This window comes from Hirundo rustica, chromosome 5, assembly GCF_015227805.2.
Source record: "Hirundo rustica isolate bHirRus1 chromosome 5, bHirRus1.pri.v3, whole genome shotgun sequence".
In the NCBI taxonomy this organism is placed as follows: Eukaryota; Metazoa; Chordata; class Aves; order Passeriformes; family Hirundinidae; genus Hirundo; species Hirundo rustica.
In genome coordinates this window covers 63,844,471-63,961,922 of record NC_053454.1, presented here as the reverse complement: position 1 = coordinate 63,961,922, position 117,452 = coordinate 63,844,471, and the positions used below count along the sequence as shown (strand labels likewise).

Here is a 117,452-nt window from a genome sequence, read left to right as displayed (position 1 = left end):
ATTGTTGCGATAATTTTGAATTCAAATCCTGTCTGTCCTCCAGCTTACTTGTATCTACTTACAACGTCAGGTTGTTGCACAGTAAGCAGACATTCTCTGCCACTAAGCTTAACCATTTATGGCATTTTAAATTATTCATAACACACTAACAAATAATGACACTATTTCATACCCATTTGGGAATTGTGTTACACTGACAGTGTCCTAGGTTACAATGTAAGATGTGCCCAAAGTATGTATTCTATCACCATCTACATGAGCTGTTGGAACTAGGTTGGGCAGTGTTCCCCTTGCCCCCTCCCTCCAGACTCTCTTCTGTTAATGGCCCATCAGTGCCCTGCTGCATGACTCATAGATAACTCTCCCCAGGAGCTATCTCTGTTTAACGGGCAATCAAGGACCCATTGCAGTGCTCATAAAATGATATCAGCCCATTGTGAGATGCTCCACCCAGGGGGAGGAGCCAAACATTCCCACCTGGACATAATCTGGGATTTGGGACAGCACAGGCAGCCTTACCCACTGGATTCCCAGAGGACAAGAGCTACCAGATCTTTCTATGGGAACACTGCTTCAACAAGACCACTTCATCTGGACTGCTACCACCACCCTAACTAGCAGGGTGTCAGGCTGTATTCTGACTCTGACAGTGATCTTTTGTACTATTGCTTTTATTTTATTGTATTTTACCTTTTTTAATTTCTCCTATTAAATTGCTTTTTCTGACTTGGAGTCTCTCACTGGTGTAGCTTTCAAGCCAGCACAGACAGATTCAAGTCTAGACTACTCCATTTAGCAAAAAACTATTATTTTGTGTCAGTAGAAATTATTGTAAAAGTTACACAGAATTAGACCCAAACTGCTGAATTTAGCACTGTTCTCTCATTCTAATTGTCCTTCACAAAACTCAAACTACATTGTGCCCTATTATATGCTGAATAAATTCATAAACTAAAAGCACCAAACAGATGAAATGAGGAAGTTTATCTCTCAATACAAAACAGATGATTGGAAAAACAGAAAATATAAGAATATTTTATAATAGATGTTAGCATGGACTAACATCACACTCCTTGTATTTCACATCCCTTTCCCCCATGCTTCCAATGAAGTACCTAGATCTACCTCTTTAGAAGTATCTTTATGAATAGTTACCTCAGTTTTGGAGCCTATTTTGAACAAGTATCCCAACATCCAGTGATCGTGGCTTTTCTACCCTTGCCTTAGGCTGTGTCCCTGCCAGAAGGCAAATCTGACTTAACGAGCCTATTGCAAAACCACCGTACCCACGAATCTGTACAAACTCACTGCAGCAGCTCCAATTCCGTTTAAAAATCGATTGGAAGTAACTAAGAGCAGCAGAGTGTCTATCAGGCCAGCACTGCCCGTCCTCAGTAAGCCCACAAGCATTAAGGCAAACCAGAGCCTTCATAAACGCCCTGCCACAGGCTGTGGGTCATTTGCTCAGCATGCACCGCGATTTCACGCTTCATCCAGATCGAGTTGCGTTGCTGCTTGATCCAACCTGTGTGAGGGACACAGAGCCCTGATGTTGGAGCTGCTGCCCCTGACCTGGATGTGACCACTGATAGGAATTTTCAAAGAGATTCTGTAACTCCTTTGTTTTTGAATGGCGTCATATTTCATTCTACTTTGTCAGCAAGAATAAGTGGTTTGCGCACAAAAGTTTAAAAAAATGATAAAATATTTCTAATTCCCCTGCATGGAAGAAATTTATTCAGTTTCTTAAATGGCCTGAACTAAACATTCTTCTAGCTTCCTCACAAGCAGTGTCCAACATTGCTGGAAGAAAACCAGCAGGACTGGAGCAGAATTAGAGAAGCTTTTGAACAGAACTTGGTTTTGCTGAAAAATGTGGATGGGTCAAGAGAGGGTTTTAAGACCTTGCATTGGATTTATTTAATTGCTGGGAATAAAAATAATTTCGGCTTTTAAAATTTCCTCTGATCAATATGTCTTGTTCTAGAAGTGTCACAAAGCTTATAAAATTATAGTCTATATTCTTAATTCAAGATATCCTATTTACAGGTATGCAGATTTGACATTAGGAAGCATTTCTTTATGAGGGAGTGGTGAAACACTAAGCAGGCTCCCTGGAGGGGGGATCCATGCCCCAGGCATTGTGTCTTAGAGGTGTTTGGACAATGCCCTTAACAAGAGCCTTTAACTTTTGGTCAGCCCTGAGGTACTAAGGCAGTTGGACCACATAACAGTCTGGTCTAGTTTGTTGTATTCTACAAATTCAGTGTGTTGATTTGTATTGCAAAAGATATGACTTGGCCTTTTTTACATTTCTTCCCTCAAGTCCCGCTTCATTTGGAGATCAGGCAATACCGGCTTCTCACCACATTCAGAGAATGCTTTTCAACAGAAGTGTCTGTGTATATGCCTTAAAACACAGCATGTGAAGAGAGGGTGGAGTGCAGCTCTACGTTGCATTGCATCTACCCTCGTATTGACTCCTTTTCACTTAGACACTGCCCCCTTAGTGAGGCAGGAGCAAGTCTCCAGTCATTATACAATTCAATTAAATTATTTGTTCTACCATTCTACCACTGAGCTGAATTTGATCCACTCAAGGGCAGTACAGATCTAATGACATGACACCTCTTGGCTTTACTGTTACAAACCAAAGTATCAAGGTGTGAACTGGTAATGCTTTGAATTACAGCGAGCCACATTTCTACACAACTCAGGTTTTACCAACGTACAGACTTAACGAGCACCAGGATCAGGAAATATTATGTATCACTTTCCTGCTTTCCCTATGTTACGGAAATTATACTGCCAGTTTTATCTTACAGCCGTAATCTGTGTCTCATCATGCTTGCAAAACAAGCCCATTCGTTTTTATGTTTACATGTGGTACTTGTGCACATGCTGTGTCTCGGAGTGCTTGGTTTGTGCTGACTGGCAGTAGAGGAGACTGAATGACCCTGTACAGAATGTGAGAGGGGATGGCAGCTTTGTACACCGAAAACCTCCTGTGTCTGATGTCCCCGTATTCCAGAAAACTCATCCTTATGTATTACCTGACATACTAAGTGCTTTAGTTTTCAGTATTATTTAGTGTCTCCTGGCTCCCTCCATAGCTAAGTAAATGGAGTATTTTCCATCGGCATGTTATTTCTACAAAATGTTTTAAAATATAGCCCTGAACTTACTGTTTACCTTCTTGTTACTCCAGAATATGGCTTGTAGGTATATCTTAGAGAAAGGAGTTTTTCTGTTTTTCACTTTTCCTGTATCCTAGGACATTCAGAGAGAAATTCAGGAAGAAAAAACCGCACATACAGAAAAAAAAGAAGTGGATCCACGGACTAGACATCATTGGAGTAATTTCCCCAGTGAAGTGGTGGATTTCTCAACATTGGACACTTTTAAGGATGCTGGACCATCCTGTCTGGGCTCTGCTTTTGGCAAGAAAGTTTGGATCAGATGGTTCTTGAGGTCCTTCCCAACATGGTGTTTCATGATCCTATGATTCAGATTGCAAGTCCATCTCCTACAGCTCCCAGCACAAGTTACTTACTTGACTTCTAAGGGCTAAATGAAGGCTCTGCCTAAACTAATGGCAACATTCTGAGAACCTGGTTCCAAAATAGAGTAATAGTCATAATAAAGCAAGGAGAGGTTTGAAATTTTACAGTTGATAAACTGTACGGTTTACTTCTACTTCAGACAACTGGAGTTGGTCCAGTAGGATTTAATGACTTGCCATGAGGAGGTATCATGTAAAATAACAATGTTTTAAAGCCTAAACTAAAAAAAAAAAAAAAAAAAAAAAAAAAAAAAAGTAGAGTGTAGTGTAATACAGTGCTTATTTAAAAAATAAATTGGGTGCTAAGCAGATCATTATGAAAACAGAAGTCACTATCTATGTTTTGTATAGCTGTACTATAGAAAAAATATGCTCTTCATAATCCAATGGGCTTAATTTTAATTTTTCCTTTTACTTGCTATATCATTATATCAGCCAAGATGACTAAGTAAGAAAACAGTAAATTGGAATGTGTAATCCACAGAGCCATCAGATTAGCAAGGAAATAGCAATGGGGAAATCACAATGATAGGATCACAAGAGGGATCTGAGGAAATATGAAAGTCAAGAGTGAAGATGAATAAGGGAGGATTTAGCCAACAATGATGATTAAAAGAAAGCACTTTGTTTTGCCAGTAGTTCCAGCAATGGAACTTTCCTGCTTTGCCCCCTTGTCATCTGTCACCCTTCCCATCAGCATCCTGCGGGAATGAAGGCAATCTAAGTGCCAATGCCTGTCACAGGTCTGCGCAATGCCAGTGCTGTTCTAACTACCAGAGATATAATTCAATAGTGCAAAGATACCTCTGATCCCACCTGGTACAGAAACTCCTCAAAACTTTACACAGGATCCTCACCTTATTTATTTTAAAGCGTATGTGTCTGCATTGTAAAATTTCAACTACGTTGTTGAAAGGAGGCACAAATAACAAGTAGATCTTTGTGCATCACTTTATAGCAATCAGTGTGAGATGGTTGCTCCACCTCTGCATATATCTGTGAAAGCAAGCTAGGTACTACTGGGACCTGTATTTTTTAAAATGGTACCAATATGGGCAAACTGAGGCATGAATTCATAATGCACAAATCCTCTCACTAACATGAAAAGGTTCACTGGTTTCAATGACATTAATAACCTATACAGCCAAGAGACCATGGATTATAAACACTCATCAATATACTCTCCTCCTTAACAGTTACACTTCTCAAATAATTGAAATTGCAAATAAAACAAAAGATAATTTAAAATTAGTCCTCATGCTTTCAATACAAACAATAAATCTCCGTGAGTCAAGTAGATATAAACTGGTTTTTCTTAGCTTTCCCTTCAATAAGTATGAGAATATGCATTCCTTTGAAAAAATAATAATTTTTCTTATCCAAAGCTATTACTAATGATAAGAGAATGAAGCCTTTACAATTTCTTTCTCAGAAAACAAATATATTTAAAATAGGTAGGACTATATTTGGGTAATGTTGACCAAGGACCATTGCATATATGTAGCTCAGCACTAAAGTAATTCCTGCATCCCTCTGAAACTCTGCAGAAAAAAAGTCTTTACAGGCTGTGTGCATGTGTGTCTGTGTTGCTGTTGCAGGTAGTGTAGCAAAGAGCAGAAATGCCTCATTCCACTGCTGCTAATGGGAAGGTGGGACTTGGGTTAGGCGGAAAACAAAACCACAAACCAACCCTGCCTGCCTCACTTTCTGTGGTTTGGGATTTTCACTCCACTTACACTTCACAACAATGAAATGCAGAATTCAGGAACAGGCATTATTAAGAAATGTTTTCAGAAATTTGTCTCTGAGCAAAGAAAAGACAAATGCTACCATTTCAGACATAAATCATTGGAGGGAACTACCTGGATTTATTGAGAGAAGAATTTATTTAAACACGTAAATTTATAAAGCGTTGTTTACCCCAGGGAACCTTCTACACATAAATGTCAGAGGAAATTGTAGAAGATCATATATCTCAGCTCTGTGAACCAGTTGTCCTCAGTAACAGTGGATGTTTTGTATAAATAAGGCTTATTCCTGCTCTGTGGCAGGCTTACCTAATGTAGACTCATTTGCAAGGGCCACCTTCTATATGAAAAAGTGTCCAAAATTTATGTTTTATGATTATGAAAACAAAATTTCCGCGCGCCCCCCCCCTCCCCCCCCCCCCAACACACACACACATTTTGTGTCCCATTTTGTGTCCCTTGAAGGACTGACTCACCAAATCCCACACAGACTCCAGGGCAGTCAGGTTTGGAACTGAAGTTCCATTTCTTAGCAAAACTCCGTTAAGCTTGTTTATTAACAAATGTGATTTTCTATAGCATTTCTCCAAAATATCCTCCTTGGCCTATTCTTGGTTCTTTAAATACACTTATTTATAGGCTGGCTACAGAGCCTCCTCTTTCACCCAGTTAACAGACTACAACATATGGGATGCTGCCTTTGCTTCCCACTGCGAGCATCAGGAGGTAAAGCAGCACCTCTGCTGTATTTCCACAGGCAGGCTGAGGCTCTCACACTCCAGTCTCACTCCCCGCTCTGCCACATGGCACCACACACTTGGGAGCTGCTGAAGGCTCCTTCTGTGAGAGGAGCATAAGGAGTGCTTGGAGGTTGCTCAGGGAAGCAATATCAAACCAGGCTCAAACTCCACAGCACTGGGAGTGCACAAACAGGCCCGTATGCTGCGCCAGTTCCATGGTCCTGGGTGTTGCTGAAATAGTAGCAACTCCTCGGACGCATCCTATCTCCAGTGCTCCGAAGTGTTACACCCGGTACTCCTGTAACCTGCTTTACACATGCAACAGAAACTGCTTCCCGGTTTTAAACCTCTCAGTTTTGACTGCAGCTGCTTCATCATGTCTGTGGAAATCATTGTTGAGCACATATATACACCTATGTATTGAACTCCTCCAGGAAATCAAGTTTCTTATTGCCTAGTTCCAGGAAAACAGGTTCCTTATTCCCTTATAATATGTCGTGGGTTGCAGTGCAAGATGTATTCTATTCCCTTCTGTTGAAACCGGCTCGGGAGGTTTTATTTTCTTTATCTCTATTGTTCCTCATGGCTCTGGGTGGGGGGCAGGGGGGCGGGTGTCTTCTGTTAATGGGCCAGCTGTTAAAACCAGGTGGGACTGTGTTTATTTCCAGGACCCATCCTCCTCCTTCCAGGGGGATATCTTCTGTTAACGGGCCATTGAGGCTCACTGCATGACTGATAAAATGACATAATCCCACTGGGGGATGCTCCACCCAGAGGGAGGAGCCAAGCATTCCTACCTGGATAAAACCTGCAATTCAGAATACCAGGACAGCCTGTTTCCACTGAATTCCCAGAGGAGGACTGGATCCATCTCGCCACTACTGGACCCTTCTACAGGACCATCTCTACTCCAACAGAACCACACCTGTCACTCCAGGAGGACTTAACTGGACTGCTACCAACACTCTGACTAACAGGGTGTTAGGTTGTGTTGTGACTCTGTCAGGGTTTTCTTTTTTTGTTAGTTTGCTTTTTTTTTTCTCTCTTGTACTGCTACATTTTTACTATTCCTAATACAGAACTGTTATTTCAATTCCCATATCTTTGCCTGAAAGCCTTTTAATTTCCAAATTATAACAGTTCAGAGGGAGGAGGTTTACATTCTCCATTCCAAGGGAAGCTCCATTTTTTTCCCTGTCAGACACCTGTCTTCCCAAACTAAGACAAATACAAACTCAGCTCCTTGTACAAAAAAGTACTTAAACACTTTGAAAAAGCTTTTCCTGTGATCTCATTACTGTGCACCCTGTGTCATGTGTTAATGGAAACCTCATCAATTACCGGCTGTTTAGCTACATCCTGTGCAATGCAGGGTCACCCTATGGAGCTTATATGGAGTTACAGACAAAAGGCCTATTCTCTTCCACACAAGCACAAATCCAAATTAATTTTGAGTCAGACTTGGCAGCATTTCAAATTTCTGCTGCCCATGTAGTTAAAAACAATGACACTAATGAATAAAATTATTTTATAAGAGCGCTGACTTACATCCTAAAAATGTTGACTCATTTCGGCACCCTGTCCCTGGCTCATTTTGCACATGGAAGTCTCCTTTGTGTAAAGCCTTGCTTCCTCTCCTAGTCCTGACTTCAGCCTGGTGTTTGATCTTACGCAGTGCCCACTAGGTCATATGTACAAGTTTTTCCATTTATTCCAGCACTTGATCTATTTGCCCCGGCGTAGTTGATTATACGGGAAAAAAAAAAAAAAAAAAAAGGTACAAAATTATTAGCTAGACTGTATGAAAGTAATTTCATTGTTGTGCCCTGCTGACTACATTTTCTCTGCTTTGTACTTCATTCCTGGGGGCATCTCTCAAATAGCCCATTGCCTGAAGTCAGCCTTGCTCTGAGCTGTCGCATCTGTGCCGCTTCTTGATGCTAACCTGGGCAGGAGGGAATGCAGGAGAGAATACCTTGGACAGGGTTATCAGTGGGACAGGACTGAGTCAGGCCTTTACTTGCCACCAGTATTTTAACTAAATTCCACCAACAGCTGGAAGTGCTCATCTTTTCTAAAATCTCTGCTGACAGCACACTGCATGAGTGACTCGAAAATAAAGGTAAGCAGCTTTACTGAATGCAGGAAGAGGCTAATCAGTGAATTTTCCTATTGATTCAAATGGCAGCAGAATTAGACTGATTCTGCAGCTGAATTTTAAGTGCCGGGTATTGAATGTTTTGAAATGCAGGACTACTGTTTTTTGCACAGTTAACCCACACATCAGATATTTTCACCTATTCACATGAACCACTCATCGAAAATTAGTCCTCTAAAAACCTGTATCCTCACACAATGCAAAATCAGAGCCAGCCACAGGTAAGAACTATCAAGTGCTTTTAGAAAGCTATTAGGATGAAGGAAGCTCTTGAGTAAGTTTCCTTTAAAGCCTCGCATATTTTGAATAACCCACACTGCTCTGTATTATGTGAATATTTCCAAATTTCCATTTCTTGGGTAACTTACAGATTCTACACATGGAAATATGGGGGGAGCAGGGGGTGTTAAAGAGGTCAGATCCATGCATAACTATTAATTATTTATTATTCATTATTCTTTGTTTTATCAACAATTTGGTGTTGGGACTATCAAATACCAGTAGAGAAAAAAGCAGCCAACCCTGTTGAGGAACTGTACAGAAACAAAAACCTATTCTAGGAGATTATTTCCAACTGCTGTCATGGAAGTTGCCAGTGCACAGAGCAGATTTCCCAGCTTTGGTCATGAGCATTTGTCTATAGGACTGCTGTGAAAACAAAACTGCGACTAAGTATTAGAACCATTTTGCAAAAGAGGAAATGGGCTTCACCTGGAGCCAGTTCACCCGCTGTAAAGTTGTCTTAAATGGACTATTTTCCCTACCAATCCCAAAAGATCAAAACAAACCTTTGCTTTCCTATAAAAATACAGGCCTTGTTAAACACAGATTACTGACTTTAAATCCCCCAGTGCTGCTGAAGGAGTTTAACTAGCACAGTTTCCAAAGATTTTTGTTTTTTCATAATTTTTTTGCCTTTTTTTTCCTGAAAAACTGGATGCTGTAAATTCAGAATCCAAGTTATATGTAACACCCAGACTGATTTTGAGGTTTCCAAATAACTACTTGCCTAGTTTCCTAACTAAGGAAACATACTTTTTTCTTTCCTTTTCATTTGCAATTCAATTTGTGAATGAGTTTTCAACAGTTTTGTATGGCAGAGATAACACCTTTTAAGGCAGCCAAATGCACTGAGAGCATTTCATATTTGGCATCTTTCTAAAGCGATATCAGAGCAATAATTCTCTCTTTCTTGTTTTTAAATATGAGAAGGTAAAGTCCACCCTTTAAGCATAGTGCAGTTTTTGAGTTATTTCAAGTATTTTGTATTTAAGTTATTTTGACTGTTATTTTAATGTGAGAGTCCATTTCAAGTCTAAAAGAATCAAGGTTCTCAAAACCACAGTCTATAACATAACTTTTGCTTTGTCTTTGCTCTTTCCAATAACTTTTGAGTGATTATGACTACACCTGACAGAGGCAGAAGTCACAGAGATAATGAGCTTCCTACAAGTGTGATAAAAGCAGTCAAGCAGATCAGAGTGATTCTCTGCATGGCACCTGTAAGTGCCAGAGACGCAGGACAAACTGTGCATGTGCTCACACTGTTCAGACCAGGGAAAACACATGGGGGAGACACTCGGAAATGCTCAAGCCAAGACGGAAGCTGCAAACCAAGCACAAAGCATACAGTCTGCAAAAACCCTCCACCAGCTCCAGGATTTCTTAGAAGAGTGCCCCTCCTCTTTACAGTGAGTTTACTATCAATGTCTTGGATGGGTGACAGACTGAGTCCCTAATTTGTAAATTGTAACAAAAGCACTATTTCCTGTAGCATTAACAGACCTCGTATCATACGGAAAGCTCATTTATAGTTACTAAAACAAGCGAAGGCTCCTTCTCCTTATAAGATCACATCAGAAAGAACAATCATGATGAAAATTAAAATGTTAAGGAGTCAGTCTGTCCATGTGGATCCTTCCATTAAACATGAACCCTGTCTTGGGAGTGAATCATTATGACACTGTTTTTTTTCTTCTTGATGCCTTTTTGGAATTGCAGTTACTTCCAAACCTTTTTCCCAGAGCAGCCTGGCCTCATTTCCCCCACCTCCTGCTGAGTACCATTTTGCAAGCTCAAGCACAAATACCTCTACCCAAACAGGTAAAGAAGGTTCACTGCACAGCCCACACAGCTTGGGGAGGCAAACGCAATCAGAATATATGAATAAGTGCCAGGCTCAGAGCCTGAAGCACTTTGCAAAACTCACCATACTCATTTGTTCTCTTCCCCCTGTGCTGATCAGGAGAACCCTTTGTCTTCCAGGCCACAGAGGGTTGAGAAAAGAGCTTAGGTCAGGGAAAGTGAAAGATTACTGTTACTCGACGCCAAAAAGTGTTTACTTGGCAATGAAGGAGACCTTAACCAGCTAGGCTGAGCATGCTTTTGTTTGCTCCTTCCCAAAGGATAAAAGCAAGCAACTTGTCATGACAGAAACAGAGTTTCAGACAATTTAAAAAAGGCATTAATGAGTTGCTTACAGGCTAATGTCTTGTATATAGTCAAATACTTTGAAAACAAATTAAATTCTTGCCAGTCCTGATTTTTTTTTTTTTTTTTTAATAATGCATATCCATATCCTCCATATCTCGGCAAGAAAGAACAATCTCTGCGTTTCTGTCCACAAAGAAGTGCAACAGACACTGTGATAGCATAGTTATCAGGTTGCTGTAGAAACCCCAGCACAGTATGCTTTAACTTTGTGAGTGATTAAAATGCAAACTGTAATACTGCAATAAAGAATTAACCACAGATGAGCAGAACTAAGATGAACACAGGCAATCCCAAACACCAAGGTACCTGCTTTCCTTAGCATTGGAGCTCTTTTGTTCTTATAAACGTAAGTATAAACCAGTAAAGTTGCACTTTGCACCTTTTGAACACTGGAGGCTGCTAAAGGAAGGGCATTGTTCACTGCACATATGTGGCATTCTGCATGGAAAGCAGAAAGCAGCCTCTTTCTTTTAGACTTTTGTCTCAACAAAAGATAGTGGAAATACTGATGTGCTCACTCAGGAACCAAATAAACACTTATCAGACAAAAAAAAAAAAATATATATATATATAGAGGAAAAAGGATTTTAATGGGGAGGTGAATCAACAGACTCACATTACAGACAAATTGCCAAATAAAGGGTACATGCTCCATGAGGCAGAATTGGACCTCAAGAATTAACAGCATAGATTAAAATCAGCAGTAAAGTAAAATATATTAACTAACCCAAATTAACAACCGAACAAGATGAGACAAAGAAGAAGAAATAACTGACAGCCATCCTGGCGGGACAAGGAAATCAGAGATGATCAGGTCATGCAGACCTCTGCAGCACTCGGAAATAAGCAGATTACTATTCAGAGCACATGGGACTAGGATAATGCTAAACCCTCGAAGACATTTCACGGCACGGCATTTGTTTTCAGTCCCTTTGTTCCCCGCTAGCACCTCTGGGGTCTCTCCATCCCTGTGCCGCCCCGGACGGCCCTGAGGGCCCGTTTTGTCCCTCTCGCCCCGAAGCTGCGTGCCCCAGGCCAGGCTCTGTCCCGGCTCCTTCTGCTCTTTCTGAGGCTATCGGAGGTCGCGGGGGAGACAGGCACGGGGCGAGCACAGGGAAGGTGGCTGCTAAGGGAGCCCCGATGCGAGGGGTGGGGTGAGCCTGCGGAGCTGCGGTGGGACCGCAGCGCAGAACCTGGAGGACCGCCGGGGAGGGATGGTACCGGGGTGGCAGCCCCGAGGCCGGCGGGGGAGCGGAGGGGAGCCCCGGGGCCGGGCTCGGGGGACGCGTTCCCCTGTAAAGCCCGCCGGTGCTGCCCGAGGGGCCGCGCCCGTGAAGCCGCTCCGCTCCCCGCCGTGCCGGGCGGGCTGCGGCAGGTACGGAGCCGGCAGAGCCGGGGCTGCGCCCCTCCGCGCCCCGCTCGCCCTGCCCCCGCGGGCCGGGCAGGGGCGGGCGGCAGGGGTACGCGGCGAGGGGGATTAGCGGGACGCCGCGGCCCCGCCTTCCCTCCTCGCATCCCGGGCGCGATGAGAGGGGGAGATGGATCCGAGCCGGCGGGACTGGCACCATGACGTTCGCCGGCTTCGTGGTGGCGCTGGTGATAGGGGCGATCCCCGGAGCCCGCGGGCCGGGGCAGGTCTCCGCCAGCCTCCCGGCCGCCCGGCCCCCGCAGCACCCACGCCGGCTGCCCCGCCGGGGGCTTCCCCGCGGCCCAGCGCCCCTGGGCGCCGGCGGCGCCCGCTCTGCCGCGGCGAGGGGCGGCGGGCCGGGCGCCGCGGGGCCGCCGCGGCTCCTGCGCGCTCCCCGGCGGCGGCGAGGGGCGGCCCGGCTGCGCCCCCGGGGCCGACCGGGACCCGGCGGAGCGCGGCGGCGCTGACTGCGAGCGAGGTAAGCGGGGAGGGGGCGAGCCCGGGGCGCGGTGGCGGCGGAGCGGAGCGGGAGAGCGCGCGGGGCTGCGGGACGCGGGGAGAGACAGACGCGGGGAGAGCCTCGGCCGGGCGGCCGCATTCTCCCATCCCGCACCCGGTTCCCTGCCGCTGGAGGACACCGTCCGCCGAAGTGACAGCCAAAGCTTGTTCGCAGAGGAGAGGCAAACTCGTGCCTCAGAGGATGCAGCGGAAAGACGAAGGTCCCGCCTCGGTTTATTCCGCCGCTATTCTAATATGGGTCGGCGAACCGCGTTTCAAAGCCGTGCCGTAAGCGTTCAGTAGGCTCAGTTTGCCGGGGTTGGCTGGCATTCCTTTTTTGTAACCCGGGTTCCCTTATGCGGGAAGCACTTGGTCTTCTGAAGTGAAGTGGCAGAAGGAGAAAATAGAAGGATACCTGGCTCCAAAGACAAATTGTTTACACAATATGACTTTCTTTTTACCCGCTCTTTATGACCTCTTTTTACATCTTAGGATAGTGGGGTTCACAAGTTAGTGCTGGTGCTCAACAAATCCATGAGCTGAGCCAAGAGACTTGAGCTCCTTTCACACACTCCCAGCTGAACTCCTGCTGACTTCAGTGGAAGTTTTCAGTGTGGAAGGACTGAACAGCAATTTCAGCATCCAGCTCTTGATCAGCTTTGCATTTCATTAGTGTTGGCATGAAATATATTGATGTACAGTCTGGTTTTGAATGACTTCACACTTTCTCCTGCATTGCTCTAATACTATCTCCTACCTAAATAAGAATTGTGCCTTATCTATAGCTATACTAAATGTGATCAAGTGTAATTGTTGAAATGGAAATTAAATTTCCCTGCTACGTTGTCCTTCCTTTTACATCTTTTGTAATAGCACAAAGTCAGCAAGGAAGTTGATAATAATACTGTTTTGTTTGTTGTGAAAGCTGACTTTGGGTTGTGATGTTTTTGGTTTTTTTTTTAATTAATTTACTCTCAGATTACTGAAAAGGATTGTTACCCTTCTCTTCCAACAGTAGCCACTGATGGTGTGTGAGGAAAAAAAAAAAAAAAAAAGCTAATTTGAACAACATGATTATACATATTGGCATAAAATACCACATGAAGAGATATGGAGGCACCAAGGTCCCTATTGATAATTCACATGTTAAAAAAAAAAAAAAAAAAAAAAAAAAAAAAAAAAAAAGAAGCAGCTTCCAAAGCTGTGTTCTAAGTCAAATGTGCTCCTTCAAGAAGAGATGCTATGCAGTACAGATGTTTCCCTGGGAAGAATACCAGGCTGATGGCATGGAGGAGAAAACAGATACTTAGACACAGATGAAAAAAAACCCAGAGGACTTCATGCCCTTTAACTGGTCTCACTTTCAGAAAGGGTACCACAGTTGCTTCTCTAATTCAGCCCAATATATTAATAGGTTTTTAGAATTCTTCAGTCTGGTTCCCAAAATACTTTATGAGGACTTGTTCTAATATAATAGTGAAGAACACAGCAGTTTATTGCTAAGAACTCAGTCTCGCACTTAGTAAAGTTTCAGAATCCCCTGTACGTTCAGCATGAAGGGGATTTAAGCAAAAAATTACCAAAAATACTGCATGATTTGGGTTTTTCTGTGTTTCTCCAGTCTTTTCAGACTGCTGCTTTGTTCCCCCAAGAAAAAGGAAATCCAGGTTGGCCCCTGCTAAGAGGGAAGACACAGCTACTGAACAATAGCCAATACTTGGTAATGGATAGACAATCTGTTCCTGTTGGACTCGGTGGTAAACTCCAGGGCCAATGTCTGTCCAAAAGCCTCCATGAGGGCAATATGAAAGAATTAGAGAGTTTATGAGATGGCTTCAGGTGAACACAAATCAAGCCATTTGCCCAGAAATAAAAGATGATTGTAACATTCCCCCTGAAGCATGTTCCTTTCTCACAAGACGCAAGAAGATGCCAGTTAGGCAATGTCATGATGTGGTTACACCTAGAGAGGAACAGAGCGCTCAGAGAGAAACTCACTGCACCTCCTGCTTTAGTACCTGGGCTAAGGAAGCCCTTACTCAGTGTTAGGCACCTGCCATAACTAAGTACCATACCATATTCAAAGGCTTACCTGTAAATCTCTGGGGTTTTCTAGCTTATATATTATGATTCATCTGCAAAATTAATTGGCTGAACTTTGTGCATGTGTATATATTAAACTGGTTTATTTTTAAACAGTAACAATTTTTTTTTAAAAAAAGCACCTTTGCAATTATACTGTACAGTACCAGTCTAAAATCAGTTTTACAGTTTTAAATAATAGGGTTTGGTGTTTCATTTCCTTCCTTCTAAAAATATCTGGGTAACATTACTTATTCATGCCTTGAAAGCTAATAAACCAAATACAAATATGTATAAATTATTACGACTGACCAAGGACATCACAGAGGACAATAAATGAATATGAGCCAGTGTAAGTCTACCAGAATTTAGTGTCTTAGTTGCTGCTAATAACAACTGTGGTGTACTCAGGCTCCAAGAACGAGGCCTAGCTCAGTACCTGCAAGCAGCTGCTGCCACAAAATATTTGTGTCTTGTGCTGCCACGCAATGTTGTTACACATCTAATTGGAAGCACTTCAAATCAATTCATTTTGGGTTAATTATTTTCTTTGGGTTAATTATTTTCTTTTCTATTACAAAGAGGGAACAATATAAAACAAGCTAAGTGTCTTTGTCAGAGATCAGCAGCAGAACTGGAAATAAATGCACATCTCCAGGAAGGCCTGACTTTAAAACCTTTCCATTCAAATTGCTTTTATCAAAAGGTGATTCCACTAACGTCAATCAAATGAAGCTTCAATAAACTTTTCTGAGAGAAGAATCAAGCCTCAGGCTCATAATCTAAACACTAGATTATTCTCCCTACCTGTTATACTATAGTGTAAGCAGTTGATGGAATGACTTTTGGGACTTTGGTTTTTCTAATGGTTTATGATTAGAACTGAAGCATGAATGTCCATGTTTTCCTCCTAAGAAGCAGCTCTTCTGGAACCATTCTTACCAGAGCTGCACAGTGTGAGGCCCCTCATTTTTTCCAGCTCTGCTCACATAAGACAACTGCAGTCCTTCAGAGCCCATTACATTGCTGAGTTTCAATTTAGTTTTCTCAGAGTCATGATGGATCTCAGTGCTGCAGAGGAACCAACGCAGCACATTACACACTCAGTGTATACAATATTTATGAAAGTTCTAATATAAGGATCCTTGAGTATGCAGTACTTCTACTGATCCTCAAGATAGTTCTTAAAAAGTAGTTCTGCTGGAGGCACCCTTTTTTCAAGGTTAAAATGCCTGGGGAAAATAATTGTGATTTCAGACAAAGAGCAGTGCTCAGGAAAGTGGTAAGACAGCAACATTCATTGATCAGAGGGAGCACCATGAATACTTTTGCTGAAGTCAACAGGATTAATTTCTTTGATTATAATCAGGCCTGATTCTGGAAGGGAAGGGGAGTTTCCATTGATTTGAACCAGTGTTAGGTTTTACCTGTGCTACAAGTGGCTTTTTACAAGCACCTCATAGAAACCAGAGAATTAGTTTCATTCTGAAACTGGGATGGTCCCTTTTACATACATTAGGGATCCTCCCCATGTATTCTAAATACAACAAGTTACAGTGTGGTCCCATAACATGTATCCATGGGAAACCCTCACATTTGATGTCGATTTGGACTGACCCAATTGACTCCAAGACAAGAGAGACAAATTGTCAGTGCAGCGCCTTTCTGGAGCACTGTCCCACATTGGAACACCTTGGACATTAGGGCAGAAATAAAACTATTTGTTGTTTTTATGGATTTCCAAAACTGAAATGACTTCTTTTGCTTCGCTTTAAATCTGCCGTTTTAGAGCACACCGCACCAGGGTGAAAGGCACAGGCAATTTCTACTTCCTATTCCTATTTTCCCAGCCTACATTGACAGCCAAATTGCAAACCTTTCGACAGGCGTTTACCAAGAAGCTATGGCACACCTTTAGCCAACACCATAAACGCCACTGCTGCAGCACTAACACACACAGCAGAAGTGGAAGTGATTCCCATTCTATTTGCAATTCAGCCACACTCTAACAATGCTCGTTCCCAGTGAAACGTGAAAAACAGAAGAGGGTTTGAAGTTACCCAGCATCTCCGCACATGAGAATGTATAGGAAAAGAGGCCAAGCACAATAGTGCAGTTCCTTTGAAGCTCTTCTGCTTTTGGAGTTAATTAGAAGTTGGCTGGGTGGTTTTCCTCTCCCCCTGTTTTCCTGAGTGTCTCATCTTCAGCCTATATGGCAGGTGTTCTGGAGCAAGTCTCAGCAGCACCCACTGGATACCCTTACTTCCTTGCATTTGCAAGTATAACTTAATCTCCTTTCAACAGTGATAGCAGATAGGAAAGACTGACTTGGGCAGATACCAGGACAACTAAAATTACCAGACTGTGTGTAAACAACAGGAATTGACCGTCAGTAACCTCAGCTAAAACACAATTACAGTAAATGCATACATACTTTCTGAGTGTTTATAAATGAAGGCGTTTCTGTCAAAACAGCAGATTGTGTTTTTTAATAAAGGGTTGAATTAAGTCTGTCCTAAGACCACAGTATGTGTCTAGAGCTGTCTCAGAGGCCTGCTTTGTGTCCTGTGCCATTGTTTCTACCTGTTGTGGGGTCAGGTCAGCTCTCCTCATCCTCCCTCTTCCTAACCAGTGCTGAGGAGGGCAGAGCCATGGGCAGGATCCTGGTGCTGCTGTACTCTGTTGTTGAGCTTTGTGTTGAGGCAGGGTAGGTTTGATAAGCACTTTAAGCAGAGGTCTTACACCATATTGAACTGGTGGAGAGCAGAAAGAGTAGATAATACCGCATTAGCTCTACTCCCAACAGGTTTGGTTTTCTTCAGCAACTAAAAGAGCTGAGAAAGTATAGCTTAAAAATTTGAGATGCTACTATGCCTCTGATTCCAGAAACCTAGAGCCTCCAGTGCGCACCTTTAAGGCAGACATGTTTTCTAAGGGGGAATGCAGACACTCTTCTGCAGAGTTATTGTGCTCCAGGGACAGAACAGAGGAAGCCCCTAAGACACATGCTGGGGTGCTTGAGGTGTTGCACTGGAACAGCAGTAGACTTAACCAGTGAAATTAAGAATTAACCTGTATCCTGTCAATCATGCTAAATATTAGGTTTCTCGCTGCCTATGAAGTGAAAAGGTGTTTCCTGGTAATTTTACAACACAAACACTGACTATCTTGCAATTAAAATATTAGCACATAAACAGATAGTTGGTAATACAGCATAAACACACATGATGGCAGATCATCCTGTTGTCGTGCAATTCCCTAAGATCAATTTACACAGGAAACACCGAGCTGTGTTTCATCATGAAGAAAGAATTTTATATACTGGAAAGAAAAACTAAGCTGCTGTAATGAAAGTCTTGATCTTGAGGTTCTGTTTTATGAGGTATCACTACTGTAACTAATGCACGTCTTGATCTGGTAATATAAGTACCAGGTGTCTGAATACCACAACATTTTGAGTAAACAATAGAAATAATTTTCTCATTAGTGCCCTTTGATTTGTTTTCTGCATGATTATGACTTGCTCATATGACAGAGATTGATACATACTTCAAAGTGCATATACCATATATTTGGTTACCTCTATTAAATGTCAGGTTTAATATTACCTACATGTAAAAATAAGTGCTTTTTTACTTCTTTCTAGATTAACTTATCAGGTGAAAATCAAGAATATTTAAAATTGGTTACAAAATTACCTTTAACAATCCCGTTGTGTATTTTGCTGTGTGTACATGACTAAGTTCTTCCACCACTGTCATTGGGAAATCTGTAAATACAGAATGAGGAGTGAGCCAAATTCTGCCATGGAGACCTTAGAAGAGAATTTTATTCTTCAAGTACTCCCTTATTCAAATATTTGAATAGAAACATTGTGTAATGTGTACTCAGGAAGCACTGTATTGATTTCAGTAGGTGTCATGCAGCACTGTAAGCAATCATGCTCTAAAATAGACTTATTTTTGGAGATGACATCTTCAAACTTGCTTTCTGGTATGTCAGGAATCACTTTGCTACGAGTGCAGTTGATGTTTCAAGTGAAAATAATAGTCTGTACAGAAGTCTAGTGAAGAGCAGAAATAAACAGAATTCCAGACTCTGTCTGTCTGTGACACATACAGCAAAACACAAAGAGAAAAACTGTAAAGGCAGATAAATGATGTGCAACATGTCTACAGTATAGTTATATTTGACTCAGTAATAACCCTCTCTCAGGAATGATAGCTCAGTCTGTAACATGAGTTGAATAAATGTTGTTTGTAATTTACTGCACAGTAAGTTACTGCTTAGAAAGTAAACAGGAGGCAAAGAGGAACATATCAAGCCAAACATGAGGTTAATTAATTCCTAGAGTTATTTGGCAGTTGTTTGGCTTTGTGGTTTTATAAAATACACTGAACTAAACCTAGCACAGAAGCTGAGAAGAAAAAGTGGACCTACCTATAATTATTGTTATTTACACAAAGATGAACACAGACACAATGAAATGCAGGCACAAATGCTGACTATCTTCATCCCATTGCTAAACCCCTGCAAACTGGATGATGGTGTAGCTTCTAAGCAGATCACAGAAAAGAGGCAGATGGATTAACTGGGATTTCAGGCAATATGAAATCATACAGCTGGGCTATGTTTGATAATTTAACAGAAATGTTTCTTGTTGAATTACTGCTCTGTCATGATTCTTTTCTGTTTCTGTGTAGTTATCCCAGTCACCAGCTTTTTCCCACCTTTGCAAGTGGCACTTCGCTTACCTTCAACAGTAGATGCATCTGACATCTCAAGTTAAACTACTGTAATACAAAAAAATGCAAAATCTGCCAATTTTCTTGGATTTCTGTTCTCTGTAGCCCTCAAGAAACACTTCCTCCCTCCACCCCCCCATATTAAAAATTTCTGTCCGAGAAAAGTATGAACAAATGTATTCTTTGGCTAAAACAAACTGCTGTCATCTATGACATGCATAATTTAACACGGGTCAGAGCAAAAGCTATGCAGACCATGTGGTTATTTTCTGATTCCCTTAAGGCCAATGGAATTTTGTGAAAGATAAAAGTATAGCATATTTTATACAAAAATATATATATACACATACATATATATGTTTTCTCATTTGGGTAGAGGAAATCACATTTCAATAATTATGTGTCTATAAATACTTTGTTAGATCTTTAACTAAGTTGTAACATCAGAAGGATCAGAAATAGGATGCAGTTTAAGTACAAGGAGCAAAATGCTTTCCTCATGTAAAAAAAGGGTTCTCTCAATTCGTGTATCACTGTATGAGAATGTTAGGTGTGCCAGAATGTTTCTTGGAAACAGCTCAGTATCCATGAAACAAGAACTCAGGGAAAATGGGGTTCAGAGTCTTTTGTGTGGGATGCATTAACCAAGCAATAGAGTATCTTGGAGGTGTAATTGTTTTGTTTTTAATTTTTGGTAACTAGGGTCAGTGAGACTCCGGGGAGGCAAGAATGAGTTCGAAGGTACAGTGGAGGTTTATTTGAATGGAATCTGGGGAACAATCTGTGGGAGCCATTGGGACAATAATGATGCAACAGTTGTATGTCGACAGCTTGCACTTGGGTAAGTTTCAGTTTGAATAAAAATCAACTCATTTTCATGATGTTTTGTGTAAAGGACAATTTACTTTGTACATCCTGAGGGCTTTCTGTGTTTGATGATTGCTTTTTCTGTTTGAAAGTGTTTGAATGGTGAAGTTGTTCTTCCCAGAATACTTTGCTTGCTTCAGCCACATTACACTTCAAAGAGGAAATCAGTATTTCCTCAGAAAGCTGAAGATAGGATCTGGACAGGAGCAGACCATGGCAAATTCTTTGCTTTCAAAGTGAAATGTGTGAACAGGTCAGCAAGTTTCAGGTAAACGCAAACTGCTCTACTGCACATCTGGGAGATGTCCCCAAGGACAGAATTATGTGGTTTGAACCTGGTCTCACATATCTCAGTGTCAATTAACAGCTCCAGTGAGGTAATAGAATCTATAACAATGTAAACGTGGCCAGGATTAAACTCTACATGGGCTCCTAATCAAAGGAAAATTCCTAATTCTCAGGAGCAAGGGTTATCCTAATAATCACCCATTGCCAAATGATACCTGGAACTCATACTACATCTTTGACAAATGGCAATGTTTTAGAGCTATAGCCATACTGGACAAGTTGAAAGTCCCTGCGCTGTCCTCAGTGACCACCACTTCCCACTGCTGCCAGAGTGGAGTTAATCAACAGCAGCCTTTAGCATAATTTGGCTGCCTTTATTCCCATCCCAACATTTCTTTCACTCACATACCGAAGCAGTGGTTTTGCTCGCTGCAAGCAGTAAGAGGCTTTTATAGCAGACTTGCACTGTGACATTCCTAATGATTATTCCAATTTTTAAGACTGCTAACCAAAACTAAATCTAAGCTGGGTTATAATGTTCAATTCTAATCTGGACACACCATGCCAACTTATAAAAATATGAGGATTAGTTGAGATAAAAGTTCAGCCATCTGGAGGCTGTGATTTTGCTTATGACTTCAGCTGTCTACGTGCAGTGGCTCCTTCCCTCATTTTCGTGTAAGTCCTATCTGCTTTCCATACCCTGAACATTTCAGCTGAACGAGGCCACTGTTAGCAAAAGTAGTTCAGTGATATGGGTGAATGGCTGTTTCGTCTTTCCAACAGAAATGGCTCGAAGCTGAACCCAGGCCAAAAAAGCCCCAAGCAAACAGTAGCTAAAAGTTTGAGCTATCTTGAATGGTAGCAGAAATTTGGATCTCTGCACCACCAGGTGAACTCACAAGGTGTTACTGGTGCTTTTCAGGCGCTCCATCTCTCTGCTTCTTTGATATCACCAGATTTGGGCTCTGTTTTAAATTCGTTGTGCTTTGCAAGGACGAGAAGATGGCTCTATAAACGTTGCTGTAGATGCACCATGAGAAGGAAACAGAGCTGTTTATCCAGCATTCTGGGTGAATGGGAATGGCTGAATAGAGGAAAATCAATGGGGGCCTGATCGAATGGAGTGGGAGGTGGTTGCACTGCCCCATTATCCCAGCCACAATGCACGGCAGTTATGGGCAGACCGTGGCACGTCTTCATGGAGTAAAGGACAGAGTAAGGAAGAAAGACCTGGTGGCATTAGCCATCCTGGAATTTTAACTGCAGTGGGCTGGTGCTGTAGATTCGTCTGTGGACTGTGGACTCTGTATTGATGTTTGTAGTTAAGAACTGGGAGAGCAGGAACGTAGCTGGCTCTGCAGCAATATAGTCATTGTACTAAAACATCCCACAAGGAAATGGTGAGAACTGGGTCACATCTGTTACTTTTCTTTGTGCAGAAGACAATGCTGAACTATATGAAAATGTGATGAATTTACACTACTGGCGTAATTGAAATTTACAATTCTTTTCTACTTCAAGATTTATATATGAGAAAAATATTCCCACTTCCTTCCCTTTCTGATGCCCTATCATCGTGATTATTTTTACAGGGAAAAAGGTACAGCAAAACACACACCCTTTTCTGGATCAGGCCTTATTCCTGTTTTCTGGAGTCAAGTCCATTGTCGTGGTGATGAAGAAAACATACTGCTATGTGAAAAAGACACCTGGCAAGATGGGACATGTCCTCAAAAAATGGCAGCTGCTGTCACATGTAGCTCCTCCCTTGGTAAAAAAATACATATTGTGTTCTCAAGCCCTTATTTTATTTAAGTAGAAGTTTTAATAATTACTCATTATTATATTAGAAAAAGTGTTAAGATTTCTTGGAACAGATTATACAGATTGAATCTGTATCTGTATTGTATCTGTAATCATCATTAACTACTTCAAATACCTCAAGCAGCAACAGGTTTAACAACTCTTTTACCTTTCTATAATCACCAGCAATTTGCTTGTTTCAGGTGTATGTTGTGACAAAGAGTAAAGTAGCAAGTATCTCTGTAAAATGAGGACAGTTCCCCCACTTTTTTTTTTTTAAATGTCAAAATTATATTATTAGGAAAACAAGTATTATTAATGGCTTTTAGATATTTGATATTATTTTAATCAACATGCTAACTAAATGGGCAGGCATGCCATCAGATTTAAGATATTGCTGCCTCGAGGAGGGCTGGGCTGGCAGTGCTGGGGAGCTGGCAATGTCGATCTCTTGCCAGCTGAAAATAAAACATGAGGCTGCAGCCAGTTCTGTGCAGCCTTTCTTCTCCTACTTATGTTTTTATCCAAAGGTGGGTGCAATTTTGTCCTAAAGGTTTATATTAATAATGAGCAATATTTTGAAAAATTGCTTTAAAAAGAACATTCTGGTCTTAGAAAACTATTGAGTAGAGGGAAAGGTTCTCCAAGCTAGGAGACAAAAATGAAAGCAAGAGAGTTTTGCCTGAAGAAACTAGAAACTACAGATGTTTTCACATTTTGCAGGTTCTATTGCAACTAGCCTTTTAAACTGCTCACATACACACATCCCCCCCATATTTCATATCAGTGATGCACTAATATGAAGTTGGAGAAATGCCCTCAGTATTTTTGTTTTGGGATTTTTTAATAGAGAATTAGATTAAACAGTAGCATTAATTGGTTGGAAAGTTACGCAAAAACTACTCAAATTTAAACAATTTGGATGTTAGTATGGTGAAACTTTAAAATAACCTTGTTTACGTTACAGCAATTATGGAGTTTTATATGGCTTTAAGCTGTTTCCACTATTATAGATTTATTCAGCAGGGATGCTTTCAAGACAGTTTCTTGATACACTAGAAGAGAGCTACTGATTTTAAAAGACTGGAAGCAAGAAGGGAACAATACTTGCACAATTCAAGTGAGACTCCACAGTCCAAGAGATTTCACTGCTCTGACTGGATTTTCTAATGGAATGAGAAAACCCAAAGATGAATTTCTCTTTCTCTGTCCATGATATAATTTGTGCTTCTTACTTCAGATTTTACCCGATGTTGCTCTTACTTGTAGAAAGGTAGCTCTACTGACTGATTCAATGTTTGGCCTTACAGCGCTAAGTGTCTGTGAATGCTTAGACACTCAGGTAATTCAAGATCAATATGGTTACTCGTATGTGTAAGGGTTTTCAGCTAGTGAGAGTGGAGCAGAAGGGGACTCACGTTACTTTCAGGTTCTCCATCTAAGTAGGAAAAAGAAAATGTGGTTTTTGAGTGATGCCAGAGAAACCATTCAGCCATCTCTCTCTTTCTTTACTATCAGAATGGTATTTTAGGATGTGAATGACCTGTTCTATATCCTGTGTGTGCTCCCAGGCCCTGTCTTCACTCCAATCCGGCTGGCTGGTGGGAGCAATACCCACGAAGGAAGAGTGGAAGTCTACCATGGTGGCCAGTGGGGCACAGTCTGTGATGACCAGTGGGATGATGCAGATGCTGAAGTTGTCTGTCGGCAGCTTGGCCTTGGGTTTGTTTTATTACATGTTTATTATTCCAGCAGCAAAGCAGGAGAGTTATCAGATCCACAGCTGAAGCTAGGAGAAGTGTAATTGTCAAAAAAAATGCTCCTTTAAAATCATACTGATATTTTGCAGCAGTAACTAAGTTTATTTATAGAAGATTCAGGTACAGTGACATTACTTTCAATTCCCTGGAACCAGTTTTCAGTGTCATATGATAGGGACAATTTTGTCTCTTTGGCCGGACAGATAAAGAATGTCTCAGAATAAATGTTGACTTTGTAAGTGAGTGAAAACTCACTACAATTCCTGTAAAGTTTCAATCAAAACCTGTAGATGAAGAAAATAAATTTTCTGACTGTTTAAATCCTTACGATCCATTTTACCGCACAGTTGACAGCCTCCTGGCTTTGGCACAAGAACTCTGCTTTGTCAGGAAAGATATGTTTTTTGGCATGCCTGTGAGAATCTCTGTAGATTTGTTTAAATCACGAGTCTCTGAAGATTGTCAGTTTGCTTATACTGAGCTAGAGATCTGTATCAAGGTTTGACAGTTAAGCTTGTCAGTGATTCTGTCTGAACTAAGCATGGTCCAAAATACAACTACAGCAGCAGAACAGGGTTTTCTTGCTTCACTTTCTTAACAGTCAGGGGGGATTTTGATACCCCACAGAAGACAAGTATTTGCAGAAAATGCTGCAGAGGTGGGAGACTAAGAGGAAAACTACTGGATCAGAGAGGAAGGAGATGAGGATAACTGGGATGGAAGGCCAGTGGGGTGGAAGAGGGAAAAGAACTAGGAGCAAAAGGCAGAGAAGATGCTGGGTTGTATCCCATGCAGGAGAAGGGGATTTTGTCTGAGAGAGAGTGAATGCGAACTAAGCAGGTAAATGCAGCGGAGACTGGAACAGAACTCACCTGTTCAAGCCTGCTGGGACTACGATGAATTGAAAGAAGTGATATTGAAGGAAGAAGGTTCTGTGGCATTGATGGGTGGTCCTCAGAGTGTGCCTGGTTTGTAACTGAGGCCTTGGGCTGCCTGTGCCACCCAAACTAGCTCAGAAGATTGAGAACTGTGGACTAGTTAAAAATATTGTAGATCTCCTGCTGAGCCAACACAGGAACCAACATGATTCTCTGACATCACATTTTTTTGTCCCCAGTTTATTTTATGTAGCATTTCTTTACTCCTGCATATTTTCAATTGGGAATACCTAATGGAAAGTCTATCTTTTTGCAGGCTTTTCCTGCTTTTGAATTGGGCTGCTGTTAATAGGTTTGGGGAGCTACTAAGCTCTGCTTTGCATTTCTGTATACTAATGACAAGTGTAATGCTCTTAGCCTGCCTTCTTACTGATGACACTAAAACTTTTTATTACTTATATTTAATAATCACAAACTGCAGTTCTGTGATGCTTCTAATTTGATTTGTTTTTCTGAGTAAATAAATTGCATTAAGATGGTGCTAAACCTGCTAAGTCTTTTTGAAATATGTCTAAAGATTTACAGAATTTCTCAAGTAAGTAATATGTTACAACAAACATGCTAATTAATATAAAGTGAAATCTTGCCAACAGTGGCAGTAGACCAGTTCTGAAGTACTAAAAATAATCTAAATTTGCATACTGTTAAACTATCTGGAAACATGCCAGAAACTGTAAAAGTAAAGCTTCTCAGTAAGTAGCTTCCCACACCCCTTCAACTTTTCTGTAGCACTCCTATAAAATTCCAAAATATGCATCTACCATTAACTGGCGGGAAGTAATGATAACTGCTTTTATTATTTGATTTCCTAAATAATTTTTACTGGACACAAATTCCTCCGGTTATAATGATGGGATGTGTTGTCTCTGCCTAACTGCAGAGACTCTTACTGGAATATGGTATAAATTGTAAAAGCATTCAGAGCAGTCCATCATTATCTCTTTGATTTCAGACAGCTGCTCAATGAATAAATATTTTTTTCCCTTCCTTTTTTCCATTTCCTATACATTTCTACCAGCATTTTTATCAGATACACTGGAAAAACAAGATGCTTTTTTAGTTAAACTAATGCTTTAGACAGGTAAATCATTACAGTCCAAAATTTAGACATTTCAATCTTGCCATTTCAAACTAGAGCGAATATAGGAACAGAGGAAATACTGAGTGGAAAGAAACCAAACCATGGTAAACATTTATATATGAAATGGTATTTTAAACAGAATTGGAAAAATCCTGATAGATGATAAAGGGTTAAACACTGCATAATTTCTGTATGTCTAAAACAATGGAGTGTTTTCAATCAACATAGTTTTTTGTGCTCAAAATCCTTTCTGCTGACAGAGAATGTACTCCATACAAGGCTAGTCATTGGTCTGATTCCTGTTCTTATTTCTGTTGCTGATGGGTGATACAACACCTGTCAAGTCACTTAAGATCTCTTTGCTATGGTTTTCACGTGACTAAATGGGGAACCATCACATTTATCTGCCTCATCTGGGTATTTGACTAATGTGCTTTGAGGACAACAGGTGAACGTCACTTCAGAAATATATATTGGATTATTTTTACTATATGTAGATATTAAACGAGTATTAAAATTAGAATCCTCATACCCAAGCTGTATGTCTGTAATCTCTCCTAGAAAAGTTAAAAGCCACAGGAAAGGAAAATCTCCAGCTCGCTTCCTCCTGACTTGGTGTTCTCCTTGCATTTCCACAGGGGTGTTGCCAAGGCGTGGAGCCAGGCTTACTTTGGAGAAGGCTCTGGCCCTGTGCTGCTGGATGAAGTGCAGTGCACAGGAAATGAACTCTCGATAGAACAGTGCCCAAAAAACTCCTGGCGAGAGCACAACTGTGGCCACAAAGAGGATGCTGGTGTTTCCTGCACACCTCTCACAGGTACTTCAGTCATCAATCATCACACAGGAAAAAACGGAGTTCACAGCTCTGGAAAGGGAGCTTTTAAAGTTTGCAGAGGCACAAACCCCAGACTGGATGCAGTGAGGGCAATGTTACCAATTTTGCTTTAGAACAACAAGGAGATCTAAGAAACGCTGATCCTTGTCCTGTTTTCCCTTGTTACCGGCACAGAGGGCGCAGTGCGGCTCGCAGGTGGGAAGGGCAGTCACGAAGGGCGCCTGGAGATCTATCACACCGGGCAGTGGGGCACGGTCTGTGACGATGGCTGGACGGAGGCGAACACGCAGGTGGTTTGCTGGCAACTGGGATTTAAGTAAGATTACTTGATATTGGCTATCTCACTCAGTGACTTGACCATGATGGACCCCATTTTAAGAGTCTGCTTTTTAATATTAACCGAGTGCTTCAAAGAAACGACCAAGTGAAAATCCATTAAAGAGTGCTTCCCTCAGTCTCACAGAGGTATAGAGACCTTAGTTTAGGTAGAAGAACCTTCAACAACTGTGATTTAGCAGTCTTTATTCACCAAGTTCCTTCCAATTCTCCTTTTCGTCTAAGGTCCATGCATGTAGTATAGAGAAGAACTGATTTTGATTTCTATTTTGCCTATAAAAGTTTGATTGTTCTAAATCTTTATTTGTTGTACAGTTATTATTGATGAAAGACATTTTCAAGGTGTAAGTCCTTCTGCACTGCCTCAGAAAATCCCTCAGCTTGGCCCTGGAACAGTTATGTATTGAAAAGCATTTTAGAAAAATCCCATTTGTATCATGCACTCACTCTTCCCTCCTTTTCCTACTGACCTGTGGCTACAAAGATACACTCTCAGTAGGTGACTGTTGTCTTGCCTTCAAACTGTAACAGCTGACATTCAAAAAAGGATTTTGTCTCATACTGTGACATTTAAATGTATTTAGAATACTAAGAACATGCTTAAACCCTCAGAGTAATTGAGCCAGCCATCTGCTTGGTTGAAGAGCAGCCTTAATCAAAGGTATTACGTTCTTAAGTTTGTACTAATGTAACAGTAATTCCTAAAAAAACCCCAAAAAACCATTACTGAAGATGCAGCATATGGTGCTGTCATTGAATTTAATGCTAACTGAACCTGCTTACTGGGAATACTTGAGAAATCTTTTATTTCCCCAGGGATATCACTTTGCTTTCTCATGCTTAAGCATCACGTGTCCTCTGATCGCTGTGGACCAAAACATGCCTCTGTGTTGTGCAGGTATGGGAAAAGTGCAGGTATGGAAAGAGAGAGCTCCTCGGAAAGAAGCTCTGGGCCCATCTGGTTGGATGATGTGATCTGCTCCGGCAAGGAGACAAACCTCCTGCAGTGCTCCCGGAGGGAGTGGGGGAAGCACGACTGCAACCATCAGGAGGATGTCAGACTCATCTGCCACCCAGAAAATGACAGCCACAGGCGCTCGCTCGGTAAGGAAGCTCTTTGCTAAAGTCACAATACGAGTACTGCTGTGCATACAGATCCAACCAAAGTACAGGATACTTAAGGATTCTCAAAATCCTAGTATTTGTCAGATGGGTGCAAGGAAAGGACAGGAGGGGATCTTTTCTCCTGAAGATCACAGGAAGGGATCAAGTTTTGTTTAGAACGTAAGCATCCAGAACATTAAAGCTCAACCCAGATTTGCAAGGTAACAAAGTCACATTCCAGAGATGTCGTTCTTTCAGTCTCCACCAGATTTTGGACCTATTCAGCACTTCCTGATGGTGTACCTAATTTTACTTGGCACTTCTCAACCTCCAAGTAATGCTAGGCATCAAATGCTGGAGACATACCTGAGTGCTGAGGAATACAAATCAACAGTACACCTTCCTAAGGCTTTGCATTCAGAAAATCCAAAACAAGGGATATGGAGAAGATGGGGAGTTCAGAGATAGTGAGAAGGAAGGGTGAGAAGCACAAACCAATTTCTGTGCTACTACTGCCTGTCATTTATGTGTCTGGGTGAATGGGCCTCACTTGCCTACCAGGACAGAATGATACTACACACCCAGATAAAAGCGTCAGTTCCAATGTCAAAAGCCTACAAACATCTATGAAAATAAAGAGAATAAAAAGACTGATAAGAAATTATAAAAAATACCAATTACACAGTGAAATTGTAGAACCAAATAGAAACAAAAAAATTCTAAAGATTCCGAAATCCACACATAGATAATAAATCCACATGTAGATAATGAAACAATAATTCTGGTTATGAGATATGCACAGTAGAAACTACACAGGAACAATGGAACAGCAATTCTGAAAAAGTTTCATTTTTACAATTTGCTACAGGAAGTGTGTAGCTTGTCAGTATGTAGCCTTTCAGAAAATTCCTGCCAATGCCATTTAGCTTACCCAAGAATATTTCAGTTGGATTTGAAATTGGTATTATATGCCTGTTTCCTGGAAATCACAGACTAAAGGTTTATCCCACAAACTACAACATGGATTAACTGCTCAATGTTGCTACTTGTTATAACAACATTCAGCACTTCTCATGTACTTTTTGAGTCTCTCCCTCTTTACAGGCTTATTCTACACAGCCCTCTCACCATCCAATGAATATTTTAAGTTGCAGTACATATATGAAATCCTATTTGTTAGAAAGAATTTTCTCAAACCAAAAATAACAGCAATTCGTACCATGACGGCTGTCTTTACAGATGCAAACCATCTGTGCCCCTTTGCTCAAATTCCTATAAAATATCTCTGCTGAAGGAGTTTGGTTCTGTTAAATACATCCATATGGTAACATTCTCACATCCCCACTACCAGAATGCTATTAATTTTGTGCTCATAAATATATATATATATTTTCTAAATGACAAGAAGATGAGGTAACAATAAAATATTATTAGTATTCCATGCCTGTATATGGTTAATAGAAGTATAATTCTCACTAAGTAATAAGCTGTATTCTTCCAGAACTCATCAATTCAACAAGCAAATAAGACAGTTTATCTGACATTTCCTAGAAGATTTCTGATTGGAAAGTGGACAAAGTGTTGTTACCATTTACATCCCAGCATTTGAAAAAGCATTTTTTTCCCATAAGGATAAATTACATTTAAAAAAATGAGAGAAATTAGTAGATGACAGGACTTAAGGAAACACAGCTATTAAGAAACACTAAAAAGGAGATAGGATGCACTACAATAATGACATTTGTTCAATAAGATCACGACAGTGTAGGAATGTTGGTGAAGTTAATTCATGTAACTGTCTAACACAAACAATGTGCCTTAAATTACATGGGAAGCAAAGAGACTTGGATTTTATCTTGAAATATTTCCCAATTCATTTAATGACTTAGCCCAGATTTAACTAGCGCTGACCAGATTCATATGTGGTATACAGAAGTTTTTCATATCCTAAACTAATCTGAATTAAATATCAAATGCAGATATCTCAAAATACTGCTTTAAGAATGTAATTAAGTAATTCCTCATCCTTACATATTTAGAAAAGATTAGAAACAGGTTAGAAGAATGAAGAAGAGTCTTTTCCATTACTCTAAAAAGCAACTCTCAGGAGTATATTAAAGATTGTAAAGTATGCCATACAAAAAGATTTAGAAGGTGACTCTCCCTTGAACATTATAAAGAGGCCACAGAGGAATTTGTAACTGTTTTAAGGGTATTTGCATCGCTTGCAGGCTATAGAGGAATTTTAGAGTGAGTAAGAATTAAGTAGGTACTTTGCCTAAAGAGTGAAAATTTAACTACAGGCAAAGTGCTGCAGAAACCATGATCAACTAAGTCTGACTAATCCACATAAGTGAAATTTCATATTATGAAATTATCTGAATAAACAATCAATTTAAATTGCTAGAAAAATAATCTAGAATAACACGCTGCAGAACAATGTACATAGTGACATGGAATAGCTGAAGTTCAACACAATGCTGACTATTTTTGCTGAGACAGTGGTTAAGAGAAGCAGCAGCAACAAGTCTGAGAATGGGTTTATGGGCTGAGGCATAGTTAAATTCACCCATAAAGTTTCTGTAAGAAAAACCTATCCAGCTTGTATGGGTATCATATCAAAGGTATTTCAGGTGTTTTCTACCTTTTTGTATAGAATTGTGGTCAGTTTCTGAACTGTGTCACATATTTGCATGGAATGAAGGAGTCAGATGAACTCTGAAGAGTAAAGTACAGTAGTATTTAGTATTTGTCTTGTAATTTGTACAAACTGATTCCTTTTGCCAGCCAGGAAGAATATGACTACTTTAGCCACTGATAATAGGCTTGTTGAACTTAAATATCGACTGTACTGAATATAACGAAAATAACCGAAGGTACCAGTTCTTGCTTCTGTTGCTGTGAGCTGACAGCAGTAATTTATTCCCAGGTCCTCCCATCAGGCTGATGGATGGTGAGAATAAGAAGGAAGGACGTGTGGAGATTTTTATCAATGGCCAGTGGGGCACAATTTGTGATGATGGATGGTCTGATAAGGATGCAGCTGTAGTCTGTCGACAGCTTGGCTACAAGTAAGAAAGCTCATGAAGCTGTTTCCCCAGTTCTGTTTTCTGTATCTAAAAATCTTCAGTTTCTGCAACCAAATACCACAAACATGTCCAATAAGATAATGCATGGCCTTTAAAACTTGTCAGTTAGGCATTCTTTTAGAAAAATGTATTCCTGCTATTTGTAAGCTTTTGTAAGGCTATGTCTTCAAAAGGAGTATTCATTAAGTAGCATAACTGGGAATGGGAACGGGAGTATTCAAAAATCAGTCTGGCAACAGAAATGCAAGTTAATGCAAGTTATTAAATATTTTTCATTAGAAGTTAAATGTTCCAAATTATTTATTAATTAAATACAAAATTTAGGTGTCATATTTGTTTCAAAACCAGGTTAGTATCCACTGTCACAAGGTGTGGATATGATGACTGCAGATTCAGATGCAGGCACATCAGCTACTGAATTTTTAATTTAATTTTTTCCTTCATTTACTGATCTGTTTAGGTTTGATGTAGCTTGAAGATCCGATGAAACTTTTACACAAGGGATTATGGCTCCAGTCTGCATGACAGTAATTTGAATAAGCTTCATTTAATACAGGAATATACCTGACAGAACAAACCCACCCTCTGATTAAAACCACTGCAATGTATGTCACTTTTTAAAGAAATCACTTAATCAGGCTTACATCAACATTCTTTTTCTGGATACCCAAGAGCAGCAAAAATATAACAACTAGAGGGCAGATATATAAATAGCAGTACTAATAAGATTTGAAAAATATCCAGAACACTATTGAAATACAACAGGAAATTAGTGAAATGTTTCCTCCAAGTGTATCTATAAAGAAATTTGAGCTGAAGAAATACAAATCACATTAACTGTTTGTTGTATCTAACAACGTGAAATTTGTCCAACCAAATATCATCACATTATGTCTGAACACACAAGATATGCCTTTTAAAAACTGCCTGGTATTCATCTAGTAAAAAGCCTGTTTAAAAGTAGTACTACACTACAGCTTCAAAATGGCAAAACTTGACTTAAAATTCAAGATATCACTCTTACAAGTTACCTAACTTGTAAATTCTAGGACAGGTGTCCATCTATCCTAATCCACTGGATTTCCTCATTAACAATATCATGAATAATGATGTACTGCACCTGAAAAGCTCAGTATTGTTACTGTGCATGGCAACCACTTCTGTCCAGGGACAGATCTGAGCAGGCACAAAAGGTTGTTTCTCGAAGGGTCATCAGTGTATAAAGAGCTCGCTTGGGAAGCAGCAATGAAGGGACACGTGTTTGTTAGGGGTTCACTAAAGCCAGTTGTAAGAGCACATTCCAGCATGTAACAAACACACAGATGTAACATTTGTACCTTCAGAGATCTCCCAATTATATGAAATAATTTTCTTTGTTAAGCTGCACTCCTTGCTCAAGAACACCATGACTTTTTTTACATTTGTCTCCTGGCAGATGTTCTTCAGTGGGGTTGGTTTGGGTTTTCTGTGGTGGTGTTGGTTGGTTGGTTGGGTCTGAACAGCTTTCATTCCCATTATCAGCAAACTGAGAGACTACTGATGTACAGTAAGAGATAAATTGCTTTCACACAAAGGTAGGAAGGAGGTAGTGCCCTAAGTAACTGATAAGATTCTAGAGAGACAATTCTGTACTAAACTGCAATAAATACTTCTCTGGGGAAGGATAACAATGCTGTGGTGATCCACAACAAAGTAGTTTTCAATATCCTCAGGAACTTTAGAACAATGCCCTAAAGCAGAAACTTTGTTATTTGACAGAGATACTAAAACCAGGTAAGAATTTACAATGAGTGTCTGTACTGTCGCTGTGTTGTAACAGCAAACATGAACACATGAGCTGCCCTCTCTGGTATCTATCAGAGAGCTGGACTTACCTTTTTTTGTGGTTATCTGTAATCAGAGTATCTCTCACAAAAGGAAAAAAAAAAAAAAAAAATTGGAGCAGGAGTCACACTATTTGGGACTGACAAGTCAAGTCATAGTAGACTCATTAGGCAGAGATTGTCCTATACAGGTTCCAAAGGCTGCCAAGGCTTTGGATTATCTGGCAAATACCTCCTAACCATGGAAATTGAAAATGAGTAAGGACAGTTGACCTTGTGGTATGATCTCTCATGCAGTGTTTCATGAACTTCTCTTTCTTGGCTTTTTACAATTTCTGCATTCTAACCAATGTTCCCTACTTGGAAATCCCGCCCACCTACGCTGCAGTACATGGTAAAAACAATCCAGCCCAGTAAACCTACCCACTGCAAGTTCCAAAAGGGAGGAAGCTCCTGTGTTACTTTCATGTTTCAGTTATATGGATTTGGCAATTGAGAGCTGCTTCAGTTTGAGCCAGCCACACTTCTACTATGACAAAGCTTTAGAAATGGTTTGACAAATCAGGATTTCTCCCCAGCAGACCAAACCCAGCTCAAGAAGGGATGTAAATTCTTCATGCCATTCTCACCTACCTTTCCCAACACTGCAGGTATTAAAGAGGTACAAAAACAGCTGTAATGGGAGAGAAAGACTTCCTTGCCTAATACATTTTCATAGTCAAATTCTCTGCTCCAGCATTTCATCACATCTGCAGTTACAGTTCTGTACGCACAGAAGCAGTACTTTACAATATCCATTTATAAAACATCCTTAAAATGAAAACCTGTATTCTAGTTATGTGGAATTCCATATATCCTTATCGCAGTAAAATGTCAGTAAATTGCCCTTAACCAATAGGTAAACTTGTAGTTCAGGCACAGTTAGAGGTGTCTGAGGCTTCCTGCCCCACTTCTCTGTATAGCCAGTCTCTCACTCACAATTATTTCTGACTCTTAAACCATATACAACAAAACATCTATTTATAAATTAAGAAGATTACCTTAACTAATTAGCAGCAATAATCTATCACAGGAGTTGCCAAATGAGATGCTTAAATGCTACACAAGCACCAAGTACTGGGCTCCTCCCAAGAACAGGGGGGTGCAGACACTGAACTGGTCTCCAGTTGTAATAGACTATGAACACGAAGAAAAGTTCCAATAGGAATTTATTACATTACAGCAGGCAAAGCAAAGGCAAATACAGCGCTGGACGGCAGGGGAGTCTCGCTCCACCAACTGCCGTGAATTGGCAGGTTTTTCAGTCTTGCTTTTATCTTGCTTCTTTCTTCCGATGATGTATGTGTGACGTGTTGCTGGGAGGGTCTCTTTCTGTCCCTCGGTGGTCGCAGAGATGAAGGCTGTAGTTGTAAGCTGGAATTCCTGAAACTTAAAGCTGATTAAGCAAGTAGAGAAGGAATGAGCAAGGGTCTGTTTGCCTATCAGCTTAGATAGTGACATAGTAACTTCTTGTTATCTTGAGTTATTTGATCTTCAGTGAACAAAAAATAGTTAATGTTTATCACACAGTCACGGGACATGTTTAGAGCTCAAATATGAGATGCCCTGTAAAAAATGACACGATAACAAAATATTTTAATAACAACTAACAACTGACAGGTCTGTACATCATAGCTCCCACTGCACCACAAGTATACTGTATTTAACTGGCCCATCTTTCAGAGGGAATCAGACCTGAACAAATTATTTTTAGCTTGCAGAGATGCTGACTTTATACAAGGATTAAAGAGATTATGAAAAAGCAGCTTTAACATTTTTTGTTTTATGGCAAAATGTAATGCTGATACAACGTAAAATACTTTGCACACTGCCCTCTAAGCAGACGCACAAAAGCAGTTTTAAAACATTAATGAAATGTAGCAATTTTGTCACTGCTTTATCTTTTCTACATACCAGAATAAGAGAGGTGGTGAGAAGAGGGTTGTTGTCAAGTGAAACAGTGACAGAGTTTGGAAAGAAACCTCAGTATCTTTGACTGCTCTCTTGGAAATTAGAGTAAAATGTAGAATAATGCCTCCAAATGTTTAATAATAATAAATATGCTCTGTTTGCAGAGGTCCAGCTAGAGCAAGGACAATGGCCTATTTTGGTGAGGGCAAAGGCCCGATCCACGTGGATAACGTGAAGTGTACAGGAAATGAGAGGTCCTTGGCAGACTGCATTAAGCAGGACATCGGGACACACAACTGCCGGCACAGCGAGGACGCGGGGGTCATCTGCGACCACCTAAGCAAGAAAGTCCCTGGGAACAGCAATAAAGGTGAGGCCCTGTCGTGAGGGGGACACCAACGGGTCCGGCTAAGCAGCTGTCCTGGTAGGAACGGGCAAACAACAATCCCACCTCACGGGGGAAAGCGCTGTACCAAAAGCAATTATAGAACAAAAGGGGTGGGAATGCTCTCTGCTTACAGCGTGTGAGCTCGTTCTTTGCAGCTGCACAAAGGAAGCACCAAGACCACTCCATCAATACAGGGTATTTGTCGCCGTGGTTTACAGCTGCCACGTTCATTAGGCTACTTCAGGGACGTGATGCAAAAACCTAAACAACTCCTTTCAGCTTTTCAGGGTACAGGTTATCCTCAGATAAGGACTGAGACCTGTGTGCTTGGCCAAGGTCTGCGTCTACATAACAGCAGTAAGGAAGAGCCCTACAAAATCCTACATGTGAGAAGTAATTACGCAAATAACTCTGATCACAGTCAAAAGAACTCAGCTACAAAGAATTTCTAAGTCTTCAAAGAATTCAGTGTATTTTCCCCAGTCAAAAGATCTCAGCTATAAAGAATTTCTAAGTCTATTTTCCCTGATGAAAATCTGCCTGTTAAAAAGTACCATGAAACACAGAATAACTTCTACCTTTAGATTTTTTTAAAGTTAACTCTCATCGAATATTGGCTGTTTCCCACGTTGAGTTTAACGCTCTCTACATCTTCCTTTCTGGTTTAGATTCTCTTGCTTCTGTGTGTGGGCTGAGGTTACTCCATCGTCGACAAAAGCGAATAATTGGTGGGAAAAATTCTTTACGGTAAATAATTGGTAAAGACAAATAATTTTGAATATAAATCTTCTAAGACATGTATTTGCCAGAGGTGGTTTGCCAAACTTAAAATTTTATTGTAGGCTTGTTGTTTGTTTTCCTTTGGACTTGTCATGATGGAGGAGTAGAAATATACCCAAAGCAAATTTGGTAGGAAATCAAAAAGTATTAACTGATAAGTATTTACAGCATTAGTTGAAAATCTGTAGGTGCCTGTGGGTAAAGTCCTTGAATGGGTTAAATTTTTAACTTAGAAAATAGCTACTTTACTTTTATCAGAGAATATCTTGATATCAGGATGTGAGCTATAAAAACAGAGCTGTGAATGTAGTAAAAGATTTTAAATGCCATCTACACACACACACACACACACAAAAAAAAAAAAAAAGCCTGGGCATGATTCATGGCCTAAGACCTTATTTTCTTCCACAAGATAAGCCTTGATGATGGCACAGCTAAAAAACCGGGAGGAACTGACTTATTTTTATAACAGTTGTGACTAAACACAAAAAAATAGATATTCAGACAGTCTTACACAAGGCATGGTAAAAAATACACCAACAGCATCATTACACGTCACTGTGCAACCTATTTCAAACGACGTGCACAGCACCAATCAATCCATTTCAAAGAAGACACTGCCCGAGTGGGGGAGCTTCAAAGAACAGTATCAAGAGGGAGCCCAGAAAAATATTTTAACACAGCCAGATAAAGTAAAGTAGGATGAGTTACCTTAATAAAGAGACAAATGAGGTAACAGATAATGCACTGCACAGGCAGAGACTGAGAGTTCTTGTCTCAGAATATGTGTTCTAAGGACACTTGCTGAAATGCAATGGTGACAAATAATGTATTGAACAATCCAGTCAGAGCAAGGAAGCAGGTCTCATTATAAATCAGCATAGGGATGTTAGATGAAGCAAAAAGGTGAGAAGAATCAAATAGTGCACATAGAAATGCTTCAAAATCAAGAAAGGAAGCATAGGTATGTACCAGAAAAGAACTCAATGTCACAAGAAGTCATTAAGAAAAAGAACTTGAGCAAGTTTGAAGAGAACTGGATACTTATATATGTACCAGCAAATCCAAAGCTGTCTGAATTACCTCATTTTAGAAAAATGTATTAAATCCGATCTTCCAAAACTGAGAAGTGTCTAAACTGTTTTGTTCTTTATGGGAAGCAAATTCCCCCACCTTACTTTAAAACGTTTGGCACTGGTAATTCTGAAATGCTGGACTAGATGATCCCTGGCAGCTCTTGTTGTCCAGCACACCCATTCAAGTTGACAGTACTCAGAAAACACTCAACTACCTGTTGCTTATTCTTAGATGCTGCCATTGCTTACAGGTGCATCTCTTCCCCTTCTCTGACTCCAAATGTATTAAACTAGCAAGAAAGAATCCATCCTGTATTCATAGATACGGAAATATGGCCAGATCTACTATAAAAAACAGTTAATCACAGGCTGAAAAAGATGTTCCTCTAGACTTGAGACTTCTACAGTTGCTTTATACCTTTTGTTTTGCCAGCTTCCTTTCTCATGAAGACAGGGATGGATGATGGGTTCAGCTTTTCAAGAAATTCCCCTTTTCCCTCTCCAGCTGACAGGAAATTTCTGATTTGTTGATTTTTGGACGGTATTTGGCGAGAAGCCCAATGTGTTTTTGGCTCAGTGAATGCAATCTGAGAAGAGAAAGTTCAAATAGCTGACTGTGGGAGGAAGCACTTAAGAGTACTGGATGCCCAAATCCTCCGTAGAGTAACGTGGGCCATTTTTAAATGGCATTCCGAATGTTGCCAGGATATAAAATATTCACCACCCTTAATAAAGAGCACATTTGTAAGTAAGCTGTGTCAGGTCAAGAAAGCCAAGAGAAAGCACGCTGCAGGTAACCCACGTTCCCCACTGCTGCACCCTGAACACGGTGTGTCACTCCCACAGGGGCGGCTGGCCGTGGCAGGTGGCACTGCGGCTGAAATCCTCTCATGGTGATGGGAGACTCCTGTGCGGCGCTACTCTCATCAGCAGCTGCTGGGTCCTCACTGCTGCACACTGCTTTAAAAGGTGGGTCCCTCTTCAACAGTGCACCGTGGCTTAAACTGCTTCGTTGTTTCTGGGCATATGCAAAACCATTGCAGTTCAAGCCCATGGAAAACTGTTCCAAGAGCTAGCCTTTGGTTTTAAAAAACCCTGCCACTCAACCTGAAACAAACAAAACACCCTAATGCATGGAAATTATTTGGGTGTTATCATTCATGCGATTTATGCTCACAACTTCAGTATTTTCACAAAAAACATACGCAACACTACTGACATTTTATGTTTCTGTTCCAACAAAAATGCAGCTTAAGGCTTTTAGATTATAGTGAAGACAACTGAGTAGACACCAAACACAGGGACTGGAACATTTCGGATTAAATTTGGTAACAACAGATTTTGGCAGTGATACGACATTTTTAGTGTATCACGGCAGTGACTAAATGCAGGACTTCACTGCTGATGAAGTATAAAAGCATCAACTTGCATGGTAAAGAAGCTAATCTTGTGATTTGTGATTATTTCATTGGAATGGGCTGGGGGAAAAAAAAAGGCATAGAGGACCACTACAATTTTGGTGGTATTTGCTAGAATTTGCTCAAGTGAGCTGCAAATGTTTCAAATTGATTTTGAGCTTTTCCTTTTGCACACTAGTAACTAAAATGAAGAGTCAGATACACTTTTACTCAAATGCAGAGTGTATTATCTTTGTTGAGCACCAGATGCACGTATTTTCTTGTTTCCTGATATCACAAAGGACTTTCCTTGGCAATATTTCAAGCTGAAACAGTCGAAGTTAGTAATTTCCCTCTATTTCAACTGATGTCCCAGGTGCTTCTGCAGAACTGTGGAAGCTCTTTAGTTGCTTTCATCAAAATTCACAGACAATGGCTTCCTATTTCCCTGTTCATTATCTCTGTAGTGATTACCAAGGATGCTGCCTGAGGGTCTTGAGAAAGCCTTTGATTACAGGCTTGGAAACTGAATGTGGTGCCAAGAGTGCCAATTTTGGATACTCTGCTGAGCACCCACAGGATGGGGCAGCAACATGGCTGGAGCAAAATACACTGTTGTACTTCCAGATTGGTGCAGCCATGCAAGGGGCTGTCACAGGCTACCCTGGAACTGTTACCAGTGATCTCAGGGATGAAAGTATTGTTATGTCCCAGAAGTTGCATTTAAACTGCAATTAGACCTAAGCATGCAGCTCCAACAGCCTGTGGATACACTACTGTTCACTGGAAATGAGGGATGCCATTAGCTGGCTTTGGACAGGCTGGGCTGAACTTCCAAATGATCTCAGAGTGATTTTCAGGGATAGGTTTCCAAGAGCTATCTATAGATCAAGTGCCTCCTTGACATATTTTCCGCAGATGGACAAGAGAAAGGCCAGTATACCATTTCTCATATCTTGGAAATTGGAACACTGTTTAAGTAACCAAAGTGGGCTCATCTGTACTGTGGATAAAAATTATGCATAATTTTATGCATGATGATTAGAATTGTTCACCAGTACTAAAGTGGAATTACTGGTTTCTATACATTCACAGATACATAATTTAAGATAAAATGTTTGAAGCTATTTTTATAACCCACCCTCATCTTAAGTTATTCCGACAGCTACAGGGAAATTGGAAGGTCTGTATAGTTAAAAAAATAACTGGATAACTAGAAACATGAGGCATAGGAAAACCCCCTTCATGTATCCTATCTAGTAAGTCATCTTTGGATGAAAGAATGTTTATTCACAGCCTGCAGCTCTCTCTCCATAAAGCCTAGAAGTGAAATTTTGCTCATGGAACACCTGAAGGATTAGACCAAAAAAGCTTTACAGGCAACCAGGAATGCAACTCACAACTAGAATAAATATCCAGTGGTACATATTGTGCAGAAAACTGTAATGCTCCTGCTTTGTCTGCCACTCCTCAAGCAGGCTTTAGCAAGGTATGGAGGCCAGAACATTGCTGGATGGTATAAAAAGAACAGGCATAGGTTAAAAGATGATAGGAGACTGTGGGTAGCAAGTGCAAGCATATTAGAAATTTCCTGTTGAAGGCTATTAAGGAAAGGGAGAAATTAAGGAAGAATATTTGTTAGCTTAGCCATATTTTAAAGTAAATACACGTACCCAACAGTACTCCCTTGTTTGCATTTTGCCTGGGAAGGGCTGCGTGCCCTGGAATACAAAAATCTTCAAAGGCATGCAAAGAAAATGGTTATTTCAGTCACAGTAGTAATCGCTAATATATTTACCATTTAGTCCATGATGTGAAAGAAACTGGGATTATATCAGATGCAAAACAAGCCCAAGATTTACAGGCCTCCTGTCAGTTTGACAGTAGCTGCTTGCGACACACAAATGCTTTGTCATCCTTACTATAACTTCAGTTGATGTAAGAGGTTTTTATTAAGTTACTGAAGCCTCTAAAGCTCCTCAACCAACCTACAAAGCAGGCCTGGATGCTGTTTTCATTACAGTAATTGTCCGGAGCACTGCAATGATGTCAGGTTGTCATTGTCATTACTGGCAGCGTGTTACCCTCACTAAATAAATGTACAATGCACACCTTGTACGTTTGAAGTGCCAGTCATGGCAAATGGCCGTAAGAAAACTGCCGGTGAAAATATTCAAAAAGAACATGGCACAACCTGAAACCTCAGAGGAAGGTTTTTATATTCTTTAGGACACACTGAAATTCCAGTGTAAGCACTTGAGAATTTTTGCTCTTTAAAAAACTCTTTTGGTAACATTAGTTATGTGAATGAAGAAGGTGACGAACTCTGCGGGCTCAGGATGTGACTTTGCCTGAGGCAGCCCTGTTTGTTTTCATCTCCATCTCAGGTATGGCAACAACACTCGCAACTACGTGGTGAGGGTTGGGGACTATCACACGCTGGTGCTGGAGGAGTACGAGGAGGAAATCGGAGTCCAGGAGATTGTGGTGCACAAGGAGTACAGGCCCGACAGCAGCGACTACGACATTGCCTTGGTGAGGCTGCAGGGGCCTGAGGAGCAGTGTGCAAGGTTCAGCACCCACGTCCTACCCGCCTGCTTGCCACTGAGGAGGGAGCGGCCACAGAAAACTGCTCCCAACTGCTTCATCACTGGATGGGGTGACACAGGTAAGATCATTTCTGTGCACCAATCTCTTCATCTGAGGTTGCCTCAAAAAAACTGTCACATAATTAAAATAAGAAAATGCTTAAAATGAAAGCATTTTACTCTTTTTTAACATAGGGGAATATTTTCTCTCTTGATCTTTAACCAGGAATGACAATATTTTGTTTACTGAATGTAGTTTGTATTTGGAAACCAGTGATTAAGCGTGCCACTCCGAATCACAGACCCTGTCAGTAAAGTGGCCTCATTAAGACTGATAAGCAAGAATAAAAAGCCTTTTTGTTGCCAGGCACATCCTGCACAGCAGCTTATCACCCCCTGCCTCAGTACATAACTAAAAGCTCTAACACATTTAAGGTTTCAAAGGTAAGGACCATGGATATTTTAATTTTAAAAAGGTTATTTAAATTATAATACTTCAATAGAAAAATGGATGGAAAATATGCACATAATAGAATTTCAAATAACATTTTAGTGTTCCCTGTTACCACTGACATTTTCAACCAGCTCTGATTTAAATAACACAGCCTCTTGCCAAAATTAACAAGAGCTTCAATGCAATCTGCACTCCAGGCTTCTACTTGCTTTTTTTGGTCAGTACAAGATTCATCCTCCTCGAAGGTCTTTGTCCTTTAAATGTTTCACGAAATAATAACCATGTTTGACTTTTATGTTCTTGTGGTGCTGAATGCAGTGCAAGACAGCAACCGCACTTGAGCCTTTGCCCCAGTGACCCACTCACGCTGGCAAGGAGACAATGCAGGGTCAAGTGTCTGCCCCTCCTCTTTACATGCACTAATCTGTGTGCACAGATGTCAGGGTCACTGTACTACAATAAACGAGAGACGCATGTAGGGTGGGGTTTCTGCTAAAAACAATTGTTAGTTCACTGCCTCGCTCTGTCCAGCCTTTTTACATAATTCACTGAAAGTCCTGCAATACTGTCAACTTAGGACATCTATTTCAGGAAACATTAACCACTGCAGTAATTGGCTTCAATTTATGGGAAAAAATTACATCATTGCAGTATCTCAGCTGACATTTCACATTTACTACATGAATCATAATTACTTCACAAGTGATAATACTTTACTTAAAAAAGGGCAAAACCAACTGGCTTTCATTTCCCATGCTTCCAACTGAAAGAGGCACAAGCTATGGAAAAAAAGGGTGGAAAGATCCATTTTAATGCTCTACTTGGAAGCCACCAGAAGATGCAGCACCTGTTCAGGCTGAGCTACACTAGATTTGAACTGGTGACATATTTCTGCTGCTTTACTCTCAAGCCTCCCAGAAATTGCTTCCACACAGAGGCATTAAAGTGTATGTTGTTCTGTAGAAGACACAAAGTGCTCAGAATAAACCAAACTCCAGCTTTGGAAAGATCCAGAGAACACACGCAGAAAAGCTACTTTTTAAAAAAAGCATCTATATTTTACATTTACTATATCTGCAGTATATTTTAGTATTATATTTAATGCAGAGATTTTTTTAGTAGTCTTGCTTCCAGTAATTTCATGTAATGACAAAGCAGTGTGAACACCTGAGAGCAAACATTTGATTGAATCTAATTAAATTGGATTACAAATCTATGTTTCCAAGACTGACCATTGTAATGAGACAGTAACTTGGATCTCCTTTTTAGGACGGGCTTATTCAAGAACATTACAACAGGCTGCCATCCCCTTGCTTCCCAAGAGGGTGTGTGAAGAGCGCTACAAAAGGAGATTCACAGGAAGAATGCTCTGTGCTGGAAACATGCAGGAACAGAAACATGTCGACAGCTGCCAAGGGGACAGCGGTGGACCCCTGATGTGTGAACGCACAGGGGAAAGCTGGGTTGTGTATGGTGTGACCTCCTGGGGCTACGGCTGTGGGGTCAAAGATTCCCCAGGTGTCTACACAAAAGTATCATCTTTCGTACCCTGGATTAAAAGTGTGACCAAACTATGAATGCCTATAATGAAAACCAAATTTTGAGGCAGGACAACTTGAGCAGAACATGCAATGCACAGCTGGGCCCACAGTGGGTGGAACGGACATTTTCCTAATTTGTGTGTTGTTGTTTTAATTAAATCCAAGCTGTATAGACACAACCCGTCCAGTTAGGGATTACTGTCCTCCCTGTTCCAGAAGTTTAAGTAGTGCATGAACAAGTTACCATGTATCTAAGGGGAAAAGTGATAGCCAGCTAGAGTCATACTGGAGCAGGACAGCTGGAGATTGCCCACAAGACTGTAGCTCCAAGCTGTTTATGCTCCAAGCTTCTCTACAATTAATTACAGATCTCAATTAATCTTCAGTTTAGTTTACTTAGTCTATTATTCCAATGATTTTACACTCGGTCCCCTAAATCTGGTTCATGTTCCAGTAGCTTATGAGACCACTAGTAGCCTGATTCTTGCAAAATAATTCTGAGTATGTATTAAATGCAGGAAGGAAAATAGCGGTCAATAATCACATCCCCAGCTAGTCTCCTAAATGGCCTCACAGGTTAGTGTGCCTAAGGTACATTCCCAAGTAAAGCAGCCAGTACACTGACAGTTTCTCCACAAACATCCTGCACAGCTGCAAGAGCAACCACTTATTACTTTACCTAAGTAGCATTTGTCATATTTCTGAAATTCACAATTTCAAGTATATACAGCATTTGGAAGGGGATTCACTTTCTCCATTTACCACTAGCTGTCAGTGCAGTGTCAGACTAACAAACATCCCTATCCTTTCATTGCTGGGCTTTCCTCAAGTAGCGCAAAGAACCTTGGTCAGTCCTATCAGTACAATGGAGTTGTTGAGCCAAAACTTGTCTGAAAAGGTCTACAAAGTCTTAAACTATATTTTCTCTAAAGTAATGCTTACACAACTCTCTCCTGCTTACTTGCAACACTGGTTCTGTCTGGTCTCACAGGGAAGCTTACTTTTCAGTGACTTTTAAAGCACTGACATGTCTTTTGTTTAATTCCTTTTCCAAAATACTGTTTCCCATGTTATGAAATCCCTAACAACTTTTTATAAAAATGTGCTGATAGCCACCTTACTGTCCCTTGAGGAAGGGCCACCACACCAAACGTAGAACACAGGAGGTAATCACCACCTCAGTGCAAGGCTGAAAGGCATCAGTCTGGAAATCACCTGGGAACTGACACAGTGGGGAGGGAGCCAGGACAGCCCAGCACTACAATCCCTGTTAAAGGCCATGCTGAGTCCAAGTGTGCTCTACGCATCACATTACCGTGCTCATAAAAGCACAACTGAAAGCTGTGGGCCATCAGACGCTCCAGTGTGACAAGTGCGGCAGGTGAGTGTCACCACATAGCGATTGTGCGAACTGACTACCAGTGACTGTTTCCGTTTCCTATTCCCCGAACTATGACTGTGTTGTGTAGTTTTGTGAAAAAGTGGGGTGCTTGCATTCATGCTTTAAGTGGGGAATAATTTGTTTTTGTATGGTTGTGTGTCTCTCTGGTGTTATATAACAAATATCCAAGACAACTCACTTGCATTCGATGTGGCAATGATATTGCAGCAGCCCATGTGATTGGACATTTGGCCCTTATTATCTCCAACCTCAAATTTAAGTTTTCAAGGGTCAGGACTAATTATTGTAACTGGTGCTAAACTAGTATATGAGGTGCTTTAATGTATTTTAGTTGTCTGTAATTCCACACAGTTTGAAATAGCATGAAATACTTAAAAACATCGTAAATCACTGTACTGTGACCACCTACTGTTAGACCAATGTGAAACACTGCGCTAGTGAACTTTGAAACCATTACATTTTTACTTCTGTACAGCCCTTAATTACAGGGGAAGTCAGTCTGTCAAAATATATCTGCATGTAACATCTGAGCTTTTCTGTAAAAGACCCATTGAGACATGTGGTGACAGTAGACTACATAGTGCAACATATTGTTGCATACAGGGGAAATAATCCTCCTTTAATAGCTACGCCACAGAAACAGGATACTTTGAGTGGGAGAGGGAACTAAGCCTGCATACTAAGTGTAGTAAGCATTTAGATTTAGTACAGTACTTGGTTGTTTTCGCTCTTTTAACAGAACGCTTTCTTAGATTTTAAAATGTTGCACTACTACTGTTTCCATGCTGAGCATGCCTTTTCAGTTTTTAACATACAATGAAATTGTCTCCACCTTATGCCATTCTCGTTTTTGTTCAGTGAGCCTGATGGTGTAAATGTATCGAATAAACACTGCCACACTAACTACAAGTTCTGCATGTTAATTAACACTGCGGATGCACAAGGAGCTGCTGCGGAACATCAGCTGAGTAAACCTTGTGGGCTTTAACTGAGAAAGGGGACTTGTGAAAGCATCTTCATTAAAGCATAAAAACTTAGGGCTATGTTCTCAGAGGGAAAAGTTTGTCTTATTCCCAGTGTTTTAACTCAGACCAGTTAGGCTGTCATAAGTTCATCCTACACTTGTAGAGCTGTTTAATAACTGTACTAATGGTGGCACAAACCATGAAAACACTTGGCACTTGTTACCACAGGAGATGACCATCCTAAAGAAATGTCATCTCTCGAGGTTCCCCGGCACCATGAAGATTCAGTTAGATGCAGCCCTCCTGAACTCCAAGTTTTTATTTGCCAGAGAATATAAACCAGAAACATCACTGCCACTGACTTACAAAGCCTCCTTATCTCAACCCTAAACAACTTGCCAAAAATTTGCCCATCTAAGATAAGCAAGTAACTGCCCCTATAGAAGAGATGTGGTAATTTCTAGAAGTGAAGTTACTACAGAGGTCCGATGTTTTTGGAGAAAAGGAAACTCCCAGCATACGCTACCAGGCTTGGCAGCTAGGACCTTGGAATGCAGAGCAGTAAGCCATACAACAGGGCTGTTAAAAGAGGAGAGTAATCACACACCACCAGTTAAACAGGTGTGCTATCACTTGTCAGAGCGCCACACAAGGAAACACATTCAGCTGTACTTCCGCTTGGGCAGAAAGAGGATATGCTTAAAAAAAAACTCCACAGGTCTCTGATGATGGCTCCCTGAGCTCCCTGCCAAACACAACCACTGGAAATCATTTCCTCACATCTAGTCCACGCTGTAATTAGAGCCCACAGTTCTGCTCCATTCACTTCAACCAGCAATGCCAACCTCAGCTGCCAAACAGCAGCAATTATACCATATGCTGATTATCCCAGTTCCAGCTTCACAGATTTTGTTTCCCAGTCCTTTCAACCCCCCCCTTTCCCTCTAACATTTTAATTTCCAACTATTTGTAAAAAAAAAAAAATTATGATATGAAAGATATTCCGTAAGAGATTGTGCCAGCACAGCTGGCATTCACTAAGATAGTACATTTACATTTAAGAGAAGTATTTGTCTGAGTGTGCAGTGATTCACCATCTACTAGATTTCCATCAATTTTCCTAAATATGGATCCATCAACAACTGCAACGATCAACTCTATTTTAAAGTCTTTAAAGTTGTTGTTTCTGCCCTGCAGCACTTACCTCTGATTCAATCCATACCACTTCTGGAGTGTTCCCAGACAATACATCAGCCCCTGAAACCACAGGTTTTGTCCAAAAGGTGTGCTCCCAGAACAGGCAGATCTGGCACGTGTAAGTAATCCTGACAAATGTGTACATCTAGCCTTCGCTACCAGCACTTTTTCAAGAAAGAAACCACACTTGCAGCCAGTCACAACTCTTTATTGACTTACTCATACATTCCAATGCTTTACATTCACACAAGACACCAACATCACGGCTGTAGCTTCCACATCCATTTTCCAGACTTCAAAAACTTACCTGCAGCTTCCGCAGCACAGGTACACTCACTACAACCTTTCTAACACACTCTGAGAGCAGAGGAGACATCCCTCAAGGTACAGTACAGCCACTGAACTAGATTCCACTACTGCAAGAGCTTAAGGCTTAGTGACAACCCAAAGAGAGGAGCAGCACATAATGAGACCCTAACTCTATCTGTCTGTATAGAAGCAAAGATAATTTTAGGCACAGTAAGATGGGTTCCAGTCCCTTTTCATCAAGATCAGATGGACTGCAGAAGCTCCCACTAAAGCTCCAAATTTTAACTTTGTTTAAAAACCGAGGTTAAGACCTAGCCTAGAATTAGCTTTTGCTAGCTCTGCTTGACAACTAGAAATACTACTGCTCCCAAAAGGCATCAGTTGCAGACGACTAAACACACCCAACCTACCCTAAGCAGAAATTAACAGATTGAGTCACAGCTACTCCTAGAATTCACACGTGGAATTTAGCGCCATCTTCTTTCAAGAGCTCTTTTCACCCTGTAAAAACAAGTTTGAAGCAGTTTAACATTACTACTGGAGATACAAACAAGACACTAATAATCACTGAACAGTAGGATGCTCTCCCAAAATTTGTAAAGCTGCTCTGAAACAAAGTTGCTGGTATAAACTTCCAATCTCCCTCGCTCCTGCAGTTGCAGATTTCTCTCAATATTCACATGCTTACTTAAAAAGACACTCCCCTCGCACAGGATATCCCTGAGGAATCTGTGCATTCAGATGCTTCTAGTTTGGCAGGCCAAGTACCGGCAAAGTGTTTCTAATGCCAGGAATAGGGGATTATGTTTTCTCATGTCTCTACATCTAAACCAAATTCCTCCTAGCCACATGAATACACTTGATTATACTTTTCTGCCCAAAAAAACCATAAAAATGAAGCATGCCTTAAAATAAAACACCAAACCAATGCCTTGATTAATTTAAAGGACAAGTCATAGCAGAGTAATCGCTAAACCAAAATTATCAAATCTGTATTATTTCTGCCCTAAATCTCACTTCTGAAGAGATTATTAGGCGCAGCCAGACACATACTTTTTGGGAAGACGATTTTCAACAACCACAATCTCCACGCTTTCAGTTTCTGCGCTCCTGCAGAACAAAAAAATTAAAAAAAGTTTAGAAACTGGACGATAATACCTTACCGGAGGGGAAAAAAAAAAAAAGGAAAAAACTGAAAAGCCAATTAAAAAACAAATAAATAAATTAATAACAAAAAAACCACCCACACCCGAAAAATGGGGAGAAGGCTAACCCCACGGCAGCCTCGGTTTGTTACTTGCCACAGTCAACGACTCATACCCACAAGAGGGTACAAGTTTTGCCAATTAGCAAGACCCTGCTCTTCCATGCCTAGGAAGGGAGTCAGCCACAGGCGGCAGCTCCCATGGAGTCATGGATCTCCGCTTCCCCCCACCCCCGCCGCCACGTGCGGCCGCCATCTTCCCTTCCTCTCCCCACCCGTCCTCCCCGTTACGCAGCCCGTCCCTTCATGGAGCCTACCTCCTGTCTGTTACGCTGCACTCCGCTCCTGTGCCGCTGTGGAGAAGGCGCCCGATCCCGATCCCGATCCCCGCCGCTTCCCCTCACGCTTCCCGGGCCGCGCGCGCCCAGCAGCCGCAGCCTCACGCGCCGGCGGCGGGAAGCGCGAGCCGCCGGAACCCGGGGGCGGGGCCGAGGCGCGCATGCGCACTGAGCTCGGCCCCAGGGGGAAGGCGTGGACGGGAAGTGGGATGCGGCACTCTCCCCTTTTGATTCCCGCTCATTGCCGAAGAAAGGAGCATCCCTGAGGGGAAACGGTTTTAGGGCGTTGTCCAAAGCAGAGCGGAGACCTTCAGCTGATTGAGACAGCGATGCTGCTTTGTCTGTGTAGATACACGTGTGTGTGTGTGTGCTCGGCCCAGTCATAAAATGGGCCTTAAATGCTACAATAATACCGCTCGTTATTTGAAAACCATGGACTAAAATAAAAATCAGAGGTCGTGAAAGATGTACTAGAAAAATGAAGTCATCCCTCTAGGTGAACACAGGTTTTTCTCCTTTTCCGGTCCACGCAAGCATCTGCACGCTGGCCAAATGTCCACGCCTTAATTTGGAGTTAAAGCAGGATAGGACAGAACACAACATTCCAGCTGGGAGGCACCTACAAGGACCATCAGTCCAAATGCCCAGTCACCTCAGGGCTGACCAGAAGTCAAAGCCTGTTGTTAAAGGCATCTTCCAAATGATTTTAAAACATTGACAGGCCTGGAGCATCAATCACCTTTCCAGGGAGCCTGTTCCAGCATCTGAACACCTTCTCGTGAAGAAATGCTTCCTAATGTCAAGCCTAAATCTCTCCTTACTGCTGTAACTTTCACACCACAGCAACTCAACTATATTAGTCATCCTCAGTCCAGGGAAGACAAGCTCAACATGTTTTTCGGATGATCGCCTCACTTGGTCCAGATTCCTCCTCCACTCGGCTTTCCCTGGCCATTGGTTTCAGCTGTTCACTTTCCTGCTCCTGGGATTTGCCCTTTGCTGACTGTTGTGCTTTCTCCATTCATGTTGCCCGGAGAGAAAAAAAAAAAAAAAAAAAAAAAAAAAGTACCTTTTGCCTTTGAGCTCTAGGAATTTGTGGGCTAGAAGAACTGAAAAGAAACATTATACAAAAGCAGATAAATCAAAGACAGAGGCCGAGAAGCTATTATTATATCAAGGATCTTTCCCCTTTTCTTACTACCTGTTGCTACTTTACTGTTTTTTTAAGAGATTATAGAGATGGTATTATACAAGAAGCTAAGCCTTCTTAAAATTAAGTTGCATCATTTCTCTGTAATGAATGCAATATTTTGTTAATATAGGTTTCCTATCTCCCAGAGTCCTAAGCAGCTTTTGCCCAGCTAGATAAGTACGATTTTGTATTCTGTTGTGAATTAGCTGATAACAGTGAATTTTCCTTTGGACATTCATAGCATCTTTAGAGGTTTCTCCAAAGAAAGCCTTTCTCATGCCTGTGTAGGCTGATGCATTGGCACAACTATTCAATCCCCAAGGCAAATGATTTGAATACATTTTCCTTGTTATCTTAAAACCAGCAAACTCTGGAGATGTTTCTCCAGAGCATTAGCAAGTGCTGGCACAAGAAATAAAAAATAAGCAGGAAGCAAAAGCACTAAAACAAGCAGCTGCATAAAGCAGCAATATTCACTCACAGCAAAAGTAAGCAGTATTTTTCATTTCTGAAAACATTTCATGCTGTTCCTGTGCTGCTGGATTGTGTTGTAGCTCAGCATCAAGCTGCAATAGCTGCTAACCAACCTGGAAAAGAACAGCTTCTGTGAACATGAAAGTCACTTCCACACAGCACTACATTTTTTTATCAGAGTTTATTGTTGCACTTCAAATACCATGCCACTATCAGAATAATATCTATTTTTTATTAAAAAAAAAAACTCTGAGAAAAATGTTTCCAGCAATTTTCATTCAATGTGAATGACAAGAGTATTACATCTATAAACATTGAAATATCTATTTAATTTCTTCCTGAGGAAGTTTCACATTTTTAAGCAATGAAAAAGGGTATCGTTCAAACTCATTCTTTCTGCACAAGTAGAACTGGGAAAATGTCACAGTATTCTCAGCAATGTTAGCTCAAATAATGAGGTGATTTTCGATCAGGCTCTGTGTTTACACCCCCAAATGGTCAGTATCTGCTCAGAACCACACATGGTTTTTTCATGGCCCTGATGTCCGCAGAAAGCAAATTTCAGAACCACATCTATGAAAATGAAGATGAAACTCACAAAATCAAGCAGCTGGTAAAGAAATCGCTTGTGCAGTTACTTACCAGGGGAACAGAAACCATGGCTGTGTTACCAGCCGCAACGAAACATCTGACTTGGACGAGCAAACAGAACTGCTGTAACAAATCTGGTTTTTTAGGAGCATTAATACTGATAGTGTACTTCTGGAAATCGAACACTGATTGCAGGTAAGCTGTGAATAGAAGAGGTTCCACTCGGTCAGGTAACTCATGTGGTGTGACTTGGCTGCGCAGCTGTGCATGCCCTGACTGCACCCAGCTGCTGGCTGCATGGCTGTGCTCAGCCTCCTCTTGCACCGAGTGGGCTGCATGTTAGAAGTGCTTTTTAAAGGCTCCTGTTAGATGTAAGAACACATTTCAATAGAACACTTCTGGAATAAACCCCCCCCCCCCCCAATGGCTTCACACCATCCTTTTACAAATAACTAATAATCCACCCAAGGCCAAGGCTGTGCGTGTGGAGGATTTATTGTCCCAGTGCCTCATGGTGACCACAGATGGGCTGGAGAATTCCCCAGGGGACAATGTGACCAGTGTCACTGCTCTGTCCTTGACTGCCCACTCAATTTGTCAGGGCCTTGCTTTCCCAGGGCAAGAAGACAGAGAAGGAATTCTTTAAAACAAAGAAAGAACTAGGAATGTGGCTGAAGGCCATTCCTCCTGCATGTAGGAGGCACTCAATCTGTGTTCTCACCCTGAAAACATCAGGCACTCGACAGTGCCCAAGGTTTTTCCCATTTCCTTTATTTTATAATGCTGTTTCACTGAAAAACAAGGAGTAACTGAAGCAGCAATGCACAACAGGAGCTTTGTGCAATCCCTGCATTTTTAAAACATTTGAGTGATGTTACACCAGGTTGTATCAAGATTAAAATCAATCATGACAGGATGAAAACCCCAGGTATTTTCTCCAGTTATTCAATTTAGCTGTTACAAATCTCTATGGATGCTTGCAGGATCCACGAGCTGTCCATAGCATGCAGAGTATTTGCTTTTTACAGATGTTCCGAATCCAGAGTGTTGCTTTTATCAAATAAGAAGTACGTTAAGACAAGTCAGCTTTTGAAACTAATCCATATGACTGAATATTTAAAGTGAAATTAAATTCTCATTCTAATAAATAATAGAAATGTTCATCTTAAAAGATGTCTACTCTAGTAGGTCCTCATCCTTAATCATGCATATTCCCATAGCAAAAATGTGCTGCTTAAAGAATATTGTTATATACAGCAAATTGGTCTAGATTTTCTTTTTCTTTACAGGCCTATCAAAACCACATATTACATAGACAAAATCAATAAATAATAAAGATTACCAGTTAGAGGTACAGTAAGGATCTCAACATCTGTTTTCTATTTAGGGAATAACAGACTGGTTTCCATTCCATTACCTTGCAAGTTAAATTGCATGATTACATAAATGTAATAAAACAGCACTGAGACATCGGAAGTTTTTCCACCATCTGATGCATGTTTTTAAGTATTCACCCTGAACAAATGATGAAAACATTACAGAGCTCCTGTATAAAGCCTTGCATTTAGTAGTGTAGTTCTTTTTTGTTTTCACGAACCCTTCATGCCTTTAGAAACACTCAGAGCCAAAGTTCAGTGAGAAGCATTAAGGCCACACTTAGCTGAAGTTTCCAATGATCTCCCTCAACTTCTAAGCATGATTATTAGACTTTATCTCAGATCTAAACTGGTGCATTGAGAGATGTATTGTTGAGAACTATCACAGAAGTATCCGCCTGCTAGGGCAGATATTTGTGTTTTCCCGTGATTTTGGTGTATTTTCTACCATGACTACACACTGTGTTTATTTTTGTCCCCTCGAAAGCTCATTCCTAATATTTAATACCAAACATGTTTAATCTATCTGGAAACAGAACTGGTATTTTCATCTGGAAATCTGATAATTTTTGCAGCTGACATCATCTGAAGGTTGCTGAAAGATGCTACAATTTTGATGAGGCTGAGAGGGAAAAAGCATAGGTTAAAGGCAAATAAATTAAGGAAAAAATAGTGGTGCAAACTAAGGCAGTAAAAGTAAGGATCTGTTTCTGCTTTTTAGGAGTTTTTCATGCATTTCAGTGGCGCCACTGCTGCCCCAGAGCAATGTAAGCAGTGCAGTGTTCACAGGACCAGGACTGAAAGCCTCTTCCTTGCATTGCTCGAGTTTGGGTCACAATTGTTTAAGTCTAATACTGCAACTTGTGTGCTTCACACATGCAATCAACTTTCTGCTCAGGTAACTCACATCTCAGTCAGTACAAAACCAGACCTATCAACTACAGACAAAGGCCCTTCCCACACTGTAAGGGCTTGTTGTTACTGGATAAAACCACAGGTTCTGTTTGGCTTGTTTGTGGTTTTCCTCCTACACCTGTGGATTGCAGATGTTGCTGGCTGCATTTGTTGCCGTGCACAGCTAAATGATACATGATAACTGTACTGCTCCCCGGTGTTTGCACACGCTCTGGGCATTAGCAAGCTGATTCCAAAGGCAGAAGTACTCTGGGCATTTTGTGCTACATTATCTTATCCTATGCAACACAATAATCAAATCCTAGGAAAAACCACCAGTGGTCCAACAAGGAAGGGCTACAAAAACCCACATGAGACACAATACTTTCAAACTGATATATAAAAATGTGAATATTTACCAGGAAGTTGGACAAGTCATGTATCTCTGATGTTTACATCAGTTGTAAATAACTTCCACGTAGGTGCACACTAGTCCACAAGTCCACAGGCCCAGAAATGTTTATGAGAAATATTTGGCCCACCAGAGCTCCAAGGAACACATGTATTTTTACACTCCACATGCCAGCATATGGAAATACTTTCTATCCTTTACACTTTTTTGAAGAGGTATATCTTACAAGACCTTCTGGTAGCTGCTGGAAAGTTCAGGTATGGTAAGTGAAGTGTGAAAGAAGATTTCAAAAAGCTCTTTTCCAATGCTATCTCACTTTTTGTAGCTCCTGTCTCAGCCACGATGGCAGGGGTTGTCCCAGTTTGTGGAGGAGTTTTGACAATTCCACGTTGTGATCTCTGTAGTAGCTGGACAGAAAGGCCCTGCACTGATGGACACAAAAGAAGAGGTTTTTATTTAATAAAAGGCTGTAGTGCAGTTGCTGTGAAACAGGTTTCAAAGTTGGTTTGAGCTGTGTGAAAACTTTACCTCCTTTACAATTTATACTGTTTTATGCTATCTACTGCATGCCAGGAGCTGAACTCTGAAAGGTAATTTCAACGGAAACAAAGGTTGTCCAACATGAACACCAAAATCAAAGCAAAATTTGATCCTACTCCTAGTCTTGTACATTTAGAATCACACTGACGATGATGGAGATACTTTTATTGCAGTGTGATTGAAATCACAGCTTCTAAAATATCTTTGTATATAGACTTGTATCAGTTAGCAATCCCCATTTTCAGAGGTATTTAGAGGTGAAAAAGACAAAAGTTTGCACAAACACAGTCTTGTCTTATCTCTGACCAAAATCCTTCTCACCCAATGGTTTTGTATCAGTATGACTCTACTACTGTGAACTTTTTTCCTAATTTAAGTACTGTGAGAAAAAGTCCAAGCTTACCTGGCAGATTAATTCTTATTGCTGTTCAAATTTTAAGTTTTTTATTTGCATTTTAGGCAGGCTAAATGAAATGGCAATGCAAGACAGAATCAACATGAAAGCTCCAGCTAGAACAGGAGACCGAACTGCCCTTGGGTACAGGCTGCAGCATTTTATCTGATTGAAATTTCCCACTTTGAGCATTTGTCTGGGGAAGGTATTTATAAAATTCAGAGCAACAGAACCTAACCTCTCTAAAAGCTGGATTATAGGAGTGCCTGCATTACTTGTCACAATCTAACCAGTCTCAAAGACAAAGGATCACTCAAATACACCTCACTGATCATGACTGAGAAGAAACCTGCACTGTGGAACTTCTGCTGCTTCAGTCGATAAGGTAAGGAGGACTTCAGGAGCAGCACGTTTAGTTTTCTAAGGGGCTCCAGGTTTTAGAAGTCGGGGGCTGGGGGGGGTGTTTGTTGCTGTTGTTTTTTAAGGACCTAATGTTCACAACTGAAATAAAGAACTGAATATCTATGAAGCCCACAGCCACTTTAAACATTTCCTTTGTAGGGAAAGGTAGCCAAATAATTAACACCTACTTAATTTTGTCTTCTCTTCTTTCTCATGATTTTGCTTGTGTCATGTGCCATATGTGCCAAGTGAATCCCTGTACAATGCCAATGAACATCATGGTTTACCTCAGAATCCATAGGAGGGTATTTTCTGCCTTTGCTCTTTCCAAGACACTTGGTTTTTCCTTCCTCCAAGAGCTGACACCAGAATCCTTTATGTGAATCAAACCTGAAACAGACATTGTGCGGTGTAAAATTTGCGTGTAACCAAACCTAGGAGTCAGAATCCAAAGGCGTGGATGTTACATTCCTGACTGATGTAACTGAATTTGGTTTTCAGCTAATGCCAAAAATAAAGAGAAATTAATTCTATTTGCTTTCTGTTTCTGCACAGCAGCATTCCACATTCCACTTATGGAAGTAAAATTTGTTTGGATCTGTTGAAAATTCATATGCAGTTCTCACAAAGCAGCACTTGGTCTGTCAGAGCTTTACTTCTGTAACAGCCAGGTGGCTCAGTGAATGATTCACAGAAAGTTTAACCCTGGATTGTGATCTGAACAATTCACCCTAGCGACAGCTCACAGAACTATGAAGGGCTTTATTCTGCAGTGAGCTGACTGACAGACTAGCTGGTATTTTAGGAATGTAGGAACATGTAAAAATGATGAACTAACTCACGTTAGAGCTTCAGAGTAATTATAATGAGGAGAGACTGCCAGGAACTTCTGTACTTCATCCATTACAGTAGATGGGTCAGTTCTCAGCTGCTGTCCATCAATAATTAGCAACTACAACAGAGAAAATAAATGGAGATTGAATTTGAAATTCATTATTTCAGGCTCGCAACTGAAATTTCCACCTCTGTCAAACTCCTTCATCATATGGAGAGTACTGCCCCAGGAAACAATCACGGGCCCAGTTTTAATTGTCATCATCATTAATGACCTGGGAGCAGGGCAAACAGCATCTTAATTAAATCTGAAATTACACTGCATTGGAAGCTGTTGTGACAACAGAGAAATAGCAGTGAAGGATCTAGAAAGATAAGAAATACTGTCAGGAAATTGAGAGACTGGCCCAGCCAAGAAAAAATTATAACAGCTACGACTTTTCCAGATAAAACATAAGGCCATCAGAGCTGATTCTTCACTATCACTGTGGGACACAAGATCTGGCCAAAATCTGCATGACAATGCGTATTATTCAATATTCATTGTAGAGAAAAGCTAATGAAAACACAATGAGGAGAATTTCATACGAGAGTCAGGATATTACAGCATTGTGAGTCTCATGAAGAGAGATTCAAGGCTGGCTGAAAAGGAGTATGTGCAGAGTAACAGCAGCTAGATGCATCAGAGCCTCCCTGGCACACTCCGGGAAAACAGAAGGTGCAGACTCCAGCCAGCTTGTCTCAGCTACAAGAGTCCTGGATAAACAGAAGGTTGGGATTGCAGCCAACCTCCCTCTAACTGTTGGGTGGGGAGCAGTGTCAGACACACTGCCAATGTCACAAAATTCCATTCCAAAAATAAATCTCCCAAGAAAATACCGATCATGTGATATTGCCTGCCTGGTCAGCTGTTATCACATGATGTTCAGGGCTTAGGATGTGCATCATTTGAGGCTTGACCCTACATAGGGCCAGAAGGAGGGTAATGACTTGTAGGATACCCCCAAAATCAGCAGTCAGTAGGCAAGACTTTTACAAAGGTAAACCTCCAGGAAGTATGGAGATATAGATATAGGATGAGGATGTCAAGAATCTTATTCACCTGGTAAGGTGGGAAGTAAGTGAGCCATCTTTCAATGTGGGTAGCATACCATCCAGGTGCCAGGCATCTCTTCTGGAGAGCTCTGAGCTCAGAGGGGGCTCGAGGCCCAGCTGTGATCACCTGATAGAAGCTGAACTTCAGAGCTGCGGGGTCTTCGTGGGAACGCTGGTGCTGTAAAAGAAGTGACACTGCTGGAACTCTACAGACCACAAAAGCTGAGGCAACAAGGCAGAACTGTTTGCTCTTACTGACAAAATTTCTTAGCCTATCCTGTATTTTGAGCATGAACTAGATAACTGTGTCTATATACTAATCTAGATAACTGTGTCTATATACTAATTTCTGTATGTGCTGATTACATAAATTAGTTAATAATTTTTACATGCTTGTGTTATGGATAACTTGAAAAAAAATGGTTACTGGTATTTTAACCCTTAAAATCTGACAGTTATCTCAGCCTATGGACGATCACAGATGGTCACTGACTACAGGGACATATCCTGAGAGGATACACCGAGAGGATTCAGGGTGGAAACCTGGCCCGGTGCCAGCCCACGCTGTCCCAAGTGCATACCTGGTACCAGGAATACGCGCGGTCAGACGGGTCGATGAGGATGGTGATGATCTTGGCCTTGGGGATGAGGGAAGCAGCTCTCTTGGGAGCTTCCTCAGAATGGAAATAGTTGGCACTTTTCTCAAAGAGGAAATCAGTGGTGACATTAGAAGGAGTGGGAAAGAAATCCATGTACCTGGGAAAGCAACATCATCCTCAAAACTACTTAAAAATCACACAAAGGCTGATAAATCTGTTAAGCATACTTTATTCTAGAATACTCAAAATAAAAGCCTGATTGCAAAAAAAAAAAAAAAAAAAAAAAAAAGCAAACCAAAGTTTACATTGTATCTTATATCATATTTTACTTGGTACTAGCTTGCTTCTATGTAATTAGACATTGCGGCTATTTTTTTTTTTAACTGGATAAAAATGTTTCAGTATTTATGTTTTTTTAAAATTCGCACATTCTCACTTTTCAGTCAGAACAAACTGCTGAAGGCTAAAGTAGAAATTGAGTTTTCCAAATCTGGCCTTTTGCTGACACCAACTGAAGTGCAATACCGTAAGAAAAAGCTACTTAGTATCAGAATTGCTTTCGCTGAGAAGAGTAAGAGGCTGTTTACATGGGGAAGATGCACTGAAATGACCCCCCACAGCTTCATCAGGTAAAAGGGTTTTGAGCAGTGACAGAATTCACTTATTTTTCTCTGAGTCACATTTTTAGGGAAAATTGGTTTGTAGTTGTTTTAGGGGTTTTTTGTGAGCTTTCCTAATCCATTATGAAGTTGTAGTTAAATTCCTGAAATTGTTTTGTCCTATAAGGACTTCTCTATCCCTGGCCCTCAGACCACTTCTTGTTATTGCTGGGGAAACAATAAATAGGAAATGTTGGCCCTCCTGACTTTTCAGTTAACCTGTACTGAGAAAATAAATGTTATTTAAACAGCCTCTTCTGAAGACCATGCTTAAGGACCGAGACTGCCTCTAGTGCTTAGACTTTACTGTATTCATACAAGCGAGCTACTTCCAATACAAATGATGTGCACTCGTTGGCTTTGAAACTGTAACCACTGAAGTCAATGGACTTTTACTTCCCAGAAGAGTTAGGGCTGATTTGATGAAGCTGTACCCATTTTTACTCAGAAAATTATTAGAAGCTAATGACTTGGCCTGACTGTGTGGGCTCAGAATGCTTTACCAGGAAAGGAGAAGGCCAGCTTTGAGAGAGGCAACAGGCACTAGGGGCAAATCTGCTCTAGATCATGTGTTACTGTGCTGGTGTACAGAAGTCCTGGAAGTAAAATGATAAATACAAAGCAATGAGGACTACAAGCCTTTAACATCAAATATGGCACTTTGGGGGGGGGGGAAAGTAGAGATTGATGTGCCATGGAAAGAGATTGGACAAGGTGTGATATCAAGAGGTTTCAAAGTTCAGGGTCAGCATTTCTGCTGGACACACTGCAGAAGTCTTGCTCAATCCCTCATTCATGAGACAATTATTAAATTCAGTAAGGGCAAAGCTGAGGCAGCTTTAGAGAAACTTGTCCAAGAAACCTGTAACAAAGCTTACATAAAGAAATGCAGGACTGGTCTGTTTAGACTTCTCCATTTGAACAACGCCAAGATCAGTTCTCATCTTACTATTCTGCCACATCTATTGGAGGCCTACAGTTGACATCTACACTACCTTCAAAACAGCAATACTGAGGTTCTGAGGGTAAAAGAACCCTCTTCTGCTCCTGTAGTTGGCCCTCCTCTAAATCCAAGCTTGGACAAAGACTAAGAGTCTGCTCAGGGATAAAGCCCTACCTCCACAACCGCAAACCTAACTGAACTGATTGTTATTTGTGATTCTTGCAGGAAGCCCAGCCATTTAGTCCATTGCCTAACGAGGAGAGCCCTTGTATCTAATTACAAAGTGGCAAGCTCATTACAAGCCAGCATTAAAATACTCTGTCAGACTAGGTGGTCTGAGAGATCTGTCTGGCAGACAGAATGCAAATCTAAGAATTAGGCAACTACACCAACAGGGAGCTCTGGGTCTGACACTTAACTGTGGGAACCTGGCAGGGGTGGTGGGGCACAGAGAGGCTGCTGTGGTGTGAACCTGTCAAAGGGATGTGCCTGCTTTAGATAGGCTGACCACTGTGAGCTTCACTCACCAGCACCACATTAAGATGAGGGGAATCTGATGGGTGTGGCAGCCAAGTGGTACCTGCACCTTAGGGAAGTGGATGAGGCAGGGGGGATGAGAGAAGTAGCACAGTAGTTTTCCAGCAATACAAAAACACTGATTTTGTGGAAGAACGGGCTCACTGTACTTCGGCTGCTCCATCAGCATGGAGCTGCTGTGCCTCCCTGCATGTCCTCCTCAGTGACTGCAGACACCTGAGCAGCCATTTCCCTCTGCCAGCCATGCATCCAGCACCTCTGCAGTGGCACAAGCAGCTGGCTCACCACCCTTCCCAGTGACAATGTGCTGCAACAATTACAGCTCTGGGAAAACCAGTGGCATACAAACAAACTGCATCTGATGTGTCTGCACTGAGACCACAGAACAGTACTCACCCTGGTAATTTTATGGATGAATACAAAGTCAAAGGCAATAAAAGTATTGTCCTTTAAACTGGGGGCAAACTAAAGAAACAAGATAAGAAACCAATAATCCTTCACTGGTGCTCCCCAGCCACTACAGCACGTCAGCAGTTTTCATGCTGCAGCGCTTTACAGAGCAGCACTTTGGGAAAGCAGAGGAAATCAGGAGTGACCTCCAGGTGCAGCTGTGCCTGGTGACTCCCAGGGAGCCACAGTGAACATGGCAGCAGGGACACAGGCTCTGTCTCAGCACCACTGACTGACCCACACAGACATGTTCTCCTAATTACCTGATCTTTAAAGAACATTTTGAGAGGCTTTCCCCGCCCCCATTTTTTATTATTTATATTAGTACTACTGCTATATCCTATTTAAAGGAAGAAACGCCTATTTCTCATAGTAGCTTTCTGTTTCTCTTAAGAAATAAGATTTCCAGTGGGAACTTAACTTCTGTGTCCACATGTCCAACAAACAACCAATACTGACCCATTTTCAAAGGCATGTGTAACGAGAAATACACATTTGGTTACTCTTCTCACAAATTCTTATCTGGATATTCACAAGAAAGCCTCACAAAAGTTAGTGCATTTAAGATATTCTGTAGTAAGATCGTTATTCACTTGCATTTATTTCTCATTTCAGAAGGACACTGAAGGTTATTTCTTATCTCACTTTATATATGCACTGTTACCATTACCAACAGTAATGTCATTTTTCTATTGTTCACAACATATAAACTTTTATATTTATACGAATAACCCATCTTACCAATCAATCCCCCTGTGGTAGTTATTTCTATTAAAGAACTGTACCTCCTCAAAGGTTTTTGGGCTGGGGGAGTTACTAATGATGGAAGGATGCATGATCAGGAACAAATACAAGGCTGTAGTACCTGCAAATAGGATAAAAGTCCAAAATTTAAAATAAAACTACACACAAACATTTTTGGGGGATTCATAGTTGCAAATGGGGCTAAATCAGCTTTATTCCATTTCATTTCACTGAAGGGATGTTGGTTTCTGTCACCTAAGATCTTGTGCTTTCTGAGCTTTTAGAATCAGGACATTTAAAGAACTGTAAATAGTTAATACAGACATTGGAGTGCCAGTGTTGAAATGCTTTTCCTACTTAAAATAGCCGTGTTTTAAAAAATAATGATTTACATGTATGAGACTGTCACAAAAATAATTTTAAAATCTTGCATTCAGCAGCTATTGGGGATTGGTGAAGATGAAAGGAAGCTTACATGCAATCTTCTGATTACAGAGAAGAAAAATAACCATTGAGTCAATTTTTTAAACTACTGCAATCTTGTATTTAAAACTGTCCATAAGGAACTTCTTGCCTTGAAAAAAAATGCCAATAACAAGATTCTATAAACAAGACACATGCAAGACAGGAACCTGCAATTCAGAATCCAACCCATTTGAAATATGTCTCTGGTCTGTTTTTTCCTTTTTCCACTTTGACAAGAGCTTGTGTATCTTACTCATTTCTTTATCAAAAGTTTACTCATTTTGACATAAATCCCCCCCAAAAATGACACACACCTGAACCCTGCATTTTCAATGTGCACTGGCTGTTGTAACTTACATTATTAAGGTATATTGCATGGTATCTGAAAATAAAAAAAAATGCTGTTGGATGAACACAGCAGCCTGAGCCAATGGTGATTAATTGGTTTACTTATTTGAACTTACACAGAGTCTATCTTATTGGAATAAAAGAAAATCTCACCAGTTTTCTGGGGTCCTACAACCAGGAATTTTGGTAACCGATCACAGGTTTTTTCCTTAGACCAGATATCTCTGTGCCGTTTGTCATCACAGGGGTTCTAAAACAGAGAAGAAAACTCAGCATTTCATTGGCAATCACACTTGAAAAGGTTCAATTACCCTTATATATAAATTACCTATTTTTCGTCCATGTACAAATATTCTTATCAGAAATTACTATTTTTCATTATGACTGAACACCAATGCATTACAGAAATATTCCAGTGATTCAGAATGGCATTTCCAATGTAACCAGGTCAGAACCTGACTCTCTTAAGTGTCAGGAATTTTTTTTAAAGATGTTGAAAAAATCTCTCCTACACATATATAGTTGCCCCATTCCTGTAACAGCTACCACACTATATATGCTGCATTTTAAAACTAAAAGAGTAATTTATTATGATTTAAGGCTTTCTGTTTACAAATACATATTCTGATCTTCCAATCCAAATCAGTACCTAACATTAATATTTGCTGCTTCACAACTTAATCAGTTTAAATTTGTTCTGGAAATGCTACCCACAAACAATTTTTGACACTGTTGTTTGGCAATACTGCACTGAGATGAAGAGAATGATCTCCACATACCCCTTTGAGGCTTAAGAATATACACCTGTATTCACAACTACATCAGTTATGGACAAAATATACCACATACAGTATGTCTTAGTCACTGTAACTTAAAAATGTTTTTTTTCTAAGTAATTACAATTTTTCAAGTAATTTGGCTACGGGCTAATTTCCATTTTTAAAATGGTTCTCTCTTAGTATTATGCAAAATCCTTGACATTTTCCCCTCTAGTTCAATGTTTTATTCAAAACCAGCATGTATTTCAAGACACATATTTAAGTACAAATTTGCAATCTCAGACCCTAACTTGGCAATTCAATATCCAAGGCTGGAAAACATTTTGGTGAGAAAGCTTAAATACATTTTTATGTTGGATTTAGTAAAGTTTGCTCCTTAGAGTATTTCTACCAAGCCGCCTTAATCAGATTTTATATTCAGGACTCAGGTGTCTACAGCTTCTTGGCAAACGTCTTCTTCGGGCGGCTCCCAGCCTACCGTCAATAACTTGAGACATCTCATCTACTTCCACTTGGCTGATTAGGGTGTCCATGGTCTTAATGCTCTTTTCTCTTCTTGAATGCCCGCTTCTCCTTCCACACTTGGAGAAAAACTCATTTCTTTAACTACCAGAAGGTGCATGTAAATCTGCCTGTCAAATGCCTTATTCCCGTTATTTCCAAAAGGAGAACAGAAATAACACAACATGCGCTTGCCTGCCTTTCCCTGCATTTTTAAAGGCAAGTAAACTCACAAATAAAACAAATTAAAGATAATTTTAATTACATATCTTAATGCATAATAATTTTACAGCTTTTTACAAGCGACAGGGAACATAATCACATCCTGAAGTTTCAGTTGGCTTTCAGTCTTACGGAACCAACTTAAAAATATAACTGCTTTTCTCTACAAGAAACTGAAACAAAGAATTAAAAAAAAAAACAAAAACAAAACCACCAAGACAATTTTTCTGATCTCTTGCTTAGCCTCCACCTGCCAGAGAGGGTCCTTCTGCTCAGGGAATAGCTCAAAGTACTTGTGAGCCAGCTGGACGGGGGGAAGGGTTTGCAGTTTCAGGTTTGTCCAGGTATGAACGAAGTTGGCCAGATTCACAAAGGTGTACAAGCCCAGGCGGTCGTTCCCGTAATTAGACAAGTGTGTCATGAAGATGCTGATCTGCGGGAGACAAAATGAAGAGCACACCTCGAGCGCTTGCATCACTAGATGGCAGTGCAGCCCCAGGTCATGTAAATCCCATCTGCATTTTGCTCGTCGAGCAGCAAGCGTTGGATCACATTCACACAGCCCTTACTACCCTGGCCCCTCATTGATGACATCCTTCTGCTCAAATCAGCTCAACGCCATCAGCGAGGAAAACGCTGGAACGGGTCCCAAGGGCTCTGTGAGCCGCAGGATGCGCAGTGCTACCCCGGGGTTGGGAAACACTGACAGAACCTTTATGTGCATTTACTGCACAGGATACAGCAAAACCAAAAACATTAACAGGAATACAAATGCGTTGTTACAAACGTAATTTTGGTTTTCATGGAAAAGTAAAGAAGCCACAGACCAGGGAAGCAGCTGAGCTCTACTGCTGTGACTTTAATCTCATGGCTTCAGGTCTAAGTTTTATAGAGGAAGTAGTTCATCTCTTCTACAAAGGTATTCGGCAACACTGGCCTGACACACAAAACAGACAAAAAAAAAAAAAAAAATCTGAAACCTGAGTACTTTCAAATAACTGAGCATAAAATATTCCCAAACAAAAACCACCAGAAGTTTTAAGGCTGCTGGTATTTAACTCTGCCAGTATCTTACTATGAAGGTGATACCCAGATACACCCTCCTGCTCCAGCCCTGGCTCCAAGTGCACTTCTGCACTCCCAATGGAAGCAACGCTTCCTGAAGGGTTCTCACAGGAAGGGCATTTTTGGATACACCTAAATCGAGCTGGTGAGCACAGCAGGAATACACAGGATGCAAGGATGAGCTCTCAGGGACTGAGGAAGGGCTGCAGACAGAATCCTCTGTTTTCTCAAGTGATCCCTTTCCAAGGTAATTTTTCACTGATGCAGCAGTCTGCTCTTACACTGAAATCTGCAAACTCTCACCTCTCCACCAGTGATTTCTTTCTTGAAGTTCTTTTTCAAGTAGAACTCCCCCAAAACAAACTCTCCAGACTAATTTCCATTAAAAAATTAGAAACATGACCCTTTTTATAAATAAATCTGCTAATGCCATGAATGAGCAAGATCTATTTAAAGTAAGACTTTATGTAAGCCACTTTAAAAAAAGAAAAGCTTATCACGGTCATAATTCTGAAATTGGTGCAGGAACTGAAGTCAATCTTTTGTAAAGGAATTCCAGTCCTCAGCTTAAAGAAAGAAATAGAAAATAATGAAAAGCTGGTATTTACAGTAAAATCAGAAGATATACACTGCTAAATCACTAGGAGATGATCTTTCTTTGTGGGTAGGACTGAGATTGAAAACCCCTTCCCTTTAGGCACCAAATGTATGACCTTTTCAGGTTTCCTTTCTTATTTCAGTTCTCAAAGCAGGAGCAGAGCAGCCACAGGACTACCTTGTTCTCACTAAAGTCACAATCAGCAGGTTTCCATAAAAAAGGTTAACTTGCTTTCCTGACAGCCCCTTTCTTTCCTACACGTGGGCTGACCACCTCTGACATTTTTAATGTCAATTCACCTCCTGGCAACTCCTCACCTGCCAACAGCTACTGCACTGCCATGAAAGAAAAAGCAAGAGAAGTTGAAAAGATTGCTAGTTCAGGGAAATATAATTATTCTTTCCCTGGAGAGAATATCACTGTAATTTTAAGAATGTCAGTACAGGCTAAGAAATTGACTGGACATATCATCATAAATAATTTCCAAGATTATAAAACTGTGTCAGTGAAAGGGAAAAATTACCAGAGACCTAAGATCCCATTTTAGTTATATTTTTTTAAGTCAAATACTTTATGGTTAATTATTTACAACACAAAGATGATCAAATGCTGGTTGAAAACTTAAATGGCTGAGTCTTGTAAAGAAATCCATACTTAGCCAACCAGATAACGTGACCTAATACACGAATTTACATTGTAGAAAAAGACTCTTCTAGATGGCATCACAAACATCACAGATTAACTGAGAGGGATGTCACTAGAGGACACGAAGAGAAATGATACTCACACTCCAACTCCAAGGTAAAAGAAGAGTAACTTTATTATGGTTACTTTGCTTATATAGATTCTGGACAATGACCAGGGACTGGAGAACAAGGTTACCACCTCTCCATCCCACTGGCCAGGCTAGAAGTCAGTCAGTTGTCCCTCATCAGAGAGGAATGTGAAAAACAACTCTTGTTTATGTTACAAGCGTGAGAAGACTGGACTACAGAAAATAAACATTCACAAAAGCTAACAGAATATGGCAACAGGATCACTCCCCACTTCCCTGCGCAGAAGGATGGGAACACACCAAGACAAAACGTAATGATGATTTTTCCCCTTCCATACTTGGTTTATGATGCTTTGATTTGCTCTATCATACCAAATCCAGACTCATTCAAACAAGTTCTAATTAACAAGAATCATTATTCTTTCGCTGCAACTAACAGCACGCTATGCCTCTGAAGATTTACTCTCCTGGAACCACCAAGCAAGGAGCTCTAAAAGGAATCCTTTGTGGCCACATCCCAAGGCTGCACCTAGTAAATAACACTATTTGTTCAATAATATTCCTCCTCTGGGAAATGCTGTAAAATACAAACAAACCTTCGTATATTGCTTTATTCCTCCTTTAATAGGGAAGCGGTTGTGAATGGATTTACATTTATTCTAACAAGCATTTTAACCTCCCTTTCAGATAAAAAGAGCTTATTTGATTTGATTATTTCCAGCACTCTTCTAGAATTGTTTCTGTGGGCCTGATATTTTTGGGTCTGAGAGATTTTAGCCTACTAGCAGCTGCTAACTTTTTCCCAAGGGAAAATTTCTTGGACCCAGAAATATCAGGCCCACAATTTCTTTCGGGAATCTCAGCATTTTCTTTATTTCAATGCAGAAGGATCACCCTTTTTTAGCTGTTCCTCATAAACAAACCATCATCTTGGTTTCACTTCAATGCACACTCTCCATGGTATTTAATATCCTTCACAAGGGAACTGAAATGGAATGCAGACACTTTATAAAATAATGGTTTAGGACTAAATCTGGCCTCTGGGCAGCAGCTCCTTTCCTGCTCTCACACAATTTTCATATCAGATCTGAAAGGTGCTCTCCTGCGCTCTGCCTTCTTCCTTCCAGCTTCTCCTCAGCATTTTCTCCTTCCCCAGAGTGAAAGCACAGAGGTCTAAGTTACATTTGCTCTCCTTCCTTAGTCCTGATTTTATTTGGGATTCTAACTGGTACTGCAGAAATGGAGCAAAATGAGAACAAGCGCTCAGGAGAAAGCTTTTATCTTTTTGACTGCTCATTCTATGCTGCATATTTCCTTACTACAACATTTCCCAATTAGGGAAGAGGCAATAGCTTCTAGATCAACAAACTGGAGCTGAGACCGAGAAGGAGCTGCTGTTATTAAATCATGTCTCAGGGAAAGATGGATCAGCATGATCTAATTTATGTATCAAGAACAGAGAGATGCTTGACAAACAGCTTACAGAGAACAAAACAAAGCAACAAGTTACCCGACTTCTAGTGATGGATGGTAACTGGCTGGGTATTTTAAAAAATCAAAATTATTAGGATGCTGCACCTATTGAAATTATACAAGGACACTACTCAAACTAAGCTTCTGGAGTCTTGGTAACAGCTACTGTTTCCTCACAAAACAGAGTACCTGCCTCCCAAAGGAATGATATTACCATTCACAAGAGTGACTAGCCCTTCCGAGGGCTCCTGGCTTCTTGCCCTGGAGTCAAGGGGTCTCTCTTAAGCTGCCAGGATCAGATCCCAAAGAGCAGAGAGAAGACTTTTTTCAGACATCAGCTGTGGCAGCAAGGGAAGTGGAGGGAAGTCTGAGATTAGGAGGACACCGATGATCTTGAAGAGTTTAATTATTTTGGCATTTCAAATCTAGAACTAGAAGAGTTGGTATAAGAAAAAACAGGTAATAAACACTTATTACATACTGGGCACCTTTTTTAACCATATACAGAACTATTGCAGGCAATTCCAACTTGAATAAATTCCTACTAATAAACCAGTCATTGAGGTACTTTAGTCACAGACACTATGTCACCCTCCCATCTGTGCAACACTACAAGACAGCATTGAGGCCTCCCAACTCAATGAAGTTATGCACAACCCTTCAAAATGAAGTTAAATTATGATGGACAATTAATTCTGTGGTCTCGGCTAGGCACCAACAGCATATGCATTACCAATTTGGAATATTGCTGGTATTTTAGCTACTGAGCACATGTTTACAGGCCACAAGAGTACATCCAACTCTCAGAACACCTATATTCCAATTAATTTGGCATTGTGCAGACACTGTTTGCAGTTCTGCTGTTGTTTCCAAGTTACTCCGAATATTTTTATTTCAGGTATTCAGAGACTCAGAAACAGCAGGTTTTGCTCCATTAGGCTACCAAAGTGATGGAATAACAAATCAGAGCAGAGTCTATACTGAATATGTATTTTTAATGGCTGAAAGACAGTCCTTTCAGACCTGGATGCTTACAGCAAAGCTGTGTTCAATTCCACCACAGAGATTCCAGCTTGCAACTCCCTTTTTAGCCCTGAGGTTGTCCTGCTGCTTTCACAGCTGCCACGGAGCCGTCCACTTGCAGACTGCCAGTGAGTGGAATTCCATTTACATAGTGGTGTCTCCACCAGAAATATGATGAAGGCAGGGAAGAGTCATGAGCTCAGACAAAATTTTATTATTTGATGCACTTCTGTTGATCTGACAGTCAGGAATCCCAAGCTTATTTTCTGCTGCTGCTCCTTCCCCTTGTGACTCAGCAGTGGTAGTACTGTTCAAAAGACTTGCTTCACTCTAAAGGACCAGCACAAAGCTTTCCATTCCAGAATTCTAAGGACTGTAGAAGAATAAAATTCTCTCATTGCCACAGTTTCAATGCATTTCCTGCCTGCTGTTACAAGGAATCAGCTCTCAAGAGACAGCTATTCCTGCCTGCTCCACAGCCTCTCCACAATGCCTGTTCACTTAGGAAATTATTTTTTTTTTCCTATTCCACCCACAAAATACCAGACTCGGTCTCGGCTTCTGTGGGTTGGTTTTGAAGAACAGATAGGAAGGCAAAGAATACTTGTTTCCAAAATGCTCGGCCAAACTGATTCCCACCCCTGCCCCAACTGATGGCAACTACTGCAGGAGTTATGGGCATGAGAGGACAGGGAAGAGATGAAACCAATGCCTTTCTAACCCGTGAAGTGGGGCAAGCCTGTCAAACTGAACCATCTCTCCTGCTTCTCACACTCAGTAGCGTTCAATATGAGGTTGTGCCGAGCAAGACGGACAGAAAGGAAAGATCCGAGTCTGAATGTCTTTGATTTACTTCTGTAGTGCCGGCTCAGGGTCACATTAAGATACAGCAGGTTGTGCTGATGCTCATACGTATCCTCTCATTTTCAGTGCTAAAGGAGATAATTTCTCCCTTGCTGCAAGTCAATTAGCTTAATAACAGCTCTACTCACTGCAACTGGGGAGAGGTAAAAATTAGAAGAAAATAATACTTAGAACTGAACACACACAAAGATTACAATTATTTTAAGATCAATCAAAGTGCCTAAAGCATTAACAGCCTTTCCTCTTCATCAGCACTGCTGTAACCATGTCAAGAGCACACAGCTGGCTACACATTAGTTTCATTGTTGGGCTGTCAACCATTTGAAGGCTTTCACCAAATTCCTCTCCACAGGGCATTTTCCCTTTTTCTTTCCATCTGCAGACACACAGTACTTTGCAAGGAAGTGCATGTAAGTGCACGTAATGCAATTACTGCATTTCTGTTTGTTTTTCTTAGGGGCAGAAAAGGTATAGAAAAGTTTCATCAACTGTTGGTTACCCTTAAACATTCATCTTGTAGGACCGAAAAGCTCCAGATCTGTATCTTCTATAGTTCAAAGGATCTGAAAAGCAGTGATACAGTTGATGGCAGTGTCTATTCTGACCTCTTCATTATACATAGCTCAAAACCTAATGGCTCACTTCCTTCAGAGGACTGATTTAGGAAACTGGTACACTTTCGTTCTAAGAAACACTGAACAGAAATTTGTTTTACTAATCCAAGAATTTCCCTGGATATTGCAGAGAGATGAATCTGAAATAACTGAAGATTCTAACAGGTTTATCAGGAAAAATACTTGCTAAAATGTTTTAAAGTCAGTAGAGGGGTATGAAAACCAGTAACAATGTGAGACAATAAACCAGAGAGGTGTCTGACTGGATAAGATACTCATCACTACACACTTCTACAATGCACGCTTTCCTTGTGGCTTTGCCCCAGAACTCCCTGGCTAAATCAGTGCAAGTCCCACAACCTCCCTGTAAGTGAATTATTCAACTGATAATGTGGGAGAAATAACACCAGTATACCAATAATACAGGCTGCTGAAGCTTGCTTTTTCTCTTCCTGGGAAACATTTTTTGCAAGATCCTGATATAGCACGATCTCGCCCGAGGGCCGCTGCAGTCAGCAAGATCTTTAACAGGAGACAGACACACAAAATATTACTTGAAGAGTGGGTTATAGTGTTCTCTTAGTGCTTGGGCTCTTTTTCAATTTGGTGGCACTTCAGAATTCGGGATGCCTTACAGGAACAGTGGCCAGGATCACTTCCCAGTCACCAGTGCAGCGGTACCAATGCAAACCACAGGAACACAACCTCCCAGCCGTGAGATTTGCTACTCCAACAAGCCAACTGTTGGTTCCCAGCTACACAAACAGCATCTACAGAGCAGCATTTCCTGAGGCTTTCCATACCTGCAGCACATCTGCTTCTACAATGCTCTGAGAACAGGGCCATCACGCTACTTCTCGTGACAAAAACTCCCAGCTGCACACACGGTCCTGTGGTTTTTTGTGGTTTATGCTGCACGTGGTGGTTGATCGAGCACACTAAGGAGGCAGAGCCTCTCTTACACCACTGTACAGCCAAACCACTGAGAAATTTTGGGATTCATTCTTAGGGACACTTACTTCAGAGTAAGGTACCCAGTTCTTGAAGTCTCAGCCTGGTAACTTCCACTTCAAAAATGATATTCATTCCCAAATTAAATATAATGAAATTTGTTCAGATTAACATTTAATCCACACTCACATTTTCCAGGTTTGGAAACTAACTATTTATGTACTCATTACTGAGAACACTGTTTAGCTGACATTGTAATGATTCATGGGTAGTGTTTTCTCTTCTTATTTTATCAGTGAAAAATAACATTTTGAAAATGCCTCATAACGGACGGAATTTTTGCATTCCCCCAACAGCTGGGTGTTTCACATAAAGAAATGCCAGCAATTTTAATGAAAGCACAAGAAAGCTTATGAAATCCAAAATGCCACTCCATAATTAGACAGACTCCTAAAGCTACTCTGTCTTCATTTTAATGTCTAAATTTTTGCCCAACTCTGACTTGCAAAGCATGACATAAATACATGCAAGACCTAAGCCCCACGAAGATACAAACCTCAGTCTTTAAACTGACTATGTGCTGATACTTAGAGCTTTAGGAACTGTTTATAGGCAGATATTTAGAAACCAGATGCATCATCTTTTCAAAGGCACTTATTAGAAGCAGTCTTGGAAAGATTTTGGCCCAATATTCACTTACAGTCATATTTAGAAAACACTGCATTTAACTTCTCTTCTTTTAGCCTATATTGCATTGGGGATATCGTAATTTTCAGAAGTAGATGTTCACACAGTCTACCCAGCAATGTTTGCATCAAAGACCTAATTGTAATGTATAAAAAGACATTACTGTACTCACATTCCAGGATGTCAAGCAGACATGATCAAACCTCCACGATGAATATCAAAAACCATGGAGGTTTCACTGCTTGTCTTCCTCTCTATTCTCTTCATTCTTTTAATTTAAAAGGCTTATGCCTCAAGCACTCATACTAAATTTTGCTGTTTCCCTATGTTATAAAATAGGTTTTGGCTGTTGTGGCTGTATTTCAGTGGGGAATATATTTTATCCTGACTCAAAATACTGCTTTGTGCCTTCCTCTGATTTGCTAACCTAGTAACTTTTAGTCAAAACCCCATTTATTACCAAAGGACTGCTATGGTGACAATATCCTCCCCGCCCAAGGAATTTTTCAGGTCTCAGCTCTATTGACCTGGGGTTGGAGCAGATGGTCTTGAAGGTCCCTTCCACCCTAAACCATTCTGTGAGTGATTCTGTGCTGTGTCTGGAGTGATGCACATCAACCAAGCCAGGACTGCAACCATTGCCACCCTCTAGAAGGGAAACCACACGTGTGCTAGGGAAATGAAGTTTTTATTTCCTAATTCTGCTGTGGGAACGTGAAAAAACGGAACAAAACACTAACTGCCCTCAAAGAGACAAAACTATAGCCTGTAAGAATTTGAGGCTTGAAAAATACAACTGGATATAAATTGCTGAAGTAGCTTTCAGAAATGGGTTTTCCTTTGGACTGCATTGCATTGCAGAAGATTTAAAAAGGCCACAAAATATTTAGGCTGTTGTTCCAAAAGATTTGAGTGGAAACATGTTTTACTCCCTTTGGTGCCCCCAGTGACTGCATTTTTATAAAACAGCAGGATTTTATTTTTATGCTTGATTTGGACCCCAATGAAAACCAAAATGAAAATCTAAAACGAAAATCTAAAAGCTTGTCTAAAAGGTCAATTTTGAGGCAGCTGACGTAATCCCAGGCCATTTGGAAATACTACACTGCTCTCTCCTGTCAGTGTTCTGTAGTATCAGCACCTCACCTCTTGTTTACCTTCCATTAAACATAAATGAAAGGTTAGACAGATGTGGTTCATTTACTCAGATCTTTTCTTCAAACAGTGTGGTTCTTTTACTTGGATCTCTTCTTTGAAGCTGCTACGAGAGAGCAACTGAAATTTCTCAAACCTGATCGGAGCCTAAGCATTCCTTGCTTGCAGCCTTCTCACCTCAATTAGTGCCCCCAACACTTTGCACCACAACTTTGACATAGCAGAGAAATGAACTTCACCTGACATACTCACAGCAGTTCTTTACATTCCATTTCTTCAAAAAATTAAATCTCAGGGATCTTATTTCATGCAAAAAGTAAAGAACAAGACAGGCTGGCACTGCTGCATTACTAATAAAACAGTTAGTTTTAAAAAAAAGGTGGAGATGGCTTTGTGCAACTAACAACATATATAATATTAGATCTTAATTTACTTAATTGAAAAAGCAAAAGAACTCACTGTCAGTAACCACTGCTGTTTGGAGACCCAGCTGATCAGCCCCAGAACATTCAGTAACTTTTTCTTCAATTAGTTTTCTAAAAACGTTTCAAAATTCCTCTGTACTTACTGGATTGAGAACCACTGTGAAGAACAACTCTCCTCCTTGAATACTTTTGTCTAATTCCTTTGGACCTCCAGGATACTCTTTATAGAAAATGGTGTGGGTGAATAAGCCACAAGTTTGCCTAGGAAGCACCTGAATTTATGAAAAAAAAACATTAAAAATTCAAGAGTTTATACTTTTAATGAGATGATAAAAGTCAGAGAAATAATATATAACAGAAAATTGCTGGGTATATTTGGCCTCTCAGCTTTGCTGGAAATCAATATTGATCTAGATGAACCATTATCCAAAATCCTAACATCCAAAAATTCATCACATTTTGTTTGAAACTGGAGATTGATCTCTATCACCAAATTACAATTCCACAGCCTCCTCAGACTCATTCTGTCCAAAACACCTCATCCTAAACCCAAGTATTTCAAGTCTAAAGTTTTAAAATAATGTGAAAGATAATCTAAAATATTATCAGTCTGTATCATATCAATCAGTTCCACTTTTATCTGAATGACAGCTTTGATGTAAATTTAAACTGTAATTGGAAAGGCAAATTGGGTTTCTTTTGACTCAGGCATCACCACCAATAATTCTACCCTGACACATGTGTAATATTGCCATTAATGCTCATTGCAGAAGAAAGATTTACTTTCTGTGCTATTTTTTCAAGACTGGTTGAAATACATAGTACAAGTGAAATTATTTTTAAAAACATTCCAAGAATAAATCTTTTGAATATGAAGAACAACTAAATGCAGTTACATTCTGCATCAGAAACTCAAAATATTTTCTCCTGAATTCAGAAAATAATTTACTGGAGAATATTTCAATTATGTCTATTCCTTACGGAAAATCAACAGTTGAGAATGGATGTTCATGTAGAATGGTTAACTGGGATTGTTACGACAGATAAACTTTTAAAGCATAAAAATGCCTTATTTGAAACAGGCCGTGGGTTTGTAGATACTCTTTCTTGCAGTTTCATTTCTCAACTTTTTTTTTTTTGTGCTGTGGAGAATACTGTGATCATGGATTGTAAATTCTGTGTTAGAAAACGTATGGAATTTATACATCTGCTACAAACTTGCCTAAGCTTTTAAAAAACCCTTGGATTTCATTGAGGAAATACGAGAACAATTTTTCACAGGGGCAGGGAATGAAGCTGTACTGGATGGGAGGTGCTCTGACAAATCTTACAGAACAATGTTCTTACTGAGCATGTTCATTTCTTAGGCTGAAGTTGTAAAATATTGATGCATTTGCTCTGGAAAACTGAAAGCTTGAGACTCCCTGAACAGGTGGTGATATGACCAGTTGTGGAAATAGATTTTTGGCTGCGTGCCCTTGTGTTCGATCTCATGATGTGTCTTCAAATGATGCGTTTTTACAAATATTTATGGAAGGGATTTTTGGAGATTCTGAGTCAATATGTCTTCTCCAAATGCTCTGTGCTCCCTGAGCACATCAGCAAACCCATTATTTCACAGGCAGTGATTGCTTTGAGAAGAACAAACCCTATATTGGTGTCAGTTGTGTTCCTACACTCATGGAGATCATTTTCATTTGGTTCATTTCAAAAAGAGATCAAAACTTTTTAAAATATTAGTACTTAGCTTAGGAAAGAGGTATCCAGGGCAACCTGAGAGCAATACCAGAATTCTGTTCTTAGTGGCAGTGTTGTGCCAAGGCTCTCGACCTCCCAAAAGTGCCTGTTGCAGCCAGAGGTACAACACAGGGCCCTCATTCACCGCCCTCCCACACGCTCCAAAAGAGAGTTAGCAGGAAACACGCCACCAAGGATTTTGGAAAGCTGTTCTGAAACTCTTCTGAGATAATACCGACAAGATGCCAGCCCGAAATAGCCTCCACCCCAGTGCCCAGATGGCAAGAGCACAACGCCTTTCATGTCACTTGAGTACAAGCCCTTCCTTTGGCAAAGGTGGCTATCCACGACAGTGCTGGGAGTGATGTAATCCAGGAAAACACTGGGATTTCAGAGCACTTTGGTAGCCTGGAGGTGGTGTGGGGGTGTCTTCCCCCCCCACAGTTCCTGAGGCTCTGCCTCCACCCAGGCTGAGGGCTCTGGGTTACTTAAAGCAGGCTGCAAAGCCCAGGCTGCATTTGTGTTTGGCAGGAAGCCGATCAAGGCTTCCATGCACAGCTCACAGGGAAGACAAAAATATGTGCCCACCCAGATCCACGTTCTGAAGTGGTATAACCTGGCAATACTCTTTTGCAGTGAATGGTACCATGCAAATTGAAAACCTGACAGAAATCTAACCCAGCACGTTGTGTTAAATGATGCAAAATTGACTCTTTCCACTGAGGTCCCTGAAGCAGCATGAACCGCAGTTCTAGAACAGTTAACAGCCTGTTAACAGCCTGGATACCACCTTCATCAGCAGAAACAGCACCAGCAACAGACTGAGTTTAATTAACAAGACACTGGCAAATACATCTTGCTACTTATGTGTAGTAGTACATGCTTCTGGCAACGTGAACTTTCAGGATCCCCTGCTTTTCCACTCAAAAGGAAATTGTTCATGAAATGGCAGAGTACAAAATGAACATCAGCAATACAACTCACCATGATGTTTCTGTGGATGAAGCCTCGTCTGTACCTTGCAGGTTTCAGATGTGGGTATTCTTCTGTGCTGGTAACTCTGATGTTCCACACCTTTTTCCAGGCATCATATAGTTGAATGTGTACTGGATAGACTCCTGAGTGGTGTGGAGCCACTGCATAGCCCAAGTCAGTTGGAATTCCGTGTTCCTAAAACACGACAGAACAATGGCTGCACTGAAAAATTTAAGAAACTTGATGTTTTGGTGCTTCTCAAATGCTTTGTGAAAGACCAAGAACAGGTCTGAAATGCAAATAATGGTAATATCAAGACATGCTGATCTGGAAGGAGATGGAGGGATAAGAAGAAACACAGGATTTTATGACAAAAGTCTTTTCAGAAAATATTTTTATCAGTAGGCAGGGAAGAAGGATATAAATGCATTTTACATTGGTTTCTTCAATCTACATTAAACAGAAAGCTGCACTCTTTCAAGTTCTTGCAAAGAATTTGCTCACAAATTCCGATTTCAGAGAGAAAATCACTGGCACATACTCAACACAACACGTAGCATTTGGCAGCTGCAACTACAAAACCACAATTTCCACTACACGTCCCTTCACAATTACTTGGCTGAGGAGCTGAATATCAGAGTCACTGCATTCCCCTCTAGTCCATTCAAAACACAAATCCATTTTCAAAAATCAGCTTAACTATTTCAGTGTCATATTAAAAATGGAAGAAAGAGAACCATTGTAATGTTAGCATGGAAACACATAATCACGGAATGATTATATGCAGGTGCTTTTATTGAAGAGCTCTGGGAATCAGGGGTGCAAACCCAAATCTGACTCCGACATGGATTTGAAATGGACTTGTTTTTATACCCTTTTCGTTATGCAACTATATATTAATAATTAATTTAATTAATTATTGTTCTATTGTATACATTGATCTTATCCAAGCATGAATTCTTGTAACTTTCATCAGGTCCCCCAAACATCCTTTCTCATGATTCTTGTTACGATTACATAGTTTCTCATGATTCTTATTACGATTAAACAATAATCGTATTCAATTACCAATCAATTATTACATTTAACAATCATATAATTTATCATATGATGATTATGCAGGTGCAGTTTCACATGATCAACTAAAGACAAAGCTCAGCGTTCATTCTCAGGGCCTAGTTCCCTTTCCCAGGCCTACCAGACCCAACCTTTCTTCCCACTCCCCCAAATCTATTGTATACAGTTCCCATGATTTTTAGAAACATTTTAACCCTATGCTATCAGTAACAGTCTACAGGCAGATGTTGTAGAGTACACCCTTCTTCAGCACATTTCCTGTTTCTGAAGACTCCTGGCTTTTATCTTGTGTACATACTCACCTCGGTGCCATTACATTCTCCTCACATCCAGTGCATTTTCCTTCAGGTTACTTTCCAAACGAACAGGGTAGAGCAGATAGTCTTTGATATGCTGATCAGCAGAATGCACAGTCCATAAGATATCATTTTGCCATGGTTTAGGAAGACTGCCCTTGCACTGCCTTTGAATTCTTACAGTTTTTATTATGGTTTGAATTGATACGGTCATCCTCACCATATTTCCTAATCATACTGTTTGTGCAAAGCATTGGCTCGCACCTGGACCTCTTCCTTTGAATAAACTAGTTAGGAAGGAACATGAAAATCTCTAAAAAAACAGGTGTGTGATGTCAGTAAAACCATTTATTGTGTGTAACAGACACACCTGGTTCAATCACACCGAGTTCTCTACATTTAAAGAACGGTGAAATTCTTGTTTGCCTTTAGGAATCTATGGCGCACATAAAGGGCATCATGCATAATCTGACGAATAGGAATGAGTAACATCTGCCCTCCTGGTTGTACTGCATGAGGAGATAAAGAGTGGGTACTCCATCAGTTATGCTGCTTTACACAATTTAATTCCATCACAGATAATCCAATTCTTCTTCCTTTTATCTTTCCTACTGCCCTTAAGCATACATAAACATCAGAAAGGAAAATTTCCACCGAACATGTAAGAAATTGCATTCTCTAACACCCCACTGCATCTCCTTCATTTATCTATAAACAAAAGTCTGATTTTTAAGGCATCTCCCCTCAAATTTCACAACAGGCAGTAACAAATATGTAATCTAAATCTTTCACTCTAATAAAAGGCCTATCATCTTCAATGAATTAGTGTCTCCATTATTCCTTACTGACTGTTATACCCCAGTTAAGCATCTCCCATACAATGCACACATGGAGTGGATAATGCACGAGGCATCAGTCATTTTGGCCTCTTTCAAAAAAGTAGCTACTACTATCTGTTATTAATTTAAAGGCTCTGAACAAATGAAACATAATGAGTAACTTCATGTCTGTATGTCTAAACATGAAAAAAAATTAATATAAGGGATCTGTAAGCATTAAGAGCACTGAAAATAGTGAAGAAAATGGCAATTGCTGAAGTTACATAAACCAGGATCAAAAATGCATTATCCTTATAACAGCCTTTAACGATGAAATCCTGCACACTAATCCCAGAGGATGTCTTAGGTCACACCAGAGCTGCAAGGATCCATTTTTATTTCCAGTGGAGCTTGCACCAATACACTGACTCGCATTAAAAGGGCAATTCTGGACACAAGATTTTTAAACTTTCAGGAATCTAAGACCTACTGCAATGATTTCTTGAAAGGAAACATTAAAGTGAAGCTTTACTCGGTACAACTACAATTTACAGCTAACTTGGTGAAATCTTTGTTTGAAAGCAAGCATGTGTCTCACTTAAAAGCCAGGTTTTCAAATACAAACTTTAATTGGCTGATAGTCAGGTCTATCCCGTTCTCCTGCACTCACTGACACACGCCCATTAAGTGCACTCTTTGTTGTTCTGTATTTGAAATCCCCCCTGCTCCTTCCAGGAGCAAAGCCAGCACCTGCCAGCGAAAGAGCAACCAGTGGATTTTGAAAAGGAAGAAATAAAATTAGGCTGCTGGAAGAGCAGATGTAGTTCAGCAGACAAGCTGAGTCTGCTGAGATATTTTGATACAATTAGATCTTAACACCAGACCCCCTCTTCAGACAAATAACATATTTTATGTACACAATTTTGTTTTGGTTTATTGTATGAAATTAACTGTGGTCTGTTTCTCCAATATCTTCAGACCTAAAATCTGATTTGATTTCTTCTTATATTCTCATGGAAACATTTTGATTCAGAGATTTGCTGTGCATAAATAATTAGAGAAGGCACAATGCTTTTTAAAACGAGTTTACAGAAAGTTGATCCAAAGGGAATATATAAGATGTTATTGGGTATCACTGCAGAATTACTTCTTTGCAAATGTGGCACACTTACCAAACCCTAACATCCGGTGGTTTCACAAAGTCATTTGATACCTTTCAATGGAGTGTTTATTCTTTCAGAAACTTGATTTTTCTTCTAACCTAAACAGAGTATTGGTTTCTGAGTACCTAAATTAAACAGAAGATGCAAAAATATAACTCACTAAGGCAAATTTTTTGTTGAGGATCATCTGCTCCACCAGTGAGGACTCATTGTGGAAGAGGTGTGGCTGCATGTGACTCCACATGTGGGGAAACCACCAGAACTCATCCACAGATCTCAGCAGCAGGTCATCACCCTCATCCTCCTCCTCAGTCCCTGCAGAAGAAATTAAAAAACCACAAACAAACAACAAACATTTTTGAAGTAAAATTTCTACTTTTGTTATATTTTTATTAATGTTGGAAACAGTAAGAATGATATTAACGTAATAAACTGTGACCAGTTGAAATACTTCCTGCTGAAGCAGTGGTGACAAATCAGGACAGTCAGGACCACTTTGCTGGCCCACATCCTATTTAATACTTTCTCTTTTATCTCTATTTCTATAGTGGTTTTAAAACAAAATTATTTTAAGGGATAATATATATTGCTACATTTCTACAGTAGAGATTGAAACAATCACAAAGATGAACTGTGGTAGCTCAACAGATCTCTCAGTGAAACCAATAGAAAATTTTATGTGATTGGTGGAATTTAGCACTCAAAAGCAGACTGAAAGGAACTAAATTTTAATAAAGGGCGGGGGGGGGGGGGGGTGTCATTTAATCTGCTCCACACCAGCAGCTAATGCAGGAAGACAGCATGCTAAGGCTCTCAGACTCTATCATTCCTACTTGTCCTCACACTATACAGAACACCACCAAAATCAAAGTAATTTTAGTGTTTCATTCTTACCTGTGTGATAGAATTTTCCTGAAAATCCCAGGTTGAAAGTAAAATTTGTAATCTGGGCTCTCAAAAGATTCTGAGTATCAAGCAGGGCCTGAAAAAGAATCAAACCAGCATATAAACACACCTGTGGAAAATACAACCTGGCACAGAAATTTAATATAATAATATCAATATTTTTACAGTTATGCCCTTTTTCAATTTGTTTTGGGATTTAAAAACAGCTCTTTCTGTAAAACAGAACAGTACAGATATTTTTATTACCACATAAAGATTAAAGACCGCATGAAAACTCCATCGTTTCCCTCCTGAAGATGACCAGCTATTAAATGCTGGGTTACTCCCTGAATCATGAGACAGGAAAACAAAGGCACACACAGAGAAAAGCCCTTCTGCTGGTCACTCAGGAAACCTGGGCCACAGCCAGGAATGAATTTCAGATCTTGGGCCCCCCAGCACTGCTCCATTCACAAGGGTGAAGAGCAACTATTAGAGTTACATTTCTGTACATCAGCTCAAGTACATCCACAGCATTTCAGCTGCGTTTCAAAATCACTGGCTACGCAAAAAGAAAACTCTCAGAGATGCTGCAAGAAGCTAAATCAACCCTGTTCCACATCAAAGAACTGGATGGCAGATTCCCCCAAATTCTGACTCATTTCTCAGACAGTGAGCATACCGACTGTCAGCATCTGCGTACTTGTGCTAAAGCAGTACAAACAAAAATACAGCATGTAGGAAGAAGGGGGATGCATTATTCATCAGGTACAGCTTCACTCTTTGATTTCAATATGCTCTCGATTTGTTACTCCTAAGATTTACATATTACATTCAGGAGTTCTCTCCCAGACTCTTACGCCCTGCTGTTCTCTCGTTCAGTCTTTCAGGTGGAACACAGAAACCCAGCTTTCCAAACACAGCTTTCCAAAGCAGGAAAAAAACCAGACAAGAAAAGGTCATCAAAAAGTTTTCCAAGGTAACATAATGATTTTAATATAGTGTTTGAAAACATTACTATTGTCAGAGAAGAGTAACTTTGTTAGGAATGGGGAATGTATTTAGCTGCACAAAAAGTATTAAAATAACTGGAGATTTTCAAAGGTTGAAAGGTCTAGCAAAGACACTTGTGTCTTTTGAAATGCAAAGACGACTTAGTGCCTTGAAAAACATGAGCCAGTAACTTTAACTAGCTTCCCTGGACATTTTCATTATATAAGGGATTTGCCTACAATTATATGCCAATGACAACAAAATACTAGGAAGTCCAGTCCAGTTAAGATATCAGGCACAGTACATTCAACTTACAATTCCTTAAAATATGACCCATTTTACAGATTGAGGCAATATCCACCTTATTAGAGCACACAAGCTCTTCTTCCGGTCTTTCCCAGGGCACACCTGCTAAAGGTCATCATCTTTCACTGCAAAGCCTGAAAATGATCCTGTGAACAAGAGGCATTCCAAAGGAACAAGCAAAATGAAGCAAAATGGAGATAACTGAAAACAAGCTCCAGAAGCGGATTATTAAGTGAAAAATCTTGCAATGCTGTAACAAGGGCTTTTGCACAGGCTGAGAGTGCAAAGATCTCCAAGGAGGTTTCTTATTCTGATGAAAGGCAGCAAATCTACACAGGATTTATATGAAAACCAACCCTGAGCTGCTCAGAACCTATTCAATGAAATAATTTTATCTCTGCATGGTTAAAAAGGTAGGAGGCAAATAATCCAGCTATTCCCTTCCTGCGCTAAGGGCACACATTGTGGAGGGGAAGGGATCCTGGACACAGCCTGACCGCGAGATGGCACGAAGGGCTGCTTGCTTCTTTCCCTCCACATTAAGAGCTGTGACCATTTTTTGAGCTGAAGGTTTTATCCTGTACCTTTCTAACACCTTCCCAGCTTGTCAACTCCAGTCTGGTCTCAGCAGGATGGAAAACTAGAACGGCAAACAGGCTTTTAAAAGGGAGAAGGGAGAAAGGTACCAAGAGGCCCAAGACGTTTCTGTAACAACGAAACACAGAGTTCACTTCTTCCCTGGGAATTAATTTTGCCAGTGTTAATGGCACCTTCTCTCTTTGTGCTGGGAATGCATCAGCTTATTCCAAGGGTGTACCTGCTCTGCCGGCGAAGAGGGAGGCCCCAGACCTGCTGTGAAGCGCTCTGGGTACAGACAAGCCGAGCTAACATTTGAGTTGTCGTGCCTACGATTATCTTCTGGGCGACTTGACATTTTACTCATCTTTCAGGTTCTAAAAGCAAAATGTTAAAACTCACGAAAAATATATAGTAGCAGATGGCATAGCTGATTACTGTGAGTTTCCATCAGAAAGACAGAATGAGAGAAAAGTAGGGGGACCAAAAGCCTGAAATTTCATTTCTACATGCTGTTTTATAAGCTGAAGGTAAACTGCTGGTATTGTCTGGATATTTTATGATTGTTTATGAACAGCCACTCTGGGTATCTGCATGAGGTGTTACATAAATACACCTGTACTGAAGATCGTATTTTAAAATTGTCAAGTATTCATATGTTTATAAATAATTATTAAGTATATGTTATATTTCTGCTGGTACTATAAGGAAAATAAATCACTGGCTGCATCATCCCTTTCACGTACACAGCTCAAACAGAGTACTTTCTTTTGAACTTTTGCTAAGCTCACAGACTAGGTTTAGGAAATTCCTAGCGCCAGAAATCAAACATAAGCATTCAATACATGATGAAAGACCCCTTTCTTCACTAATAGTAAAAATAAAAATCTCAGAAAAAGGCCTTGTTACAATTCAAGGGATAGACAAAAGTTATCCCAAGCACAAAACAACAGATTTTCTCATCTCTCAAACAGGACAGAGGCATGGACAGATGGCATGGGCTGTCACAAGTTTTTGTTCAAGTAAATCAGCTGAAAAGCCAAGGATAAAACTATCTTCAAACCTGCTTCCCACTTGCACAGAAGCCGGGAAGCCATGCTGTCTCCTGCCCTCAAACATCTCAATGTGGTTTCACCTTAGAGTCTGCCACAGAGAAGCTACGAGCGTCAGCCTGTCTTCAGTTGCAATTTCTTCAGCATCAACAGAAATATTCAGACTCAAATGCCTTGACTGATCAAAGGAATAAATCACGATTGCCTCACTGAACTCTGGTTCACCAAAGAGGAACAACGCTGCCTTTGTGCAGTCACACCAACATACTTATGACTATTTTCCTGCTGAAAAGCTGCTAAAGAACTCAGGCACCTGAAAAGAGAAATAGTTCAATATGCTGGTAATTCTAGTAATCACGTACATTCCAACTAAACTGGCAAGCAGACAGACAGAGCCTCACAGTGCCGCAGCATTAGCATCTTACACTTCACATCAGCACAGGCTTTCATGTCAGCCACAAATGCAAGGGCAGCTTCATCATTTTCCAGAAAGCCTTTCTCTTCCTCCCTTTTTTGGGAAGCAGATCTCATCTCTCAACGCTCACCTGCTTAACTGTTTTACTGTCTGATACTAGCATCAAAGGAGCCATCAAATTAGGAATTATTTTGCTTTTGAGTAAAATTTCTAATGTCGTATTGGCTCTTCAAGAAAGGCAAGGACCTTCTGAAAAGGAAGGACAAATTAATAGAAAGTGTAATTTGAAAGCACCCGAGTTAAGCAGAGCCCTCCATGGGAGCTCTTATCCAGAAGCAGCTTTAATTTTTCCATATGGTATTTCTTCTGTAAGCCCTGCAAGAGAGGGAAGAACCAGAACTAAAGCCATTTTCTGAGTGGAGTTCTTGGTGTAGAGAGATTTAATGAGCTGTAACTGATGCAATGTCCTTTTACTCTGCATTTTTTGGGAACATCACCTTGCCTTTTTCCGCTCTGGGACTGCTGCAGGTGAAGCTGCTGCTCAGGTACTGGCACATCACCTGCCTCCCTCAACCTCCCCCTCCTGAAGAGCCTGGGGTGTTGGGAAGCAGCAGGACAAGCAGGAACAGAAGACAGCCCCAATGAAGGTCCAGCCCAAGTGTCTGGGAATCAGTATTTTATTGGACTATTTTGCTTCTGAGGAAAAATGATTCCTTCATGATAAATTAGGTATTTTGGAACATCATTGAAATGCAATGACTACTCCTTCTGTATTTCCAAGATTAGCAATTTGACACCCGTTACCATAAACATTTAATCTATGCGGGGGAAAGAATAATTGCTTTGGGTATAGGGGTGTACCTGAAAAAAACATTTTATCTATCCTTCTGACAAAAGGATAAGAAAGCTTAATCTGTCTTTGTCCACTCTCTTAGCAGAGCTGACACTAGAGAGAGGGCAAGAGAAAAAAAAAAAAAAAAACAAAGAAAACCTTCAGCTTTTTCTATAAAGTGTTTTGCTGGCAGAGAACAGGTAACCCAATTTTCCCTCTAAGTATCAATAAAGGATAAGGCTGGAGCCCAGTTATGTGCCCCCTAAATTTTTCATTGTCCAATAAAAGAAAAAAATTCAGGAGCCAAAACTTCATCTTAGGTGTCCAGACTTACGTGTCCAGTGAAGGATCCTTAAAATATAAAGGGCCACTTTAGAAAATGTTGCTCAACAGATTTCAATCAAAAGTTTTTTCATCAGGACACACCGTTTTAGATGTCATTGGGTCTTCCTTTAGAGGGTTTTTTTTTAAATCACATACAATAATGATCTTGATGATAGTGCAATTGCATATTTTCAAGTAATTAGGCTCTTTCATCTAGGTAAATCACTTGTACAACCAAGAGATTTAAGAAATATTTCTAACTTCCTTCATCAACTTCTCACTTCTTGGAGGCTGAAGTACCAGCTAATGAGAACTGAGCTAATTATGGCAAGGTAACTTGAAGGTTATAAATACTTGGTTCCAATAGTATTTAATAAAGCAAAGTAATTAGCATGCTGTTTTCAGGGTTCTGTCTGAACTTCTGCTTTATTAGCACTTAATTAAACTGTACTTAGATGAAAGAGGTTACTGTTACTAAACAGCTAAACGATCTCGTTATTTTGCAGTTAGCAGAAATAAAATCCTGCATTTCTTTTAATTAAAGGTCAAAAAAAATCCCAGGTCAGTTGGGAAACAGAGCTAATAAAACACCGTACTGCTACCTATTTTCCCCTGGATTTTGGTCAGATAGGATTCAACAGAAACCTTGCCAGCAGCATTTCTACCTAACACTTGACCTGCTTCTGTAATGCCAAGTATTAAGAGGTGAGTTCTCAGAGTGTAACAGAGCTCAGAGTAAAACCAAAGTGGCTCTAAAAGGCATTTCGAATCTCTTGGTATATTGAAGTTCTTGTGATCTGGTGATGGTCAGCACAGAGGGAACGTGAGGTTTGTTAGCCCCAGCGGAAGCACTCCGGTAGCTGAGCTGCAGTCACACACAGCCCCACAGCCCTGAGCACGACGGGCCATGCCTCAGATGCTGTTCCAGGTCACTTCTGGGCCACTCTGTTCTGCCTGCTTAGTCTGCCTTATCTCCACTGCATCCCACCAGCAGCAGATAAGTTATAAGGGCCGTTCACTGATTTGTGTTGACACTTGTCTGGCTCCCAGGAAATGTTAGACATTACACCTCTGCAACCCTCATTAGCCAAGCCACACTTCTACAGCTCCACATCCTGTCTGCAAGGGTGCACAGCGCTCCGTCACAGATAAAACCGTGGCACGGCTGTTCTGTCTAAGGGACGTGTATTTTATAGCCACCCAGCTCAGAAAGGACAGAGGCTGTGATCCCAGCTCCCCATTCATTACCAACAGCACATTTGCTCCTTATTTAATGCTTCCTCACCCGCTGCAGGCGGCAGGCCCCGCGGGCAGAGGCGGCCGCAGGACAAGGCGGGCTGTCCTCGAGCTCTGGGTGCAGCACAGCCCGATCCCCGACTCAAACGTCACCCTGCCGCTGGCAGCGTGTGCCCACACACCTGCAAGGCTCGGCCCTGGAAGAAGGAAGGCCAAGGCCCAGTGTGGGAGCAGCACAGAGCTCCGGGGCTCAGCCGACCTGCAGGCAGCCGCGGCTGGGGCGCTGCCAAGTTTGTCCGTGGCCACGTTACTCTCCCTGAAGCACCCGTGTTTCAATTTGCACCCGTGGGCAAATTCAGGCCTCCTTGCACACCATGGCTCGTGTACAAAAGGTGACGCTCCGTAAAACCTAGTTTACCACAGATTTGATTCCTAAACTGCTGTTCCCAAGGTGCAATAGCCTGCAGGTCCTTTCCCGCTCTCCATGTCAGGTCTCCAAAGCAGCCCCTTCCCTTCCCGCCCTGCCCCACACGTCCTATCCAGATACAAAAGGAACAGTAACCTCAATCCAACACCCTGCCAAGGGCAGGGACACCTTCCACTAGACCAGCTTGCTCCAAGCTTTGTCCAACCTGGCCTTGAGCACTTTAAGGGGTGGGGTCACCACAGCTTCTCTGTGCTAGTGCCTTACCACCCTCACCGTAAAAACCTTTCTTTCCTTATGTCCAGTATAAATCTACCCTCCTTCAGTTTAATTCTTGGACTGACAGAGACAGATTGGGAAATTAAAAAAAAATCCATTTCTTTAATGAAATGAAATGTTAAGGTAACGAAAGCAAAAACGTGGTGTCGGTGTTAAATATATCAAATCCAAGAGACTGTGAATATGGCCTTCCAGAAAAACCTCAATGCCTTATTTTATCTTCAGTGCCAATATTCTCTGGACCTCAAAGTCTGAGCCTGGAGAAACTAAGACCTGCTTATCCCCAAAAGGCCTGCAGGCTTTGCTTCCTGTTCAGCACAATATTAAATAAACAAGATTTCAAAGTCTGGTTTATATCATTATATAATGCTTTAAATTATCAGAGCTCAAGAGTGAGTGAAATGTATCTATTTTTCAAATGCACACAATTCAAATCATTTAAATTTCAACACTGTTTTCCCAAAGAGTAACACTGGCCACAATTACACTATAAATCTGTTATATGATTACAGAAAACCTCAAGTCTACAGATTAAGGTGTTACAAGCTGCTATTTAGGTGCCTGGGAAGAAATATTGGAGACTGCAAGCTATGTCTAAAACGCTGACACAAAGCAAAGAGAAACACCCTGTTTGCCCCTCAGCTGATACTTTTCCTCCCCAGTTAAGACTAAAGCACGATATTTGTGTTCATGTTGAGTTTTGCATACTAGAGAACAAAGGGACCGCAAATGAATGAAGACCCAAACCCTGCAATCTACATTAAAAACCAAAATAAACTGGTTGCTCTCCCTGCTTAGCAAAGCACAACAAAATTACAACATCACTGGCATATTAAATAAAGATTATTCTATGGGCTGGGCAATGCATCAATGCAACAGTTCATTCACAAATGCTTCTTAGATGTTCTTTTTTTTCCCTAATAGAGCCAAAAAGGTTCCTCTGCTTCTAATACTCTGAATAAAAATAGCTATCTGCCTCTGTCCCTGTTTCAGGTGAGCTGAGGAAAACCAAAAGCTCTTTTTCCATGTTTCATCTTTACTGACAGAAAAAAAAAATCTTAACAACAACAAAATCATTTTCTCACTCTGAAAGCTCCAAGTAAGAAGAACTTCGACAGTTTCACTGGCTCCCACATAGTATCAAGCCTAAAGGATGTAACCGCAGAAAATCCCAAGGCTTCAGAGAAAAAGGGGGGGATGATTTTGTTAGAAGTGTTAACACACACCTTACTGTTTGCATGAGTGCTTGCATTTCTAAAAGACAAGATTAGAAAAGCTAGGTGTGCCTAGATAAACATCATCTGGCAAAGTCTACGCTTGCAGCCTCAAACCAACACTCAAGAATCCAACGGAGCTCTGCATTTGATTTACTGGATGAGACTGAGAACATATCTTAATACAAATCCCCTGCCAATATTACATTCCTTCCAATAGCATACTTCATACTATTTTGCCAAATCTAATTTTTAAACTTACATAATCCTTCTATTTCCTTTTGGATAGTAGCCTCTGTTCTGCTGCTTTTATGGGCTACTCAGCCGACACTTAAATATCTCTGTGCTTTACATTAAATATTTTATCCATCCTCACTGTTTATACCCTGCAGGCATCTGCAGCCTATTGCTTTCTGCTTTGGTCATCGTTACTTACTGAATTCTTTAGCCTTTATTTTTTCTTTTTTTTGCTCAGATGTTTCCTGACTATTCCAGTGTCTCTAAGCACTCTCCAAATAATTCAAATCAAGTTGTGCAGAACTGAGCACAATCTAGAAACCTCTTCAGTCAGTAAGATGAAGTGGTTCACTGATGTAAAATATTTTTTCGTAGTCTGTTTGAATTTAAGACCAATTTACATTACAAACTGAGATACATTTTAGTATTCATCTTGTTTTAGGATATTCTCAGGATTATCATTTCAACATTTCTATTACCTTTAACAATGGCAGTGGAAAAGGACAAGGGAAAAGAGGAACATCTTTTAGCACAAAATAACATTTTTTATAGAAATGCAAAATTGATTTCCAGCCTTCTTTTAAGTGCCATTAGCATTCTATCAGAGACAACTCTGAGGTATCTTTAGTCCAAGTCCACTTTAAAATGGAGAAGAGACACTTGGCTTATTCCCAGGATTGTTAACACTAAAAGGCAAGTAAACGGGAGCTTAAGGAAGAGCTGTGGCTTATTAATTCCACAAAAAAAGCAACCAGCGCTCCCAACCCAAACCTGTCTCCTCTGGAGGACCTTTGTCCTGTGGATTTACTGACCTGGCTTGGAATGAATGTGGGGGGCATTCCCCTGCACAGTCACAGACTTTTTTATTTGTCCTCTCCACTGTTTCTATTTTCAAATGGATTGCAGTATAATTTCTGCAATATAAACTGGTTTTAAATTTTATTTATTACTTATCTCAGATACGAAGCTACATTTTAAGGATCAACACTAACTCATCTCCAGGACTGCAAAGTAAAAGAAAGAATCTCCTAAAGAGTAACTGCCTCTAAAAATTGGTCGTAAGGTTTTTATGGTCTGTGCACAGAAGAAGAAACTGGTATTGGAAATAGACAGGGAATTGTTATTCCATGAGGGGGTACACAAACTGTCAACCAACTGCTCTTCCTTTCCTTGGTTTTGTAAGCATGGTCACCAAAGAATCAGTCCTGTCATTGCACTGAGAAGAAAGGTCACTTTCCATGCTGCTGTACTGTAAAAGAAACGAACGAATTAGGAGTCCCCCTTCCACTCTCATTTTTCTCTTCTTGCCAGACTGAGCCTCCTCGATGTGACTGAAGTGCAGGACAGAGGAAGGCTCAACTTCTGGAATCATGTTTTACAGTTAATGGCTTTGGTTTCTACATCTGTCTGCGGTTTGTTTTTTATTTGGTTGCTCTGAAAGTCTTATTCATTTCTGGTAGAAGCAGGGAGTGGATGGCTAACTTGCCATTGAAAAAGCCCAAAATAAATCTCGCAGCAGCCACTCATACGCTGCTGATGAATCTGTGCAGCTCTGTGGGAAGCTGCATTGCATGATTATTGTTTATATTACTGAGGTGCTTGCTGAACAAAAAGAGCCTCTGACCAAGAGAACTTGCAATCCAAGGAAAGAGAGGGACTGACAGGATAGCAGCTTTTGTTTTCCATGGTCAGACAGATCAACCCAAACACTGCAAAGTTCAGGTTATGCTGACAACACCTGAAGTGTGCAGAATCACATGCATTTTTTATCACACCCATAAAAATACTCACCTACCTTCCTGAAGTGTATACTTTTAAGTAGACATAGGAAGATAGAGCTTGCTAACCCTGTGGCTGTGAGCCACAAGTGGTATCAGTGCAGGCTGGCACACTAGGTGGACATAAGCATTTTTGAGGATTTCTCTGGATGGGAAGTCTTATTCCCAAGAATAAAGATATCTCTTCATAATAAATTAAGTCAAGGAAAAAAACCGAAGCGTTACCAAGCACTCAGAGTTAGACCACTTGATTTCAGGTGTCATGCCTTAAGTTTCATTTAAAAGAGCTCTTGAAACGGAAAACTCCATTGAGAGCAGGAAGACATCATTGTCACACTAAGCCTAAGGACAGCAAAGTATTCACCACCACAGAGAAATATGGGGAATTTAGAAATTAAACTAAATCACTCTGATTTTCTGGAAAGATGCAGATGACTGAAGCCACACTGCACATCATCTTACTTGGGAAAGCACCAGCAGATCCACAGAAGCCATGATTTCCTCATTTTGGTTCTATCCTGAAGACAACCAAGGAGTGTGTAAACAATAGTCAGATCAGCTGCTGGGGCACAAGAGCTTGTAGCAAATCAGCCTCATTGTCCTCAAAGACCTCATGGGATTTTTACCATGCCAAGAAACAATTTCTGCAGTCTCTCTGACAATAAAAAACTGCAGGTGAAATGCATTTTTCTTCTCTTAGCTACCTGCCACTGAATTTATACCGGTAGGAGATGGTGCAATCCTTGACATATCACTGTCTCAAGACTTCAGTCTGCACAAAACATTTTTAGGTTTCCATGTACAGTGTCAGAGCATTCAAATTAAAAACCAAACCAAACAAAAAAGCCCATCAGATTCAGTTATTCCAGTATTGCAAAACTAAACAGAAGGAAAAAAATCCAAAAATTCATTTTCAAACAAAACCAAATACAAAATACCTGACAAAACAAGAATTTCAGCAAAACTAGAACTAACGAAAACCACTGAATGTACAGGAACCAAAACTGCACGCAGTTTTTGTCATCATCCACCACGGATATACTGCTAAATTAAAGTCAGCACCAAGCTTATTCCATGGATTTGGTCATGTCCAGCTCATACAGGTGCAGAACAGGAGGAAGAGGCCCACAAGGAACTCGCAGCATTGCTCTGGCACCCCCAGAAGTGTCATACCCAAAGCAGCCAGCTCCTCTCCATGCTTGTGGCCCCTCTGCAGTCCCCCTTGCTCTGGGAGAGGATATTTATCCTGCTTTCCATTTCAACATCAGTATGATTTTAACAAAAAGAGCTGGGCTCTACTGAGCAGCAGCTGTATTCCTCTTACTACATTAAAATTCAGAGGCTGGTATATAAAGCACAAACTGCTTTTAGAAGTAAGATGTTATGGCAACTGACTGCTAGAATGTTGCCATATTATATGAGCTTTTGTGAGATGTTTACAGCTCTGTAACTGAATTTCCTACAGCCTGTACTGTAAACATCGTGTTTCCACATTCCTTTCTGATGATAGTCAACTGATGGACTTCTAGCCTGGCCAGTGGGATGGAGAGGTGGTAAAAGCGAGGTCTTTGTAAATAATAAAGTTCTCCTTCAGCCTTCATCTCGTGGAGTCAGATCTATGAGTATTTATTTGTGTCCTCTAGCGACATTGGAGTGTAATATATGCTGGTAGCAGCCAATAAAATATGTAAGACAATTTTTATAACTTGTTTTAAAGTTGTATTGTAGTTCTGAAAACTAATTCTAATTCTCTACTGTCTCACAGTGTGCACTATTCCACACTACTACAGCTGACACAATATGCTCAAGTCTTGCTAAGGCATCAGACAGCTACAGAGACACCGCAGACAGTAATCTTCCTTTCCCTTGACACTTCCGAAGACCTGAATGCACTTTTAACCCAGTATTTCCAACAAGTCAGTATGAAATACCTTAGGAGCCTCAGGTCACATTAAGAAAGAATCAAGTACACACACAGAAGACAGAATACCTGTACCACAATGGTACATGGGTATTACAGCTAACAGACTGGGAATGCAAAATGATTTAGCAGAACAAAAGTTTGCAATTGTTAATTTCTTATGTAATTTAAAGATATGATTACAAAGATTTTTGAACCTCTCTGAAGGCAAGATTTATGCCTCAGTGGTTCTGCAGCTGACACACTTGATGACACATCTGTCATTTCTTTTCTGATAACCTTCTATGTGATCCTACAGACAAAGGAGCAGTTAACTTAGAGAATTAGACTTCCTCCTATGACAGGGACCATCCTTTGTCTTGACAGTTGCCACTTTCTGCACCTTTTAGCCCTTCTGCCTTAACACAATATATATGGAAGATTCTCTTCTCAGGCAAATATTTAGGTCACTCCTATGCAAGAAAAACTGAACAGCCACACGACCGGATTTTTACAATTTATAGCCAAGTGGTCTGCTTTGCCTTGGGAAGTTCTGCTTTCTCTCCATATATGCTGCACAGGGTGAAAAGACACTTAATGGGTTTTAAACAACTGCAATAATTTAAGCAGTGCTGACTAATGTGGATGAATTAAATACAGGGAATAAACAATTAACTCCTAGTGGGGAAGTCTGCTATTAAACAAACTCTGTTAAACAAAAGGTTAGGCCACCAATATTGCTAAGAAAGTGACAAAGAAGTGACAGCACTTGCTATGGAAAATGGAAGAGGACTGATCTGGCCAAATACAAATGTTTACATTTGATCTTAGTCACACCGGAAACAATTTATGAACAGCAGTCCGACAAGGTGCAATTCACTTAACCAGTACCTGCCTGAAGATGAGCTGTTTTTCTGTTTGTGTCTACTGTGGGAAGTTAGAGGAGTAGCTCCATTAGAGGTGTCTGCCTCATGAACCACAACATCCAGGCAAGATGAGAGACTGTTTACGGAGACCAATGGGCTATGAACTGATTCCTTTTGGCTGAACCCTCTCCGCTACCAGAACAACATCCGGCACAGCTCTTCTCTCCCATTCTCCAGTGATTAATGCTGGAAGACTGCATCCTGAATCTTGCACTGCCCGCTGCAGGGCACATATACACTAACAGATGCACTGTCCAAGCACTCCCAAACCAGAACAATACATAAGGATCTATCATCCCCATCCAATAATGATTATGGTTAATATCAAGATTTTTCCTTGGCAATTATAAAGAACTATGGGTATAGAAAAAGGTTAGGCTTACCTGAAGAGATCCCCATCCTGACTTCAATTCAGTCCCTTTTGAAAGGCACACAAAGGACCAGACAGTCAAGAGGAGCTCACACAGCTAATTATTAGGAAACAATAATTTGGCAGTGTTCTGATTTTTCATCTGAAAAATGTGATTAACTCTCAAGGAAGTCCAGAAAGTGCATACATTGGGGAAAGGAAGGGAAAGGTAGATGGCCTAGACCACCAGCACAGAACAAACTGTCATCAGGAAAAAAAGAAAAAAATCACATTTATTTTCCCCTCTTTTATCACCGGCTTCTCCCTTGAAAAATCTCAATGCTTTATAGTAATAAAAATTTCACAAAGAATAACTGTAACAAAAAAAGATATTAAATTAGTAGACTGTCAGCCAGGACAATCACGGTCTATTAAGATAAACTTATTCTGTGGATATCTAGATAGATTATTCTCTCTATGTCCATTTAAATGAATTATTTGCACTGCACAGGCTCTTAAGTCTTTCTAAAAGAAACAAAGAAAATAAAATATAACATTGTCACAGCCTAATGGTCCCTCCTGTCTGACAGACAATAGAAGAGAAAAAAACTTACTGGAAAATGAACGTTGAGTTGATTATTACCAAGCTTATTTTCAAAGTGGGAAGCAATTAGACCATGAAAACATTCTCTTCCATTATTTCTATTATACCAGAGGAAGATAAAGTACATAAATAAGAGGATGGATGGTTGTTGTTGATGCACAGTGCTAGCTACTCAGTATCTTACATGGAAGAACTATCAGCCCAGGTGTTACACAGAGACAGGCAACTCTCGAACAGGTGCTTATTCTAAAAATGTGAACCCCTGTTTCAAGTTGTTGGGGTCCCATTTTTTTTAATTGAAGAAGCTGTGGTAAAACTAGAATAAACATAACCAGCTGTTTAACAAAACAAAGCATTTACAACAGGATTTAGGCTGATAAACTATGTTTGTAAAAAGATTTTCAGAAGGGCTCTTTACACTTGCATTCCTGACACTATAGGCGCTCAAGCTGAAGTACCATCACTTTGCCTCCTCTTTAGAGGTATAGAAGACACTCATTTTAGAGGGTCTGCTTTTAATTTGGCCTCTTCTGAGGTCAGTATATAACACTGATAAAAAATTACCACCTAAACCTTATAATAGCAATTTTTCTAAGTGTCTAAATCTAATTCACATGCTCTAAACCTTAATGGGTTAAGCCCCCAAATATTAACTATTCTGGCTACTTTGCAAACCTAATTTAGATATCTGAAGAAGAAAATCCTTTGAAAACATGATCTTACGTGTAGTCAGGATCCCTCTCCTTGGACAGAGTGGAAAGGCACCTGGCCATGGCCCAGCTGGAGCAGAGGGTTTGGAGCAGATGACCACTTGATTTTTGTTACTGGTTCTGCATTAACCTCCCAGTTTCTGAACTCTGTCCTATCCACAGAGCAGCCAGAACCAACCCTAGAGGTCTTCTGGCTCTTGGGAGATTCCTTAAGTTTCAGGCTGATTTGCATTAATAGAACACTGGTAGAAATGTTCACTTTACTCCCTTCCAGCTCACAGGTCTGTGAGTATATCCAGAAAATATTAACAAGGAGAGACGTCAAACAAAATTAAGTCACAAAACAGTATCCTCCTCAATTCTACATTGCCAGTAGTTAAAATGTGTGCTTAGTGGGAATGAGCTAATCTTGAGTACTGAAATTACACAAAGTCTGCATTTAGAACCTCTTTTCACACTTGCAGCGCCCAATTCTCCATCACAGTCACTGCAGCAGAACTCAGTAAAACTCCTGTTTAATGAGATGTCATTTATCTGCAAATACGCTTTACAATAACGTATTTCCAACTACTGCAAATTGATTTTGTTTCATTCCTTCCACATGTCATTGTGCCACAGAGAATAACTCCTTTGATATTAATAGTAATGAAGATGCATTGCATCTGACAGCCCTAACAACATGTTTAAAACAATGTTTTAACTGTAAGTAGATGAAGAATCAGAAGGGAACACTTTTCTCAGATTCCATTGTTTCAAAACACAGTTCTGTATAAATGCAATTATCCTACTTAAAAGTTATTTCCACTTTGATATTACTTCTGTTTAATATGACAGTTTTATTTTGGGAAGATTACTTTCTGACATAGTGCAAATTATTTTCCCCAAACAATATGGTTCATCCTTCTGCATCTGCTGTAATCAAATTTGTCTCAATAGTCTCCTGTTTCTGGTATACAACTCTGGCAATTAGACATCCTAACTTATTTTAAAATGACAATCCTAAGGTGTCACTTGCAAAGAGAAACAATACAAAACAATGCCAAACAATGCCATCTCCGACTGCTATAGCACAACACAGTGATGGATTTATCGGGCTTTACTGCACCCACTTTGGTACCACAAAGTGCTGCTTCTGCAGAACAACACAAGTTCTGCCAGTGATGTTGGTCAGATCTGACTTTTTCCTGCCACCTGAGTTTGCATTCAGGAGACTCCCCAAGCATGCTCACTCACCTAACTCAAACACTGCCATCGTGTTCTCCACAGGAAAAACATTTAGGAAGCTTCACCTTTATTTCTGCTCTCTCCCAAGTGATTTATTTGCCTAAGGAAAACACCTACTTAACAAGGAGGTAAATCTCATTTATAATTGCATGTACAGAGAATGTTTTGGAAAAGAGTGTGTGCTGCAGTTTTAAAGCAAATTAAGAGTTTAATTGCAGGGTCAAGGCTTTTGTTTAAGGAAGCAGTGTATGCAGAGTTGCTGTAGCTTGACAAATATATTAACACTGAAAAAAACCAAAGACTTAGTTAAAAACGAAACAAAAACAACGCACTGCATGCAGTGCTGTCCTTGTCTTTCCTTCTTGCAGTTCCTCACTCCATTAACAAAGTTCTAAGAAAACATTCTCCCTTATTTTTAGCACAAACAGGGCAACAATCAGTACGTTACAGATTTTGAGCTTCTAGACCAAGTTGAGAGAGGCGATCTTCTACTACCTGCTTTGGGACAACACTCATCACAAAAAGCACAGAATACTTACAGGAAGAAATAATGTTAAGATGTTAGTGGTACTGACCAACAACTACCACCTCACTTGAACAGCACAACAGAGTGGAAAAGGACCTTCAGGAATTTACAACTATACACATTAAAATGGAAATTGTCAAGTCATTTAGTGACTTAGAATGAGCTTTCAAGACCAATATTAACACAAACCCTCCTTGCAAGCAAGTACCATGAAACAGAGGTGAGAGAGGTGAAACACTGCAAGCAATTCCTGACATCCAAACCTATTTGAAAGGGCCAATAACCCAGTCCCCTCTTCAAAGTTTATGCTGACATTTACTGTTGCTCACATTTACCTCCTGCTTCTAAGACTCTCAACATGTGCATTAAGTACGAACAGCTCCTGGGTGGAGGCCTGAAGTTCCAACTATGAACAACTATTCACTTTCAGATTAAAAAAATCACTTTGCTGTAACGACCATTAGTTTGTGCACATACTTTACCTGTACATCGTTGGTGTTCATCCTTGTTCCATCCTTGCCAACGAAGATATCATCTATGTCAACCAGAATGTACCTATCCAAGGATAGTGTGAGCTTCTTTCCAGAGAGGAAAGAGACGGCATCTATGAAAATCAGCTTGTGCAGCCAAAAATTCAAGTTATTGCCAAAAAGGACTCGTTGAATCCCATCGTGGAGCCCCAAGTCATGAATTACCGTGGCATATAGAGCACTTATAGCAGCAGGTGGAGAAGAAAGGTTTTCTGATGTCTTTACTTTTGCAAATATCACTGGTTGATAAGCTGTGTGATTAATCTGGAAAACAGCCCAGTCATTTCCAAGCAAGGGCCCTTTCTCAAGCTTAGAAGGTTTAGTCAGATGGAGCAGTGGGGAATGAGGGTTAATGCAACAGTCCTTAACACCCAGATTGCTGTGGACATGGAAAGGAAACCCCTTCAACTGAAAGCTCTGCAAGCTGTTCTCATTGCCTTTGTGAAATCCGATCACACCTACACCATACTCTATACAGTACTTATCTAGAAGGCCTCTGTTCCAAGAGTCCATATTCACGTACTTTAGAATATTTTCATATACTATGAGAGCGTATTTGCCTTTGTTTTTATCTATAAGCACTGGGAGGTCACCTTTCCCAGATGCAATCTCAATGTGAAACTGAAACCTGCTAGATTCCAGAATGGTTATTATATCTTGGCCTAACGTTGAGTACTGGCTTTCCACAAATACCAGCACTACAAGGTCTGTCCTCAGGGGATCAACAGGCTTCGTGGTCTTCATCTCCATCAGCTTGTATGGCAACAGTTGAGGATCACCACATTCCACTTCTGAAGAGGTTTCAGGAAGTTCATTTTCCTGTTTGTAGCCATTATACAAGTAGTAGGCAGAAATAACTATGCTCACCATACAAAAAGTGGCCAGCAAAATTACTGTTCTTTGAAAATGTCTGTGAAGTTTCAGGATAAAACTCATGGTGTTTACTTGCCTTAGACCGCTCTCAACAGCAGCATGAAAAACAAACACAGATTCTCAACAACTTGTTCCAGTCCTCTGAAATATTTATGTCACCATTGCAGCACACACATCTATCTTCCACAGAGTTTTACTGAAGGCATAGTCTAGAAGAAAAGAAAATCAGAGATTTAATGGAGGCATCACCTTGTGAGGTATCATCCACTTAAACTAATGGGGAGCAAAGAAATCACTGCCAGCCAGAGGTTTGGAGACCAACAGCTCAAAATTTTGCAATAATATTATTTTCTCCTGCTCCCACTACTTGGCGTGTGCATTTGAAGGTCTCTAAATCTCACAGGTTCCTCAACTCAGAGGCTCAAATAAAGCAGACAGAGGCACTGAAAAGCAAGATGTAAAAGCAAAGAATTTCCTATGTTTTAGAAATTCTTTTTACCTAAAGATAAAAGTTAATTCCAAGTAGACAACTGCTAACAACCAAAATATTGAAGAAAATTTATAACCTTCTTTCTTCTAACCCTAAAAAGCTGGGGGAACATGATCAAACAAACTCTATCTTGTATTAGTTTTTCAAAGAACCAAGAACACATACATCTTAAATGCTATGCAAACATATACTCATATACTCTGTATTATATCCATTACAGGGATTTTTTTAAAGCCAAACTTCCTTTCTGTTCCTAATGTTTTAGAGAAAAACAAAGCATTTTTCTGGACTGCAGAGTTTTGCAAACTGTTAGGAGCACTTTGCATTTCTTTGCATTGAAAATAACACAGAATAATCAAGCTCTTAAATTTGAGAAGAGAAAGTAATAAATCAAAAGTTAAACCTAACAGTCAGATCACCTAAGGATATACTTATGCTCTACCTTGTACTTAAGGAAAGAGCAATATTTCAAGCCAGCAGTACAACTGCTGTCAAAACTCCCTAGTAAAACAACTGGATGGTGTGACATGCATAAAACAATGAGCATAAGTCATAAACAAAGGTTCAAAGCAGATTTTGAAAAATATTAAGTGTGTGAAGATCTAGAACATACCACTGCAATGCTGGTGTACTTTGCATCCAGGTCCATTTGGAAATGGGATTAGGATAAGGTGTGGCATTAACATGGTCATTTCCTAACTGAGAGCTTGATCCTTCCATTCCTGGTTGGTTTTTTTTTAATTCTACATTGTAAGCAAATTGGCCTTTCACTCCAGATTTTCAAAAAAGCTAAAAAATATGATGTACTTAACAGTACCTACGTAATGTCCACAATTTTAATTAAATCCTGAAGACAGATCTTCCTAGTGCCACAATGAGCATAAAATAAAAAAAAAAAAAAAGAGAAAAATCAGATAAGGGGAAAAAGAAACTCCAAGGCATTCTATTCATCAAAACTGCAAAATTCAGCATGAAGAGCAAGTGTACGTGAGCTGTCTCATTCATAGTTAAGATTCATAGCAAGATTCCTGCTGTCTGGATAGATTCTACTCCGAACAGATTTTACTCTCCTCACCTTCTACTCACAGATGCCTGTTTATCAACCCCTTCTCTTCTGGGAAGTCTTAAACCCAGCCATGAACCTTACCTGCAGCTGCTCAAAGCTCTTGGGCAGGAGACCTGCCTTTCACCCAGGCTCACTAATCAGTGTTAGACTGAAACCACACAAACCCAGCTTCCTGGTTTCAATCTCAAAAAACCCCTGAAGAATGCATAAAGATCAAACAACAATAAAGAAGTACCTTTAGAAGAACTCAACACTCTTAAGCGTTGAAATGCCCAATCCTTGCCACACTATCTTCAAGAGTACCAGCCCAGATGGCATAACAGAGATATTTAATATGGTAACAAGTCAGGTGACAAAGAGAAGTTCCATCCTGAATGAGTTAACACCAGAGAGAGGTTTCCAGACCAATGATTTTTCATTACACACACAAAGGGCTCTCTTCATTTTGTATTTCCAATTCAGCTGCCTGAATGCCAAGAAACACGTAATTTTAGTGCCTAAAATTAACACTGACTGCGTTCTGCAGAAAAGCTGTACATACCTTTTCATAACCACAGACCTGGCTGGCCTAGATAGGGAAAAAAATGAGAACTGACACCGACCAAAGCTCACAGCAAGGAAGGGCTGATGAGACAGAGCTGTTTGAACTGGGTATTACACAAGGGTTGCGGCCCAAGAAACATTTGTGGCCAGGACACGGTTCCTAATGCCATTCCATAGAGAGGGGAATCTGGAGGCAGCCCAGTAACCTGTGTTTTCTTCAAGAAAAGCCCCATCACTGTATCCTCAGCTCCTAATTGCAGGTACCCCGGGGGCTACAGAATGCAGTTGTAAGGAGGAATGGCTGGAACTGCCAAGACAGACTCAAGGTTCCAGGGTGAGGAATGAGGCATTCTCCAAGGCAGCAGGACACAGACAGACTTGGCACACTCCCTGCTGGAGACGGTCAGGAAGTGGAACGGAACGGAGCAAGGCACAAGCTTTAAATGCACACTCTCTTGTATCAGCTTGAGGCTTATGTAATATTCACTTGCTTAAGGACTGGTTTGCATGGCAGGAGTTCAAAAGAACACAGAAAGAAGAAAACAAAAAATTCAAAGAGAACATGCATCTTACAATACCAACAGTCTCAAAGCCTTGACAAGGTACCGCTGCTTTCCTCCAGGGACAGCAGCATTCTCCCCTGGGCAATGGCACTTGCTGGATACTCTAGTGCTGTATTACAGCAGCATGCTAAAATAACTCACAATGCACCCCCTTGGCAGTGACTTCCTTGGGGCACACCACACACTGTGGGACCCATGGAGACCATGAATGTGACCTCTATCACCTCGTGGCTTCAGGGAAGATGGTCCTTGCTCACTATCATTTCCTACAGTAAAACCAGACAAAAGGTGCAATTCTCAATGTACCCACAGCAAGTAAGCCGTGAGAAGTGGCATTTCAGAAGAGGACGGTACTTGTGGAGTCTTACTTTCATGACAAAAGAATGCAATACTTTACCAAAGAAAGGAGAAGTCATGATATGTTCAACATCAATTAAAAAAAAATCCAAGTATAAGAAAAAGGCTTAAAGGAAAAAAAACCAAAAAGAGTCTAGAAAAGTCTTCACAAGAGCTCAAGCTTGTTAGTATTGTTTCAAAAAAAAAACATTAAAAAGACCCATAGATAACATAAGCAGTGCCAGCTTTTTTTGATTTCTACAGTCATGTGGAGTTCAGTGACAGAGAAATATGGTCCCACCTGTACCTCAAAGCATTGAAAACAGGTGTTCAGATATTATATGAGTCCAAATTTTCCATAAACCAGATGCTGCCATAAATTTTACCTGTAAAATAATTTGTACAGTACTTTTCCATGGTTTGAAGCAATAAAATTTACCTGTTTGTTTTTGTAGCTAGAACTTTATTGCTTTAGAAGAACCTGCATTTGATCTCCTACAACCTGCATTTGATCTCCTATTTTGCATTTTCATGCCACCATGTTAAAATTCAGATCAGAATCTTTTACCTCTGCTGCTCAAAGTAGGAGGTATCAAAATGCTCCCTTAAGGTGAAAATTAGCACGTTTGAATATTCAGAATTCGGTTTTTAACTTACAGACTCACTGTGGAGAAGATCTTGCTGAGAGAAAGCTGAGTCATGGAAGCAAGTCTTGTATTTTGTTACGAACACAGACAGCAAGGCTCAATGTTCTTGTCATCTACTGCAGAAGGGGTTTCTGCAGCCCAGAACTAGCTCACGTGAAAATCTTGCCGGTACAGGAAAGAATTAACACCTTTTTAAGCAGAAGATTTACCATTCTGAACAGCACTGCTGGGCAGCCACAGTCTGCAGGCAACCAGCATGACACAGATGCATTTGAATAGAGATCTTCAATTTGGATTGATCTGGGGGGTTTATCATTTGTTCTGCTTGTTCTCTTTCAGGTTTCTTTAATTAAAGTAGCACTGATTACAGAACAAACACTGTGAGGAACCCCAAAGACCTGAAGCACACCATAAGTGAGCTCCTACCACTTGCAGCTTTCTTCAGTTTGTTGTTTCATTGGTAAGCACAAATGACCAAATCCCTGGCTTCTTTAAACCCCTTCACCCTGATAACCCTTAAAGAAACTCTTCCAGGAGACAACACTGGCTGGGAACGCAGCCTACTAAATTCTTCACAGGGGTTCTCAATCCAGTAAAAAAAGATCCTCACGTAAGAAATTAGGTACTTGCACAGGCACATAAAATTGCACAGAATTTTTTAAAAAAAAGTTGAATCATGAGCATCAACACAATTTTTAAAACAACAAGAAACTATTCTGCTGTGTTAATATCAAGATTAAAGCAATGGGCTCAACCAAAATATCCATAAGTAAGTGAGAAGCTTTTCTCAAAACAAATTTATCAAAGCCCAGTAAGAAAACTCTGGTTTAGTCTTACCTCAGGCCTGCTAGGGCAACTGTTTGCTGTGACCCTCGATTGAAAACAGTAAGGCTGGGTCATACTTATAGGTAAAAAAACATACTCTAAAGGGTAACAAAAATCCTTTTCATCAAGAACTACTAAAACAGAGCTAGTTCTGGATCGAGTAGTCATCAAAATTATTCAGGTATATTACATTTGTCTAGGGACATATTTCTAATACTTTCTTCTAATAATCCCCATCACTATATCCTCATTCTGTTCTTTACCAGGCTGGACGCTATCACAGTTCTGGAGACATGGTGATATATTGCACGAAGGATGAGTTTGAAATAAAGAGCAGAAAAATAGGAGACATATTGTTTAGCATATTACTATAGACATTTAAATGTCCCCCGATTAGAATGCTGATCAACTGCTTCGAACATGGAGATCTGCTCTGGCCAGTCGCTATGAAATATGGCTTCAAAGGAAGTACTCTCAAGTTGTTTTAGTGTTACTAAAATGGAAATCTTTGGATATACAAATGACATGGTAAGAAGCAGCAAAGTACAACTGAACACAACCAAACCTGGGGTGAACAGCAGGGCTCAGATATTTAAATCAGTTATGAAAATACCAAAGTAGTCTCCAAACACTGAGTACCCCTCCTTACAGCATCATTTTACTGACTAAAGCATTCAAGCAGCAACAGCTCAAATGAGTAAATCCAGGCTGAGAATGAGACCTTACAACTGCATGTTAAAAAGACATTTTCAACTTGTAAAAATTGAGATATGAGCTATCAAGAGAATTCTTTGAGACCCTTTAGTATCACATAACAAACCCTGGAATGTGTGACTATTGAAGGGCTTACATTCTCCCATAGCTGTTAGAAAAAAAAAATAAAAAGGGAATGGTTTAGGCAGCACAACAATCCTGGCGGATAGAAATTCTTTTTTAAGTCCTTGAGGTAAGCAGTTCTCAGTATCTACTGTACCTGTGATATCCTTAGCTCCATGCTGCATTGCCTAATGCAGTACTAGACACCCTTACAGGATAGAGATTCATGCATTACAGTTTGTCAAGAAAATATATTTCTAAAGTTCAAACATACAATATTTAAAAATAGTTTAAAAGAAGGCTTTGAAGACTTCAACAGAACACCAAAGTTTGGTTTAGCCTTCAAATTACTACTTTACCTTCATACTGTACTTTCTACAGAAAGATCTTCAAGCTCTTGACATCACACAATTTTTCTGAGATAAACCCCGTTATTTTTCAGCAATTGCAGAAACATCACTACCTAAAGAGTAAATGATCTGCTCAAGGTCTCTCAGATAAATGTCCAGCACGCTGTTTGGTCCGTGCCCATACCATTACCTCCCTTCTCTTTTCTCCCACAGCTGCGAAGTGTAAAGAGTTAATAAGGCAGAGTTCAGCACCATTCCTTCCGAGACACCTGACTGGGCATGCCGACAGTGAGAGAAACCCTATTTCCTTCACTTACCATTTTATCAAGAAGCGAAAACCTCACCAAAACAAAACCTGCAGGAATTATCCAGCACATCAGGCAGCAGACTGAATAATATAAAAGTTTTCTGCCATTTCCCGAGGGTCGCACATGACAGCCGAACCGAGCAGCAACACGCATCAATTTCTGACGGGATTTGGCGAATCCAAGCAGCTATAACCACCTGAAGTTATGAATAATTACCGCACGAGGCTTTCTAATTTTATTCCCCAACGGAGCCATAACCAATTCCCGCAAACACTAGAGGGCAACAGCGTCGCGCAAAACAACTCCGCGAGGAGAGCGAAAGGGAAAAGCCCAGCCACTGAAGGCTGGCGCGGGGACCGCGCCAGGCAGATGTCGAGTGCGCCGGGAAATAAGAAAAACAAACCCAAACGCCAAGAAACACCAGAGAACCGGCCCGCAAACGCCGCCTCCAGCGGCAGCGGGAGCCTCGGTGCCGGGCGGAGCAGCCGCCCCGTCCCGCCACGCTCCCGGCCCGGGCGGTGCCCACAGCAGAGCGGCAGCCCGCGGGCGGATCGGGCACAACTTTGCCGGGGGCACGGGGCCGAGGGCGCGGAGTTGCGCGGCTTCACCGCGCCGGGCCCGCGGGCACCGCCCGCCCCGCTCGTTACCTCCGGGCGCGTCCCGCCGACATGTCCCCGCGCGGTGCCGCGGATCCCGCCGCCGTCCGTGCCCTCCGCACAGCCTCCTCCGGGAGAGGCGCCGGCACCCGGCGGCCGCGGAGGTACGGCGGGGCTGCCGCCGAGGGTGCAGCACCGCCCGGCAGCCTCGCCGCGCCCTCCCGGAGGAGGAGCCGCGCTCGCCGGCGAGGGGCGGGCGGGGGCTCCGCCGCCCCACCTCCCACATCGCCCGCCCTCCTCCGAGGCTCGGCCGGGCCGGGGGCGCGCCGCGCCCGGGCCCTCAGGCTGCTCCCGCCCTCAGCGACCCGCGGAGCCCGCCCCTCACGGCACCTGCAGCGCTCCCCTCCCACACGAGGGCCGCCGCTCCCTCAGTTGTGGGATTCTTAATTCCCGTCTTAAATAAAGTATGATTCCCCCCCCCCCCCCGCTCCTCCGAAGCCAATTTAGGAAGCCTCTGCTGCAGACGCGCTAAGGGGAAGTTTAGCTCACAGCCTCCCACCAAATCCCTCGCTGTCGGTGCAGGTGTGGTCGCTGTCTGAGCCGCTCTAAAGGTAGAACTCAAGGGTACAAATTCCATGAGGTCAATTGCATTTTGTCAAGACCATGCAGGGTTAAAATCTTGAGAGAATGCCAGTTAATGTGTTTGCAGCCTCGCTGCTTTCCTTTATTGAATTTTCTAACTCTATGTTAAACACAGCCCCACTGTATTTTTTCACTGATACCCTCCATCCCTCACTCTGGAGATGAAGCTGCTCCATTACTACAGGTGAGGGAGTTACGATTCCCTGCACTGCATTAGCGTCTACAAATGGGAAATGAAATTAATAAATTTTACAAGTGCCCTCTTGATCTAGCTAATTTACCTCACAATTGCCCAGTGATTGTTAGCTCACCTAATGCCTGACAGTTCAATACATCAGATTAACTCCATCACTGGCGCTTGTCTGTCCAAACCTTCCTTTCCGTGACTTGCTCAAGGCAAAAGCTTAAAGGAGAAAAGCTACAGTCACCAGAGCATTGCTTTTCCAAACATCAGGAGAATTTACAGCTCTTAATTCAGAAATACTGTTATGTACTTTCTCCTCTATTTCTTCCTTTTATTCTCATTACACACAAAATATCCCAAATTTTCTTTAGAACTGTCTTCTAAGCTACAAAACAGTGCAAGGTCCATGAGCTAGACATAGAGTAGAAAAGAGAACTTGTCACAAGTTCTCACAAGCTTACTATGCATGAGGTTATTAATCCCTGGAATAGAGAGTCCATCTAAAATCTTGTTGCCCTCTCAGCATTCTACAGAAAGGGATTTTCTCCCAGATTAAGCTTCTTGACTGGGTGAATATCCTGATACAGTCTTGTTTTGGGGACTCTATTACGAGGGATTTTTCCTACAACAGGCTAGGAAGCATGGGGTGGAAGTCAGCCACTAGTGACTGAAATTCTCGGCTGTGAGTTCAGACTCACGGTCTCCCTCCTACCCTTCTCTCTTGAGCAGCTGTTTTTAGGTCATCACTGGCCAACCTGGACAGAAACATGTTGGATGGAGAGTGCTTGTCCTTGGAAGCACAGGGTTGCTCACAGAGATGTGCTAGACACCTCACGGCTGAGGGCTGCAGCACTGCATGTCAGCTGCAGCACCGAGCGCTTCTAGCAGGAATATTAACAGCTTTCTTCTTTCCTGGTGCTACTTTTCAGTTCTCTGCTCTTGAGCTGTCAGTGCACTGTGAACTGGGAGTGATGTCTTAGCCATTCTTTGAGCAATACATCTTGAGACACCGGTGACTGTGCTTCTGGCCAAGATTTCTGCCTGGCACACAGTACTTCACAAGAAAAAAAGGAAAATGAGTTGTAAATCCAGACAAGAAATTAGGGAGGAAGAAAACCTACTGAACTGCGGGCAAAACAGAGACACATCTTGACAAGTGCTAGTCTCCACCATGAACTAAGGACTCAGCTTTCTTACTGCTGGCCTCTACACATTAATGCTCCCTTTCCCATTGATGTTTTTCTTCCAACTCAAGTCTTCACCTGTATCCTTCTGCATCATCAGCAATCTCTCTCCCTCATGTGAGCTGAATCCCACCTTTTCTCAGGGTCTTACCACTTTCTGGCAACTACTGCGACAAACAGTTCTAACCATTGCATGGCTCTACATCTGCAGATGAGCTCTTGGTTTGGTGTGATGATCATTACTACAACTCCCAACACGAGGGGCTCATACAATGGTCTGACTGGTTACACCGCACATCAGAAAGGTCACTCTTTGGAGCGTTACTTGTAATAGCAACACTGTTCCATTAACAAGGAAATACTTTATCCAGTCCTGCCATTTCAAAGTTTAGAGACATCTTCTAACCCAACACTCATTTTTATTTGTATTATTTTTGTTGGCATTTTCTTGCAGGAAGCCATTACATTGATATAGGTATTTGAAAACAAGGATCATCAAGGCAACTGCCTGGCTTTAGTAATTTCATGATTACTTTTTAAAAACTATTACAAATGCTACTAGTCAAAAGGCAAACTTACTGTAGATTTATAATGCTCTTTGGATTAATCAGAAACTTGTTAAACTGGGAAAGGTTTTCTTTACTACTTTCATCTATATAATGAGGAGAAAAATGTGGTCTAAGATATAAGAAATGCTTGTGGTCAAGAGTGTAATCAGCTAAGAGGCTGAAAGAAAGAGAGAAGAAAAAAACCCAACACTGTTCAAGTTTACAACTGAGCTACATTTTTCCATTATTGTTATTACAATACCCTTCACTTGTGAAGTGTGTAATGACTATTCTGTAGCAAGCAATACAGTAAGCCAGCCACGCTTACAGACTTTCCCTATAAAGCCACTGGCTTTCAGATGGAAAACCCATTTATTGTTTCTTTTCAGAACTTTCTATTTAATTTTCAACACCTTAGCCTAAAAAAATCCCACTATCTGCATACATTGTAGTAACATCTTTCCAACCAGTGGAAGGAAGTTGCTAATTACATGCCGTGGGCGCTGACTGCTCTGCAGCAGAAGGGCAGTTTTATCTCCAGGCTTAGAATAAACTATTGTTATAAATATGTTTTGTTCCATGTTAATCAGGGTATCGAGACAACTGTCATCTTTGTACAATGATCAAATTGGCAGCTCTGGAATTCGAGAAGCTTAGGAATTCATTAGGTGTGTCTGTTGTAAGCTGCAAACTCACCCTTTACTGCTCAAGTCTTGCCATGTGAAGTGTGAAACAGATCCATTAATGAGGAGGACTGAGCATTTTCTGTTGCAATTTACCAGGAAATTTGCTTATGAAAAGAGAGAAAACACTCTTCCTTCCTATTATATCAGGGTCAGAGGTTCCAAGTTAATAAATATTTAAAAAAAAAAAAAAATAGCAGCATTGATTCAGAATGTATTAATTTTAGTGAGTTGTTTTGAATGTATTTCAATTTGAGTGAAAGCTCCTTAGCAATATTGAAATTGGTTACAGAAAAGGGATAATGGGGATGGAAGAAAATTTAAAATAAACCAAGGCTCTATAAGCACAATCAACAATCTGAAGCATCTTTGCCCTTTTAAAGAAAGTAATGTGTCATTAAAACTTCTGTTAAAAATTGATTTTAGAATACATATAAAATAGGGCTAAGAAGAATTTGTATTATTACCCTAAAATCAATTAATTTTCCACACCAATAACAAAGGAAATGTTCTAAAATAATCTTGTACATTGCAAAAAGGGAAAACATTAAACTGCTATACCCAGCACTTCAGTTCAGCAATAACCTAAACACTTCCTGAAGCAGAATGTCATTCACAGTCAGCTGGAAAAATCATCACAGTTCCATCTTTCCCTTAGCAGAAGTAACTCTGGAGAAAATGGGTAATTTAGCTGGGTTTTTTTTGTTGTTGTGTGTGGTGTGTTTTTTGTTTTTTGTTGTTGTTGTTGTTGTTGTTGTTGTTGTTTTTTCTTTTTGAGAAAAGCAGCGTGCTTGAACACTGCCTTCCACTTCCTCACAAGCTTCCCTTTCTTCTATATATTAAAAAAAAAAAATCCCTCCTTCCTGCCTTCTGTGCTCCTGAACACACAGCACCCAAAGCACAGCCCCACTTCCCTGTGGCAACAAACACAGAGCAATAGCCAGAGGAGTTTGCACAGGGGTGGGAAGTTACTCAGCATGCGAGCTAACACTGCAGGATCAATGACACGACTGCCTGCTGCAAACTGAGAGCTCATCAGCTGGGAATCACTGAGGTGAGAAAGGACGTGAGGACCAGTCAAAGTTAGGGAATGTCTGTCAGCTGCCAAAGTGATGTGTCTGGAAAATACTGCAAGCAGTGCTCAGAGAGGAAAAGAAGAGGTGGATATATGGATGTGTTGATGCTGTTTCATATGGCTGAGGTACACCCTCACTTGGAAGGCTGGTTAAAGTTCAGAGAAAGTGATTCCAAGTGGAAGAGGTGGAGAGAAGAGATGCTCCCATGTGAATACACAGCCTGTGCCACGATAGTCGAGGTGAAGGTTGAGAGGTGATATAGCTGCAGCACTTGAGGGGGAGACATCAATATGCAGTGGTAGCTCACAAGTATTTTTAAGAAAAAGAGATTTTTTGGCAAAATAATGAGTGGGTAAAACTGGTGCAGAAAGTTAGGATGGAAATTAGAAGAAGCTCTTAAATCACCAGAGAGAAGCAGACCCATTCTGTGAGCAGTGACAGCAAAAAGCGGTTAACTTTGCAATGGATCTTGAGTGACCATCAGACATTGTTCATCACAGTGCTGGACTGGCCTTGATGGCTTAAGAGCATCTATCGATCAGTGGCCCAAGAGTTTTTATAGTGCTGGGAGACCAAACCCAAGAAGAACACAAATAACTCCTCATCACTGTTGTAGAAGTTGCTATCTGCTGTTTCAGCTGTGGTGGTTTGTTTGTCACACTGGTTGTTTCAGGCTGTCTGTAGGCGCTAGAGAAGATGAGTACCTGCACTCTGTTCACATGAATATGAACATCTCCTCAAAAGTCATCATTTTTTAATGAAAGCCTGTATTCTGGAACAAAAGATGTTAGCCTCCAGGGAAACATATCAGCTTGTCATCTGTCCCACAAGACAACAGGTAAAGAAAAAAAGGGCAAAATTGTTTTCTTTCCTGCTAGAATTAATTTGAATACCAGATTTTTCTGCTTATTAATATTTCAGTTCTCCCCAAACATAAAATAGATTGAAATATCAGATAAGATGGTAGAACTCTTATGTTTGTCATATATTATTTTGATTTAATCATAAGAAATTACGTCAATAGGTTGCCCATATGTAATCATGCACCATGCAGAGATCTTAATTACCTTGTTCATCAATATTCATGATAGTCCATATTATTCAGGGTATTATCCTATTTTGTTATATGTGGCACAATCTGAATACTATATGGGAGAGGGATTTAAAAAAGGTTACAGGCTAGTAAGTGTGTTTTATTCCACTCAGAAAACTCAAGAGAAACAGTTCTTTTCGAAGATCCAGAGACTGTAATTACATGCAAAATATTAAGTCACCTTAAAGGCAAATGCTAGCCCAGACAGACTGAAGATTAAAATTAAAAGCTAAAACTTCCTATTGTTATTAGTGCCCCACTGCACTAGATATTGTGCAAATATATGAAAATACGTGACTCCCATCACAAGAAGTTTAATTCTACCTTTCAACTTGGTTGTTCTAAAGCAGAAATTGTAGTAGGTTTAAGCTAGCAGCCCGTGGTCATATAATAGCAGTGAATTATAATGCTTTTTAATGCCACAAATTTTGTACGTAATTCCCTGTGAAGTTTCCTAGGAGTTGTGCCTAGAAAATGCTGCTTTTGCATGTCAGCCTTACTACTTAATTTCATTTACCCATTGCGTGCCACAGCCCTTGCACATCATGCCTGCTCCTGGGCCACAAGCTCCACAGGACAGGGCACAGAGGCAGCTGGACAACTCAGAGGACTCACATGAAATCTGGATGCAGCTCCCTGCCCGCTACCTGCTGCTGAAGTGTCCCAGGCATCTGTGATTGCATGGATGTGTGAACAGGAAGGGATGCTCCTGCCATCCTTCAGTGCAGCAGGGGGAGCACAGCCCATATCTCTGGCACGCCACCACGACCGTGATGCTCTAACAACTCACTGTGCCTCACAACGTGGTTTGCAACTATCTCCATAGCATCTGAAGTCTTGATTTTGCAAATGAGTCGAGTGCCACTGCACTGTACACACAGGAGATCGGAGGCCTGCCCACAGGAGGCTCTGGGAAGGCTGAGAGTTCAGAGAGAAGGCCCAAGTTCACCATGAGCGAGCACCGCAGCCAGCAAAGAACTAAGGACCTGGGATTTCTGCTGAAGAGCTCCTCCCTCAGTTCGCTTTTGAGGCTGGTGATTTTCACTGAGGGGCACTATCAGAACTTCTCAGTTCCTACAGAATGTTGTTGGTTAATTTTTTTCCAGAACTACTATTTTGCCCTTCCAAATGCTGTTTGCTGTTTGAAGCAGACTGCAGTCTGATGGAGGTGCATGTTTTGCCTGTAGCAAAGAAGCATTCTCCTTCTTTATCTTAACACTGCAGTATTTCCCCTCTTTGACATAAACAGTGTCCAAAGCACTCTAATCCCATCCACGCCCAGTACAAACAGAACAAACAAGGAATGATTTATGCACACTTGACTGGGCTCTATATCTTACTAGATGAAGATGAATTACTGTGCTGGACAGGGACACATTCTCCTGAAAAATCCATCTTTGTATCTTCTGCTGCTCAATCTCATGCCTTTCACAAATGTATTTTAGCGTGCTATTGCCATTTTCCACTTGGTGATGCCACACACAGCAGAGTGGCCCTAGTGGAGGAGGTTCCCTTGCTAGCAGACTGCCGTAGCTGCAAAATACAGCTCCAGACTGTCACTTCCAAATGCCTCTGCTCTTGTGTTCTAGGACAGGTGTCATTTCCCAACTTCTGCCACGTGTTGATACTGTTACTTAAGCAAAAGGCTGAATCCTCTCCTTATTTCCTTCCATCATCCCATCACATGCATTGCTCTCTCTGCCTTTGTAGCCACTTCTGAGGCAAGTCTGTCCATTTATACACAGAGCAAGAATTGAACTTTGTTGATACTGAACAGATACTGCATCTTAAAAGAAGTTTTATGCATGGCTATGGTACGGAATTGATGCTTTCTTCTAGGGAAAAATCTGTTTCAAAACTCATTAATTGTTGAGACATGTTCAGCTGCTATCAGAAAAAGCCCAATACAGTCTGTCCTTAAGTCACTAGACAGGTACATTAGCCATTGCTCAAGCCAACAAAGCAGTAAATTAACAACAAATAAGCTAATTTTTCCCAATCCCCTTCCATTTTCTTCAGCTTTCAGTATGAACTGATCAAACTCAAATTTATCTCCTCCCATAGTATCTTACTTTCTACCCATGTAAACACTGAATAAAATCCATTTTCAAGCTCCTTCTTCCGAAGGTGACACAGTGACAGCACTCACGTGAGACAAGCTGCATTGCAGTTTTTAATAAGTCAGTCTTTACAAAGGCATTTCTAGAACTCCTAGAACTGGCAGCGTAATGAAGAATGTCCCTACATCTTAGATGAGAATATTAAAATAATTTTCAAGACTTTAATTTCCCTGTGAAGTTTTCTAATTACAGTCTGTGTTCTTATTTTATTTAGCTTCACTTGCAAGAGGCAATACCCTGTGATTTCAGGGCCACAGCAATCAGGTACTTACTCAATTCCTGTATTCCAGCTAAGATACAAGACAAAACTACCTGTGGTGCTGCCGGGTGCTTTCCTTGCTGCAGGCATCCACTGGGCTCTGAACTGAGAACTCCCACTTCAAAGAAGCCACTGAACAACAATTAAGAAAGGTTTATTATGAATCCCCTCTGCATAAAAAGCTACCACTGACCTCAGAGAATTTTTTGTGTTATAGGACCAGGTCTCAGATAGTGGTGATTTCCAACTGGTGTGGACATGAGCCAGCTTCAAACATCAGCTCTAGAAGCAAAAAGCTCTATGACAGTAATGATGCCCCTAAGAAACACAGCTGTATAAGTTTTTTCCTTTAAAAACAATGAATCACATCCCTTTTCCCAGCCTTCAAATAAAAAGAACAATACTTTTCCATATAATTGTAAGGCTGCACTCCCAACATGATCTAACAAGAGCGATGCCAACTCCTGTATGCTTCGAAGGACTATTGCACAGAAAACGTCCCCCTGTTCTGCAGTAGACATTCCCTAGTGCAACATTTGTTCTTTCAGCCTTAATTGAATTTTGCAGCATTTGCTTGTACGTGTTGTTGTTGCCCACATAAACTTTTCCTTTTTCTCTCTCTCTCTCTTTTTTTTTTTTTTTTTTAATTAGATGTGCCATTTACAATTTGCCTTCTACCAGGTCAAAGAACAGAAGAACAGATATCCAACTTCACTTTACGTAACAACTGGCAATTCAAATTGTTAAATCAAGCCAAGAGTCAGTATAAAGCAATGTTAATTTTCATAGGGTAGATAGAATATGGAATATTTTTTATATCCTTAGTCATTAACAGAGTACATTAGGTTTATATTTTGAAATCAGACCTTTATGTTTAAAACTATTTTATGAAGCCAAGAAAGGAAAAATCTGAGACTTACTGGGGAGCTGGGAAATTGTCACCATGTTGAACACTCTGTTATTCCTGCCCTGAATCGGCAGCTTGGGCAGTATTCTTATGGGAGAACAGGGAGAAGCTAAATCACATGAACCCTCCTGCCATCTCATGCTCAGATGGCTGTGGACAAAATAGATACTTAAATTATAGTGCCTGTTCAGTTAAACTTATTTCTTCCACTACTGACCAGAAGCAGCAGGATTTCAGGAGTTACCTTTCTTCTTGGTTACTTGTAACTATACATTTTCTGAATTGCCGTTCACACTTCATTGTGCACAAGAGAGAGAAGGGCTCTATCAGCTGGAAGTCTGGGTATACTCAAATATTGTGTGGGCTCTCCTGTGGCTGTCCAGAGATCACTCAGTGCCCAGTGACAGTACTGGAATCCCAGCTTCATTCTCTTCCCTCTTCCAGCTGTGCTGGTATGCACGATCTCACAGGTGCAGACATGGTGGAAAATGTAGATGACAAGAAAAAGAACACAAATCAGAAAGGCCTCTGTGCCTGCAATGATGAGCATTTGAAGTCACAGCATCTGATACTATTTTGTCATTTCCAAACTACTGGCAAGAGTCTTAAAATGCTTGTTGAGCTAAGAACAAATTGCGCATACAACCAACCCTATGGCAACCTGCATGCATGTGTTCATTGCTAACTTTCAGTTATGCAATCTTCAGAAACCGGTCCTATTTCCTGGAAAGCATCCTTGGATCCTTCCTCAACTATTTTGTCTCCATGGCTCGTCAATTAGCCTCTAATGAAGGACTCCTACACTATCAAAAACCACATGACCCTTTCTTTGATCCTGTTACAAGACATCAGCCTTCCTGGGATAAAGTGTCTTTTTTCAAAAATGTTCATAATGTGCTTCTCCAACAGAGCAACTGGCATCTCATTCAATCAAAGTGAATAAAAACACCAGTATGACGTTTTTCACAAAGTTTGCACTTTGCAGTCACCCACACTTCCTGACAAATAATGAGCTCCCCCTACCTCATATTCCCAGGACTTTTATCCTTTGGTGGGGTTTTTTTCCGTTTGTTTGGTTTATTTGTTTTGTTTTGTTTTAGTTTTTATGCAAAGTAGGGCACACACACACAAAAAACCCCTGATCTATCAAGTGGCTGAAAAACATCTACTAAGCCTTACCCAAATATTCCTACATAATGAAACCTCTCCTACACTCCTGTCAGTCTGTGAGACTGAAGTTCAAGTCTTAAAGGCTCATTTTCACTATCTCCTCCAGGAGTAGAAATCCAGGAAGAGATTTCTTTTGAGAATAAGCACAGCCTATGTCCATGTTGCTGCTGAATTTCATTTACCTCTATGAGAAATAACTGTTTCCCTTTCTGACAATTGCAAATAGTAGAATATATCAGTTTTCTATTTTTCTATTCCTCTTTTAAATGAAGCCAGTAAGACTTACAAATATGAAAGTTGGACGCAGATGTAAAGGGTCGTAAACTGAGAAGAGTAAGCAAAGTCCAGAATAACAGGGATCCAGTGACACCGGATCTGTTCTGTGAAACTGCATGGTACTGCTGGAACAGGATGGGTGAAGGGATTGAAGTGGATAAATTTCAAGTAGGGGAATCCATAATGAGCCTTGTGAGCTGTAAGAAGATTGATAAAAACTGTGCTGGACAGAAATTGTTGCTACGGTTCTCTTGTAGTCTATTGCACCAGTTGGGCACGTTAGTCTTTGCTGCCTCCTCCAGTTCTCTGAACACGCAGATGACCTTACCTGAGATGCCCCTGTACATAAACAGAGTCCAAGGGAGCAGAGGCAGTGGGAACACACTGAAAGGCAGGAGCTTCCCCCATTTTTCACTGTGGGAGTGACTGAACACCAGCACAGGTTGCCCAGATAGGCTGTGGAGTCTCCGTTCCTGGAGCTGTATAGATCCTTTTTGAAATGTTGCTGGGCTGCTGCTGTGGGTGACACAGCTGGAGCAGGGGGGGTGGATGAGATGACCCCAGAGGGCCCTTTCTGCCTCAGTCATTCAGCCATTCCGTGACACCAGAGGATTTCACTCTACACCTGCTGCTGCTGTGTGGGTGTTGTGTCACAAGTGCTTTAAACTCAACTTCTGTACACTCTCAAAAGTCATTGGTAATTGTTTGACTTGCTTGACTTGCTTGAGGACAAATTAGATTCTCCTTACATTATTATCTTGCTCCTGTAGACCTTGTTCAATGAGGCAAAAACCCTGTGATTTTAATGACAATATTGCTATAGTTACTGTGGGACTGTGCCCTAGAAAATCATCAAATTTTTCTTTTTTCTGTGATTGCCATTTTAGAGGCAAATTACCTGTGATGCTTCCTGCAGTTTATTTATGCTTCAGAGTGCAGGAATACACAACTTGCAGCTCTTTGGCTGCAAAGCCCTTCACCCTGCTGATAGTTGATATGATTGAAACCCAAGGTCGGATGTTTCTTATTCATACCTGAATTTAGCCTGGTGCTTTGTGAGCAACCATCCAGTCTCTCTGCTCTCAGGTACCACTGGAGGGGCCTCTGCTGTGCCAACTTGACAGCTCTAGCCAACCTTGGTAGCCTCTGAGTTTTACAAACTGCTTTGCTTTAAAAGCGGGCTGTGATGCTGGGGCCAGAACAAGTACAAAATACGTTACCATCAGATATACAAACAAGTCTCTGAGGCATGGGAGATGTTCTTACAAGAATGTTCTGCTCTGCTTGGTTCAGTCTTCTTGGCCTGAAGGTTTTAGATTATACCAGAATTTGAGATAATTCAAAAGCTGGAAAAATAAATCTCTTCTCAGAGATACTTGCTGTCATTTTCAATGAAAACTTAATTAGTTTTCTCTCCCTGTGAATGAAAAGCATGTCTTTTCTATTGTCAGACCTGGAAGAATTATGAAATTTAAGCACAAGTACATGTCGTGATGCTAATGAAGCTTTGCCTTAGTTTCACTCCACTCTATGCAGAAGCAATCAGAATCTCACTCAGTAAAAATAACCCACACCCAAAAACCTCAACCAGCCCAAATTCCTACTTTCTCCTAACTTCAAAGAATTTAAGGAAAGAGTAAGAAATTAAGAGGATTTTTACTGTCTCTTGACCTCTAAAACACATAAAAATACGTATGTAAATAATATTTAACGTGAGGCTGATCACTCTTTTCTTCTGGTTGACACTTGACTTATGCTCAAAAAGAGCAGCCAGAAGAAAAGTCCATTACAAAAAAGGAAATTACTACAGTGTTGGGTTTTTTTTCATGAATACTTAAAAGAGTCTTTGTTCATGTTCATGAACTATGTATCTCCTTAAAAATAATTTATTTCATGTCATGGTTTTTGGAGAATATCTGTGGAAACAGTACACATGGGGATGCAGCTGTGAAATAACTCCTGCTTTTTCTAAGTTTGAGATAGTTAGGTGGAGAAATAGCTATTTCTATTGTTTTTATTTTTAGTATAGAAAGAGGGATGTGCACTTGACTTAAGATATGAACCAGAGGACAGGTTTAACTCTGAGATACACAACTCAGAGTTAAGGTCAGTATAGAAAGCTTTAAGGAAACATCGCCTTTGTACGCCCACGTACTTTCAGGCCATGCGTAGAATTTAAACAATTTCTTATATTCACATGGTAAATACTGGCATGGTGATATTTAGTTTATCACACAATTTTTACCTTTCTAGCTTGACAGAATTCTGGGATGGATTCCCTCTAAGAGCAAGTGGGGATGGTGTCTAAATTGCTCTGAATGTGTACAGAGGGAAAAAGAGAGAGGATTAACATCTCTGCAAACTTCATCATGATGATAAATGTGGAAGGCTGCTGATTTAAGCAAATAGGGTTGCCTCTAAGGTAGAATGTACCTCCTGCAGGCTGCAAGAACAAGGCACAGGCACTTAGCAGGAAACGAAAGAACAGAACATGTGACCACTGAAAGATGCCTTAATTGTTTTGTCTTACCTCTACTGAATATGACAGCAAACCTTCTACAAGTAACAAGTTGATGCTCCTGTTTAAACTCAAAACAAGGCTGGAGTTAACAGAACATGTTGGTGTAGAAATATTTGAACATTTTATCCTAACATTTGTTGCCAAAATTATTGCCTGTAAACCCTTGACACTGAACCTCTTCACTTTGTTAACTGCTTGACAAACACAGAACAAAACCGACTGTCTGCTGAAGAATGCAAATCAAGGAAGAGATAAATACAGACACACCAAGGGCAGGCAAAGAAACCTGTCTGAAGTCATTCTAATGTTCCCAGGCAGGCACAATTAAGGACAAAATAACTGAAGGGGATGAAATGGGAGGATCAGAGAAACAAGAGGACTCTGGGTTAAGGAAGTTAAGGTGAAGATCAGGGGGCTTCTGAAGAGCAGTGAGAAGCTGGACAGAATTTATGAATATGGAAGGGATCTCACTAATGCCCTCCTCGCTCACTAAACCAGTCAGAAATTAAGATGTTCTGACATATACTGACATTTATCTCCTTCCACTGTTCTCATTAAAATTGGTCTACAGTTACTTGTAGCTTTGCAGTGTATTGAAATGAAGAAGGAAAAAAAGTACTTTTGAGAGCAGTTAATTTGGAATTAAATTAGTTTCTTCACAGATCAGAAGATATGTACATGGCAGAACCTCATTGATTTATACCAGCATGTAAGAAAGAGCAAAGGACAGTGAGACTTAACTCCTCGCAGAATTGCAAAGCTATGTCCCAATCAAAAGCAATCAAAGCAAGAGAACAAAGAGTGTGAAAACAATTCTGTTCTGAAGGATTTTTTTTTTTTAAATTTTTTTTAAGGAAGGTAGAAATAAAACCGTTTGGGATTCCAAAAAGTAGTTTTCAACACAAAGGTCATTCAGGGAAGCTGGCATTTTCCACTGACTTCAGCAAGGGCCTTTCAAA

General features: G+C 40.7%; 2 protein-coding genes, 1 long non-coding RNA gene and 1 other non-coding gene across 6 annotated transcripts; 1 reads left to right on the top strand and 3 right to left on the bottom strand.

Annotated features, from left to right (window-relative positions):
- Positions 1–12,267: 12,267 nt before the first annotated feature.
- Positions 12,268–45,838, top strand: PRSS12 (serine protease 12). The gene is given in 14 exon segments (XM_040065414.1): positions 12,268–12,377; positions 12,379–12,587; positions 20,137–20,275; positions 22,185–22,363; positions 23,967–24,117; positions 26,813–26,991; positions 27,184–27,325; positions 28,244–28,449; positions 31,379–31,520; positions 35,476–35,681; positions 36,368–36,446; positions 38,402–38,524; positions 41,340–41,620; positions 43,264–45,838. Coding segments are annotated over 14 exon segments (2,454 nt in total). The 3' UTR covers positions 43,572–45,838.
- Positions 45,839–47,286: 1,448 nt separating this feature from the next.
- On the bottom strand, positions 47,287–49,056 carry LOC120753330 (uncharacterized). Its single transcript, XR_005701054.1, has 3 exons — positions 48,930–49,056; positions 48,462–48,518; positions 47,287–47,909 (listed from the first exon to the last, which is right to left on the bottom strand). It is a non-coding gene; the product is annotated as an uncharacterized LOC120753330 (long non-coding RNA).
- LOC120753575 (small nucleolar RNA SNORA24) lies at positions 48,697–48,827 on the bottom strand. The gene has a single exon (XR_005701162.1). It is a non-coding gene; the product is annotated as a small nucleolar RNA SNORA24 (small nucleolar RNA).
- A 1,725-nt stretch (positions 49,057–50,781) lies between the features above and the next one.
- LOC120753171 (bifunctional heparan sulfate N-deacetylase/N-sulfotransferase 3) lies at positions 50,782–104,260 on the bottom strand. 3 transcript variants are annotated; one of them, XM_040065170.1, is made up of 14 exons: positions 104,221–104,260; positions 96,370–97,499; positions 79,992–80,079; positions 79,258–79,412; positions 75,753–75,938; positions 73,175–73,303; positions 63,652–63,834; positions 62,053–62,149; positions 61,084–61,207; positions 57,736–57,910; positions 57,162–57,332; positions 56,068–56,177; positions 55,513–55,615; positions 50,782–54,316 (listed from the first exon to the last, which is right to left on the bottom strand). In XM_040065170.1, the coding sequence occupies exons 2-14, from the start codon at positions 97,351–97,353 to the stop codon at positions 54,197–54,199; spliced, it is 2,625 nt and encodes an 874-aa protein (XP_039921104.1). In that variant the 5' UTR covers positions 97,354–97,499; positions 104,221–104,260; the 3' UTR covers positions 50,782–54,196. The 3 variants fall into 3 exon arrangements, with proteins under 3 accessions (XP_039921104.1, XP_039921102.1, XP_039921103.1); XM_040065168.1 differs by lacking the exon at positions 104,221–104,260 and adding an exon at positions 103,882–103,994; XM_040065169.2 differs by lacking the exon at positions 104,221–104,260 and adding an exon at positions 103,244–103,262.
- Between the last annotated feature and the right edge of the window lie 13,192 nt (positions 104,261–117,452).

Excerpts from the sequence above, each read along its gene's own strand:
- LOC120753171 (XM_040065170.1), bottom strand. The coding sequence starts at position 97,353 with ATGAGTTTTATCCTGAAACTTCACAGACATTTTCAAAGAACAGTAATT. Across the intron at positions 62,150-63,651 it reads AGAAGGACCCTCTCTGGCAG|AACCCCTGTGATGACAAACG; the intron begins GTGGAGGCTAAG and ends TCTCTGTTTTAG. Across the intron at positions 61,208-62,052 it reads TGTAGGACCCCAGAAAACTG|GTACTACAGCCTTGTATTTG; the intron begins GTGAGATTTTCT and ends TCCTATTTGCAG.